The 144179-nt window shown below is 41.0% G+C and overlaps 1 protein-coding gene across 2 annotated transcripts; it reads right to left on the bottom strand.

The window, feature by feature from the left end:
• Positions 1–25748: 25748 nt before the first annotated feature.
• LOC135947768 (neural cell adhesion molecule 1-like) lies at positions 25749–132257 on the bottom strand. Of its 2 annotated transcripts, none has more exons than XM_065496703.1 (7): positions 132063–132257; positions 110423–110523; positions 83237–83427; positions 66662–66823; positions 51344–51478; positions 43964–44177; positions 25749–28036 (listed from the first exon to the last, which is right to left on the bottom strand). In XM_065496703.1, exons 2-7 carry the CDS (start codon positions 110508–110510, stop codon positions 27903–27905), a joined length of 924 nt encoding a protein of 307 aa, XP_065352775.1. In that variant the 5' UTR covers positions 110511–110523; positions 132063–132257; the 3' UTR covers positions 25749–27902. The 2 variants fall into 2 exon arrangements, with proteins under 2 accessions (XP_065352775.1, XP_065352776.1); XM_065496704.1 differs by having other exon boundaries at positions 83249–83427.
• Positions 132258–144179: the final 11922 nt, after the last annotated feature.

Genomic DNA, 144179 nt, shown 5'->3' with positions numbered 1-144179 from the left:
CCTGATGGACGGGGGCCATTTGCTTGCAACCCTTCTAGCACAGAGTGCCCGTGTGTAATGCGTACGTGGCAGTGGTGCTGAAACATTAATGACAACACACAACACGCCGACCGACGCGAAACACACACATGCTCATCGTCTGCTCTTTCTTTGAAATTCGCCACCACCGCACATGATCTATGCAAATGCGTTCGCATTTCTCATCTCAAAACGCCGTGTTCCACTGATTTGATGCATGCGTCATAATGGGCAATTGTTCCCTCAGTATACAGCAAAGACAAATGATGAGTTTGACGAAATGAATGCGATGAGTTAAAAGGCAGGTTTGGAAGAGCTCAGAATTTTTAAATATGAAGAAATACGTCGCTTGTACAGATTAATTTAAAGGAAAGAGACAATGATCGCTGGAATTTATCGCCAATACAAAATGTTCTGGTTAATAATCGATTTTCATGAGAATAATTGGTAAATCATCTGATTTCAAACGTTCAAAATTTTATCATCCCTTAATTTTGAATTTTCAAAAAAAGGTCGCGAAAGGTGACCTTGACCTTCGACCTGCGAATTTTTTGTAAATGTAAAAGTTGTTCAGGATTAAAAACTAGGTTAGGCGGTGAAAATTTCAAGGTGATAACTTAACGCAGTCAAGAGTTGCAGTTTAGAATTCATTAACATAATTCGTTTTTTGGGTATTTTTTAGATACCGAAAAAATAGGGAATGCCCCCATTCCCGAGCTTCAAATTTGGAATTTCACCATCTATTAACAAGTACTTTAAGCAAATATGACTGCCACCTAAAAATTTCCACGCTGAAAAATCGCGTCCAATCGACCTCCAATCTCGCAAATAACTGCTCATATATTTTGCTAAAAGTCATCAGTGAAATAGCCAATTTTGATACTTTCCTGTAAAACGATAATAATGAAGCGATTTCCACAAGTTAACCATTTAAACAATGACTATCTTTTAAGATTTTGTAATTTGTGATATCGAAACAACGTTTGTAGGTTTATCTGTGAGCAGCCATTATAAAATATCCTGTTGACATCGAGTTATTTTGTTTATTTCTACCTTGAACCGTCGTTTATAGTGATAGGAACGTTTAATTTAATGATCGAAGCTACAGCAACATTTTAAATTTCTTTACAACTAAGCCAAAACATTAAATACATGGATTTGATCTTTTTTGGTTTAAAAAATCAAGTCTATTAAAATGTACAGTCATTTGAATAATTTTATCGGTAAAAATCTACCATGAAGCGGCAGAAAATGTATCAATCAGGGGCATCAGGGGTAGTAAATATTTCTCATGAAATGCAAGCAGAGGAAAACCAATGATGGCAATGATTAATGATTGTAATTTCTGAGGGCGCAATAGACGACCACTCTGGACACGATTACAGCCAGCAATCTCTTTTTTAATATTAATTGCCAAACGCAATTTACTCTCTCGGCATTCCACCAGGGCAACAGAGAGTTAGAGCAGACAACAGTACAACAGGGGCTGGAATTTAAATAATTTATCCGCTGAATGAGTTTCTCACGGCCTAAGTGTGCGGGGTTCTCGGTTTAATCTCCTTTGGCTTGCGACCGGTCTTTCGAGTTCAACCAACTTCTGACTGATAGAGATCAAAGAGCAGCAGGTCAAGGAATTCGCCTGAGAAAATTTGCCCTCTCTCTCAAGAGCGAGTGAGCGGCGTGCCGACGGACGGACACAAATAAACCGAACTCGGCGTCATGCTGCCTCGTCAGAATAAAGAGAAAACAAGCTGTTTGACCGCGGAATTGGATATATTTCCAGCAGACTACAATTCAAGAGAAGAAAGGGCAAGGCTGAGTGACTGACCGACGAGTCTGTCCGAATCAGTCTTTTGTAGCAAGACACTCCCGCAATATCTGCTTGGTGCTTGCCTGGAATTAGATTTCCCTCGTTACTACAGCGCGAGGAAGCAGCCGCCAAGCTCGCAGTCTGGCAAACACAAACGGCCATTTTTCCTCAGTATGCCACGTCTCTCCTCTCTCTGTCGAAATTGTTCCTTCAATTCGAGCCAGCCCCATTCACGTACATGACCCGATTGAAAACCACATGCATAGCGCCTTAGATTGATTCCGGTATGCAACCTGCATGACACCTCAAAACGGAATGTTGCATCCAAAACTAAAGCCGCTGAGCGCAAAATTGCGTGCACTGGCAATGTAGAGTCCGATTGAAGTTTGAGGGTCGAGTGCGGGCTTTTTTGCGCATACATTTGAATCTCTTGCATTAATTGCAATGACGATTCCATTCTCCATTCAGGTTTGAGAGGATTTTTTTAGCAGTCTGGCTCGCCACTTGCTGCTTTGCACCTTTCCACTACGCGTGAATTCATTTCATGGGAAGAAAGTCCAGCGTCTCAATCAAAAACTCCAATGCGGATGCAGTAGCATGAGCTGGTACTTTTCTCGAGTGAGCTTCCCTCAATTAGGTTTGTGAGCCCAATGTTATTCATTCGCCTTGTTTATGGAACGCGAGTTTTTTCGAGTTGCTCGCGATCAAGGGACCACCCATCTCGAAAGAAATAAAAATATTAAAAGTTTTATTTGAAATCGGCAAAACATGATAAATAATTTCAATTTATCAGAAATCAATAAGCAGACATGCAACACCATATATCTATGACATAGTTTAAATTGATAATGAAATTATTTTAGCTTATTTCTTCCTCGTATCCATCACATTTTATTGAAAATCATCATGAACACTTCATTCATGAGCTCCGTGTAATGTGAGTTTTGTGAATCAATAAAATTAATATTCGAAATGAATAAGGAAAATATTAGGGTAGCGCGCGAAATAGCTGGTGGCGGTGGCATGAAATGAAATTCTAGTCTCTTGTTTACCATCGCCGCGAAAGAACAGAAGAATATATGTTATTAAATGTAAAACTAACTTCCCACGCAAGTGAAAATATGCCTGCAAGCTATATTTTACGATCATCGCGATTTGACTGGTTTTTTTATCAAGGAAATCCGGGAAATCTAAAGAGAATAAGATGAGACATTCTTGAAAAACGAAAGACATCAAATTTCAAAGTACACATATTTTAGGGGTCTATTTTTCAAGCAAAAGTAGGCGTGTTAGAATTTTTGCCAGTTACTAACTTGGCTAACTAGTTTTTAAGTAGATTTTTAGAGTGATTAACAGTTTTCTTTCAATGCACTTCGATTTTTTATGACTTGGTGGCTTGATTGATCAAAGCCACAAAGGTTGGTAGCTTTTAGAATTATTTTCCTTTGTTAAAATATTGAATAATGTTGTGCCATTTAAGTTAAGCGTGAGAATCGTTCGTCAAAATCTATTTTTTTATAGTCAAAGCTATGCAATAATTCAAATATTATTACATTCAAAGCAAAATATTAATGCAGTGCAAAACAACGATTTTTAAAGCACATAACCCTGATCGCACTATACATATATTGCTGTCATTTAACACATGAGTGTTGGTACTGTATAAATGAGCAAAGCAGAGTTTACCCCGGGGAGAGTGACGCTGCTGCACCCACCAGATCTAATTTCGCGCTGCACTTGCCTGATTCAGATGCGTTTCTGCGCGCTTAATTCTCCACGGCTGGTGCACACGTGGCTATGTATCGGCATGCGAATGGCATCAGCTGCCTATAGTGACGGCCACTGTGACACGCTCCGTGAACAAAGAAGGTAATTGAAAAAGGAATTAGTCCAGCTTTTGAAATTTAACGTAGAGAGTACATTCACGCGGTCCCAAGTGAAGTAAAAATTAAAATTAAAATTACTCCTACCCAAGGATGGATAATTATTGTTCTTTATAGCATTAACAGCATTAATAAAAATATTATTTTATTGATCTTGGTTTTTACTTCAATGAGATATTTTAAGTCGTGATAATGCCGATTCCACAATCTTGGTGGCACTTTAAACATAGATATTTAGGGGGAGAGGGATGAAATTGAACTCGGATACTTGATTAACATCATCTATTGTCGTCTATTCTTGCCAAAGTCATAAAATTAAGAACTGATATAAAAATTACATTATTCCTATAATAATTACATTACTTTTATTCCAGCGGGACTTTTGGACCCGCTTGATCTGGGTCCGTTGCAATTAAACGCTCGGCACTTGTGAAAACAGGACTGGACAGAAACTGGAATGCTGGAATCAGAGATTTCTTTTTGAATAACCCGCAGGCTCAAAACGCACCACACAATGCGTTCTGTGAAATGAATTTGAGGCTCACGACAAAAGCAGCAACAGCACTCTTTGAGCTGGCCAACGAGCGCACGTCCATCGCCATTCTCGGCTGTCCATGGCTGGCAAAGGTGGGTGGCTGCACGCTTCCCACCGCCATCAAAGTGACCACAAGCGTGACTGCGCCAAAGATGAGAGCGAAAACTGTTGTTGGAAGGCTCTTTTTGCAAATAAGCTGCCGGCGGCCCGAAATTCCATTCGCCGCTCGCCAACGTCGGCTGCTGAAAACACCACACTTTTTTGGATTTTGTGCAGTGTAGTCAAAGAACAGAGCAAGGCTCACCGCAGCGCATAAAAATTTGCTCGCCCAACCTCTGTTCCTTGTGCGCGGCACGCTCTCGCATTTTTAATCTCCGCGAATTTTGGCGACGAGCAGCAAAAAGCTCGTAAAAATGTGGTGGTTTTATCTTTTACAAAGAAAAATTCTACAAAACCTTATTCTATCGAATTTTAAGAGTTCCGGAATTAAATTGTTTGTATTATTATGCTCTTGATACGTGTAATTTGATTATAAAATCAAACTCACACTTCAATATCGGAAAGTTGTGCTCAAAAAGCGTCAGCAGTGGCTAGCCACGTGCCATGTCTTATATTGTTACCCTCAAACCTTCAGCACCTTAATATTAGAACTTTCTTCTTTCACTGACTTAATTAAAAGTAATGAATGAGAATATTGTTCAACTAACTAAAAACTAACAAAGATAAAAAATAACAAATAATGTTTGATTTTCAAATTGGTTGCTTCAAATTAATGTTCAGTACCCATAATTAATAGTTCAATGTTGTGCTACTTCATAACAAAGCTCATGAAAGTCAAATTCCTTTGGTTTTCCTTCGCTTTCCTTCCTAGAAATGTTTGTTTTTGAGTCCCCTCTAATTGCTTCTAGATACATATTGTAACAGAGTCATGAATAACGCTCTTTAAAATCGACCTTCCGCAGGTAAATGTATAAAAGTGATACGAGGCAGACAATTTTAGCTCCTCTGCTCACGAACGTTCTATTTCATTCTCTTTTCACCAAAGTTGTAAACAAGTGCAAAGTCAACCAGCTTGGTCGCCACAACATAATGTGTGCGGCTCAACTTCTAAATGGGCTTTCCTCTCAGCACGGATTTACCCTGATAAAAAGTTACTCGCAAAAACAGAGAGGGGTAAATTAGTTGCATCGCAACTCGCGGGGAGAGTGGTATTTCTTTTTTGTTACTTGAGTGGACGAAAGTTTCCTTTTTGACCTATATTGGCAGTTCTAGATATTTTTACGAGATGAATTTAATTTTTTGACTTTTATATTAATATCCACATGAATCCAGCGTAAACAAACAGTTGTCATTTATAATATCGAAAATATCCTTTGCAACACTACTGCTGGAGGTAGTTCTTGCAGCGCGTGTTTCCCTATAGGTGGTGAGCAGTGGCGAAGAGAACAGCATTCTTTGCTATTGCTTTCCTGCATGATGACCGGCTGATAGAGATGTCATTGCTGCAACTTACTTGAGCAACAAAAAATTGTACTCTTTTATTCTTGTTTATTTGAACATTATGAAGAACCTTTTGTAATTAGAATAGTGAATATTTTGGATTCTACATTCTAAATGTGTAGTTAAATTTTCAATATTATTTAAATTTTAAGGTTAGTGGGAGCAACAAACCCATGAACATTTTTTTCAGTTTTAATGATTTTACAATTTTAATAATATCAGCCTTTATCCATTCCGAGTTGTTTTACCAATGTAAGAATTGAATTCCCTCGATATGGTTACTTTTGCCTTTTCTCAAAGTTTAAAAAATATTTTTTTTTTGTTTTTAGTGTGGCACACCTTTGGCGTACAATAAAATTCATTATATTATTTGATTTCTAGTCAGAACGAATAACAATATGCAAAGAACTTGCATAAAAATATCAAAGCGGCACAATTTGTGTCTGTTAAACATGCTGAGCCCAATTTTAAATATTGTATGCGTCTCGTGGAAATGGCAGCTGGATTTTCCTTTGCGCGTGTCATTCTCACATGACTAGCTGCCGCAATAAATAAAACGCGCGGCGCGGCCTAGCGGTTGGCGCAGAGAAGGATTTAAACGCGCCTCCCGAATTCAACTCCAAATGCGCGACACGCCACCCATACATACGCCCACTAGGACTCGAAATTTGTACAAAATAAATCAAATTTAAACACGCCGCGTTCCTTTCGCCTTGCACTATCGCATATAACGATACCATAACTTCCCCTTCTCATAAAGCTACACAGCGACGCAGCCGCACGGAAGAGATTTGCTCTCTTTTGACAACTTCAGTACGCGCGAGGCAATAAAAAAATATTCGCGGGTAAATTGCGGTGCGCGTCGATCTGACTGCATGCATGATGTGTGTGTGCGCGCGACGACAACAGACACCACCGGGCTGAAAGCAATTTCGCGGGATGACTCGGATGCGATCAAAGAAATTACTTCCGAGAAGAATGGAAAAACTCTTTGAGGTGGATTTTTTTTTTAAAAAGTTTAAAATATAAGTTGTGTTTGGGTTAATTTGGTTCCCATTTTAACTCCAGAAAAGTATAGAAACTTGAACAGAAATAAAATGGCTGAATTATGATGCAATATGATATGGATACAAAAGTTGAATTATTTTTACCTAATAGAAAATAATCTTAAGAATCATCTAAAAATAGCTGAAAATATATTTTTTTTACCCAGGCCTCGGATTGTTTAAGGACCCACTGTTTTGCAAAGGTAATAACAAAAAGGAGATCTCCTTGTTTTGAGGGTTCTCTGCAATTTGCGACTATTTCCTAGCACATTTGTAAAGGAGATCGTAAATATCATAAATTTTAAATGTTTGATGGTCAAAATAAAAGTTTGCAAAAAAAGCAATTTGATTGTCTCACAAGTTTCAAGAAATATTTTACTTTAGGAACATTTCAATATGAGTTTTTTCATACTCTCTCTTTCTCTGTTAGAGGCCTTCTGAACTGAACTATTGATGACCTTTTTTAAGTTGTAAAATAGTTGTTGGGCTTGTTTGTTAGCATAAAAAATAATATCAGATTTACAACATTACGATCCGTTTTTTAACCACAAATTGGCACCTGTTGTTCGATTGGGGGGAGGGGCACTATATTGAGTTACATTTCTAGGAAAAATTCGGAAACAGAAATAATGCGGTATGTTTTGACTTAAAACTAGTTGTTCGATCATTTTTATACATTATAAAAACTATAGCAAACCCTGATTTTACAGAGGAAACGAGAGATTAATTTTTGTTTTTGTGCCTTTTTAAATTCCCTCAAAAAGTGATTTTGCGCCTTCAAATTAAATTTTTAACATTCTATTTCAGACGATTTATAAATACGATCTGTTTGTCTTGCACACTGATTGTTTGCTATCAACCAGAAGGTGCGAGATGGATTGTGATATTTTCATGGAGGCGTGCTCGTCACCGCGATGTCCTCGGGCGCAACTTTCAAGCAGTAAGAACAAATTTTCAAAGGTGAGGCCAACTCGCGGGCACATATCGCGTGTGGGCGGCTGCAGATACACGAGCCTGGCGAATTACCAAGGACGCGACGCGTGCGACGTGCGTTTGTGTTTATCCGAAATTTCGTGTGCGGCATTCATATGTTGATGAGCAGTGAGAGATGAGAGAGACAGAGAATGCGGCTTACATACACACAAACTTTACGGGAGACATGATTACACCCGGGGGTTTTGTTTTGCTTAAATATTCCCTGACGTCAGAACGCAAGGCTGCTGCTGCCGCTACTGGAGAAAGGGTTCGGGGAGCGATGAATTTTCCAACTCTCTCGCTCTCTCTCACTCTGTGTAAGAGCCAGTGCGAGCATATTTTGCTGGACGAGTTAATTAAATCTTGTTTTTGCTCGGCTAAAAATAAAGTACGTCGATGTGTGCAGAGAATATGAAGTTGGGTATAATGAAGGCTGAAAATTTTTACGATATTATTGCTTCAAATTGAATAAGTGCTTTTGCCGCAGTATTCCTTCTACGTGTTAAAGGTGAATGATTTTCATTCGCATAATTATAATATAAAAAGCACGGTGCAGACACATTTTAAAGTATCTAGGATCTAATATGAGGATGCCACGCATTAGTTTGAGGGGAATTTATTTTATCTCAACGATGTAAGCAACTGTTAAATAGAGTGCAATTTTTAAATTCAGGTAATTAAATTTGAAAGAATCTGACTTGTAGATCAATAAAAGTATTGCATAACGCGAAGCTCTTAGCCAATTAAATATTTTCTGATGGTTTATATTTTTGTTAGTTGGAAAATTTTAATCACGAGAAAAATTAAGTTATACAGGTAAATTCATGAAATTAAAATTTACGTTGTGGCTCAGCTCTGCGTGGATCTACTCGAAATGGTTAGTTAAAAGAGAAATTACGAGAGAAAAGTTAAATTTAACACAATACGAGAGCGTGTGGTATTTTGTTTTCCTCTCGTAATTTCACTTATTCCATTCAGCGCAAATCCACGCAAAGAGTCATTACGTAAATTTAATTTTAGCAATCATTTTCCACCTGAAAGGTAATGTTTGGAGATATGAAACACCGTACCAAACGTTTCCTTAATTCGAACTTTAGAGAAACTGATCAAAAGCAATTGTTTCCAAAACATTCGAAAACAGGATTTTTGTTTGCTCCAATACGGTCAAAAATTATCCGTAGATCGATCATTACTTACAGTCTACAAAACAAGTTTCAATTTAAACTGAAACTTCAGTAATTACATAAGATTAGCAGGCAATGCTTTAAACTGAATTGCGTGATTCTCTTGATATTCCCCAACAATTGTTGTTGTTTCACTTATTTGTCTGGTTTCACGTCTGCTAGCAGTGCAGCTTTTACTATTATTTGCCGGTCGCAGTAGTTTGTTTGCAGCGCCCAACGAGAGCGACTCGTTAATTATTCACGCGCCAGTGCGCGGCAGAAGTAATTTAAAATTAAATATTTATTCTTATTTACCTGCATCCAAGGAGGAAATTAATCATGATGCCAGCGAGCCGGCGCGCGAGCGAGCGAACCAACTACATAGCTTTTGTTTAATTACTCGCCGAGAGCTTTTTGCCTTGCTCTCACCTTTCCACCTAGGGCCACGCGTCGGCTGACTTTGAATAATTGTTATTGCAATTTAATTACGATTCCAGCTTGTTATTGTTTACAGTTTGTTTTTAGAGCCCCCATTCATCCATCTCGTAGGTAAATTAATTAAACTTAAACCATTTAACAACAAGGTTTGCGCTTAAAAAATTGCATTTCATCACATTTTCAAGTGCCAATCGGTTTCTGAGGATATGATTAGGCAAGGCCACCGAATCACTAGGTCGACAATTCGACAACATGTACTGAAAATCAGTGGAAACTTAAACAAATCGTTACTTTGATGGTGTTTGGTCTGAACCTAGCAAACGAAGTTACAAGAACTCCGGCGTTCAGTCAGAGAAAGGAACGGTCCTCTGATTGGCTTTTGACGTAGCAACGGCAGCGACACAGCATCATCCAGCGGAAGCATAAAAAACTGGATTTTAGCTGACCTGCTTTGTCGCTTAATTGCACTGGCTGTTGCTGTAGCGCTGCTGTCTCGATTTAAGGCACGTGCCGCTGGATAAAAAATCCAATCAGATCTGTTTGGCCGCTGGTGCTTTTGTGACACGCCGTGTCGAATTTTCGACTGAATGATTAGGCACCTTTAATAAAATACCCAACCTCAGCAGTCGATTAGCACTTTAAATATTAAATTTAAGTCCACCTTGCACGTTGGAATATTTAATTCGAATAAACACTCAATTTAGAGCTTGGTAGGCAATGCGTTCGCCGCAGGCGTCGAGCCGGTTGCATACTCGTGTTGTTCTAGGCAAGCGAGATAAGACGTGGGAAATTACCAGGGGAGTTGGCGGCTGAAATATATTGCTGCTGCCCAGAACGCCATTCAGAACACAATGTTTTCGCAATGTGTCCCTTCCAGGATGGATTCCTCCCTTGACAAAAATACAATTCTTTTCGCTTATGACTCGTGCGGCAAGCGGAGCCGCGCTCTTTTAGGTTTCTGTCTGTGCAGAACAAAAGTCACTTCCATTTCTTTTTTTGCCACCGCGTACTAAAGTTCACGTACACTGCCTTTATTCGCGCCGCAAGGCTTTTGAGGATTCTTCAAAAGAAAAGGCAAGTTGCCCTCTGCTGACCCACTTAATTCGTCTCTTGTATAATTGATGTTATGGTTTCCGGCGTGTCGTCTGCAATGGGAGAAACAAGGAAAACACTCCAGGCCCCCACGGAAATTGTAGCCTTTTGACAAATATATGCCTCCGCAGGATGTGTTATTACTTCACAATATATGTATATTTTACGATTCACCCAACACAAAATATTACGACTTTTTTAAAACACAGATTTAAGTACAGAACATGAATCAGAAAATGGAGAAACATGGAGTTTAATTTAAACAAAAAATTTATAAAAATAGAATGGAAATAATGCGAGAAATGGCAACAGAGCTAGTAAAATATTGAAAAAAGGATTAATTTGATTGAATAATCTCTTGCCAGTATCGCCGCACTAAACTGGAGTTTCTAGAAAGATTTAGATGGTTTTTGGCTCCATTAAGATAGGTTTTTAGTGGGCTTCGAAAGTATTATAATTACGTGATTCGTGCTCATGGGACGTCAAAAATTAAATCAGAAAAAGAAGAACGTCGCAAATTCCAAACCCAATATTTTTCATTTCTTTTTAAAATCCCCCTATAGCAGCCTAATCTCTCTGAGAGCCAAATGGAGCGAATCCATTTGGGAATTTTGTTTATTTTGTAAGATTTTTTCCCTTGAGGTTTGGTTTTTCCATAGTAATTGGAACTCTCAAGCCTTGTCAACACGAATGAATTGAGAGAAGAGGAAAAAAATATTTTAATTTGTTTCCGTCACACAGACAAAAATAAAATGAGACGCTCCAACTGCACCTTTTCCAACAGCCGTGTCTTTTGTTCTTATAATTAGTGACAGGTGCCACCGGGATATGGCATGATATGTACTTTATTGTACCGTCAGAAAAACCGTGCCCGGCTAAACGGCTGCCAGTCTGAAAAAAGCCCTTTTCTCTCTCCCGCCCAATCCCGTTCGAGGCAGAGCGAAATGCTTCTCCGCCACTCTATATTCGATATGTGTGCCTGCGCTTTGCCAAGGACGAGCAAAATCCTGGCATAAAATATTCAACAATTTAATTCAGCACATCATGCTGGTCGCGAAAACACGCGGGAAAATGTGAAAAGCGTTTCCACAAAAGATGAGTCCTTTTTGCCGAAAGCTGCTTTTTGCAATCTTCACCACAGCACTCTTTTTTATTCTGGAGACAAGAGCAAACATGAGAGGAGCTTGTTTCACTATTCCGAGCACATTAAACTACGCGGAGAGAGGGGCCCACCGCCGTCGCGCGCGCTGAAAAGAATGGAAATTCGCCTTATTTAAGGGTGGAGGTAGCGGTGCAAAGTTCGCGCGTGATTCAGTCTCGGCTCCGTTTTTTCCACTCCATGCGCTTTCGCCAAACTCGATCAAATAAGTCGCACTCGAGGAGAATCGATACACCGGCCGGCCAAAGACCATTTTTGTTTCAACGGCCAGATTTTTGTGTGATGAAATTACCAAGGATCACTTTCAGCCTGCGCAAACACCGCGGAAGCTGTGCGGAAAAGTGACAAGCGGCTGTCAGTAGCAACAAAACGGTGTCTTTTTTATCTCAAGCGGCTTTTGGTCGACGGAAAAGCACTCCCCCGAGCGGAAAGTGAGACGCACTTTCGAATAGACTTTCATGTGCAGCGTTGGGGAATTTTCGCGAGCCTCGGCCCTGCGCTGCTCTCTAAAATCGGACGAGAGACGACACTTGTAAAATGTGCGTGAACTTCAAACCGACGTGCCCACAGCGAGTCACTTGCAGCGTAATATCCGCAACACGTCTGCAAAAAATATATTCCGGTAATAAAGGTCAGGCAGACTGAACTTTGACACTTTTGATAGACGAGCGACGCACAAGGCTAAAAGTGACGCTTCTAGGAGAGGCGTTGGATGAAATAAAGTGAGCGTTCAGGATAAACGTTGCTTGAGTCGAGAAAGCTCCATCGCATACTGTATCTTAAAGCTGAAAAGCATCAGTTTTACAAAAGGTTTTTTCCCAAGGTTAAAAAATGTACAGAAGAAATTAAAGAGAGTTTTCCTATTACATTATTTTATAATAACGAAATAAAATGATATAATGTCACCAAAGGAATTTTACGCTAATGCTTCAAATTCAGGTGGAGCCCTGCAATTGATTGTGAGAAAACCGAGACAGTAGGCTCTCGGTTTGTGATGAATGTGCCGGCGGACGGGTTGGTAGGCGGACGTGCTTCATTCATTATATTGCCACTGATGTTTATTTAATGGTAGACTTAATGCGTCTGCGACTATATTTTTCGCTGTGACTGAAAAGAGAGTGGCAGTGGGCGTTGTTGAAAAATCGTTTTAAAATTATAGGAGGTTCTATTTATGTGCCCATTTTATTAAATAATAAAGCTCTTGCAACTCTCAATGGATTAAATAGTGCAAATTTAAAATTATTTCGCTTTCTTCTCATTTGCCAGTGCCACATTTTCCCTTTAACTCCAATCGCATAAAATACCACATCAATGGTATTTTTATTCATTTTATTTTACTAACTCTAAATATATTCTGGATTGAGCACACATGAAAATAGGATTTCGCAAATGAAAGCCGACCGCGAGAGGGAGTGAGGGAAAATGGCGGACGAGTGCCAAAGTGAAAACTTCGATTCATCATCGCGGTGACACATTTTTCATTTCAGGCAAACTGAGTCGGCGATGTATTTTCGTTCAGCGGCGTCGTTTATTAGTAAAAAAAAATCGGCACGCTGCGTGGCGTCTATTTAGGAATGCTGCCGAGAGCGAAGATTGAGGTGGTGCAAATTTGATATTGGCGGCGGCGATGCATGAGCTTTTTGTTGCGCTGTGAGATTGACACAGGCTGCTGTCTGCACGCATTCATCCACCACCGTTTTATCTACTCAGCCGCGACAGTACAATACATGCAGCTAGATAGTTATTATTTTTTGCTGAGAGTGAAATAATTTTCAATACAGCTTTACATTCTGAGTTAAATTAAAAATTAAAATTTCTGATGGCAATCTGCACAAAATTATTTATTTGATGAAAGTATTATTGCGGTTTTAAACGTTGGAAATCGAGTTGCATGAAATAAATGACCAACCATTGGAGAAGGAACAAAAGAAGACATCAAATAAAAATTTATAATTAAATATGAATCCAATGCAACTGAGGGTTAAATTTAATTTTGAAACTAAATTTCCGCATCTATAATATTCAGTAAATTTGTTTTTAGAAGCTGAGCCAAGGTTAAGTGGCATTGGAATATATTTTTTTGACAGTGCCAATCGATTCCTGAGAGCTAAATTCGGTTCGACAGCCGAATCACTCGATCAAAAATTTAACAAGACGTTCCGAAAATCGTATAAGCCAATAGCGTCGCAGTTTATGGTCTGAATCTAGCATAAAGTGCCTGCAACAGTCATTGGAAGCAAGCTACAATAGGGCTGATCATCCAACAGCCAGCCTGGTTGCTGTGGCGTTGCTGTGTAGAACATTATTTAATCTTTATACGTCGATTTCCGTAACGTCGTGTCAGATCGTCTACTGAGTGATTGATTAGGCTGCCTAAACTCAGGAAACGATAAGGCTTTCTCGTAATTGAAATTTAAGTGTTACTGCTATTGAATCTTATTATGGTTTTGATGCTTCAACCGTGTGAAGTCGGGACGTAATTTCAATCGGCTGCACCACATCACACTCTATTAACTAAGAAGAAAAACATCAGCACCTGCATGTTGAGCGTATTGCGATGTGTAGCTAACCTGGTCTCACGAGTACACGAGTACATGGTTTTGATTTGCTTGAGTCGGTGTTGGCTTTCCGTACGTTTCAAACGTATGTGAGATGTGAGTGTTTATGCTGCTGAGGGTGCGCGCCCTGCCTTTGCTCTCTGAAACAATAAATATATGCAGCAGTAGCGGCGGCAGCGGCGGCCGTGCATACTTCATTACGTCTGAAGCCAAGTTATAAATTAAACCACAACACTACTTTGTGTCTGGCTGTGCTTAAAGGAAATACACAAGCGACCGCACTTGCGCCGCCGCCGCCGCCGCCGAAGCTACTGCGGCGGATTCACCCTTACTCTACTATGTGTACGAGTGTCTAATGGGGCCGACGGCGGATAAGACGCAATGGAATGCACTTACTAACGGAAAAAGTGGCGGGAATCCGCGGTATGGACCCTCGGACGTTGGCTGGCTTGCCCTTGCTTCTGGATAATTGCAGCGCACAGCTGCTCCCTGCACCAAACTATCGCGATAATGAAGAAAATACCACTATTTATAGGATCCACACAAAAAAATCATGCAAATCGTGTACTTTTTTGTCTAACCTTGAAATTTGGAGTGGAAAAAGATAAACACATAACGTTGGATTTGGATTTCCGTTTCATAACGGTTAAAGCAAAATCATTTTCAATTTCCTCCATCAAATTACTCCGAGAATTGATCTCTTTGCCTCTGAAAAATAACAGATCAAAATTTTATAGAATCCACGCTTCAAGAGTAACATTTTGTTTTTCTAACTTTAATAATATTTTTACATATTTTATGTAAATCATCGTGGAAAGTCGATTTCTTATTGGGAATGTCATTATGCTTTTCCTTGTGATAAAGGTTATTGGCTACTATTTAAAAACAATTTATACCACGTTGAAGCTGAACAGCAGCAACGAAAAAAGAATTTCAATTAGTCAGAACGTGAGTAATCTATACAGAATAAATCATTTCGCGACGCTGATGGGCTGTTCACTCCATTAAATTTACAACCGCAAGCAGCAAGTCTGCGCAAACAATGATTGTTTTCCTGGCCGCTTGCTTTTTACTGTTGCGTTTGGAGCTCCCCATCTGCCAAGTACGCATCTCATAAGCAACTCAGAGGGTAAACGAATTTTTTGTTTGGAATTTGCTAAAAATGATGTAATTCTGAGCTGGTTTTGAGTGCGTCGAGGATAATTAATTTGGTGCATTTTGCAAGAAACTATTGAAAAAATATTAATGCTGGAATTATTTCATCTGAATAATCCCCGGTCTCGTGCTTAGCCAACATTTTGAATATCCTCACGAGAGAGCGAAGAATTAGCAACTGCTGTTCCGCAAGGCGGCGCGGCGTCGTTCTCGTCAGTGCAGCAGTTTACACTAAACACGCAGTAAAGAACAATATGCAGGTGCCATTAGGGCATTAGGCGCGATATTGCCCGAGAGCAGCTCTCAGTGGATCGTAAAAACTCACGACAGGCAGTAAGTTCGCCAAGAAACCATTCGGGTCCGCCAGTCTGCTGAAAACCATTTGTATTTATCGTATTTTTCCAATTTCAGACGGATCAAATTTTGCTTCCCAGACATGAATCGAAATTATCTTGTCTAGACGATTTTTTTATGACTTATTTAACAGTGTCATATATGCAAAAATAACAATTATATAATTTGCAAATAACTCGAGAAGTTGATTAAGTAATCATCATATAGAAGTTTTAAATCAAACTTCATCTTTGTTGCTCAAATTATTTATTTTCGAAAATGTATTGCGTCAAGACCGTCTTTGACGATTTGACGAAGTGTTTGAGCACACCAATCGATTCTTGAGGGTCAGCGGGAGCCAGAGACGGCGAAATGGGCGAGGCACTTTTGTCTCCCTTCCACGCTTGCCGGCTGTGACGTCAGCACCGGAGACTTCTCGGCCAATGAGCCGTAGGTGTTAAATCCTTTATTATTGGTCGGCTGGGTGTCGGAACTTGCTTGAATTTAGCATCATTACCAAGCTACACTCTTCCTCGACATAATGAAACAAAAACGAAATCTGTACGACATTCCGTTCTCGCTCGGGAGCTGCACACAGCGAGCAAAACAACGTTTCGCGCGCGCTAGTGAATTTTTACGTTTGTGATTTACGTCCGAATTCAATCTGTAACCCCACATGTTATGCATATGTTTACTTAGAAAAATTAACGAGCTTTCCAGTGGTGTGCTTAAAAAATTTTTTGGCCTCGAACTTTCCAAGTAATAGCGCCCGCGCGCAGAAAAATTGGAATTTTTTCAAATATCGTTGTTGTTTAACCTCTAAATCTCGGCTTCTAACCATCAGAAAATCAAAAACTACCCACCGTTGGACTCGTCTCGACCTACCCTGATGCGCTAAAATGTTGAGGGGTGCCTACCCTCCACCCTTCAGTCGCTAAACATCAACCCCCTCGGAAAAAAGTAAAAATAAGGGTCGTGTCTTAGGGGTGGAGAGTAACAACCCATATAGGTCATCAGGGTAAGTCAAGACGAGTCAAACGGTGGGTAGTTTTTGATTTTCTGATGGTTAGAAGCCGAGATTTAGAGGTTAAACAACAACGATATTTGAAAAAATTCCAATTTTTCTGCGCGCGGGCGCTATTACTTGGAAAGTTCGAGGCCAAAAAAATTTTTAAGCACACCACTGGAAAGCTCGTTAATTTTTCTAAGTAAACATATGCATAACATGTGGGGTTACAGATCGAATTCGGACGTAAATCACGAACGTAAAAATTCACTAGCGCGCGCGAAACGTTATTTTGCTCGCTGTGTGCAGCTCCCGAGCGAGAACGGAATGTCGTACAGATTTCGTTTTTGTTTCATTATGTCGAGGAAGAGTGTAGCTTGGTAATGATGCTAAATTCTAGCAAGTTCCGACACCCAGCCGACCAATAATAAAGGATTTAACACCTACGGCTCATTGGCCGAGAAGTCTCCGGTGCTGACGTCACAGCCGGCAAGCGTGGAAGGGAGACAAAAGTGCCTCGCCCATTTCGCCGTCTCTGGCTCCCGGTGTTGAGGGTCAAATTAGGTAAAGTGGATTATTTCCGACCAAAATGTCCAGCGCGACGTGAGTAGCACAAGTAGACCTTTTTTAGTGCCAAATAATATGAAACTATAATTTTGCGAGTCTTTGTCAGATCCAGCCATTTTTCGGCTTTTTGTCTTACACGGAAGTTTCGGAAACATAACACAATTATATGCATTATAATTCTAAGAATTATGGTTCTTATTAAATGGTAAAAATATGATCAATGTAAAATAATTTATTTTAATTACTCGGTTGGTATATTGCCAACTAATCATCTTGTTAGCTTTTTCCTTTCCCATATAAGTTCAAAAAATTAGAACTGATTAAAATTGCGAGCTGTGAACTGTGTGAGTTCTGATTAATTTAGGTAACAGGCAGCACAATATAATGTCAGGGTTTTACCTGACGATATTACGATCGCATTAATAATTGTTGCGCACCGATATGTATTGACGTGAACTTTGGGCGCCCACAGGGGAGAGTGGAGGGAGAAACTCAGGTATCAATAAAGGCTACGTCAGAGCCTCCCTCTCGCGAGCACACGACCTGCTCGCACCCACACATTCGCTCTCCTGACGGCACGCGAGCAAGAGGGTAACTCTCTCGCTCCCCCGCTCGTCCCTCTGGGTAGCCACGCTGTACTGTCGCCGCTATCATCAATAAACTGGTATGGTATAGTAACCGGGCATTTTCCCTTCTTGTCCACCCTGCACCCTTTAAAGTCGACCATGGCTAGAGGAACAGGCTCCGACCTCGTGATAAGGAAAAGGCGCGCCGGCAGGGCCGATTGCACCCATTTGGCGGCCCCTGCCCCGCGTCGCTGACATATAATTAGAAGAAAATCTGACTATAAAGAGCACTACTTGCATCCGTGAATATCTTTCTCACAAAGATCAGAGCGAGAAGAGGATGGGGAAAAATTGAACGAATGTTTCTGAGAGCTAACATATAAAGTATTCATTTTTATTCAATGAACATAAAGAAGCAGCCAACTTTGAATTTGCTAATTAATTACACCTATTATTTACATCTGCTTATTTATCGTCAAAACAGTTGTCGGCCGTAGAATATTGAGTCTTTGTGAAACGTTCATTTCGCCATTTAATATGCTTAAGTGAATTGTTGACCTGAAATCAAAGTTTGGAGCTCCCCAATTTATGTAAATATGTCGTCACGGTGGCACAGACTAATTTGATTTCATTTTTAGTGAATTAAATAATTTATTTCACTGAAATGTATATTTACATTAATGGTAATAAAAAAAGTGAAGAGGCACAATATACAAGTGAGCGAGTTGCAGAAACGTTGGCAAATCAAAAGATAGTCGAGTCGTAAACGGCCCATGCTAAAAAACATTCACAGACACGCTAAAATTATTGCCATTGATTTGTGTGACACAGTTGACCTTTAGAAAGAAAAATAGATTAAGAATTGTTTTGTACGTCTGAGCCTCTCACAATTACAAATTCTTTGATAGATTTTGATGTACTTTCTAACTCATTCATTAAATTATTGAGCGTTTGAAACGCAATATTTCTTTAGCTTGAATAATTATAGTCACTCGATATTCCATCCTCCTTTTACAGACTTGCTCTTTCAAGGCATGTTCTCTCGTGAAAAGCGGTGAGTAGCAGGGTCCAGTTTTACGTGTTTTACGAGGTGAAAAGCAGACTTCAGTGAGATGCACTCACGTGTATTTGCTTAAATTTGCGTCGGCTTTTAGTTGCGGCCCTTTTTACATCCTTTCGGTGGCAGTAAAACTTAATTAGACGGCTGCTGTATTCAACTCCCACTTTCTGTCGGGGAGCGAGCGTGCTTTTGGTCGTTTCGTTTTTTGTGTATATTTTAAACACGACTGTGTGTTCAAAATCAACGGCAAAAAGGGGAGAAACTCCTTCAAACAATATTTGCCTAGTGGATGAAGCTCCAATTTAAAGTTGAATTTCGAAAAAAATACAAATCACCATGACTCCGAAGAACTCAGCTGAGAATAAACAAGACTGAAAATTTTCGTCCCACCAAGAGATTGAATCCTCTGCAACCGATGTCAAGGTGAGAGGAAAATTGTTTAATTTTAGATGTGATTTTTTACCTCATGGTGACAATTTTTAGTGTAGGCTTAGGCTTTTTTCCCCATCAGAGCAGGAATACCGACGAATATATAACTGCTGTCACTGTCAGAAATATCACTTCAAAAGTGTTGAGAACCAATTCCACATTCGCATCACATCGGCAAACATTTCTTTTTATCATGTTCGGAGAAACAAGGCAGACAATTTTCGTTGTGAACTCACGACGTGCTCCAGTGGCGACTTTTTTTGCACTAAAACACGTGAGCCGCTCGTGCTGGGCTGTTGAAGGGCCGCACGATCTGTCTGTATACGTGTATACAAGCATGCATTCGCTCACTCACTGCAAACTGGAATTATTTATACCCATCAAACGGGCGGCCCTCGAAAAAGTGATCGCAGAGGAAGTTTGCCGAGAGAGTGGTTTTGACGAGAGTGGAGCGGTGATGATGTGCTACCAACTACTGCCTCTCTTCTCTCACTCGCCATAGAGAAGTAAGCAAACTCGCCGGTCGGTCGACTACTCCTCCAACTCTGCCGGCCCTCTTATAGGAAATCGCCGTTTATTCCGTGATCGATACCGGACCGACACCGCCCTGACGTCACTTTCCATATCACTGTCCTCATCCCTGGACAAAATACAGCCACTGATCGAAAATCGGCACCCAATTAGCTTTTGCAAACACGCTTGCCTAGGGCAAATAATGTAGCTGGTGGAGATGGAAATATGTGTTCTGCTTCTCAAGAGCCGTCTTTCCTAATTAGAAACTTAGTAAAAGCTGTTTGTTTTGAAGTCAAATTGTGTGCTCATCAAACTCGTCATTCCCGTTGTTGACAAATTTGTTAGACAGTTTATTTTTCTTCATGTTGTAGTCTTTGAAGGCATTGTGATCTTCAAATTCATCTTCATGCAATTAATGTCGGTGAAATTTATGAGAGGTTCTATTTTGATTTGATAGACTTTTTAGAAGAGCGTCGAAAATCATAAAATCATACCCCATTAGCGAACAATTTACGTGCAGTTCTAAATCCACCATCAAAAACCAATTCAAAACGTTACAAGGTAATCTTTAATGGGCTTTAAGAAGCTCTGCAATGCAGTTTACTGTTTATTTGATGCTTCCATAACGAATGAGAGCTCTCACAGTCAGGGGAAAAATAGTCGATCGTTTAAATTTCACAGCCCTGCACATATGGAACCTGCACTTGAAATTCCATGCAAAGCTGCTCGACGCGCGGGCGCGTTTTCGCACAACTCGTTAGCCGAGCAATAAATTCATTGCGCGCGAGGAAGCAGCAGCCGCGGCCATAAATAATGAATGGAGAGTGCGAGAGAGAGACGTGCAGCGTGCTCTCTCTCTCTCTCTCTCTCTCTCTCGCAATTGCACAAACAGCGCTCCGTCGCTTGGTCGCATACATGGGGCGCAAGCATGGCAGCGCGGCAACCGCCGCCCATACATATGCATGAGTTAATGAAACACACGAGTTGCCGCCGCCGCTGCTTTCGGTGCTCTCGTTTCGCGACGAGCAGAGCAAGAGCAAGGGCCCGCTCGCTCGCATACATTATAATCGGATTTGCGTCCGCATTCTCTGCACTCACTGCCCGAGTTGGAGAGCATCGAGAGGTGCTGGGTGGGACGCGCGAACCCCGCGTGCATACCAAGCTCCACAGGCTGCCGGCGGAGCACCAAAGTCGGCGGCAACCCGCTCAACAACCGGCCAAAGAGCTGCCCGCTGACCCGATTATCCACCCCTCCGTTGCGAAACACAAACACTGAATATTTTTGCAGACGTACATAAGGTGTTGATGTCATATCTGCCCTCTTGGTTCCTAGATTTTTTCCATATTTTTTTCATAATTTAAATACCTAAATTCTCAAGTGCTAAGTGTTGTAATTCAATCAGTTTGTTCTTCTGAGATTAAAAGTTTTCCTATCTTACAACTTCTACAATTGAACTGAAAAATAGGTTGAATAGAGAGTAAAATTTTAATGGGGCTAAAATTTAGAGTTGCGAATTATTGTTGATGCACTGCATTTGATGAGCATTTGATTGGGAAAGCAACCACTTTCTAAATAGATCTTACACTAATCCACAATATTTAAAAACATGGTGTTTTATAAGAAATTTGGTTGAGGGGAGTAACCATCAGGATGCAGCAGAAGACAATCCCTTTTGAAACGGATCCTTTTCAGAGGTAGCTGCGCTAACCTTGAGAATGCGGAAAGCAGTGATATCTGTTGGATATTGTTCGTCTATTTTTAAATAAAATTTCGAGAAATTATTCTGCCAACTTTCACCTGCAGAACTTCTGTAATTTTATTTTTTTTACAGAGAAATGCAAATGTGTATGATACTTTAAGAATAGTGTTTTTTTTTTCATTCTAAAGCGATAGTTGAGCCTGATGTGGTGGCGATAAATTACACGGCTCGTGTCTCCGACGTGAATGGTATGATTGATTATTGCTCTGTGTGCTTTGCGAAAATCCTGGTTCATCTCAACGTCAAGCGCCCTTCCGGCAGCTGGCTTTTTCTTTCGTGACTCGACCCCAAGTTCTGAAATTGAGAATCTGCTCTCTGTATAAAGGACTGCGCCCGAGAGTGCGTCGCAGCCACGCACTCATCTTTATATTTACGTGCACCCCAACAGTCTTTGGGTGCGGGTGAAGAAGAAGAAATCGGCTCAATATTGACTCGAGGACGCCTACGAGCCCTTTTTCTCTGATTGAGAAAATTATTCTTCAAGTAGCTCGAATGCGAGTTGCGACCGAGTGCCTCGTTGGCAAAGTTGAAGAGTCGAATCACTTCTTTTCCGCTTTACCGACCGTTATTCGCAAAATTTTACCGCCAACGACAGCAACGGGGCAGTTGAAGAGACTCATTTGAAGAACTCGAGCTTTGTTCACCAGGTCAATCAGATTTATAATTGACAACTCCATAAGCGCTGAAAGAATCGTCTCCGAATTCCATTCTGAGGTCAAACAAAAGCCAAGACAAATCAGTTGTTCGTTCAGTGCTACATTAAAAAGTCTGTCAATTAAGCCTTTTCTCGTTTCAATTTTGCTTCCAGAGGAAGTTAGAAAGCTACACTTCCCCCTTCAGTTTCCGTCTTTTCTAAAAACATTTAAACTTTGCAAAAAAGGCTGGTGGACAGAAAAATTCATCAAAGTTTGGTCCAACTTTTAATTAAATCCGTTGGTATAAGCGGGAAAAGGCGCGTTCGTCCGGGGGAACACTCATGACCTAAAGAAATTCCATCTCGCTGGGAAAACAAAGCGGGCTGAAATTGATTCCTCTTTCCCGCATGCATGCAGAGAACGCGAGATTTAAAAACAGCACAGCCAGCCTTAGCCAGCCAGCCAGCCAGCGAGTCGGTGGACTTGAAAAGGCGCCCGAGTAGCGCAGGCATAGTGCCTTTTTATTTTAATGATTATTTCTGCAGATGTAGCCTGCCGGCTCTTCCGCTTTATTTCGCCGTTGCAAAACACAAAACCGGAGCACCATACACACACACATAGTATAATTGAATGCTCAACTTGCTCTGCGAAGTCACACTCGAATTCACAGCGGCGGATGGAAAATCGAGTGGGATGCAGCCGAGCGCCGACCAGAAAAGAGCCACTTGGCCGTGCGCAGGCTGCAGCGATTTCCCTTTGATCTTTTATCTGAATAAATTAGCAATTTGAAACTGCTGCGTTGTGCATTCAAAATTAGTAAGCAGCAAAGAGATAAAGAGAAGCAAAAACCTCAATTAAGATAACAAAAAGCCCTTCGTCTTCTTTAACTTGCATATAGCACCCCACTCGCTTCCTCGGCACGCAAATTGCGTTTTATGCGGCGAAAATTCCATTCCCGTCGTTCGTCTCCTGCTCAACAGGGGTTTGAGTTATGCCGGAGGATTTCAATTTGCCCGACAAATCCAGCAGGCTGGATGTGCAAGGAAAGGGGATTAAATTCATTTCCAGCGGCTCGACTTTTTAAAATTAAAAAGTCACTATTATCTTCCTTTTATACTGGGAACTACTCTTGTAAAATTCCTTTAAACCTCAAAGAAAAAAAAATGAGGAAAAATTAATTATTTCCCGGGTCATCATTCATTCCAATGCAGTTAAACTTTGTTTTTCTTTAATGATAATTACTCTATGTATTTTAAATAGAAAACATGTATACTAGAAATAAAAATAATAGGAAATTTTTATTTTCTGCAGTCAATTCAATTTGAGTGGTCCAGAATTTTTGTTAAACACTTAGCCCTTTAAAATAAACAAAAAGCTTTGGGTTTGAGCAGTTACTGGTGGTGTCGAATCGGCCGTAGGGAAAAGTTGGTGACCTTTTTAAAAGCACCGACAATGAACTAATTTTACCGAGGGGACCTCTACTTCCATCGTGTGAATTAAACGTGCTAAATCGAATGATGAGAAAGCAATCAGCGAGCAGAATATTATACCAGAGCTCGCACTTTTTAGCAGGTCTGCGCAGCGTGCGGTGGGTGTGCGGAAATTAGGTCGCTCTCTCTGAACGCTCCAAAACACTCGGTAAAAGGAATGATTAGCCTTCCCAGGGAGCGGCCGGCGCTGTTCCATAAACGGCGGACGCTTTTTACTGTTATTGCTGTGAAAAAACGATCGCGATAAGTGCCAGCGGTAGTCCAGACGAGCCAAATTTTTAGATTCAAAGTAAATTTATTGCGGATCAGCAGAGCAACTATGCCCCATACATACCCACATCCCATATCGAAAACGGCTAAGTTATTATTTCTATAAAACAAAAAAATCATTTGGCAACACAAGGAAAAATCAGCCTATCAGTTCAGTATTTTGCAAAAATATATCTGGTTAGCTTTTGTTTGAATGTACTTGAGCTCATGCACAGATTTGGTGACAAATTGTTCCATAGACGACATGGAAGCACTGTTCAGGCACTGTAACAAAAAAGTGTGCCAAAAGTCGGATTAGATTTTTACTGTAAACTACCCTCCACATCCCCCTTTCTTTCATTCACATGACACAATTTTAAGTTCTGAAACTTAAAATGCAAAGGAATATTAATGTATGGTGCATATGTTGGAAGCCACTTTCTGGGACAAGTCTCACGCACTGCTGCAAATCCGGTCGATGAAATGTAAACAAACATTTTAACTAGGCAAACTAATTCCATTTCACCAGTCAAAAGATGAAAATCCATCTACCTCTCCAGCCAATCCTTTCCCCTTATCAGGCAAAGGAAGAGAGACCCAATCAATAGAACAAACTGTGTGTCTCGTCTTCTCCTCTAAGGCCGTCGCCGCCGCCGCCGTTCTTTGTTTGTCTTTTGCCAAAAATAGACTAGAAACAGCCGAGCACGGAATGGGGAATGGAGGGGCCGTCATAATCTGACCTGATTTATCCAAGGAGAAGCTCCAAATTAATGTAGAACGAGTGTGTGTGTGCGCGCTGGTGCGTCGTTCTCTCGACGGCTGCTGGTGCTCATTTTGCTTGACTGCTGCGTGGGAAACATCTGCAGCTGCATATATATACAAACACACTCACTCGCTGCCGCCATACCGATTCTCATCTCCTCTCGTTAGCTAACAATTCCAGCACAGTGAGTGCTGCGGATACAAATTTGCGTGGCAGTGAGAATGAAGAGCAGGGCAAAAAGGTTTCCTTTTGATGTTTGTCTGGACCACTTGATGTAAATAGGTGGAAGTTTATTTGTCTTTGATTATTGGTTCGGAGGAAACTGCTTGCTGTTTGCGTTCGCCAGTGGATCGATTTTGCTTCAATTTTCGCGACTGAAAAGCATCTCTCCTTCGAGTCGGAGCACTGCGAGGAATTTAAACTTTTGACATTTGCGAATACTCGAGGTCAAGGACGCCAGTCGTGCATCTGAGAAAGAGGCTCTTTGAAAGCTCACTTTTCACTCTTGCGCGCAGGAAGCAGGCAGGCAGGCAGTTGGTACTGGAGGCGAAAAGTAACTGCCGAGTTTAGAATTAATTAAAGCAGCTCTTTCGGGCCCGGCAAGGCCGAGCTAGCAGTAATGGAAAATAATTTAGACCGGCTTCCAAAGGGCCTGCTTTCTGCAGGGGCGGAATATTTTAAATTAGGTAAGCCCGCACTCCTCTGGGAAGCACAGTCTCCGCATCTTTCCGTCCAGTTAGTTTGCTCGCCGAAAGCTAATTAGTGCACCTAGCAGCCTCTCGCTCTCTCGCACCAACACGCATGCAACTTTTCTCCTCGAGCCCAAACTTGCCTCTCATTCGGGCGCGTTTGTGTTTTTGTCCCTGAAGATGGCGCGCATTAAGTGGATTAGCCGGCGAGTTAGACAGTTTGCGTGCGTTGCAGGGTCACAAGAGGCAATGCAAATTCGACTTGTTTACATTAATGTTAGGGCAAAAATGGAAATTTATAGAGGGGACAGCATCAACAACTTCCGAACAGGGGCTTGAAATGAAACGAAACAGGGTTTTGTTTAATTTTTATTCGTTTTTTGTATAATTTAAAGGAGATGTCATTTACTTTTGTTATTTTGAGGGTAAGTAATCGATGGATGTGGAGGGCAATTTCTCTTTCTCTTATTTCGATACAGAATGCTATTTTGCTTTGAGAGAGACACACGACACGATCTCTTCATTCGTACGCAGACACAAAAATAATTGGCTCCTCACGCATATCTCACACGCACCACCAAAAATCCCTCTCGGGCCATTCGCGCGCATAAATGAGATGAGCCTGACGACCGAGAGAGGGTTGAAATTGCGTAAATCTGCTCTGCCAGCATCGCGACACGCGCTCTCTGCTATTTATTCCGTCCGCACTCGCGAGCAGAGCGAACTTTGATTTATCTCTTCCTCATGTTCCTCTTTTTCTCTCGTACATAATGAAATGTAGAGTTATTCGAGAATAAACTTTCTTCTCTCTTAGCGCGAGCTAAATTTGAAACAGAGCATCGTGTTCGGTATTCACTCGCCAGATTTTATCACACGTCACTTCATCCTCTTTTCGTTGGTTTTCCCACTCTCTCGCCGGATGACTGATGTTTTTCTTCAAGTCGCATTCTGTTCGCAATCACGCAACGTGAATTCCAATCGGATTCTCAGAAACATGCAAAGGAGGAAATATTCTCTACCATTTTCACCTCAAAGCCAAAATCCTCAGCACTCAACACGAAATTAAAATGTTTTATTTATTCTTGAAATTCACAAACAAAGAACGATATTTTTTTTAAAAAAAAAAAGAGCGAAATTTTTGGTTTCGCTGATTATTTTAATGTGAAAGTTTATCGAATTTGCTGCAGAGTTCGTAAGAAACAAAGGATCTATGAAAATATGCTCATTCTCACAAAGAAAATAAAAACAATCAATTGTTGTAAACAATCCTGCATGAATAATAGGAAACTGCTCTAAGTCGAGAGTTGAGGCTTTTCACAAAATGTTTTCCAGAGTGTGGTGTACAGATGATTTTTTTTGTCAAAACATCGAGATTGTCCATTTCAGCTCACATTCACGAGAAGTAAAACACTGTGTTGAGTGAAAAGTTGCAAGAAAAAATTATCTTGTCAAGTGCATCGCTGGCACTTTTATACGTGAATATGCACGCTACACTTGTCACCTGCATGAAAAAATTAAGCAATCGTGTTTTTCCTCACACCATGGTACTATTATTTCCAGCCGCTCACGCAATCAAATCCAAGGATGTATGCTTTTTAAATTGGAAAAGGTGATATTTCACAGATACGCACTTCTCTCGCACACGTTGAATATTGTGAAGATTGATGAGCCATGATTTTCTTGTTTTCTTCAACACCCTGATTTCAATTGTCATATATTTTTGTGATTTTTTTCTCGAAGTTTGAATCTTTCTTTAAACTCCCTATACAATAATTGAGTAACAAAGATGGTCTTTAAAAGAGGCAGCCGGCAGGAATGCGACCTTGCGCTTCACAATCTGGAAAATATCGAATGTGTTTCTTTCATAAATTCGGTTAGTTTCGACGCTCGTATTTGATCGAATATTGGACACGGGGCCGATTTCTATGCGACTACCTCTTTTAATTAAGGACTATTTAATTAACCTCAACGAATTTCCGCGAAAATTGTTCCACAGTTTGTCCTTAAGTGTTTCGCACCATTATGAGATGAGAATTTTCACTGCCAGCGGCGCGGTTATAACACATTAAAAAAAAAACAATCCGCCCGTTTCAGGCCAACAGCTAGTCTCCGTTCGGTGAGCACGTGTTTTCTTCCTTCCGTATTGTACACAGTTAGAGTCCTCGATGGAAAATACGCCTACTAGTATATGTATGTATGTACACTTATCAACCGTAAATCAATCACAATCTCAGATTTCAGCAGTCCATTCACGCTGCCTGGTCGAAATGAAAAATGCTGCACTTCTTTAAAATTTCTTCCGCTCATCTTAAACTTGTTGCGCGTATAAAAGAGTGATTTTCGATGGAGGTACGTTTTCCTTGTTTGCTGATTTTGCTGCGCTTGATTTCGCACCGCTTGAAGCTGCAGGTGAATCCGTGGAATTTGTGTTTTAGTGTTTGCGCGTACTGCCTAATTTATAAATAGAAAAGTCTCTGCAGTGGCTTTTATAATCTTCGCCTGTCAGTCTCTTATCTTGCGGCCAATGCAAGACTGGGAAACAAGAGTAACCACATCAGCGACAGCGCTGTCATCGCCAGGTCCGCGGTCGAGGCGCCAGAGTTGGTCTTCCTCCTCAGCAGAGCTGGCAGCTTGTCTCCTGAAACTGTAAAATTAGGTTGGTCAATTTTCAAGAAAATTTGTTCGTAGAGGAATATGATTAAAATTTATTTAAAATAAATGATCAGGTGATCATCACAGTTACAACCCTGCAAAACGGACATATTGCTGAAATTGAATTTAAGTGGTAAACATGATTTACGTTAAAAATAAGAATATGTATATCTTAGCGAGTCAAATGACAAGGCATGTCAGCCTTTTGTCGCTTGTGCTGGCTGTTGCTGTGGCACTGCTGTCTCAAGCTCAGGACTACGTCAAAAAGCCATTGAGCGCTCTCTTCTCTGATTAGTCACCGCCATTATATATGACACTTTTTGCTAGGTGCAGATCATGAAACCATCGGTGTTTGCCGAATTTTCAACCTTAGTGATTAGGCTGCCTAACCTAATTCGGCCTCAGGAATCAATCGGCATTATCAAGATGGAAATTTCAGAGGTTCATAAACGCGTTAGCAAACACGAGCTAGAGCAGTAGTTACTACTTTGTGACGTCATTAATTTCAAGGCTTGTGAAGATTAAGGTGACATTTCTACTGAGATTGTTACAGGTTACAAAAGAAAATTCAACAAGCAGGTCATCAATCACGGCAACAGTGCATTCTTGAGCAGTGATTAACAGATTTTTTGCAGTTGGATCTATGGAATTATCGATATCTTTTATGTTTAGATAACTAAGTCTAAATGAAAGAGAAAAACTATCCCTTTTGTCGGGGATCGAAATTATTCGGAAGGAAGAGCGTTTTTTAAAAAGCACCACAATTCAAATTTGTGGCCTTTTGTTGCTCGCTTTCACGCACGAAGAGAAATTCGCGAGCACTGTTTTTGCCAGCAGTCGTAATAACGTCGGTCTGCTGATGATGGGGGCCTGATGGCGAATTCGCATCCGGCGCACGCATCAATACATATTCGAAATGATGTGTCTGCCTGTGAGACGAGCGAGCGAGTCTATTGTTATTCTTTTCGATAACAATAACACACACGCGGGCAAGCTGCTGGCACAAAAAACTCATTTTCCACTTCTTCGCGAGAGTGGCTTCTGCTGTATTGGTTATTGGATGATTTGTCAGTAACAGAGAGTCCCATTTTAATACTGCCCGACTGCTCAAACGCGAACTTCACAGGCGGCTCACCGATTGGATCCAAGCGCATAGAGCGACCTGCTGCGCATTCGGCGAAACTCACTTTTCGCCTGGTGAAGCGAAAATTGATCCGTCGTTAAGCTGATTGCCGGCAGCAATTCAAGACTAATTGCGCCGAATTCTGAATTGAATCGAACGAATTAACGCGCATTTATCTTCATTCAGCAGCGTTGCATTTATTTATGCACATTCCGCTCTGCACGTTGACGCCCGATTAATCAGCCGATTAATTGCAGCTCTAATTAGCGTCGTAATTAGCCGGCGATTGATGCTGTAATTACGCCAGAAAAATAAACGGACACGCTCATCACGTTCGCGCTCGATTGATTTCCAACGCGACAAACTCCATTAAACCGTGCAATTGCCGATCTGCCTAACGAGTTGTTTATAAAACCGCTCATCGCTTTTTATCAAGTGCAGCGAGTGCAGCAAAATTAAATAAATGAAAACGGCCGCGAGAGGAGCATAGTGGCTCATTAGGCAGCACGATGGCGAACCACTTTGGGCCACAAAAATGCCATAAATCAGCAGCACCTCTTAGCGCGAACGTGCATACACGGCGCGCGGCGGAGAAGAAAGTATTACCGCCCTTCGCGCCACAAACAGATTTATTTGCCCATTTGACGGGCAAAATTAATGCGACGGCCCGCTCACCACCAGGAGCAGTGGCAGGAAAACATTTTCGCGGTGCATTCTCCACGTAAAAAAACCAGCACTTGAGAAATCACTCTGGCCCCGTTAATAGCGGCTGTGCCAATGCTCTCTCTCGAAAAGCTATAAATGTCCCTGCACGTTTATGCATGTGAGCACATTACATGTCAAGACCATTAGAGCCCTCAGCCACCTTGAACTTTGGAGGCGAATTTGAATTAATAAATATCATATTAAATGATATTAATTTCTGTCACCAAACCAAACTAGAGGCCTAAAACAGAAGAATATACGGTGGATGAATAAATTTGGCTGCCCAGCCTTACAATCAATTCAACCCTGGTGCATGTAGCTGCGATTTTTTTCAGACCAAGACGCTGTCTTGTCGGAATGTATACTTATTGCAGTGCGGTCTTGGTATAGTAGTGCAGGTAGTGCACTTCCAAACTTATGTTTTATTTATTGGGTAATAATAATGTCCAGCAGAATATGCTACTCTAAGGGTATGACTTTGGCTTTATAACTCAGCAGCTATAAGTGCTAGAGCAAAATTTTTGGCAAATTCGAAAAGTTAATGTAATTTTCAATTGGTATCAGACTTACATAGTAAAAATATAACTATCCTCTCTCATATTTTCCGGTAGAGCCGTTTTAAAAATTGACTCGTGTTTATCATTCAGCAAGCTATGCAACCTTAAGAAAATTTAAATAGCCAAAAAAACCGGATTTTTCAGAAAAAAATAAAATTATTCTAAGAGTTGTTACATATCCCAGAACTTCTTTCTGTGGGAAAAGTTTGGAAAAATCATGATTGAATCACACATTATTCGATAGTTCTCACTGAGCAGATTCCAAAAATGTAACTGTTTATTTATACCCGACCTCTTTTCGATAACTTAAATGTAGTTGATTTTTTTTTACTCTTAAATTACGGAGGCGTGGATCTAGCAAACCATAGGTAACGTGAATTATTTCTTCGGCTAATCTTTATCTCTTATCAAACACTATAAAATGGAAGTGAAACACACCAAAATTTGAGGATTAAAATAAATAGCAAAATTAGGGCACGCAGCTCAGGGCTCTAGGGGAAACTGGGTAGAAGCTGATGTGCCAGTAGTCGAAGGATTCGGTGCATACATTCCGGTTTTATGGGTCGGTTTGTGCGAATACGTAGTCACGTGAGCGCATGTACACGCGGCAGTGGCTCGACATTTGGAAATGGGCCTGTACAACACACACTTGGCGGTGTGCTTTGAATGAATGTAGCTGCCGCTCGCCAGCCGGATCTGCGGGGGGCGTGGCGCCCAAATTGCCTTACCATTACCCGGCGTTCTATGGAAATGAGCAGAGCAGCTTTTGGCCGCACGGCCAGGTCGCTCACCGACATAGTCTATAGCTTGTGTTGCAAGCTACAGTTCAGTTAGAATTAGAACAAATAGACTCTCTGGCATAATTTGTTTTCTTCGTGCACATAGCCTTGCTGACCGACTACCGATTCGCTGGATTTGAAGCCAAAATTTCTAGCAAACTGAAATAAAAAAATGTCAAAAATAAATATTTAAATATAAAAATAAATTTGCAAGACTAGTAAATGATGATTATCTTGATGTTAGGTATTGTTCAAGCAATCAAACGGACCAAAAATTATTATGTCATTTGGGTAAAATGCATTCGAATTCAAAAGGGTAGAAAAACTCATTTATTATAGTTCCAAACTACATTATTTTCTCTTGTTATTTTAGCTTTTATGATTTATTAGGTATTCCGTTTAGCATATCGGCACCAAGCATACTCTCATTCATTTTAGACTAGAGGCAATCATGGGTAAATCTGCTCACATTTCATTGAGTTAAAGTGGATTAATCAAATGATATTGTCAATTGCGTGAAGCGAGAATAAAATCACACAATTTATTTGATGGCATCAATAAACAAACAATGTATACAGAATATAAACATAAATCAATGCTTTAACTATAAATAATTAAAAATATTACAATATTGTGTGATATGGTTGAAAATAGCATCTAAAATTATTTCAGTACAAACTCTTTATTTTTCATAGAAAATTATAAAATATTCATTCAGAAGAAACTTTTTGTGCCAAAAAGGTTATGATTTTTTGGTCACCCGTGGAATGTGACCCGTACTTGAAACGAACTGTTTCATAAACAGACGTGTTTTATACAGCACTTCCACATTTTAAATGGTAAGACCAAACAGTTTAACACAACTGTGACGAATTTCTGCATTTTTATTAACCGTAATTTTCCTATTACGTTTTCTTACCATTTCTTGAACTAGATCCATATGCTGTAACTTTATTTGAAGCCACCAATATAAATTTAGAACGCCTCTTTTTATATTTTGTCACTTGTCTGTTGTATATTGTCGTGTTAATTTTATTATTATTCATGCTAATTATAAAAAATAATTTTTCACCACAGTTTAAGCGTCGGGATATTTCAAAGAAATACGCAATTGCTTGATAGGCAACGCGTTCGCCGCAGGTGTCGAGCCGGTTGCATAATCGTGTAAAATAAATAATTCGTTCAAAATATTAGTTTCAAATCGATTGTTAATATATTTGCAGACTGAATATTATCAAATCAGCAAAGCAAAACATTCTGATTTCCCGTTCTCGCGTGGGTGATTAATGCGTTTGCACGGCGGCAAGAAACGCCGCCGACTGGAAGGGACAAAAAGTGCAGCGACGTCGACGGCGGAGAGCGTGTGCATGTGTGCGCGATAAGCGGAGCTAAAGGTGTGTGCTCACAGGAGGCGAACGGCAATTTATTTTCATCTGTGCGACGCGCACTGGCGATAAGAAGAAATCCGCGTTATGAATTTGACATGCGTGTGAGATGCCTCTGTCTGTCTGTGTGCGCGCCGACCCACGATCAATGCCGACCAACAAATGAAGCGGAAAAGCTACAGGATTATCTGCCAGATGATTCTGATGATGCAGCACTCTATCTCTGGATTTCTTCCCCTGCTCCACTGATATTGAGAGAAGGGAAAAAAGTCGCGAGCCTTGGAGCTAAATTAACCAACTATCTTGCGTCTCCGTTCGCGCAACTTGCTTCACTTCTCTGTGCGACGAAAGCCACGCGCTCTAATTTTCTGCTCTGGTAATAATTGCTTTGTGAAGGCGCAGTCTTAAGTATGAAGCTTGGATACGGAAAAACCAATTGTATGAACTGATGAAACTAATTATTGTGTCTTTTGGTGGAAAAGGGTTCATTTGAAAATTAAATTTATGCCTTTTTTATTGAGTCAATTATTTTTAAACAGTTTTCGGAGGAAAATATTTTAAACGGGTCCTGAGACAGTTTATTTTAAGCCAAAATTTCACGTTTTTCGGTTGCAATGACACTTTTATGAAAATATCCTTCGTTTTGAACCAAATTTCATTAAAAACATCAAGTTTTTAAAAAGTATATTGCACCACAAACTAAAAATTACTATTTGAATATCTCAATTTTCTACCAAACTGCGAAATTGTAACAAAGGAAACATGGTGAGATTCTTCTTCTTTTTTTTAATGAATTTGTTTTGTATTTGATGATACGCGATTTTTATTTTTATATTAGGGCTTTTACTTATGTCACTTCTGTGCACATATTTGTCTCTTCAGCTATTATCTGACTGTTGCGTTTGATACCGTCAGGTGCCCCACACAGCCGTTTGGTAATTCCAATATCGATGGCCTGCCGTTGCAAACCCTAGCATCGTACGGGGTGAGGATTTTGTTGTAACCTTTCCAAAGTTAAAATAGTTTTGATTCCAATAAACCGCAGGTCTGCAGCGAACTCATTTAACTTTTAATAGGATTTTCCGGATAGAATTTAATGCACTTTCTCTGATAATTGGAGACACAATAACTGGCATCCCAAAAAACCTGTTGTAGTTTGTTTATTTCCATTGGATTAGATGCTCACTTTATTAATAAAGAGAACCAAATTATGCTTCACACACGCCTTCGGTAAAATTAAAGTGGCCTCGCTAACAGAAATTCTAGCGGTGTTTGCTTTTCTGAACAAAACTTATAACATCATCGTCGTCGTCATCGGCAGACAATAAAGCGAGGCAGCCGGCAGTCTGTTTTTCTTCGTTTTCCTCATCGCATTTTGCCACTCGGATGAGCAACTCGCAAAGCCCGCTAGGGGCGCACCAGCGGGCGGACGCAATTCGTCTCGACGTGTGTGTTTTTATGAAAATATTTTCAAGCCTGCCGCACACATTAGCTTTTGAATATTAATCCCTGGATCTCGAGCAAAACAAAGAGGATCGGACGAAAAAAGAGAAAGGACGGGCGTGCGCGAGAAGAGAGAGGTACAAAAGTTTCTACTCGGATTTAACCGGCTTTGTTTGCAGCCTGCGAGATGATGAGGAAAACGTGAAACGAATCGCGTATTATTTCTCCCCCCAACAACGAAATTGATGTATTTGTTAGCTCAAACATGTATTCATTTCTCTGGTAGACGAGAGAGAAAGGAGTTGCCGCGAGGCATTCCACCGCTGATGTAATTTGCACCGAGGGGGCGCGTCCGTTTTTGTCGTCCCACGCGCCTGCACACAACGCTTTAACAGCCATTTGCAAGGCTGTGCCAAAAAGCTCTGCAAAAGCAAGACGACTCGGCCCGCATCATCTTCTTGCGATTTTCCGCTCCGTGCCTGTTATGTGTGTGTGTGTGTGTTAATGATGATGTTTTGGTCGCGACTTAATTGCGCTGAAGAACGCCATTTAGTCGTCATCAATCATCTTATAGAGTGCCGGGGCTGGCCTCCACGTATGCACACTAGAGTTTGGGAACTGGGGCGAAAACGCAATTAAAAATTATTACGTCGGCGCCCCTAACTCGGATGATAATGAAAACAACTTGCCCCGGCGGCGGTAGTGGTGGTGGCTGCAGCAGCCAAAAGCTGAGAGCGACGGCCAAGTTTGGCGAGATTAGAACGCCGCGGGCCAATACCGTAATCTCTTCTGGGGACTCTGGAGAGCAAGCTTGTTAGCACGCGCATCACACGTTCGGTGCATGAACGAGCACCGCCACGCCGCTGCCTCCGCCCCCCACGATTAGATGTGCTCGCGCTGTTGCTGGCCCAATTCCTGCTGCGGGCGCTGCTCCAGGGCTTATGGCGAAAGTGAAACTGACGACCAACACTCACCCCCGATACTTTCAATCAACGCACAATCAATCAAAATTAATGACCACCCCCATGGACCGAGTTCCGCCATTAAAGGAAAAATGTTGGTGCTGTCATTTGTCGCTGTGTTATTGAAAAATTGAAGCAGGGGTGAAATATTAATTGTAATGGTGTGACTTTGTTAACGAAGCCAGTTCCACATCACTTACTAGCAATTCACAGTGTTTAAAGCCACCAATACATAGATAGATGTTACTTTCGATTTTAAGGCATACGATGTAAAGAATCTATTCTGCTGCTGTGAAATCTTTACCTTAAATTAATACTTTTGATGTGCTTAAAACCAAAAATCGGTCCAAAACCAACCGCCGCAGAAACGTGAAAAAGAATTTACAAATTAAAATATCTTTGCTGAGACGTTTCTATGGTGATTGGCTAGTCTTAGTGTTGTTTTTAACATATCAAAAGAAATTATTTAAAGTGAAGAATGCACAGCAAGAGGATTTAGTCTGAAATCGCAGCGGAAAGTGCCTTAGAATCGAAAGTAACAGCTGGCGCCATCTATTGGGGCTTTCGCAACTGGTGAATTAGGTGTAGTTCAAATCGGTTTGAACTTGAACTGAAATGCTCCTAGATGGGTATGTACGATTTACCGCACTTATAAAAATTGTTCACTAAATCTTTTGATTGTTCATCGCATTGTTGAACGGATGCTTTCTGTGCACTTGCAATGTGAGCGAAGTTTGGAGATCGAATTTTGTGCTGATTTGCGCCTAACAATAAGTGTGACTCTCCTTCATTGCAATGACGAGTCCATTTACGAATTTGGGAGGGTAGTCCTAATCGCTTCTACTTACTGGTTTGCACCTTTCCGCGGCATGAGTGAATGAATATCATGGAATGTATTTCTAGCGTTTCAAATAAAAGACCCCTGTGTGGGGGCAGTAAAACGAGCTGGTCCTTTTCTCGACCCAGTCAGCTTCCTTCAATCAGGCTCATGAGTGCCTGTGTTATTCGTTCACTATGTTATTGAGACGCGATTGGCTCGCTACAAGAAGGTCAAAATCATGTAGATGAGCGATAAAAATGTGACATTTTTAAATCAAACACCTCCTGCGGACATTAGAAATATTTTCTATTAATTTTCGTTATTGAACTGCCAAACAGAATTATTTGTTCAAAAATCCAACATTGGGTCATCGCCGTGAAAGCTGAAAATCATTATCCACTGCGTGCATTTGACAATGCTTGACAGCAACGAATGAAAATACTACCCTTTTGTAGTGCATATTGCATTTGGACTAAAAACCTGGAGGGGCCTTAATCACATTCTCTGACAAACCCGATCCACTTATTCATTTCCGATTTCATTCTGAACAGTTCACAATACTGGGCACAACTTTTGAAGCCCCCATTCTCAGGACTCGAGCTGGAACCCCTTTTCACACAGAGCATTCGATCTGTGCGACTAAATAAAAGCGGCCGCCACGCGCAATTATAACCAACGGCGTGCTCGAGTCGTTTCCTCCAGCGTGCCCCGCAGCGCATTATTATTGTCATACAAATGGCTGGATTTAAGCGTGCTGCGCCGCCGGGCTCGTTCGCCCAACACTGCTGGGCTAACGTTTTAAGGCGAAAATAAAATTTTAAGAGCCTCAGGAGCAGGCCGCGTGTCGTTTCATCCTCGCGCCAGCGAGCCAAACAAGAAACCGGCGAAGCTTTTATATGGTGCACAATACGTAGGGTCACGTACTTTACGCTATGAAAACAACGCGATGTCTGTATAATACTGTATATGATAAACTAAAAAAGATGGCAAGCTCATAATACTTCAAGGGTAAAGTCGGTGATGCTCAGGGAAGAGCAAAAATAATCGAGTTTTTAATTAAATTGTAAATTATTTTTGAAAGGGTGTTTTAGGAAAAACATTATCTTTAATAATTGATTTGGATAGAAATCGGTTTCTTCAAACGCTCGATCAGCATTTTATTTATTTTGCCAGCTGCAATCACTGTCAATAACTTAGTTTTCGCTTAAAACTACAATAAATTATTGCCTAGAGTTAATAACAGTTGTTGGAAAAAATGCTTGACTTAAAAAAACTGTCGGAAAATCCGTCCACTAGTGAACAGCGACCATTCGAAGGGAGCAAAATACTCGGGAATTTTGAAACAGGGACGTGGTTACCTGGGAATTTAAAAAAGAAGGTATATCACGTGTCGCAAAGCCCGCCGGGAAACCATCTTTTTAGATCTTCCTTTCAGCTTGATTAGAATTATAAGGATGTTTTAAATTGAACAGGTCAATTAACTTGTTCATTTTGTATTTTACGTCACTCGAAATATTAACTCTTCGTGTGAAAATAATCTTGTACTCACGGTCTTCCATATTTGGTGTTGCTTAAAGTACGCAACCCCCATCGCTGGATAGAGCAACGTTTTGGGGATCTGGAAACGCCGTTTCAGCGGCACCGTCACTATCTTATTTCGCGACGCGTCTCACAGCAGCAGCGTGTGTTTTATAAATATGCTGTGCTGGGTGCAGTGTGTCAGTTAAAAGCACTTCTTGAAACAGCCGCAAAACAGAATACGCCGCCATAAAGAAGCAAGAGAGACAGAAAACCATCAAAAAACTTGGCGTACTCGGCCATAAATTGTACTGGCTTTAGCACTAATTTATTAAAACATGCACGCCTTTGTGCCGCAGAAGCGACGAGGCGAATGGAATACATTCGACCGATTCTTTATTGCGCACCGGGAAAGCGGTTAATATTCATTTTGCATGATTATTTTGTCGCTACTCAAACGTGAATTGCGGCGAACGTAAAGGAAAAACCACTTTGCAAAAATGAATACTAATTTGCACTCGGCATAACAAACTTGAGTTGTGGCTAACTCATAAGGCAATTCTGTGAAATACTATTTTAACAAATTGATCTTCAATGAATGACAACTTAATATCTTTTTGATTCAATTTTACAGCGATTGTTAAGGGAAAATAAGTTAAGAGACTTTTGAAAGTCAAATGTAATGAAATATACTTATCTACTGCTGAGCATATTTTTATGTCATCGCCCAGAAAAAGAAAAAAAAATCGGATCTCATACGGTAATTAACTATTTCTTGGCTGTTATTGGATCGTTTTAATCAAAAGTCATAATTATCAACTATTTAATGAGTTTTTCATTGTTTCGACAGTTCGATGGAATTACGGATGTTACTCTGAGCAAATTGTGTCTTTGGAATGTACGGCTACTCGTTGGAAGGATAAATTCAAGTTGGGTTGGAATGTGTGTATGCGTTGGGCACTTCCGTTGCAGCCGTTGCCTCCCAGTGGGATAGATCTATTGAGATGTAATTTTTACGACACTCGCTGCGCGAAACAACAATCTCCTGCTCGCATCATTCGGCCAGACGACTTTGCGAGTGTCCGTATTAAAAGCAGAAAACAGTGGCACGCTGCTTTTCACTTATTTACAGCTGCCGATTCCGGCCTGCAGAGGGACAAAGGGAGGCGCGCAGGGAAAGTGGCGAATAAAGCGGATAAGGTCCCTGCTGCTTTTTTACGGCCTTCTTTTATATCCACAGGAACTTTTGCTTCAATTGTCATACAAACTGCCGCTTTTTCTTCTCTTTTATATTCGGCATCCAACTATTTCTCTCTCTGTCTGAAAACACTAAATCATGACGTTTATGCTCTCCGTCCATTTGTACCAGATACTGCATCTCTGCGAGAGTTCGCGAGGCACAAAAACAAGCAAACCCGCGTGCGTGCCAAAGGTCATCCACCTACGTTCCGGGAACTGGGCAAATCGAAACCCAGTTTCTTTTATTTTGATTCAATTGATTGCCTTTTTTGCTCTCGTTGTATTTGTTTATTTGTGGCGAAATGTGGAAGATTGATTTTCATATCGCGTTGCGCACGCTTTTCGCAGCAACTGACGCTGTTCCGTGGGAAAGAAGAGAGCGCATAGTGCCCACAACATGAAGACAAATGTTTGTTTGCCCGCTGAATGAAAAAAAAACTGGATTGCTATTTGTTTTGCACTGATCTAAATCATACTATATGCTCTCGATTTTTCCGGTTTGGATGAATTCTTGTAGAATACATTGATGCCCATTTAATTTAAAAAGTAATGTTGTATCGTTATTTTACAATATTCAAGACCATCATGATAAAAGGGGCGAAATCAAATTTGACGGAAATATGAGTTCAACATTTTATTTATTTTGCTTGTTTTTTTTCCAATTAATCGATTTCAAAGAGTTAACCGTTGGAACATGACTGAATATTTTGGATTTATAAGTATTTTGTTTGCTTGTGCAATTCGCGTTGTCATTACTTGCACACCTTGCACATTTAAAAAAACAAAGAATTCAAAGATATTAAAATTTTTCCATGTATGCATTTTTATCTTGCAATCAAGCAAAACGATTTTCCACAGTGAAATTAAAAAAAGTCATTGTGCAAAACAACCGGATTTGATATCATCGCGTGGTCGTCGGAATAAAGAAAATTGATGCGAACGAAAGTATCCATTATCGCAATGCCTGCAGCGGACGAGCAATATCTCTTTTCGATCGAGGCAGTAATTGCATTTGCACATTATTCTCAGCACAACGAAAAAGCGATGTGCAGCTGCATGAGAATGCGTTTTAATCATTATTAACCGCGTTTTCCCGGCTGGAACAATCTCTGCCTTTATTTTACTGCCTCAGATGGGCGTCGAAGCATGCTACTTTCAGCTCACTGAGATTGCTACACTAGCCCTCATGCCGGGCGTTTTATTTCCTTCTGCACGACTTCTATTTTAATTAAGCTCGCAGATTTTTCCCTCCTCTATATGCCGGCACGACAAATTTGCCCAGCTGCATTTGTTCTTTTGACGATGGCTTGCGCGGAACGAGGTCATCGCAGCGTCGCCGCCATAGCTCTCACACACCAGTTTATTGGAGCGTGGATAAAGTGCAAATAATAAAAAGGGAAAAGGAGAGAATGAGAGACGGACGTTAATGGCTCATAGTTGATATAATATGGGCACGATGAGATAAGTTTCGGTATTGGACTAGATAAATTTCCGTTGGAAATTTATTTTGAATAGAGAAATGGTCATTCTTTGTTTCAATTTTTTGGTTTAAATTTACTAGAATTATATAAGGATCAATTTCAGAAACACAATGTAGACTTGATTAGATATGAATAAATAAAATGCGTAAGTCTGCAGACGGGAATATCTAAAAAAACGTGAATAAATTTTGTTTGAAAGCCCTGTGTTCAAAACTGCCAAAATATGGCACCACAGTAAACTTACGTTATTTAATGCACTTACTAAATACTAAATCTACTTAGATTTAGGATTAAACCTTCTGATGTGCATTCTGTACTTAAAATGATTTATTTCAATGTGCTTAAATGAACAAAAATAGTTTTAGATTAAAAAATGATTTTATTGTGGATCAGCAGGGCAACTGTGCCCCATGCAACCACATCCAGAACACAACAAAAATATAACAAAGCAATTGTCTGTGTTAAAATATTTATAAATAAATAGGATGTACAGTTGCAGAATTAAGTCTGTAATGTCGATGCAATGTAAGTACAATATTTAAATCGTAAGTTGTGCAATCTATTGGTGGTTTTGATCACTAAAAGGGGACAATGCAAATGGTGACCACTGTTGGTCACATTTTGAAATTATTCACACATCTTCAATTTTGATGAAAATTTAAACTCACATCCCTACTCAAGATAGAGTAAGATATTGTCCCAAGATTATGTACGGCCAGGAAATTGAAATAAACTTTGAAAAGCTCATTGTAAACGAGAGACACTAACACAAATCTTCTTACTTTTCATATCTTGACGCGAGATTTACTATTTCCTAAAACCCCTTTAAAAATTAACTGTCCGGCTTAGAGTAATATTCCCCAATTCCCTTTGCGAAAAAATGGAATTTTAACATCAATTCTACTAGCGCATATGCATATATAAACTTAAAAAATTAATTTCCATGACGACTCCAATAGAAGTGAAATAAACAATGATCATTCGTGGAAATTCAAAACTACGCAATATCGGATGCGAAACCGCATATCATAAAAATTATTGCTGTATGCGTGATTCTGAGAATTATGTCAGAGCCGTAAATATACTCTTGTAATGCGCGTATGTTCTCATCTTTCGCAAATAATCCCGTGAGTTCTAAAATGTTCAAGTATTAATGAGCTTTGCCCTAGGAGGGAAAATAACGTGCAATATCACGGCGATGCCGTGGAAGCGAACCGGTCAAATAATCGACCGACGAGTGCGCGTTTGCTGGATTAAATTGGAACGTTCTGAAAGGTTTCGCTTCATATGCCGCGTGTAATCCTTTATATCTAGTCTATTGCTCGCAGGGCGGCTTTATTGATAAAACTGCCCAACGGTGCTGCATTAATTAGCACGCGCTCAATTTCATTGTCGTCGGCCAAGTATGTATGCCTGCCCACGATTAAACAGCTAGGCAAACCGATGAATATTCCCTCCTCTGTTATTATTTCAAATTGGCGGCCGCACGAGCTACAAAGGTCGCACTGCCGACGCCCAAATTCGAGGCCGAATCGATAGTTTGCACGGAATTGTTGTTGGATATTGGTGCCCTCTGGTCTCGCGTGCTCAAAAACAGTGGACATCAAAGACTTGTCAATGCCATGGAGTACCAAAATTTTTCATTTCATAAATTTCCCGGAATTACATTTCACTATGGCTCCCAGAAAATAGTATTTCAAAAAGAGTAGCTTTAGACCAGGCAAAGATTTTTCTTTATTGATCAATGTCGATTGATACAGAGCAAGAACCGAAATCAATACATATGAATTATTGCCTAAAATTGGCAGTTGACCATAATATTGTTAGTTTGAGTATTTTCTCTACATTGTGCAATAATCAAATAAATAAGAACTTGGTACAACAGTTAAATTTCAGATTTTTCCAAAGTATCGAAAATTTGAACGGTCTTCGCGATCGATCCAAGGGTGTATTATGAGCAAATTTCCAATTGGCGAAATAAATCCTGATTTTCAATGGGGCGACAGAGCTCATCCGCTTGATTAACTCGAGATCTTTGGAGTCGATTTACTCGGAAATTTAAGCGGCAACGTGGAAAAATATAAGCTTTTTCCATTTTTCAATTAATATTTTAGACAGTTATAGAATGATTTTTTATATTTTTCTCCTTTTCAATTTTAAACATCTAAATGAACTACAATTTGCAGCCTTCTCTGATGATCAAGCTCAAGTCGGTCTCATTGAACCGGTGTTAATCGTTCCTTCGTGTAGCTAGGGCAATTTTATTATATTATATATTTCTTGGTACGGATTAATATTCATTAAGCGCGCACGAGTCACTGAGCGCTCATAAAATTAATCAACAGCTGCCACCGGCTCGCTGAAAAGCGATGTAAAAATCTGTTACTATAGTCGCAGCGGGCCATTTTAATTTGCGCGAGTGCTTCCGCCACGGTTCAAATGTACATATGTACAAACTATTACAAGCGCTAAACGCCATGCATTTATGATTTGGTGCACGAGATATGCCTTCTTGCTGGCACGAGCACGCTGCGATAATACATGGCGAATGTTTGCTGTTTGTGAAGGTCTGAAATTTTTAGATAGTATTTTTCACACTCTATGAAATCACTTAAATGGGTTTTTATTGTTCGATTGTGATAAAATTGTTTTGACTTTGACACGTCATTTCAGATCAGAGCTGCTATTTTGTCACATATGAAATCCATAAATATTATGGGAGTAGAGTCATTTCAAAATCAATTAATAATTACTTATTGAATTTGAATTTCGTAAGAGCTAACAATAAGATACTTTAATTTTAATTTTAGTATTTCTAGATGATTCTTCAAAAGGGTACCACTCCAGTATATAAAGCATAGAAATTTATGTATGTAGTACGCAAATCAGTATTCGCGTTTGGCTGTATAAAATGTCAAATGCGCTTCAAACGAGCTCGTTCGTTTCAAAACTAGCTCGACAATTATTAGCGAGCTCTCGCCAGTTGAAAATTACGCTCGTCGGCCGACAGCGCAAATAGTGCCTTCCGCCACGACTCGACAGCCTCTCTCGCTCGTCGATAAATCGCGTCATGTAGGCGAGCACATGTGAGCCGAAAGGTCATGCAAGTTTGCATAATGCGGGCCGAATTATACGGCAGCCGGCGGCGGCACACACGTCGGACGAGCCGCGTTTATTTATCCCGCGACTGCTTAATACACAAAAACAGATGGAGTTTTCGCTGTCACGCCGCGCTGCCTCGGACACTGCAAGCGGCTCTGACTGAATTATTTAGCTTGTTTGCTGCCCACTGACACTGCACTCTTAATTTATGGTGCCTTTCCATTATTCAGTCCGCGCGCATTTTTGCCCCGCCTGAATGCTCAAACGCAAACAACCGCACCGTTGCTGTACAATTTAGTTGGTGAAATGACTCCATCCGTTTCTGGTTTTAACTAAATAAACGGACATTAACTATTTCATCCAGCACTTTGGGTTTCCTCTTTTTATAGGTCATAACGTGTTAATGTTTTGCTGCGCAACTAGCAATAATTCAGATATTTAATGGAATTAGAGACATACAAAAATAGTCTACAATCGGTTTCATACATCCAAAATTTGAGAATATTCATCTTTTTTTTTGGAGGGGGGGGGGAACTTATAAAAATCATTGCGGATTGTTCTTCGCTCAGAATCAAGTTTTTTTTTAGAAAATCAGCTGGAGCTGTATCTCTAATTGTAAGAAATTTTAGAATTGAAAATACAATTCTTTCAAGCCGCTTTTTAATACAATTTCCTGACTCTGTCATGACTGGCAGCTGCATCCAAAATTAAATCCACCCTCGGAAAGAGCCCCATCCACCCCTCTGCTTGGTGCAGCGTGTCGACGAACCATAAGTGGAGCAGACAGAAATGTGTAATGGCTTACCTTCAGAGACGAAAACATAAATGGATGCTGGCTCCGTGTTGGAAGCGCTGCAGGTGTAGTTGCCGGAGTCGGTGTCGTGGGCGTCACGTATTATGAGGCGGCTGTGCGTCTTGGGTCCTGGCTCTGTCTCCACGGAGATGCCGCCCCTCGCGGTGTCGTAGTTGATCATTCGGTCGTTGTGATACCAAAACACGTACTGCGGTGGAGACGGGCTCTGCGGACACCAACGCACACCAAAGTCTTAGCAGAATTAATTACTACAGACGCGCAAAACTGACACACAACCATCTCGCCACCGGCTAAATCGAAAATGTGGATATCATAACGAACAGCTCCCGTGAGTGCTGGAAAATTGCGCCACTTGAAGTGTCAGCATGAGGTTAAAATGGTTCAAAGTTCGGGACTATTGGAGGTTCAGAAAATTCGTCTGAATGATGTGGATTACCTGGACTTAAATATATTAAAAATTTCATAAAAAAGCAGCAGTCTCGACCGGAGTGGGAAATAATACGAGTTGTGTATGCACACATAGTAAAACAAGAAATTTGTTATGTGGTCGGTATGTGCGAAGGCAACAAAGTGGCTTACTCTCGCACTATATAGCAATGTGTGACGTAAGTCTGGGAACGTGGACACGGGGTCAAAGGCACTCGAATAATGCACCGCTCCTATCACCATACGAGCGAAGCAGAGAGAGAGAGAGAGAGCTGCCACGCACGGCAGGGAAGGGGACTCTCGGTGCAACAAAAACGGCTCTGACGAACTGCCGCTGGCTGCCACAGACACATTCTACCTGTAGTAAGTACTTCACGTGTTCACAGTGTGTATTGCAGGCCCCGCGTAACGAGTGCGACAGACCCTCTTCCTGCGACGAGAGGGTGGCGAAATGTTTGCGCTTCCGTGAACATTCCCGTGTTTCAACCAGCATTTATATGGTGTAGCGTTGTCTAAGGGTTATTTGAATTTGCAAATTTTGAGCATAGCAAAACTAAATTTAATTTTTTGGGACACTAAATCTAACAATAGCTTTTTGCAACTCTCACAGTGCCTTATCTGGGCAGTTAGGTGGGGCATATATTTTCTCAATTTTTCATTGGATAAATTGCAAATTTGTTCAAAAGGACATAGGGATTTTTTGATTATGTTCAATAATTTTTGGGTCTTTTTGTGCATGCTGGAAATTGAACTCTTACCAGAGCAATAAAATTGTAAAAAATAAAATGGTTCTGGCCAAAATGCCGAAATCATAATTTTTTAAACCATTTTATACAATGTAAATATATTTATTCCTAGTCTAGATATTTGTCTGCTACGTAATAAGAATCTTTCCTTCTTGAAAAAAATAAAATGATAAATACAGATTTAGTTTCTTTCGGTTTCTTTCTAAATGGCACACCAACAGAACGCATTTCCTTTCCTTGTTTCTAGACAAAGTCAAACAAAAATAACGTGCTAGGAATAATTGAATTGAAACATTCCAGGAGGTACAATTCAACGGCTGTGAATGTCATTTAGCGCAAATGCGGACGCAACAAAATCAAGAGCAGCTGCATTGCACGGTGCACCTGTTTCGAGCCGATTATGCAACCCGCTCGTCACATGCACGGCGCGGGTTGCCTACACAAACAAGTCGCGTGACCAGTCGCACCTGCCCTCGCCGTCAAGTGTGTGTTTGTGTGTTGCGACACGTTCGATAGCTGCAAAAGCAACCTGCGGACACAATGCACGCGGCGTCAAACTATTATGCAACGGTCGGTGAATCGAAAGCGGCAAAGTCCTTTGAACGTGTGTGTTTTGAAGTCTGCTTTCCTGACGGTCGCGATTTGCAAAATAACACACACATGTCACAATGCAGAGCTGCGTTTTCAGCTGGAGTTCTGATTGGTCGGCTATTGAAGCGACCAGAAATGACAAAATTTACCGTCAATGAATGTACAGCGAAGACTTTTTTTAACCAAAAATTGTTTCACAATTTGCGTGTTTGAAGCCACCAACAGATGGCGTCACTGTATACGTGCGATTTTAAGGAACTAAATTCTGCTGCTCTAAGTTGTGCACTCAAAATGATTTCTTTTGGGGTGGTTTAGGCCAAAAATTAGTTCATAAATTTTAGAAACGTTAAAGAAACTCTGGAATAATGTTTTTGACTGTGTTAATCGGCTCCTGAGGATTGAATTAGAAAAGGTAGCCAAATCACTAGGTCGAAAAATCGGCGCGACGAGTCGAAAATCGGTGGAAACGTGAATTCCGTTACTTCAGCGATTGTTGGTGTTAACCTAGTAACAATTTCCACAAGAACGCCGATGACTAATCAGAGAAGCGCAGGTTCTCTGATTGGCTTTTTGACGTAGCGTCAGCTAGCGCAAAAGATTCAAGGGACCAAGGTGGCTGCTGCTACCTTGTCGCTTGCGTTGGCTGTCGCTGTCATTGCCAGCGCAGTGTCAAATAACCAATAAGGGAACCACTCGTTCTCTAATTGGTTTCCAGAGTTCTTGTGGCACTTTTTGCTCGGTTCAAACCAAAAACCGCTAAAGTAACGGTTTATACGTTTGACCCGATTTTCAGCACGTCGTGTAAAATGGAGTAATTAGGTTGGCTAACTTAATTTGACCCTCAGCAATCGATTGGCACTTAAAAAAAGTTAATACGAAAGCTACTTTAATTAAAAACATTAAAAAGTAAACAATTGATTACCTTTCTTCGCCAATTGGCTCGACTAATTTTTTTCGGCACTTTAAGAGATTATTTAAATGAAGAATCACAGTGTCAGGATTGAATAGCAACATAAGCGCATTAAACTTTGAAATGAACGATGCAAAATTATTTTCCTGCTTTCAAAGACCTTCCCAGTTGGAAAAAGTAACAGTTTTTTTGTTGTTAAAATTCACTGTTTTTAAAACTGGAGTTTAATGCTTTGTGAAAATCTAAAAGAATCATTTATAATATTCCAGCATTAAAATGGGCACCTTCCTCGTTAGAGATGGATTGAGTTGCGTGGAATGTAATGATGAATCAGGCCTCTCCTTGAATATAATTCTGAAGCAATCGCATCCATGCCGCGATTTATTGTTCTGCAGAACTCCATCAGCGTTGCACGGTAACATTCTTTTCCATTGCACGTGCTAATTTATTGTTGCCAGAAGCGTTTATCCGCGCGCACACTCTCGTCAGCAGCAGCGAGACGCTAGAGAGCTAAATCGGAGCGAGCACATTTTTCCATTTGCATCACCGAGCGCGCGCGTGTGTGTGTGTGTCGGAAAGCGGATTGCTAGGATCAAAGGAAAATTTGCATGCGGCATTTCGAAGGCTGCATTTTCATTTATGCAGATGGAGCGCGCGCTGTGAGCGGGACACGCGGCTGGCGGCCGGGCGGACAAGAATGTGCACAGCGGCACTTTGTTTTAATTCGCGTGCATACGTAAGGCCCTGTTAGGTCTCTGGTTCCGCATGCCCGCGTTATTAATGCAGAGCAGCCAGTGCAAACAAAGTGCCGGCAAGCCGGCCGCGGGTGCTGCAAATTCACTCCACTAAATTATGGTTTCGCTGGCTGCTGTGACTTTGTACTCGCTGGAAATTGCATTCGGAGCGGGTTACGCTGGTTTGCTCGTTAACCTCAAAGGTCTTTTGTTCTTGTTATGAAAACTCGCTGCAGCAGGTATTGAATTTTTCAAAAGAGGCACGCCAGTCAAACTTTTGCTTGCACAGTTGTGACTCGTCTCAGCGCAATCGAGAATTATTCTACAATATTCTTGTTGTGAATCGGAAATTATGTCAAGTGCCTAGAATTTAAAGTGAGGCTGTGCTAGAAGTCGACCGCAATATCTTATATGTCTTTCATTTTGTATTACAACATCATGAGAAATTTTATAGAAACTGTATATAAAATTTCATAAATAATAAAATGAAGCGCAACATCGCTTTGATCCTATTCCTAAATTGTTAGAACAATGTTTTACAACTAGTTTTTTTATTGCACTGTCAAAAAATAATTGTTTGAATTGTATCAAGTGAATAGTAACATTTGCTAATAGGAAATGTCAGATCTTTCAGCAGCACTTCAAAAACCTCCAAACATTATTGGATTTTGGATTCTAACATTGAAAGTTTAGTGCACGCAATGCGAGCCAACGGCTTGGATAAAACTTAAATATTCTAGAAGAAATATTATTTTTAGTATATCTTATCAGGAAAATTCATTAAGATTAACTCAGCAATCAAAATGTTCTTGCGCAATCACAAGTTTGTGTGATCTTTTGTTTTTGATTAAATTTCACTGACAGGAAAGCCCATACAATAATGAAATGTTCATAGACATTTCTACAAATTGAAAGCCAATCATGTTTGGTGCAGAACGTTGCCTGGAGTATAATTCATGCGAGTACAATACTCACTCAGAACGGATTAACAGAACTATACCCAACTCAAGATAAGCAAAAGCTAATTAAATTAAAATACATAACTGTCCCGGTTGAAAAGTTAATCAAAGCAAGGCATAAAATTAAAGCTTGCATAATGGAAATTGGATTAGAGGCAGCCAGCTGGCTCGTTTGCAGAGTAAAGTGCACGACTATGCACAAATTTGCTTTTGTGCCGCTGCATCATTTATTTATATGCATCATGCTAGGTGTGAGCGCAGCTTCGCCTCTATCTTATGTTTGCACAGACGCAATATGCGGCTCAATGCCTCTGCAAGCAAGTCTCCCCAGCGATCTGGCTCCTGCATTTGAATAAATAATCGTATAGTCGACAGCATTGCATCGGGCGCGTAATTATTGTGCATTCCGAGGCAAACTCTCATCCACTTTGCCAGAAACTTGTACCAACCAGGGAATTCAACCCGTTTATTTGCAAACGTGCCTCTTTCCGTTCTAGCCTTGTAGCGAACGAAGCACTTGGTTTTCTTAATTAAAGTGCGTCTGGTGAGTATCAACAAAAAAATGATTCCTCTAACAAGATTTCCAGCAATTTAAACTGTGACCTGGAAATATTTTAGCTCTTTCCCAATTTCCAAATAATATCTAAGGTATATATAATATTTAAATTAATTTTATAATTCTGTAGGACATATCCACTTTAAAGGACCCCGAAACCACCTAATAAAGTTGATCAAACCCATTGGGCATTGAAGGTCTTCGTGATCTCCGAGCACGAACAAATTGAAATTTTTAGAGGGCTGTAAGAATCAAATTGCAAACTCATTCGTGGCCCCTACTTGCTAGCAATCAAAGGGGCTCATTTTGTCCAAAGCGTAAAAAAGCTATAAAACACGAAAACAGTGCACGCATTCCGATCGCAATCTGCCATTTGCATAAACAGCAGCATCAACTTCGCGGAACAAATTTAGCATTCTTTTAGTGTTTTTTCTGTCGGCTTGATGTGCGCTCGCCAAGGGCCATCAAAAATATTTCAGTCTAGTCTGCTGAATGCTGCAAAAGTGCAAAGGTTTTGTTTCCACTCGGTATGCCGGTGGAAAGCAACAAGGGTCCAAAAGTGGTGGTGTCGAGAGATGGTGTTTGATGATAGTGCATGTTTGCTTGTTTGCCGGATTAAGCATCTCTGTGGAGCACGCTGTCGTCGAGCCATCCAGCAGCACCTTATGCCGACGAGTTTAATGCTCTCGTGCTTTCTGTAGGCCACTGCCGTGCACGCTCTAGATAGTAATAATCATAATGCACGCGCACAGGGTGCGAGCAGGCGCTTTAATTAATACAACGGGCGCGCTTACGAATGTCTCCATTGCAACGCACGGCATATATGCATATGTTCCTGTGACGCATAACGCGTGAAATGTTCTCTAGAGCAACACCAGACTGCAAACACACGCATTTTCTAGATCGATGAACTGAACCTTGAACTGACGAAATGTCTCAGTGAGTTTTGCCGCCTCTGCGGTTTTCAGGCTGTATAAACGCTGAGTTATGATGATTTAGAAAGTAAGTGCCGAGTTCCTGTCAAATGGATATTGACAGATTTCAAGTTGAGCAGACTTCCGGCCGCAACAGGAATGCGTGTGCAGGAATCTCTTCAAACAAACTAACTAATTTCAATCCTTGCCACTGGCTTGTTAAGCAATGTTCAAAATGAGAAATGTACGATCTCAGCTAGAATTAGAATGTAACCACCACTCGTCAAGCTTTTCAGCCTGAGTGAGTGGTATGTAGAGTGAGAGAGGGCTCGTGTTGTTTTCCGCCTACCCGCTTCCTAAGTGGCCTCTCTTCGTTTTAGCATGCGAAAGTGTGATTATACGGGGACAAAAGCCGCGAAACTTTGAACCACGCAGGTGATGCACGTGGGGGTACCAATGACGCTCCCTCTCCACCCCCAGTCGCGCATTGGGCCGCGGTAAAGCAGAGGCCCTGCGCTCTCACTTTGTTTAATTAAAATTTCTGCAGTGTCGCGTGCGTTCCTTTGAGGCTTAATTTTTTGTAGCGAATATTCAGGGGCTATCCTCGGGAGAAATGCAGCGCGCACGGAAACACAGAGTCAAACATGGCGTCGGCGTGCCATCAAATTTCGCTGAGAGCCCAAAATTATAGCAGATTCCGACGTGCCGGAATTTCAAAAACACCTGATATTTTTCGCGCTTATTTTACACGCGTGGCTATCGATCCGGCAGCACTTTGTCAGACTAACTAAGGGCTGTTGCACCTCCGGTCGCATTAGAACCAACTTGCACGTCGTGGGTTTTGCCGCGCAGCTAGAGGTGAGAACTTTGTAATTGATTACGTTTTAATGCCAATCAAATGCGAGGTGTACAATCGGAGGAAACTTTGCTAGCTCTGGCTAATTACCCGCGAGGCCTCTAATTAACCTGACACGCGAATTGAATGGCAACGAGGAAAGTGTGCATGCAAACTACGCTGCAAAATCACTTTTATTACAAAGCATGTCCTTCAACAGCAAAGCAGGAAAGTTCTGATGGTGAAAACTCCAAGCTCCAGTTAAAATTATATTTAATGAAATATGAATCAGGAAAATTCCAGTTTAATCTGGTATATCAGATCTCAAAAAGTTATAGCAATACATAAGTAAATCTTATTATATCCCGCATAAACCATTGAATTAGAGATAAAGGGCTTTTCTAATTACATTAATCTGAGAGGGCAATTCGTTTAATTATATGATACAATGATAAACTGAAGCTGAAACTACAGTTGTTTCCGTAAGGGAATTAATGGAATAAAGACTATACTTTTTGTAAATTTTGCAAGGTCTTAATATAAAGTAAAATTACATGCGTTAACGAAATAAATCCATCCATGTCTAGTAAAACGCTAGATTCAAACACTCGCAATGATTTTCATCAACAAAATCAATTGAAAATGATCAACCGTGTCATTTATTTAAACGATTCAAAATTAAAATGAAGAATAAGCTCACCTTCTCAATGATGCAGACAAGGCTGATAGTGCTGCCAATGTCGACGTGGTGCTCGCCGTTGCCGAGGATGAATGCCTCAGGTACCACAATGTGCAGATTGACGAAGTGCGACATGATACCAGTGCCCGTTGACACCTGTAACACACAAGTGCCGCATCTCGTTAATTACTCCCGATCGTTCCAGGGACCAATGGCCCTTAATGAACACGCCAGACAACCCCCAATTAAGTGGGCTTGCAACACGCAGCCCTCATTCCGATTCGATTTGCCATGCTCAATTGATTGCGATCTCGTGTGTATCGACGCTGGCTGTTGCAGCCATTAATGATTTTTCAACCCCAATACATTGCTGTCATCTGCCGAGATATCGCTCTTAATATATATTTAAAATCTCACATTTAAATGTAATGGCATGTTTGAAATAAATGTTGGAAAGAAAAAAGGTCACAAATAAATTAAACTAGATTTTTCAAGTTAATGAACAATTTTTTTCTACTTAAAAAAAAAGATTTGCTCTCAGCATTTCTGCTTCATGAAGCATTAGGGAAGTTCAAACTAAACTAGTAACAAGAAATTAGCGGGAAAGTTGCTCGTTTGGGAGAGAAATTCGAGTTCTTCAAAGGAAAACAAATACAGAAATTCGATATTTACCCATCTGTTGGGTCGGGAAATTGAAATAGTTGAAATTGAACCCTTAAGGGCATTTTCGGTAAAATCTTCTGCATTAAAAATGAGAGCTGTTCCACCAACACTAGTGATTTTTAACAACAACTGAATATGCGGAATCGCTTTATTAATAGGGATTCACAAACGACAATAATAAACAATTAGACCCCAGTTTACGTAGAAAAAAATGATTCAAATATTGTTTAGTCTTGCCTTCTCGTGATCAATAATTATTTTAATTGATTTGAGTATTATGTGTGTAGCATTTTCCACGTTAAAATAAATTTAAGAGGGCTTGCCAGTTGATATCACGTGTACCGTAATGTTGCCGAGAGGCTTTAATGTAGCACATCAAGTCAGCTGCTTTTAACGAGTTGCCCATTTTACCGAGAATCACCATGAATTATGCACGAGCCGCGAGTCCTTGCGCGCCGCGTCAAAGGCAACAACTCATTCCGGTATGCTTGGCGCCAAGCTCAATTATTTCCTCGCGCAATTTGAAAAGCTAATTTTCATAACACTTGCGTTCAAGATTGAGCCGCTTTTCCCCGATAAACTGCTTGTAGCGCGGCTTTGCCGGTGAATTCAAATCAGCGCCGTTTCCTTTTCGCGGCCATAAATCATCATCAGCACACGTGCGCGACGTCTTGAGCGAGCAGATCGCTCGGTGACAGCCGGCCAAGTATTTCTGTGCCACGACGTACGACCTCTGCCGGCATGAATGCAATAAAAATGGCATCGATCGTCCGGTTTAAATGCCAGTTTGTGGCTACACACGAAACGAACGACAAGCAAAGGGCTGCGCCACGACCAAAACTTTTTCATTCACCGCCGTCACCGGGAGAGAAGCTCCGCTCAACTGACACGCCGTTTATTTCATAACAAGTTGAATGCCACCCGACACAGAATATACAATTCAAAGTATAAGCACACGTGCCACATTTGAATGGTTTATGGCGACACAAAAGAGTTCTGAGGTAGATTTCAAGGGGTTACGACCTTCCAAAGGGAAGAAAATAATCGTTCTAAATTTTATTGTGAGCCATTTCCCGGGCTTAAAAGCACAAAATTCAATAAAGTGGTTGATATGAGGGTAGATGAAAGGGTGAATATCAAAGCAAAAATCTTCTTTCATTTGAAGCATGGGAACTCACGAAACTCGGAATTTAATATTTTGCTAATTGGAACATTTTCCTCACAAACCACACTCCGTTGGAAAGGACGCATCGAGAGGAATCAAAATAAAGTAAAAGAACAAGTACAAATAGTTTTTTACTTTTTTTTACCAAATTGGCAAGAATCTCAATTTACGGTTTTGCTTGATCCTTTTTTATTATTGGCTGTACTGACATAAATTTCAGCTTATTTCCTTGAGCAATAGATTGAATCTATGGTTTGGTTTTTGCACGACTTGTAAAATAAAAAAAAAAGATGAGAAAAATTTACTAGTCAGTCTAAAGCTTGTTTTTTACTGTTTCTGTGCAATAACGATTAAAGTGGATTTATATAAGTAACAACTTAAATTAGTTTCAACCGTAATATCTATGATGTGGAATAACCAAATTAGGGAACCTAAGTAAAATTATATTTTCAAGTTTGTCAAGTTTCTGAACAAAATGAACGTTTAGTTAACGATTTTTCGTTTGAATTTGAATCGTACCGTCGCAATCTAACCAACGGTGTGTAAATTATAAGCAAAATTTTCTATCTGGCGAAATAAAATCCTGATTTTCAATGAGGATACAGTATTTGATTAACAATTTGCCAACTTTGGAGTTGATTTTATCAGAAATTTAAAAAGCAACCTGGAATTTTTTTAGTTTATCTTTTTACTAACTTCTAGGGAATATTTAAGGTAACTTTAGGCACATTTTTTCAGATTGTTAAAGTACATCTTAAGATAGGGGAGCTTGTTATACAATGTAGTGGTTCTGCCATTCCCCCGTACTCCCGTTATATATTCATATTTAATTATACTGTTAGCCCAAAACAAAGGTTCACAAGTCAAAAGTGTGCATTTCAATATTACATTAGGAGAACCCCCACGCCACCTTGTCTAGAAATTTACAAGCTGAGTAAACCTTGAAGGTTGCCACCGGAGATGAAATGCGTTTTTAATGAAGCTGCGAGAACAAAAGTCGGCTCAGAAACGATCCGCGCGGGAGCAGCTTGGCAAATCTGGCTTATTTCGCGAGTTGCGTGTGCCGACCGACAGAACAAAAGGTGCGCGTGGGGAGCATCGGGTTGTTCGCGTTTACCCATCACAAACATGTGTTCGCAGTGCAACCAATAGTGCGGCTGGCGAGTGCATTAATTCCGCGATAAGCTGTATAAGCAGAGAGGATGCGCGACTTGGCACCGGCCGGAGAGCATAAAGGGAGCCGGTATCAGTAGCGGGCATTAAAGTTGCATATTACACGCGCAGGTTATTCCTCATGAGGGACACATCGGCGTGCCAGCCTAGCCTAGCTCCGGACCGGAGCGACACGCCGTCAGGAATAAAAACCCGACTCCCAGGCGCACTTTGGCGAAATAAAAGAAGAAAGCGGCCACACTGCGCGGACGAGTGTAAGAAACTTTTACGTGTACGCACAACCTGCAGACGGCGAGTTTAAATAATTCTCGCTGCGTGTGAAATTTCGTCGGCGCAGCTCTTTTGCAAGATTTAGACCCTGGCGGAATATAAGCAGCAAGCGGGCGCGCGGGAGTGTGTACGAGAGATAATATAACAATGGCTGCTCGTGCGCACGTGTGTGTACATACAGCTATGGCGAGAGAGAGGGAATGAGAAATGATGACGATAAATATTAAGGTTAAAGAAAAGCTAAGGAACTGGCTGGTATTGTGCGACCTGACGTCGTACCGGAGACGCGCCCGCTCGCGAATTTCGCCGACATTTATTTTGCACGACGCGCATTACGCCGGTACACGAATGTTGCTCCGTTCCTGCCTGCCATCAGCCAAAATTTTACTACACTACACGCGAGCCGGCTGTAAGTGAGAATGTGCTTCTCGCTATACACAAAACTATGTATGCGGCCGTCAAAAGAATGGAGATTAAGCTCTGCCGCTTGAGTGTTCTTTTCCCAACCTGCTGCAAGACATCAGCATGATTGCTTTATAATTTATTTATACCCGGGGATTAAGGCCTTTCGTGCGTATGAGAGCAGAAGTTGAAGCCAGCTTTGATGCTTGGAGATAATACTATATTGTGCGATAATTTACATTTTTTTAACTACAGCACGAACGAGGCTCTTGGAAAATTTCCTCATAGCTTTGGCTAGATCACTAACATGACTAGGGCTGTCAAATTTAGACGGTCGACTATTTTTTCAGAGCTTCCAATCGTTGCAAATGATCTCGAATCATGCAATTTTATGCCATTTGCACCATACTTAAAATCATCTAAACCATCTATAACTGCCAAAACCGTCTAAATTGGCTAAACACTATGGTGGCTGCCGAAAGGTGGCGCTCTCTCCTCCCCTGGCTGCCTGAGTATATCCGTGTTAACCTTATAAGCAGTTATTCAAAACTCGCAGATAAACGTGTGCGGTAGCAGCAAATATTGCTCCCTTGGCCGCACATTTAGGAGTTCGTTAACCTTGCAAACATAGGAACTTTGTAAGTGATTATTTCAGTGAACAATATTACTATTCGTGATTTGTGAATTTAGTTAGTTGATATAAGTGTATTTATTACAGTACGAACCCTAATTGACGAATAATTGAACTACCTCGATTGTATTGCCAATATTGACAACTCCCTTTTTTAGGGGTAAGCTTATGTTATTATCTATTCCGATGTGTTTCATTTATTGAGTTATTATTTTGTTCTTGTCATTTTTATATATATTATTTTAATAATGGACAACGGCCTTTTGCCTTTTTAAAGTGTTTAGTTTTAACATTCTTTTCTATGTATTTATGGAATTTATTATATTCTTTCAGACCAAATAACGGCAAATACAAATAAAGGCATTGCAACAATTTGTGGGGTTTGACTTATCTCGACGCATTCCCCATAACACCATGAATAAAAAAGACATTTTTTTCACGCTCGGAAATATTTCCACTGTTTTTATTTAAAAATATATTCCTCAGCTGAGATATATGCCAGCACGCCTAAAACAGGCACATCGATCATCGTCGGAGGGAACAAATATTGGACCTCTCATTAGCCGCAGCAGCAAATCCCTTTTTTCCCTCGACAGCTGGGCTATTCTGCAGCTGCGATAATGACTTCGGACGATTGGCTTCCTCTGCTCTGTGTGGCGCGCGCGGAGGAAATGAAGCGGAGCCGCCGGAGGGTGTGAATTCGCGCAGCCTGCTATCTATGGACGAGCGGGGGCGACGATGGCGATCAAGATCAACCGCGCGCCCACTTATTGAAACTTTACATCGCTGCTCGCTCGGCCCCGTTGGCACAAAAAGTAGGAGCAAAAAAGTGGCCGGCCATTTGCATAATCAATATACCGTATGAAATTTGATAGCTCTCTCTTTCTCTCTGCTCCTAGCCCACGCACATCGGCGCCATTGTATGTGCAAATCGTCAATTTTTGTTTCATCCAGCCTGCCAGAGTACTGGATTTGGCGCCCTGTCGGTCATAATGCGGGAATGATGCCGCCGCCGCCGACTGACTTATTCATACGTGCGCATTTTTCTTGCGTTGCAAACTTTCGCACCCCTTCACCCTCGCCAAGGACGGCTAACACATTGTTTGAGTGAGATGAAGTTGCCGCCAACAGGGAGAGAGAGAGAGAGAGAGAGAGAGAGAGAGAGAGAGAGAGAGAGAGAGAGAGAGAGAGAGAGAGAGAGAGAGAGAGAGAGAGAGAGAGAGAGAGAGAGAGAGAGAAAGAGAAAGATAATAAACTCTTCCCCAGTGGCACACGACACCTCAGCGCGTGAAATTCGCTATGTACATATTTAAGTGCTGCTAAGGTGCAGTTCATTAAATATGTAAGGTGGCGAACTTACTTTGTATGGGTTTTCAGCAGCTTTTGCAAAGATTGGCCCTAAATTTCAAGTCTTGGAAGAGATGAAGTGAGCTGATTTTTGATATATTTAAAATTAAATAAATACTCGCAATGCACCTGAATTAACTTTAAAAGTAAATCCTATCCAAGGATAATTTCACAGTTTATCTCTTATGGTGACCATTTAAACTATATTTGGAATTGAGCTCGAGAGCTTGATTCAAATGGAAATCGTTAGATATGACGACTGCAATCAAGAAAAGCTCCTCGGCAGCGCCGCCAATGATTTCCTTTGGAAATGGCAGCTTTTGCGTCCTGCAGGCGTCCGGAGGGGAGGTGGAGTAGAGATAAAAGGTAGTATTAGTAATAAAATGCCATCGCGGAACTAGCGTTATTAAAAGGATTCGAAATTGTTTTATCAATACGCCGGAGAGCTAAAAGCCACGGGCGTTGCCGGGTTGTAAGGCGGCCCTTCTCGCCTGCTGCACACAATCGACAATTTGAATGGTAATGGACTATTTTATAATTCAATGAAAAGGGCTTTCTGCAGGCGGAGCGGGCATGTAGCGCGCGCCGGCGAAATTAGCACTGGCTAAATTATTAAGGCAGTCATTAAACGCGATGTGAAATGTTTTTAGATAATGTGGCTGCGCGCGCGTGAGTGGGATGATGATTATAATTTAACATAAATGGTGTGCGCACTTCATCTGCCGGCACGCGCAGTAATTTATTTATTGCTGCGGTCGAACACGAGCTGAGTCATTTGTCCTGCTTAAAAAAAGAGCAAAAGCGGCTTACCGAACGCCTCCTACTTTCCAGACGCGGAATGATTTGTTTGGGTTGTAGCGCGAAAAAGTATGGAGTATTTTTAAATAAAACAGAGGGCAATGACTGAAATGTATTTTAATTGGTGACTCTAGTTAGCTGGTGATCTGATAATGGTTAATTTGAATAATAATCCCTACATTGTGCAATTATAAAATAAGGACAGTTAAATTTTAAAAAAGCCTAATTTTTGTTTAAAAAAATCATAATTTTAACAATATTTTATTTTTTTTCTGTTGTTGCTTGATTCAGATTCCTCTTGTTTTGATTTATCCAACGATTTGCTAATGAATGAGCTGTATATTTCTTCTGGCGAAACAGTGAGTAGCTTGCAAAATTTGGAGCCGATTTCCTCAGAAATATTAATGGCAATCTAGGATAATTTCAGCTCTTTAACAATATGCAGAGAATATTTTATTTAAAGATACAAATTATTTTATATAATTTTGCAGTAGATAAATATCCGCTTTAATTAAAGAAAAGAGCTGCTTGAAAAGCATGTTGCCACAAAAAAAGGCAATTAATTATCAACCTCTCCAGCTGCAGTTTAATCTTGAAAGACGTCTAATTCAATTATGGCATGGAACTTTATAAAACAAAGTTAAATTAAAAGAAGGGCAGTTGGGGAGAAACAGCGATAAAATCACAAGAAGTTTCGTCTTTGGCACTCTAATAATGGCGACGCGTAAGACTTGCGTCATAGACTGCACACGCAATTCCGGCTCTTTGTTGTTGCTTAAGTCACGGGTCAACGGCCTCGGCCGTCCGGAATTCGGCACCCCCCTGGGCTTTGCAGCCAATTTGGCCCGAAATTTCTGGTGCACTCCAGCGGGCACTCGTGAATGCAGGCGCCGGGTAATTATTTAATGCGCCGCGCTTGATACACTGCTAATTAGGGTTTCGATTCCCCGCGGACCCCGGCCTAGACTCATCAGGCCGGCAACAAACCACCCCCACCATCCCTCCTTGCACCACTGCCGCCGCTGCCGAGATAAAGCTCAAGACGGAGCAGCCTGAAGAATTGCCGCAGGGACACGAGATGCATTAGGCCGATTGGCTCGCTCGCAATCGTTCTTAAATCGCCGATCTTTGCCATCTTTCGACCTCAAGAGGGTGCACTGAGCGAGACGACCGCTCGCTAAATGATTAGTTTCCCTGGAATTCAGTGAATTGGATTTAGGAATGCAATCAGGCTTTTGCGTCCTCCTTGAAATGACGACAATGCTTCAAATTCTTGGAAAGAGGAATCCATTGGGCGAAAAGAAAGAGAAGCTTTTTAACAAAGCGAAGATTTATTAATGACAGGAAACATAAAACTTGTTCATTTTAAAGATAAGATGTACAGAAATTATGAAAAATCCTATTGTCGTTTGGTTGAAATTCTCTCTAATAATTGGGGAAGAGCTAAAATTTTCCCAAGCTATGCCCTTTAGATTTTCGAGAAAGTCTGCTGCAAAGTTTGCCTCATAATCAAGAGGAGATCACTGTGCCCTTATTGAAAATCGGGATTTTTATCCCCAGAAGCGAAATTATTTGCTAATATTTCATCCACCGTTTGAAATAATATCGCAATGCGAGGAATCAAGCGAAAAATCATTGACAAACCGGTTAAAATTAAACAAAATCTGAAATTTAACTGTAAAATTAATTAAATGCATTGCAGAGATTAACTGTGGCTAATTTCAACAAACAAAAGACTCAAGTGTAATCAAGCAAAAAAATGAAATAATCTTAATTGTTGGCCTGCTGTTAAGCTCAAAATTAATGAAAAATAAAGCTATATTTGATCTTTTGCTCAAGCTGCAAAAATTTAACACCGTCGATATTCAATAAAAAATCAATCTAAATAATAAATTCAGTCTATACCCTGAGGTTTCTCTTTTGTGAATAAGAAAACTACCAGCAAATAAAAACGTGGGAAACCTCTGTGCATGTTTACGTTTCTTACATTTGTAAATAGCGACATGGAACTTAAATAAATCCCTTCCCGTGTTACATAATAAAAGAAACCTCCAAGGCAATCGGGAAATAAATGAGTAGCAAGAAGAATTCAAAATTATGTCGGCAAAAAAGCTCTGGAAGTGATTTGCTTGAGCACGTGAATTGCATCAGCAAACAAAGCTGGAACTCGACATTGTTACACGCGCCTTTTTTGCTACCTCGTTTGCAATTTCTCGTGTTTGCCGCTGAAAAGAAGGTATGGTGCGCGTTACTACCATTATTGTTATCATCTCATTCTGCCGTTCCGTCCGCGCGCAGCGGCTCCGACGCCGTATTAAAAGAGCTATCTCGCTGATGGCACCGAGGATTAGATGAGCGCGTCCTACTTTCTTTGTCTCGCGCGCAATCCTACACAAGCCTATTAGTAGTTTGGATGGCGATGTATTGCTGCTGCTGCTTCTACTGCTCCAGCGGCGAGCTCCTTTTTCCACAGTGCGAGAATTAATTAGCCAGATCACAAAAACCTCGCAGGAGCAGGTTGCCGACTTTTACCGTGAAGAGGATGTCGTCTCTTGTCATTAACTCAGGGGCGGCACCAACTACATTCCAAAATTTTGTGATTTTTTTATTTATTATTTCTCAAAAGCCGTTTATTTGTCAATAAATATTTGTGATCAAAATATGCTGCAATAAATAGTCGATTTTGGCATATTTCTTTGTGGCCTAACTGACTATAGTTTAATATAACTAAAAGAGCATGGGAATTGTTGCTTACGTCAGCTCAATAAAATTTACACAGAATTCTTGGTGACCTTTTTTTCTTTCTCACATCATGCACTCTCAATAACTGAAATATACGAAATGTAGCCGGTCCCTCGTAGCCATGACAAATTCAAAAGAACGGTGGAGAAAAAAAATTCTCGGAGAAGTTGGCGCACGCGGCAAAAAACAATTCTTTTCCGCGTTCGCCCCTGGCGCATCTTTCGTCGTCAGTCAGGCCACACTACCTTTCCGCTGGGGCAAAAAGCATGTAAAGCGAGTATATATATAAGGTCGGAGGAGTCTCGGAGGAGGCATATAGAGCACATTGCGACAATAGCACCCGCCCGGGACCAGCTAGTGATGCATAATTAATGCAAACTCACGCATACAATTCTATCCACGCCGAGCGTTTTTCCCCTCTGCCTTTCGCTCCATGTACGCGCTTTTTCCGCCCTCTCGCAACTCGCAACCCGTGCATGAACGCGCTCGCTCGCAGTGCGCAATTTGAAACTAGCGAATGTGTAAGTATGATAACGGCCGGCCTCCAATCGTTTGTGCAGAGAAATGTGTTTATTTGCGCACTAGTTGGAACAATGCGCGCAACGCGACCGTTGGAATGCTTTCACTATTTTTTGCAGAGCAACACAAATGTGTGCGTTCGCTGATGCCGTAATTGGTTGCGAGGCCCGTAAAGAATGGTTCTTTTCCGCCGGCAAATAGTAGTGGCCGGCGCTGATTGTGCATGGGTGAAACATGAATAGTTTTACAACCGCAATGCGTACGGGAAAACGGAAAACAGATACTGCGAAATTCTCTCGCTACTTATTTTGTTTAAATGCAACAGATCGTGAAATTTGGGTTTGAATTGCGCATTCCCTTTGCGGAAAACAGCGTATGATTATGATATGTGAAAAATTGATAACTTAGGTGGTTTTCTTTGTTAGGTTTTTCGTTAAACAAAAACAAGGAAAATCATCTTTTGAGCACATGGTAAATTTCAAATTTCAAATTTCATCCTAATGAATAATTCGTTTTTATTTCGAACAAGGAAAAACTCTGTTTTGCACCAAAAATAAAATCTCGTCTTTCCTAAATATTGCTTCACCAGATGCGCACGTCATCATCGACAGATTGCGAGGAAAAATATTTGCGTTCAATATTCAGTATCGCACAATACATGCGAATGTGATGCCGCCAAACACACATCGGGCCGGGCTATTCAATTATTTCGTGCCATAAGCTGCGCTTGAAGCGCCAAGTCTTTATTTTCTCTGTCCGCACGCGCACGCATCGGTTGCTCTCTATCCGTGGCGCGCGTTCGTTGTGGCAAAATTTTCCTGAAGATTCCAATTATAGATAATATTTCGTCACCGCGGGAACGCGAGCTCACTCGCAGGCCGCATTTCCAGTTTCCATGCACCTAAAATATTCGCAATTTGCGCGATAAAAGGGTTGAACCGAGCCAAGCATGGCTTCAGGCGAAAAGCGATTTGCACGCGCGTCTTTTGTTTAAACCAGGAAGAAGAGGCTTGGATGGTTCGAAATGTTAAGGAGATTTCCTCCTCGGTTCGAGGAAGTTTGCTATTTGGTAGAAGTCGTCTTGAACTACAGTTCTGTAGCCGCATTGCATGTGATACTTATAAAGAGATTACAGTTTCTGCAAGACAAGTGTTCGATTTACTAAAAGGCATCGCATCATTTAAAATATCTTCACAAACTAAAATAATAATTTCTTATATTTTCGTCTCATCTACCATACCAATCGATTACCTTGTCACGTTACAAGATTAACAAAAAAATTAAATTTTCCAGAATATATTATTTAAAATTAAATTTTAAAATTTTAAATTCAAAATAGACACGCAATTGCATAATTTTTGGAGAACAATAAGAGAAAACATTAAAAAGTAATTAAATCAAGATCCACCATCTTTTGTATCCTTACTGCAAATTAGTTTTAACGGACCGCTTCAAACGGAAGTGTGAATGTGGTGCTCTCATTCTCCTCTCTGAAGTTCGCAGCTTGCGGCAAAACAACGAGAGCTTTTTCCTTATCAAATGGCAAAATGCGTGGGTCCCCATATTTCCTGATTAGCCGCATTCATCTCGCCGGCGAGTTTAACACGATCCCTCGGGGCTGATATGAATTATTAAAAAGTTTGCTCGAGAGTGCATTAAATTTTTGTGTTTAATTTATGCGTTCATATTCGGCAAGCAGGTGCGAGAGAGGAAACAAATCCAAAGGGGCTTTTGTGAACACGCGCAGCTTCTTGTAATTTAATTTCATTATTTATAAATCAGACGGCGCGGCGCACGTGTCCTGAGGGAGCTGCGAAAAGTAATTACGCCAAAAGAGCCCTCTTCAACTTGGCACCGGCATAAGAGCAACCTTTTGCCTATGGCAAGGATGGCCCACTTTTTTGGAAATAATCGCATCAGCCATTGGATGTTGAGACTCCTTGGCGACCTTTAATGCACCAAGTTTTTTATTAGTTTCAGCACAAACTTGATACAGCACACGAGGTGGCGGCTGTGTGGAAACTTCGGCTACAATTAATTGATTACTATCTGTATTAAATTTTTGGCTACTCAACCTTTCCTTTTTGCATCAAATATTTACAATCGTCTGCGTTAAGTTTTCATGCTGTAAATGAGTCCATCATAAATATTGAAGTGGACCTTCATCAGGCACCAAAATGACCAACACTTTAAATTGTTAGCACTGGCCATAGTGGTTCATTGAATTTATTGTTCGTGAACATTAGCATCAATTCATCACTACAGTGTATATTAATCAAATCAGGATCAAATAAACGTTTATTTCATAATTTTCCCAGTGTCTCGAACAATTAAACGGTTTTCTTTGATTTTTCGCCGATTTTCTCGACGGCAGCTTAAAAATTGTTTCAGTCTTTCACATTTTTTCATAGAATATTTAAGGTAAAGATAAAAACAATTTTTCAGAATTTTGCAATAATTACGGAAATGTCAAAGCGATGCAGTATATCACAGCTTGCGTGATTCAGCAAATTCGGGAGTCAAACAGAATTAATAATCAAAAGAGGGCAGAAATAATCCAGGGAAAGAGGCTGAAGAAACTAATTACCTTAATTAAAAACGCTATCAGCCGAGATCAAAAGCCTTATTAGCAGCTCACAATGGCGCTGCCGTCTCTAATTTCCACCATGCAGCGCCGTCCCTCTTTGGCTCGGTTGCGGTCGTTAATGAGCTCTTTTGCCAAAAAAGCAGAAAAAAGGCACTGGCCTCACGTTCGTTTTCTTTCCTTTTGCGCGCTCTCAGGTATGCAGCATTCGTCCTCTTTCTCTCTCTCTCTCTCTCTCTCTCTCTCTCTCTCTCTGCTCCAGCGCCGAAAATGACGAGGGTTCTTTCCTCCCTCTTCCCTTCTCTCTCCCATGCTTTTCCACAGGCTATGCTCGTCGTAGTCACAACACACAGTGACAAGCGAAATGGAGTGGCGAAAGAAGCAGCCGCGCGGCATTCTTTTAATATAGTCCGTGTCACTTGCAGATGGAGGAAACATGCTTGACGTCGTGTGTGTGTTTGCAACTGTAATATAGCAAACGTATGAACCTTGCTCGGAAGTCGCGCTCCTCCTTTGGTCTCGCGTGTCGCAACACGGACAGACTTGCATTAGGTCTTGGCGTGTTTGTTTGAGTTGCAGCAGAGTGTGTTATTGAATTTTTTTATTCAACTGACTCTCTCGCAATCAATTTGCTCCAGGGTATTTCTTACGACTTTGTCGAACCTTTATTCTCTTCCCTGGAGGTATTGTGATATTGGATTTGTAAGCCTTGCAGCTCGAATTTATTGCATTTTTCTATATCTCTATAGTGGAGGATGAACATTGTGGTTGGAACACAATTTTACTAGCGAAATTATCGAAGAATTCGCTTTGTTGCAGTATAGAATGGAATTCTGGTCGTTAAATAAGTAGGATAAAAACTTATGATCTGGGTTTTGTTTGATAGTCACGACTCTAAGGTACTTAGCTAGTTGGGAGCATGCAGTTTTTAGCATTAAAATTATAAAGCGGAGAGCGTTTCCCGCTAGCCAGACAGCAAAAATAGCGTCAAAGAGAGGTACCGTATCCATTAATTCAATTATTTTAAATTAACTGGCCTGTTTGCTAGAGCTTTGAGCTGTTTAAGGCAATATTACTTGCAGTACTAAAAGGCAACGAGAGATATTTGAGCATTTGAGAGATCTGTTAATAATGCCTGCTTCGTTGTCATAGATAGCAAAACGTGGCTAATTTAGAGATTCAAATGCTCAAATAGATCAATTTGGCTGGTTTTCGCACCTTCAAGCGGCTTTAGGGACAAATATCTGGTGTTGGTGCGAGGAGGCGAAAAGGCATGGCAAACATTTTACCCGTGCTCTTCTGTGGCCACTAGGGCCCCATGTTATCCGCTGGGCGGTGATATTGCGACCCTTTCAGCATAGAGCCTTCGGGAAATGCTGAGCAAAGGTTCGAGAAAGAATATTTAAATTAAGAAGAAAGCTGCGATATGCCTTTTAAACTAGGCCTTCACATTCACATTGAGCTGAACTTAATATTTTTCTCTAAAATAAATCATAAAAGCGGGCCCAGTATTCCCCATTAACTGTTGCAAAATCGAACAGAACGTTTAATCAGATGCCCACGCTTTATAAAATCTGGTTCAAATTTAGACTGAACAGCATAAGTTGGCAATTCACGGTTTACGCGTCGGAGAAGTTTGCGTTCGTCACCAAATCACGGATCAATTCTGCCGAAACACATTCGTTTACACGCGAGTGTATTGTAACCGAGAACATTATGTTCTGAACACGCACAAAGCTCTGCGGTCCATACTATGCAGTATTATTGTTCTGCAAGTTGGCAGTTGCCAACAATGTCGGTGTGTGCAGTGCTCGTCGCATGCTAATCCCGCGATAAATCGAACCAAGTGCTTGCTCCATTTGCATTTAGTGTCTCCCGGGAACCTTGACACGCCAATTTGCAGAAACAAGAAACTGGCTGGGTTGTTGAAACAGGCCTTGATCCACATTACTCGTATTGTCGCAGCGCAAATTTTTTTCAAAACTTTTTCTAATGCTCTTAAGTACTTTTCCGTACTTCTAATTTCCATTTTTTCTCCATAGAAAACTTACATTTACTATAAAGTAAAAAGAGTTACGACATGGGTTTAAAAGTTATGCTGGAACTTTTGTGCTGATGTGTAATGGCGTTTAACCTACTTGAAAATTTATTATTTAATGAGTTTGACAGTGCTACACATTACAGAGAAATTAATAAAGCGTCTGAACTTCTATGAAGAGATCATAGAAAAGTCTCATCTAGTAAAGCTAATTAGACTGTGAATATTCCTCATTAATGTAGAAGGGAATTCAAATAAGAATCGCTTCTGTTTTCTCCCAAGAACAAATAACACATTCCTGAACGACCGGTTCGCGTGATTTTCCCGAGTGAAAAAGCAGCGAATTTTCTCACTCGGCACAACATGTGCGGTGTAAACGTCTGCATAGTACGTATAATATGGGTCGGGGGGCCGCGTCGAGCATCGATCAGCGCGCGTGTTGCATACTTCACGGGCGCGCACGATGATAAATTATCTTTTTAACGCGCTTTAAAAGTCTTTTGCTGTTGGTGCCAGCGCGTCGTCGTTGTTGTTGTTGTGCATTATTATTTGCGAGCGCGAAATTTATTACTTAAGCTTCTTCCTCTCGAGCCGCGCCCGACGCTTTTACATTTGCGAAGGAAGAGGCCGTCGCACTTTCTTCCTTCCTCGTATTTTCGTCTTTCCGCGGTTTATTTTTATCGGTCGGTTGCGAGATGCTGCAGGCGCGCCAAATTAATCGAAATATATACACAGGCTGAGGAACAAAAGACAGACTGCCGCTGCAGCGGGTAGCCGGCAGCAAAAGTTTGCTGCACCATTTAAATCAGGATCTACACAAAAAGTTTCTTGCACTTCGCACGAGTACAAAATAAGAAGTTTTCTGAAAGGGCTTTTGACGCGCGTTTCATCAGAAGTTTTTCCTTTCTCGAGCCAGCGCGTATACACTCTCGTTCAGCTCGCGTATCACGTACTTTCCCACTCACTTTTCCCAACAAAAAGGGAAAAACACAAAATTCAGGTCTCACCTGGCACTCGTAGGTTCCGTTGTCGCGCTTCTGCACGTATTTTATCTGCAGGGTCCAGTCATCCGAACCCTCGGCGTGCAGAACTTGGAATCGTTCGTCGTTTGTGTACGTGAACATTCCCGAAGTCAAGATATGCCAGTCGCGCCGACGGACCCAGGAAATCTGAAACAAGGAACGTGCCATCTGTAACTATACATACATAAACCAATTCAATATTTGTCATGCTTTTAAACTCAAACAATTAAAACGTGTTTTAACATGCATAAAGGCCGCTATTAATAAATTAGCAACTAACTATTAGCTTAACAAAAACAATGAGAGTTTCCAAAAGAAAATATGGGTTAGCATTATGTAAAATTGTTTGTAAGTACTTTTGATTGCGATTGTTCATAAATATGGCTTAAAGTGGATTGATACTGGGCAACAAATATTTGAATTCTCAGTTGGTCAACAAACAATTTGTTCTACAATTTGCAACAGTAAAAAAATAGCTTGCTACAGTAAAAATTCAAATTTTCTCCAAATTTTACAGTGCTTGACCATATTTTCTTGGCAGATTTCGATACCTCTCGTCGAGATCTATCCAACTGTGTATGCCACTTTTTTGGGAAACTCTTTGTTTTAAAATAAAATCAGATTTCAAGTAAGGAGACAATGCTCACCATTTGAAAAGCATGCTAACTTTGCAGCCACATTTCTCAGAAAATTTTAGTTCTAACAATCAGTAGATCAAAATTATGAAAATTATGCAATATAGTATCTATATGTTCATATCGCAATAAAGATAAAAAAGACAATTTTCGGTACCAGGAAAGTCATCTATCAGCGGTAAAAATATCTGCAGAGCCTGTGTCCTTATTCGTTTCCTTTGGCAGTATATATATCGCGTGTCTACAGAGTAAAAAATACGAGTGGACGCGGGCATTTGAGAGTCCCCCGCGGCGACCAGGATAATCTCAAAAGTCCATTGAGTCGTGAAAAATGATATTTTCTGCGGCAGGAAAGGTAAAGAACGGGGTAGCCCTTTCTTTGGTGCAGCTGCGCCGCCAGTGAATGGCCGATTCGGGGCTATTTATTACCATTTATTACACACAATATCTGCAGGGAGCATCTCTCCAATTGACTTTTTATTGTTACAGCCTCTCATTTGGCCCAGCCGCAGCACGAGTGCCGAATAAATTAAGAAATCAATGGGCCAGCCTTCGTGAAAGGTATGAAAAAATGAATTGTCAAATGGCGCGCGAGTCGAGTGAGCCGTAGATTTGGGAGTCACGTCAGCTTGCCGATTTGGAGGGCCGGCTAAGAGAGCGAACGATGGCAGCGACGGCTAAAAATGATGGGTGGCACGCTCGTCGCACTCGGCCCTTGATGGAAATTTAAAATTATTGCGCACAAGAAAGGTTTTGCCAATGAAATTTCCCCCGAACATGTTGCATGGTTCGAACAATAAATAACTCGTCTAGATTTTCCTCAAAAAATGTCCGCTTTTTATGGAAAAATTCACGAAAAATAAAAAAAATGCAGATCGAAAGTTTCTATCAATTTTTATCCAATTTTTTAGAAAGCAAAATAACTTTCGTTCTGGTAATTGAATATTTAATGATGGTTAAATTTTAAGTTTTGATCTTTTAAAAGTAATTACATTTTCCTGATATATATAATAAGCTAATTTAAACGCACAACAATAAAAATCTTGAGCTGGAAGGCTCTGGAAAAACAAACACTTAAGAACGCCATTCCTCATAGATTTGAAAATGGTTTTAAAAATAGAACATCTTTCGCAATATTAAAATATCATTTTAAGTTACAAATTTATTTTGTAATTTTGCTGTAAATTGAGTTTTTTCACTTCTCTTGGTACTAAATTAAAATTTTCAAGAATTCTTGTCTGAGGAAAATTTAATTGAAATTAACAGCAATAGAGAATTTTTATATTTTTTTAATAAAAAATCACTACTTGTTGAAAAGGAAATATAAACACTGGATAGTTTTTTTGTTGTTTCCACCTTTTTGTCAAACCCTGACATGTTGTGGGTCTATACTGGCAAATTTCAAACCAGATTTGAAAGGGATTGGCTGGGAATAGTGGAAATCGCCAGGAGAGCAAACTCGCAGACATTCCAATTAAAGTCGGTGTTTGCCTTTTTTATACGCGTCAGTGGAAGAATTACTCTTGCGGCGCGGCAAACAAGAACACTCGCGCTTAAAGCGGCCCGTGAGACGCATAAAACGCTTAATTCTTGACTAGCGAGCGGCGTGCGTCTTCTTCCTACCTTTTCGATTTTCGAGGCAGATTAAGCAAACAACGCGGAAATAGCGAGAGAAGTCAATATGGTGGCTTAAAAAATTCATTGCTAAACAATTTATGCGCCGCGGGGTGCAGCAGGGCGGACGTAACAAAGAAACGAGTCCAATTTTCCTCACCCAAACGCCACTCGGCGGCGCGGCAACATAAATATTTTATGGCGCCCGGCGCACAGTATTAGCAATTTGAAAAGCAAATCTGGCCAGCCTGCTGCAGCGCAAGAGGCAAGAAGACAGCAGGCATTCCGGTTGCCGTTAAATATTCATTACTTCTTGCTCAAAAGACGCTGAGACGAGACGCGCGTCGAGGGGGCGCCGCAAAAATGCAGTTCAGCGCTGCAGTTTGTATTCCGAAGACGGATTCGGTGAGGGATGTTGCAACCCCTAGGGAAGTGGTGCGAGAAATGCAGCTCCCTGCTAAGTGCCGTGTCTGACGAACCTTATATTCAAAGGTTAACGCCGTTTTGGAGGTGATACCGTTTACAAAACACTCGCCTACAGTTTTCATAAAAACGGAATATAGAAATGAAATATTTAAAGCGTCAATTAAAGCATACAAACAAACACCAAAATATATTTTAAATTCTAACTAAAATCAAATAAATTGAAATATTGTATGAAATTGCCAATTTTTACCATAATATGCAATCACTGTTGATTTTTCGATATATCAATTTAATTATACACCTACGGTGTATTGCGATAAAAATTGTTTTGTATTATTGTTTAATAATTAGTGCTTAACGAAACACAGAGAATGAACACAATAACTATCATTTTGATAATCATAGAATTTACATTTCATGAAATCAAGGCATATTAGACTTTAAAATGCGCATTATTTTCATCGTAATTATATTGGTTCAAAAGAGATTTGATAGAAATACAAATTTTCTTGTAATTTTGTTCCAATTAAAAAAAAAAACATTGGAAAAACAAGCTAAGCATTTTTTCAAATAGTCCAATCATCCAATTAGAGCCGTAGAATTAACTTGGCCTTTCATAAAACAAACATTTAGTTTTATCTGTCTGTACCAAATATATAAAAAAGGGAAAATATTAAAAAAATGCGGCATGTTACTATGTTTGAAAAGTGACGAAAAGGGGCGCTCTGTCTGTTGTTTTTTTATTGAATTAGGTATAAGGCTCTCAAACAAATAAGGAAAGTTTGCTCAACGAAACTCAATCTCGGTTTCCCCAGGGAACTTTGACATGTAGATTCTCCTAAGCTAGTTCAAACACAACTTTCTGCTTTTGAGCATTTTGCAAATGGTTGGTCTCATCCTGACGGGAGAACGCAAGTAAAAAATTTCGTTGTGAAGTAAGTAAATTTAAGTCGACTATACTTATTTTCAGTGCCAGACTTTTCTCACTTGAGAGGAAGCAAAGATAGAATTGCAATTATTATTTAAAAATTTAGAATAAAATTGTTTCACTGTTTTTTTTTTACTTTTGAACTTATTTGAAATACACATAAATTTTTGTGTACACTCCGTAACCACATCACACCACAGATTAGTGATATCACTGATAAATTAGAACATTTGGATTGATATATAACGAGAGATGTACATAAAAAATCGATTCTTGAGTCGGTGTCTAAGCCAAATCCATAAGTTTTCTGTTATAACGAATCTTCCCTGCTTATCCAATTAACAATTATTTTCAACATAGCATGTTTTCCAATCATGTATAATCATACCGAACAACAGTCAATCAAAAATTTATAGATAAAAACTTTGGTGAAAATTTTTTGTGCCAACGTGCCCTCGGTGGAATCCATTATTCAGCAGAGTCTGCAGTGGGTTCGAAACGAGACAGTTTATGGCCGATTTCATTTGCAACGCCCGTCTCATCATTAAACTTTCAAAAGGCGCGAGCGCTTGTCAGACGGAGATGCTCGTTTCATCCACGCGTATGATAGTGAAATCCCAGTAGATGCGCACATCCTTTAGTTTTAGTGTCCTGCGGGGAGAGGCGGCCCTCACGACCGAACACAAGTCACTCTATTTTTCTGCGATCGTGCCCGACGGGTAGAATATATACACTGTGTGTACGCACGAGGCCTCGGCAATCCTCAAGCGGCCGACGGAAGGTCGAAACGCCGCATTCCCCAGCCCGCATGCATATTTATTTATTTGCTTCGCGAGCTTTCCTCAGGTGGACTCGTTCCGCAGCGGCGGCGGCAAACTTTGTTAATTAATACACCCGAGCGGCCAGCCAGCATGCAGATTAGGCGGAATTAAAGCGCCTGCCGTCGGGCTTTAAATTGAATACACGCGTCATGCTTATTTCGTGTCGGGGGACACACGGCCAGTTTCCGGCTCTCGCACGCTCAAGAAACGTTATTTGCATTTTACGACCTTGAGTGAAGTAAAGGACGAGCCGATCCCAGACGGTCTGTTTTTTACTGCACTCCTAATTGGCGGCCCGTCGTTAACAAGGTCATTTAATTAGCTTAATGGATCGCCTCCAGTGGCCGCGGGGACGCTGACAGATGGAACCACACTGACAACCAATCTTTATCGAAAAGTTAACAAACTATTGTCACCCACATCCGTTGATTGAAATGGTAATATCGCTAATTTGATATTCGTGTGTGTTTCGCATAATTTGATAAGCTAATCCGGCGAAAACACATCTACAATTCAAAATTTCTCTCTTGTGCGCGTGTGGCCGCTCTGCAAATGGTATTAGCACCGGGTGTTGATTCGATCACGGCCATCGCAAACCTGGCCGTGCGATTAAATTCAATTCGTGAATATCCAATCCATCAAATTGACCACCAGCATGCACGCGCGCACGCGCCTGCTCGCCGCCATTCAATTAGAGCACATCAACAGAAACACGTACACTATTATTAAGCATCCGCAACCACGGCACGGATGAACTTTGGATAATCACAATCCGTCAGTTGCATTCGCGTGACTCGTGCGATCCGTCTCTATTATTTGCACCCAAATTTCTCTGTCAGTCAATATGTTTGGGGAGGGGCCGGGCCGATCCAGGTCAATCAACTGATGAGTTGGATTTCGAGTTTGTTTTTCTTCAGCTTGAGGAGTGTGTTTCCTGTCAAATTTTAGGAAATGTTTTCTTATTTCCCAAAAAAGTCTAGTTGTGGTATGGCTTTTGAAATTTTAAAACTGATTAACATTAACAAGTACCAAGCCGTTGGCTCGCATTGTTGAGCGTATGCTTTGCGTGCGCACTTGTCACTATAGTAAAGTGAGAATCCAAGTTAGGCTCGAGCGCTGGCTGCTTTTCGCTTACATTTAAACTCTCATGCATTGCAATGTCGAGTTCATTTGGATTTGGGAGGATCGCGAAAACTTCCCGACTCGCTACTTGCTGCTTTGCATCTTTCCAGTATGCGTGAACGAAGTTCATGCACAGGAACAATATGCGTAGTGTTTCAACAAAAAATCCCAGTGCGGGGGCAGCAACTGGAACTTGTCCTGTTCTGGACTGAGCTTCCTCCATTAAAGCTCGTGTGTCCATCATGTTATTGGGACACTATCAGGAGGTCACTCATGTCAAAAAGAGATAAATCAATAAAAAGTATATAATATTTTTTTGAAAACAAGAACAAAAAATTCAAGCAGAGAATAGTTTTATTTTATTTCAAGAAATCTGAAAAAGAATGTATTTGAAATAAAACATTAGATTTCTCGTTTTAAAAATTTATTGCTATTGCAACCCCGTCTAAGTCTGAAAAAAATAATTTATCTAAAAAAAAACTCTACACGTGCTGGAATCAATTTTGGTAGAGCCAAATTTCACTCTCGTGTAAACAGGCAGAATTTATTATCCATCCGGCCTGTCTATGGTTGGCGAATTCGCAGCTCCGGTCATCAGGAATAGGTCGACGGTATCAGTCGGTCCCCGCTCGCTAATGAATCATGTATTCGGGCGCATGTCGGGCCAGAAACACACCAAGGTGAATTTTATTCGTTCCCTCCTCTGCTGGGGACACACGGACGAGAATTTCGCTCTCATAGATTACATTATATGGCAGTGAGAGAACGAGAACGGAGAGGAGGAGGAGCGAAACCTCTGCGCTGTGGGAATATAAAATGTGAATTTGATGTTAAATATTTAATGCCATGCACCTAGAGCCGTGTGTAATAAAAAAGCGCGTTTCCCACCCTCGCCAGCCAGCAGCTACCTTTTTCTTCGCTTTTTATTTCAAATATTTAATTAAAATTCTGCGAGTGGAGTGGTTGGCTCGGCACCTTATGGATTATGTGAAGTAAGAAAGTTTCGTCTCGCGTGCTTGCAGCCTTGGCGCTAATTCATATACATTACGAACAAATGATGATAATTTAACTGTTTCCTCTAATTATCGCTGCTAAAATAGAGGGGAAAGGTGAAAAAGTTTCATCTCGCAAGACCTGTTGGCACGTGATCTGAATTTTTTCGCGCCTGCCTCATTAAGAAGGCGAATTTCCTTGTCCACAGCTCGTGGCATAGAGAGAATTTTCCAGCACAGTTTTTGTTGGCAGAAAATTCATTCTACTCGCAAAACAGAGGCTTTACGGTTTCTCAATTACAAAGAGGCGCATCTGTGCAAATCCAAGTTACGCTCCACAATATGGGGTTCTCCGTTTCTCATTACAGTATTTTTTGCCTCAAGAGAAAGTCAGTTCATATCCTCGTCCGACTATATGAGCAAACAATATTCAGATGTTGTTGTGAATTATGCCCGGGATTTGTTGGCAAAAAGAATAAGCGGGAAAATGCGAGCGTACGCCGTGCGAATACTAATAGAGCACGCGGACCCCACCAGCAATTCGCTAGAGACAAAAAAGGCAAAAAAGCGAGGCAGGACACAATTTTTGGCATTTCAGGCCCTCTCAAGCCGCGAACGTGTGTGTAAAATATGTGGGGCCATGGTCGGGATTTTATCTTGCACTGCGTCGCATCCAAATTAACACGACGCCCTTTGATGCTCTCCCTCGCTCTGCCTGCCTTTTTGTGTACGCGCGCTCCACGATTTTAATTAAATTTAATGATGTTGGCTGGTGAGATTTATCTCTGCGAAGCGTTTTCTACGCGCATTCCTGCCGCTTAATTGCCCGGAGTAGCGTGCTGCATGTTCCGTGTACATGCACACATAGTGTCTGTGTTTGGTTTGCCCCTGAAAATTGCCGTTTACACCTTTGAATCATCCACGCGCGTATAAATTTGTTTAGCCTCGGAATAACGCAGAGCGCGCGGGCCCGCTGTTTGCCGAACGAGCGAAATCGGGAAAACGAGCGCAAGAGTTATTTTTGGGGGAGTCGGCAAATTTGCTCAACAAACTCTGTTACGCAGTTTGAATTTTTCCTGCATGAAATGAAAATCGGCTATTCTAATTTTCCAGCTCTGGATTTGCTGAACAATATTTTTAATTGCATATTACAAAGGCTGTGAATATGAAACGGATTTCTTTTTTGCAATACAGCTGAATGCTTTTTTTGTAGTGACCTTTTCATAAATATCTGTTACAGAAAATAAATTCAAAAATATCTAACTCAAAATGAGAAAAATATGTTTGCAATGAAATCGATTGTTTTTCGCTGGAAATGTTATTTCTGAACAAAAAACAGACAACATATAGTTTTTGTGTTGGAATTCTCAACTAAAAACCTTTTGAGCATTTATGTGTCCTGATTCCAGCATCTAACCCAAAAAATTGGTAAATCTCGAACTTTTAGGCAATTTCAGACAGTATAGGAAGTTTTATTCAATTTTAGAGCGCTGGAATGATGTTGCCGCAAAAAGATTTAAAAGCACAAAAAAAATGAACGACTAAAATACACTGCCCTTAAAATTATCATATTTACTGACATGGAAAACGCAAAACTAACATCACTTCCCTGTCATTTATATCAGAAACAAATAATATTTTGTTACTTAATTTTGCAAAATCCCACAACATGATAGAGATTTTCCATTCATAACTCTGTGTTTGTTCTGTGTGCTCTCTAGTTTGTAGGGCTGCACAGACAATGAGAACGTGTGCCCGAACGCACACACTACTTTTTCCACTTTGCGCGTTGCAGCAGCTGCCTGTTTATTTAGATATTGTTTCAAACGTACACCACTGCTGCCTCTCTTATTTTCTCTCTTTTGCTCTGCGAGCAGCTCTTCGTTTTATTCCAGCTGCAAAAAGAACCACCAGGACGTAAAATTAAAGCAAGGGAAATACAAGTCTGCGCGTTTCCTCTGCGCGCAATGTACATTTTAGGACGGCAAGCAGTGCCCGGCCAGACTGCGTAACCCTGAATTCCAATTCGGCCCTCTAGCCTATACTCGAGTGTTTCGTAATGCGAGAGCAGACACGTGCCACCTTAAGACCAAGCGAAGAATGTGCAGTCCAAATCTCATTTCGACGGTGGAAAACAGTTGCTATGGCAAAATATTTGATTCCTTTGACTAAGTCCGTTCGCTTCGCAGAAAATGGCAACAAAAGGCGGATCAGAGAGAAATAATTAGCAGACTGGCAAAAGCCACAACAATGGCGAGAGCGTTTCGTATTCCTCACGCAAGAAAAAGGATTTGGCCCTTCTCCCAAGGAAAAGTGACTTTTATGGTAATTAGGAGATTTTTCAAGCCATTTCGTCTTGCGGAGGCAAGCTCTTGTTGTTTCTGCGGAGTCTCGAGGTAGCAGTAGCTTCCTTAAAAAAGCTGCGCGTTTTTTGCCGAGTGTTGCTTCGCTTTCAATAAAACTTGCTGGATTGGCGAAAAGAAGCGATATCGCTGGGTTTCTCTTGCTCGTAATAGCTTGGCGTCGTATGGAATTCTCCTCTTTGCTCCTGCTCTCTCTGCCATTATTGTTTCTAGCTTACAGTGCGGCGTGTTTGAACAGCAGCGAGCCAAACCGTATGGCTAGACCAACTTTTCAATTGTAAATTTAAGGTTTTTTTTTTGTCGAATTCCCGATAGTTCCCGATGAAACTCAATTCAATTCCTGATTTTTTATAACCCAAGAAGGACAAGTTTTGCAATATTTTGCTAGTAAAAAATTGGTTTTTAGTACTGTATCAAGCAGCTGTTTCCAGCACGTAAATTGTATCCTTTCCTGAGATTTTCAGCTAAAATCCTGTTTGAATAATCGATATACTGACTGGTTTTGGAGGCTAATTTTCACGACGCCCTTGAGAGTGATGTCTAGCACTATGTGACAACGCCACGCTTAAGCTCAACATTAACACCCCCTCCCATTCCAATGCATGATTTTTCATGGAGTAGCGTTGCCACATCTCCTGAAGGCAAAGTTCAAGGTTTTCGCGAAATATTTGCAGAAATAATCGTATTTAAAAATGCTTAGAAATCGATAGTTGGTTAGTTTTCTCCACTCTGTGTCTTTTGAAAGTAATGGGCGAGATCCGCACAAGCTAAGAGTGTTAGCGGCCCTTTGACACGGGGAGCATTTGAATCAAAGGGCGTAATCTATATTAAAATCATCAAGTTTCCCTTCTTCTTCCTCGCATACGTGCCTGCGTACGTAATTCTGTAATGGGCGGAGAGATATTCGAAAATACTTGTGGTCGGCTGTGCGGCGAATGCATAACTCGATCCTTATCCGACTCGCATGTACTTTGAAACCCTTGCTTCGCCTCCCTTCCGCCGCTCTTTTGCTGCATGATCGCCCTCTTAAGTGTTCAGCCCCGGGATGGTTGAAAATTAAATTTGCCCCCACCCCCTTCTAACGCCTCCTTTCCCCTTGTTATTTGACCGTGGGCCGTGGGACGCTGACGCTGGTGAAAAGTCGAGCCGCTTCTTTTCCAGTTCATCCTGTGCGAGGGAAAAGTCGGCGCCACCCCTGCCTGCGTCTCCGGCCTCAAATTGATACCCGGGGGCTGCCGTCGGCATATTAATTGCGCGCCACGATGCACCCACTGCCCTTCTTCTCCCAACTTTTAATCGAGACAAAGAGCGACGCAAGCCCTGCCCGATTGAGCTGCCGTAGGCAACCCGCGAAGCAAATAGGTCAAACGTGTTGCATACGTTTAACGACTGCAGGGGCGCTTGCCAAAGTGGATTCTGTGTATATAACGCAATTTTCTACTTTGCCAAATTCAACTTATAATCGAACATTTGCCTGTATTTAACTTAATTGATTATATTTATTTTTATGCTCTAAAAGTTTGAATCACGCAATTTGAATTCTTTTCGATGCAAATTTTTTCTCATACCGTTTTATTTTTAAAACTGCCATAAAATGTTGAAATCTTTCAAAATTTTAATTACTAACAGCCATAAACACGCGAGACATGTTCTATGTTGTAGATTCATTTTATAGCTTTTCTATATTGTTTATCAGGATATAAATTACAATCCCCAGATTTTTTTCTATTTTTATAATCAGATCCAATCAAATTAAGTTTGATTAATAAATTTTGGGCTGTGACGTTGATTTTAAGGGAAATATTTCGGCACAGATTGTATTGATCCTGTCACTTACTGACCTTTATACAGAGCACAGGAATATTATTGAACTAAATAAGATTCTGATTTTTATTTTTTAATTTTATCAAAATTTGCATGGATATGAATTTGATCCTAATGCTCTCTTTATAGAAATCCCGTGTAAAAGAAGCGTAATTATATGAAAATTTTATATTCTTGGCCAGGAATCAAGAGTAAACAAACATCTAACGCCGCGTCGAAGCCTTTATAAATTTTCAAACTGAAAAAAAGGCATTTTGTGTTTCGAATCGGAATTCTTTAACACGCAGTGACGCGTGGAATCCGCAATTTCTGCACCACCTCCAATTCGTACCAGTCTCAACACCAATTTCACATTTCTGCTGTTTTTAAAATACAAACATATCCTTTCCCACGTCGCATCTCCGGCCGCAATTTTAAGGCCGAACAAAGAACACGACGGGCGCAGATTTTCCACGACTCCATTATAGCGGTCTGGCTTTTAACGGAAATCCATTGTCCCATTTCCCATCCAGTGCCATCGCGGCTTGAATTTATTGGAAACCAAACAGTATTGTATTTTTCTAAGAGGAGCGACGGAAAGAAAGAGAGAAGAAAGTAAAAAAAGCGTGACACACACACACGAAAAAGCGGAAAAGTCCTTTTTCGCGAAGCGCAGAATTCGCTCGATTTTCCGTCAGATAAAATCGCGCGCAAGAAAGAAACAGCACCAACTTCCTCCCCGGCGTAAAAAAGCAACACAAAGCGAACAAGATGAAGTGCCAATAAATCGACCAGTTATTGGATGAGGGCAGGCCGCGGCGATAAAGCGCGGGCGGGTGGGCGCCAACGCAGTTTATATGTACACTTTCACTTCCGGTCTCGAGCGCGCATCTTGCACATTCCAAGCACGCAGTTTTCCTTTTAAAAATGCGCGTGGGAGCGGCCACGCCAAAATAAGGGAGTTATAATATCAAGGGAGAGTGAGTAACCATGCATCTTTATCACGCACGGCCGAGGGCGAAATATAGATGAGCCTTTCGGCGGGCTCTTCATCTGGGGCTGCGTCACTCCCGGCCCATTTCTCATTTCACCCGTATTTTCCTTTCTGCGTTTAAAATTTACATCACGCCGGGTGAATGCTGATTTCCAAGATCCTTTTACGCTCACCAACGCACTGGAGTGGCAGGAAAGCTCGCTAAAATTACCATTTGGTAAGTTCTTAATGTTGTGCATTGTGCACTTCAAATAGTTTCTTTGGATATGAAATCGTTTCAGCCAATCGCTGTACAGACAAAAATTTTTTTAAAACAAAATAATATTAACCGGCGATTCTATCCGACGATTGGCCGGAGTGATTTTTGTTTTCAGCATATTATCAAAATAATTAATTTTAAGTGTAGAACGCACAGTGGCAGGATTGAGTACTAAATCACAGTGGAAGTGTCTTAAAATCGTAAATATAGGGTGGCGCCATCTATTGGCGGCTTAGAAAAACAATGGAGCTTATGCTAATGGTGTTAGACACACACTAATCCCTGCGCTTTGTTTTTATTCCTTTCCATTAAAACATTTTCCATTCTTTGGGCAAATCCCTTTTAGTCGTAATGAATTCAGTTTTTTTGCGGCTTCTGACAGGTCAATTGAATGCACGATGTGGAACGAATTGTAAGGCAACACAAAAAGCGCGAGTCGCAAAAACGCCGGCAGGTATTTCGTTCCAAGTGGCGGCGGAGGCGAAAAAAGCGAAGAGAGATAAAAGCCTTGGCGGAAAATCAAGAAAGAAGCAATTTAATGACACTGCGCGCTGCCTCTAGGCTAATCACATTGGGCAAGAGGATTTTTTTTGCGTGGCGGTGGTAGCGGCGCACGCTGCGAGGGAAACTTTTAAGAGGGAATATGAAGGAATTGCGGAAGCGTTTTCTCGTCGCTGCAGATAAAAGACACGACCTCGCGCGCGCTGAGTTATACCTCCTCCGCTCTCTGCCACATTCCTCCGGATTTCAGCGGTGCTGCCACGAACAGTCACGGCGGCACCGCTCAAACAATTTTCTGATCGATTTTTACTTAAAATTAGAATATTATCAGCTTTGAAAAATTTCTTACGCAGCAAATCCATTGTGACAAAAGCAGGCAATCGGATTGCAGACTTTTAGCTGATTGCAGAATTTTCTTCCTCCTGTATGCCGATCGGCTTGGGGTCGTGATGAATGGCCAAAATTGCTGTTCTCGATATAAAGTTGCTTTGAACTCTGGAATGGACCTTAGATTTTTATCTGAACAATAAAATCGAATAGCAATTAATCAGTATATTGCCTCTTTTCCCATTACAATTTCGATTTTCACAAATTACCTTGAAGCATATATGCAGAATTTAAAAGTTTTGACCATGTAAAACATAGTGAAAGTTGCTTAAAAATAATTGTGTTGGGGTCAGCTCAGCAAAACTGAGCTATGTTAAAAATTTAATGGCCTTTTGAAGTTCAAACTGATTAAATGAACAAAGTTCACAATTAGTTTATAGTAGACCTTTTTCACGTCCCTCACGTCAGCCAACCACCCCGGTGAAAGCTACAAAGTTGAAAGGTGCGGTAGGGAGCAAGGGGAAGATGAAGAATTTGTTATTGGATTCCGCCTAACAAAAAGAGCTCGCGTGCAATATCCAGAGCGCCGTGTGTGTGCAAGAGCGAGCCGAAGGAGGGTCGCAAGAAAAGGACCGGTTTTCCGTTTCTTTGTTGTTATTATTACTTCTCTGTGTGCTTTGAATACCGTCGCAAGGGGGTGGATAAACAATGCTCCCTCCAACAATGACCAGGACGGGTAAGCAAGCGGTTGAGAAACAATGAAATGCCATCTTAGCTGCGAAAACGCACGGAATTAATGAACACTCGAGACGACAAAGGTCAAGGGTTAATTCGACTGCAGGGTGCAAACTTTGACGAGTCTGTCTGCTTACGGCCGCCGCAAGCAGTTAACCCCCTCGCTCGATTATACCGCTTTTTGACGCCTTCGTGGAGAACTACCGGGGCCGATGCTGTTTGACTTTGCCCAAGTCGATCCTAGTTTGCGTTTGAAAGCAGTCCCGAGTGCGGCGTCAGCCAGAAGCTGCGCGGTTTCCCTCCTAATAATCAGCACTCTGCTTTAGATTGCCAAGTTAACTTTGCGTCTTGCCCGTTTTGAGTTTAAAAAAGCGAGAAACTTTGATAGAGTGATTTCAGTTCAACTCTCGTTTGGCTGCGCTGTTAAAAAACGTTCCCTTTTCATTTCGCTTGAGCGAACCGCTTTCACAGCAATAACTCTCAGTTCCCGATATTTCCACGAAAAGCCGCTGAATATTAAAAGTGTAATTCTTCTGGCCGGCCATTCGCTGTCGGTGCTAATATCGCACGCTCGGCCGGGCAGCCGCAGCGGACGTGTGTATATTCAAATCGTTATTGGCCGACGGCCGGCTGCCATTCAGGGGCGACCGCGGAGCGCAGGACGTGCCTTGCCGCCCCGCTTCGAGCCCCATTACTCCGCAACTCGATGGCGACAGCATTTTAAGACAATTGGCAGCTGATGGCCACCACTAATACGAGTGGCGGCATGCATCAGAGCACGGAGAAATTTGTTCCCTCTGAGTTTGGTTCAAAGATATATACGCAAAATGGGCCTAACCTTCTTTCGTTTAATAGATATGTAGTGGTTGCGGAGCCGAGCTCCCACTCCTTTTTCATTTTTAGTCTAGGGTATTGTTATTCATGAGATTGTTAGAAATTCGTTAATGCAACAGAGAGAGATTTTGAATTTAAAATTAGTTTTCGCCGGACACTGAAGCCAACAAGTCGCATCTAAATTGTTCCGAGCGTTTAATTGTGAAGGACCCGGCTCAATCGGGTAAATTCTTTTCTAATTTAAATTGTTCTTCAAGTCGATTCTCTTAAATTGTTAATCCTAAAGTCAAATATCATTTCTGTTTGAAGGTCCTTGTAAACTGTTAGACTAAGTCGCCAAGTGACTGACGTTTATAAACAGAAGAATTTGTTGAAAATCCCGCAAGGTTTAATTTCCACCTCCTACCCCCCAAAGATATGTTCCAGTTGATCAAAAACATAATATTTTCCCCATAATCGTCCATATTCCCATATGACCTATATATTTTAACTTTTTAAGACCGATAAAGGATATATATTTTACATATAAATATAGAATTTCGCTAGAGGTTTATGAAAATAATCTATTTCGAGGAAAATCGTTTTTTAATGGTATATTAAACAGTTTATATTTATTTTGCCAGTAACCATTAGTAAAATAGCCGCTCGTTTTCCACTTAAAATGAATAATACTCGATATCCACGAGTTAACCGTTGAAAAAAAACTGCATTTTGATGTTGCAATTTTAATATCACAACCAATAACATCGGATTTTCTGTGAATATTGGCCACTGGAAGAGGGCGTAGCTCGCGGGAATATTGAAAAAAGGGCATGCTTTATCAGAATTAAAAAAAGCAATCGTGACACATGTTGCAAAGCGCGGGAAAATCTACAAATTTGATCATTATATCTTAAATTTCCAGGTAAAATCCTGATTGAATTCTCAATTTACTGGTTTGATTTTTTCAAAATGCGTCAAAACTCAGGATTCGTAGCAATTGTTCCGAACTCATTAACATCAAAACGGTCACATAGTTATTGACAATAATATGTAACCTCAAAGCTTCCTCTTGAGGACACTGAGATACCTGTAGGCAAATTTTGATTGCATTTGCATGTATATATGTTGACCAAAGCTGTACACACACAATTTGACCGCAGCACCTGCCACGGCAGACCATAATTTACGCCATTAGCAACCAATTCAAGTGTGTGCGCGCGTTGCAAAAAACGATAAAAGAGCCGGCCAGCTCTGTGAGGATCGTGCCCGACGAGATTTATTTATCGCCAGGAGCGGACGAGAGCGCGTGATGCTCGCGAAAATTGGCCCATCTTTCATCAGTGAATTTCTGACCATTCATCACGCTATTGAGATGTTTGACGCCGGAAAATAAAAACTTTTCCATCAGCGCAGATTTACGAGCCAAAGCACACAAAAGCGTTAAGATAAAGAAAACTCGAATCATTATTCTCCGGCCATCAATGGACCTTCTTACTGCTTGGTTTGATAAAAGACTTTCGCTCTTAACGCTACGTAAAGTGTATTAATTTATTTCATCTCACTAATGCTCAAAACTATCGATCTACATGGAAATATTAATAAAAAAAGAGACACAGAATAAATGCGTTTGGCATGAAATCTTCCTTTGCCTGACAGTTCTTTATAGATTCAAAAATTCATATCTCAGATACGAACAAAGGGCTATTGATGATACACACCTCTTTTAAATTAAAATCTTCAATCTTTATAAGAAAATAAAGTTTTTAGCTGATTAAAATTTAGAAAAATGCCAAAAACTTTAACTCCCCAACTCCCCACCATAACTCAGAATAAATTTGCAGTCTATGAAATTTGAAATGATTTTAAAATACCTTATTTAAGCTCGTAAAGAATTTTTTGAGATAAAATCCTATTACTAAAATATTGCCATGGGCGTATATTTAATTATTGAAAATGATGCGAGCCATCAGGTGGACTTAAAATTATGTTGACATTCCTGATTTATATTACCAAACATCTTTCCCGAGAAAAGCCAACAAAACAACCTTCATTTCATGCTTTCATTCCAAATTCATGCTAGGGTGGAGGGTGGTTTGTTATGTGGTTTGGATTTACAAGCAGTTTCTGGCGCATCTGATGCGGTGAGTGTGCATGCAGTGGTGGTGCGTAAATGTTTTGTGTTTTCACTCTTTTTGTGCAGGAACAGGTATAATGGAATACGCACTTCGCCACTCACCGTCCGTTCGCCCAGATTTCGAACGCGGCAGTGAAGAAACGCAGAGCCGCCAAGCTGCACCGTCACGTTGCTGATCGTGTTGTTGTCGAAGGTTGGCTCGTTCATCCGCTGGAACTCTTCAAAATTGGAGTACCACAGGTTTTGCCACTCGGACTGCCGGTGGGGCGCTTCACGCCGACCTGAAATCACAAGATGTATGTTTGGGTCTGATATATTTGGAAAAAAGCATGTATGAAATGGCTTTTCTGCATCAATCATAAATTTATCGTAGAAAGGAAGGACACAAATCAAACGGCGCCATTTGGCTTACTCAGCAAAACAAATCAGCTGCCGACTTGATGACATTTTTCTTGCATCTTGTCTTCCTTTCATTTCCTTTTTCATTTATCTGACTGAGATGTAAAAGCAGAGAACTGCTTCCCAAGCAAAATGTCTGCGGTTATTACTCGCTGGTGATTTAATTAGTGGGGAAAATGGGTCAAGGAAAACAATTGCGCTAGATGAATATTTCTCGTAATCGTACGCGTGCGACGGAGGACTGAATAGACGCATTGAATTCATAACGAATGACATATATCTGCTTTCATCCGTCAGTGTAAAAACTGATCGATTGCAAACAAAGCGTGAGGGATATCGCATTTTGTAATTCATCAGGTAGAGTTTTATTTGAGGTTAAAATGCCATTCACCGGGGAAAGATTTCCTGCTGGATGTTTTTGTGGTTTGCGTGGTTTCCCATGTATCGAGGAATGTTACTAATGTCGTGTTGAATCGAAATACCGAGAGAAGCAATATTGGCCAATCAATGGAATTTCCGAAGCATACGAGTCTGTCGATTCGAATTTCGGTGGGCCTCCGCCCCACCGATATTGAGTGACAGCTTACTAATTAGCTTCTTGTCACTGTGGCCCGCAACACACATTGTCTATCCGCGGGAACATATTGAAATCGAAAGGGGACCGAATTGCTCCGTCGAAGAAGTGGTTTTCAGTAAAATCAAGACTGCTGCTAGCATTCATAATTTTAGTGATAGTGACAACACCACGCGGCCTCAAATGAGAGTGTACAGATTCACTACTCTCTCTATGAATTTATTTTAACCAATAAGCTTGTGGAGCAGTCCCTAACACATTCACTGGCTGCGGTAAAAAGTTTGGGCGCCCAGGATCGTATTTTCAACCGAACTTGTGTGGGAGAGTAGCACCGAAAAATGAATTCGGGCAATATCACTTTCTTGAAAAATGGGGTAGCAATAATATTTGTCAAAAATTAATGCTTGAGGTCAGCAGCAATTGAATCCTTCTCTTTAAAATAACTCCTTACTTTCTCCCGAGTCCGCCACCAATTGCGCTCGTTTCGTTTGAGGAAAGTTTGAGCCTGCAGACCCAATCCGGTTGCTCTCGCAAATGAAAAGGGAGAAAGGTAATCGAGCAGTGGATTCGTGTGAGCAGAAAAAGCGCCGCATTTGGTGCGGTCAGTCACGCGTGAAAATATTTCTCAGATTGGACGACAAGTTTTTCTACTTATACGTCCAAAACCCAGCTCTCTCCCTAACTCAGCGCAGTGAATGTTTGTTTGTCTCTGCACCTTTTATGCGGACATGACGGAAAAGCTGTCGCCACTACTGCAACTGCTGCTGGAAAAGTAAAACTAACTCGGCTCACTTATCACGCGCGGTGAAAAGCACATAAAATACTCTATATATGACTTGTCGTCAGCAGCGTTAAAGTGAAAATCTATCTTTTTCTCACGAAAGAAACTTAGGACTGCGTTCGCTAGAAAGGCGCGCACGATTCTATTGAAGGGACGCACATAACGTTTCAATAGGATCGCTTTACCTTACTCCCTTAATATGTCCAGAGTTTGTAAAAAACTTTGTTCTTGCTTGGGTAGATTCTTTTTTGATCGGTTGATTTCTTTTGATATGAGGGAGACCCCCTGAAAGCCACTCGCGTCGTCATAATAACATAGCGAACGAGTAACATGGAGCCTCATATTGGAGGAAGCCTAGTCAAGAAAAGGACCAGCCTCTGCACCGGATCTTGTAATTGAAACGCTAGACTTTCGTCCCGTTAAATTCATTCACGCATGCTGGAAGGTGCAAAGTAGCAAGTAGCAAGTCGACTGCCGAAAGCAATCCTCTCAAGTCTGAATGGTCTCATTGCAATGCAAGAGGGTTAAATTTAGGCGTACATCAGATATCAACCCCGCACTCGACCTCCAGATATCACTCGGATTCTCAAATTGTAAAGTGCACGCAAAGCATGAGCTCAACAATGCGAGTCAATGGCTTTTTTATTTATTTATATAGATGACTATCAATTTTTAAATGTCCTGTTCTGTTTAAAAAAAACCTGTGTGCGATAAAATTGTTTGCATGGCTAATCCAATTTGAATTTCCCTCCGCTCGTTGTATATGGCCGGTGCGGTGGCTGAGCGAGCGGGCAAGCAAACACAAAACACACTGACTCGGCTGGCCCTCAGAGACCGCGTGAGCGACCGGAATTGGGAACATGCTGAAATAATCAAAATTGCACGGGTGAGGAGCAAATTTAATCTTGCTTTTGTAAATAATTAGGCAGCGGGTGCGGTGGCGCTAAATTGGTTTTTAATTTTGTACACACGCGCTGCGCTGCCGACCGCAACGCCGGCCAATTTGTTATAATTCCAAAGTTGCTGCCGCTGCTCGAACCGTATGGCACGCATTATGGTCGCAGTCACTCACACACACACACACACACACACACACACACACACACACACACACACACACACACACACACACACACACACACGTGTGCATGCATGCCAGGCCAGAAGGCCCTGAGCAGCGCTTAAAAAGCAATTATCGGAAGCGGCTTTCTGCAGCAGTCGGCAGCCTAAACCAAATTAGCTAATTATTCCAGTTTGCAGCGCGACCAATTTAATTGGGCCCAAAAGCACCGCCGACCACTCGTATTTATGGCCGGCAGTAAAAAGCGGTCGCAAACTTGCGAATTATTGCCAAACAAACGCGGCCTTCTCGTTCTCGGCCCTCTTTTCCGGCAGCAGCCATATTTGCTCGCGTAGGGGATTATAATACGGTTATGCTGTTTACTCTAGGACTGCTGCGAAAGATACACACTCTCCCGGTGCCGCCAGAGAACGCGATCTTATCGAAATTAAACTTTCTGCAATTACATTCACACACAAAACTTCAAAGCGCGGTCGTTTATCAGATCGGAAAAGCGGTTTGCATGACAAACAAAATATGTTTTTTAATGAACTGTGCTAGGTTACAACCACGTTCTTTCATTGCAAAGAAGGTTGCCTTTAAATGTTATCTCCGATCGTAATGTTTGTTTAGCGACATTTACAAATTGAATTTTTGGCCTCTGGAGAAGTTTAAATTGACACATTGCTCCAACGCACGTTTTGTGGAGTGTTTTGATATTAAACTTTTATCACAACTCAACAAAAGTAATAAATAAAAACGTGCCCATTGCATTTCAATCGAACGATCTCGATTCAAATTGGGCGTTTATTTGTTTGTATTATTCCTTTCGTGTGAGTGTGTGTGCACCCGAATAATCCAGCATTATTTACTAGTTTCCTCTTCTGGCGGCGCGCGATAGAAATCTGGCACTTACTAAGAAGCACACACGCCAGGCAGGGTAAGTAAACAAATTTTATTGCCGTGCACGTCGGATAAGCAAAAGAGTGAATATTGATTCCGGCGGCACGGGCTTATCGCCCCCGGTCGCTATCGCACGCGAAATCAGATCAGGCTGGAGACTAAGTCCAAGTGTACATATGCTCGCTCTCTCTCTCTCTCTCTCTCTCTCTCTCTCTCTCTCTCTCTCTCTCTCTCTCTCTCTCTCTCTCTCTCTCTCTCTCTCTATCTCTCTCTCTCTCTCGCGAGCGAGCGTATGGAGCTATTTGCCGCCGGCGGTTATAAAACAGGCACTTAATGTGATTGGCAAGTACCGTGTTCGTACGTTGTGGCACCGGGCAATATCGATCTGGCCCACCAGCAAACGCACACATCTGCATCTGCTTGCAATCACGGACAGACGATAGTAGTTGTTCTTTCCATTGAGTCTGTCGAGATGAAGCGTGAACAAAAGATATTGCTGATCTCGCGCGGAAAATCAGATTGAAAGGGCTCGCTTTATTCGACGCATGCATTGTGCGGGGGAAACGCGACGACGCGGCAGGGGCGAAACGTACTTTCCTTTGCGCCCTGAAGCGCCGCATTCGGCGAGTGTAATGAGGAAATTACAAAACACCTTTTGAAATCGGGTAAGGAAAAGGAAAGAGCGAGGGGTGTTTGCTCTCTCTCTCTCTCTCTCTCTCTCTCTCTCTCTCTCTCTCTCTCTCTCTCTCTCTCTCTCTCTCTCTCTCTCTCTCTCTCTCTCTCGTTCGACCTGCCTAGGAACGAGCGGTTTTGCAAAGAGAGGCCCCACAAGACGGTATATTCGTTGCTTTCACAAAGACCGGTCCCGAGATACACGTGCGAGAAGGGCTGCTAAAAGTGAGGTCAACAGTTTCATCAACGCTTTACCTCTCGTCCCAGTTTCTCCAAACAACATGCACAAAGCGTAGAACTGCAGTCCTCACGTTCTGATGCCATCTTTATTCTATTATTTGACGAGCAAGTTTAATAATATCACAATGCGCTCTTTGGGGAATTTTTTATTGCTTTTCTACTACCAAGTGATATTTCAAGAGGACCTGGGATCTTTCAACCATCGTAGCCAAGTTGGTTTCGCTTCCTGCAGATCTCTGTCATCGAAACACCTTTTCGCGGGAAAGTTGTTTGGTATATAATAATTTAAACGCCAATCAGAGGCAAAGTAAAATTTACTGTTTACACGTCCACTGAATTGCACAATATTTGAGGAACAATTAATCAATTAATTTAAATGTTAAATTAATTGATTTCACGGTAAGTATTCTAACAGTTAAAGGAAATTTAATTATTTAATTCAAAATTTTAACAAATTAGCACTTCAGGGGCCTTTTGCTGCAAATCGCAACAAATATAGGGACAAAAATTGTATATTTAATTCTTGAGAGAAGCAAATGAAGGCATGCAGAAGATTGACATAATTTGTCTGAAGAAATTAAATGCGGCTTCCTCGTTGTGTGGCTAGCTGTTTTTTTCCGTATTTCTACAGGAATGTCTTGCTAAACTAGTTTGAGAGTTGTATACTTCGTTTATGATTCAAATACAAATTATTTGCTTGCAAAATTTACATGTGGTCTGATTTTTAGGGATCAAAATTTGCAGGGATAAAATTGAGATATTGCAACTGATAATTCTAATTCAAAATGTCCAAAATACATCTCTTGAAGCAATAACTGTGCTTTAAGCGATGGCTTTGTCCTACGAGGCTCGATTGCAAGCCAAACAAAATGGATGCGACGAACAAAGCATTTGAATACTTTACCAGTTGACGGTAAGGTAGACGAACAAAGAGCAGGTGAAGCCAAACTTTTTGAATGCTTTTGGTTTGAATTTCCACCTGCTTTTTCCAAACTCTGTTTTTATTTGCACCAACCAAGGAGAAATGGGCTCTCTCGAATGGTAGAACAGTGAGAAACTTTTAGCCTGAGAGATCGGCTGCTGCGCAGACACCTTCACTGGCTGACCGTGAAATTGTACATTTAAATAATAAGAAGTTCTCCCTCGCCAGCTAAGTTAGGAGAAAATGACTGCGGGAGAGCGACTAAATGGAAAAGTTTTTAATGGGTGGTGCCAGGCAGGTGAAAATTTGCAAGCGGTGTAGCTGTTATGAATGCAGATAGGCCTATTGAAATTTTAAGAGCTGAAAGCGCCTGCTGGCATTTGTTTCAGAGTCGTTAAAATTCACACACTCGGCGTGCTCCAACATTGAAATTAGAATTTCACTTTTTGCCGGACGTTTTGGCTTGGAAATTCGAAGGTTAACAACTTTGAGATTACAGAATAGTGTGTTTCCGAGCTTCTAGCTACACATCGAACCCTTCCTCTGCTGTTCCTCTGAAGCAAAATCACTTTCGGCCTTGCTGTTGGAATAGCGTGGTGCATTTAAAAGCAGCTGAGCCCTAAAACTCGCAAGCCCTTAATCGCCGGAAAATAGAATAGCTGCGCCAGGGGCTAGGGCGGTGCGCAAATATTAATTCAGTACAGAGCATTCAGCGACAGCCAGAGCCGGCGCGATTGCGAATTTGTTGATTCTGGCGTGAAGATGATCAATGGGTGAGCATGTGTGCATGATGTATGGCCCAAATTAACATTAGCTCCGCCGACGGCCGGGCTGGATACCTCGGCGCACTAAATTTGTCAGTCGGAGCTTGCTGCAACAAAACGCGCCCGAATTATCATCGTGCGCGCAGCTACTCGTCATGCCTATTGATGAGTGTGAAAGCCATTTTTCATTCGGCATAATAATCAAATGCGGCCGGAGAGTGAAAACAAAAATCCGCAGTGGCGCTGAAATGAACGCAATCGCAGCCACCACTGTTTATTTTTAAACGCGCCACGAGCGCAAAAATTATTCAGCACCACGGAGGGGATGATTTATTTCCGCCTTTGTTCTGCCCTGCTCTTCACTTTTTCGTTCGCTGAGCAAAATGAAGTGCGGTCACCCACGTGAAGCCAAAAAGTTTCCGATGATCAATCTTCAGGCATTTTGACCTGAGTAAGAAAGTTACATTTAATTGAATAATTTGTAGACATTTGCAAAAATAATTAATTTTTTCTCAAAATAGTCTATTATTGTAATCGGGATCTTTGCTAAAATATAATTTGTTATTTTTGAATAGTAATCGGTCTCATTCGGTTAATCAGAGTTCAGCGTTTTTAGTTAGTTTGCTAGCTGTGACCACTTGTTTTTACTTAAAACAATAAATAATTGGTTTCATAAAACCGGATTCAGCAACCAATAGAAGAGGGAGTAAATCATGGGATTTCGAAATCAGTACGTGGTTTCCTGGAATATTGATAATGTGGTTAAGCGTGGGAAAATCGTGAAATTTGATCTTTTTCAGACATTCTAAGGGCAAATCCAGAGTTTGTGCTCGTTTTTCTAGCTTTGCAGATATTACAGAGAAAAAAAATATTTTTAATACATATTTTATAATTCATTTGTGCTCATTTGATTGTATTTGATACATTTATTAAATAAATTCAACGAGTATCCCGAGTATCCAAATACTCGTTACACGATTGCCTGACCATTATTTCGACCACAGAAAAAATAAACGAAATTCTGTTGTGCACATTACCTATAATTCGAATTAAAAATTTAATATTTGTTCATATTGTTTCCTTTTAGTTCCTGGATATTTTGTTTGCTTTATTTAAAATCTCTGAAGTTAATGATTGTTGAGCACATAAATGGAATATTTATTTTGTAAGTATGAAACAATTTAAACTGAACTACCATTAAAAATGCTTGTTGACAGTTGTTTACATCTGAAAAAAATAGTTTGTTCATTTCATTAACAAAACAATGTTTATCTTTCACAACAGAATACGAATAAAATTTACGTTTTACGAATTTAGAAAACTCGCGCTCTATACTGCTTTCAAAGTTTTACAAAGGTAATTAAATACCGCACCAACTGATTTTTACGCTGTGGAGGCTTCCCCATTGAATTCGTGGTGAAAATGCTTAGGATATAAAAGAGCGCGGTGGCGTGCAGTCGATGAGCGACGCAAGAAATGAGAAGTACCCTCTTGTGGTGGTGCAAAAGGAGCGCGAGGTGTCTGCCTGACTATGTCGGTGAGTGAGTAGTGCCGCTCGCTGCAACGTGATGCTGCCGGCGTGTGTCCCACTTGAGAAAATATTTTATTCCCTCCGCAGCCAACGCCGCCCAAGTGTTTTTCTGAAACGACTCCTGCACACGTCGCCGTTTCAAGGAGGGCGTGATGCTGAATGTGTTATGTTACGCGAAAAAATGGTCGTAAACAATCTGATCAGTGCAACTGACTCCAGGCTCTATTCTGCTACGTTTTATTTTCCTCTCTTTTCACATTGATCATTTAACTAAAATATAAAATGTTCGCTTACTTAAACATCTGATCTGATATCAAGAAGCAGTCAAGAAAAAATATATTTATCGATTTCCTGGCCAGTCTGGGGGTTGAATATCCAATAAACAAGAATTAATTTTGAGGAGAAACGAGATGCCTGTAACCAGAACGAGGAAATTAAATTCCTGCCAGCACGAACAGCGCGTTTCAGAGGGCACAAGCCTCCGCATAGCCTTTCAAGGTGATTCCTCTGTGTCTGCGCGACAAAACAAGACGCAGAGACGTCATATCAAAACATGAAAAGGTCGGCATCTGCCCTATCTCGGCGTAATGTTACACGGGCATTCATATTTTTTGCCAAGGAAAACGTTATTTAGAGGAGCTTTGTTTGTTGTTTGTGTATATGAACGCGGCGCGCAAGGGCGAGCGCGAGCACCCCTCTCCCGGGGGTTGTTTTCCCTTCTTAAGCCGGCAGGCGGCGGCGACGACACCCCACCGCCTACGCCAAGCGCAGCAGCATCCCCTCGAGTTCACCTGGCGGAATGGCGTTATTGGCTCTCTGGGCCGATGATGTTTCAGTATTACGACAATCAAACAGGTCTCGCAAGGGCGGCCACATAGCACTTTGAAGTTGCTGCTGTTGCTCTCTCGACTTTGCATATCAAATAAATATCAAGGGGCTTGCGGGCCGAGCGCCGGTGTATAATAAAATCTGACGCGCGCAGCGGGAGCACAAAGAAGAGCTTAAAATCCGCCCTTTGGTGTAACTGTGAGAAGTCACAGCTGCGGCTTCTCGCGGACTTAGGCACTACAGAAAAAATTAATGACTACGAACTATATCCACTTTCTTCTTTCACCTCTTCTTCCCGAATTTGCAACACTGAACTGACAAGATCCGCTTTTATCTTCTATTTTTATATTAAATTTGATCCTGCTACGATTCAAGTATGGTACATTAATATTTAATTTATTTATTTCAACGGCTTAATAAACAGTTGAAATTAATTTTTACTTAATTTTCATTTCAATGTTGATTTATAATGAACTGCTAAAGGCTTTTCAACATCGACACATATTACGGTGTTGCTCATTTGACAGAGACAAATGTTGCAAACATCGGCAGTCTTGTGGTTTCTTCTAAAATTTCTGAATTTTTAACAATTTTTTAAAATTAATAACTATATAACAAAATTTCTATTATTCCCTGGTTGCACTGGTCTTGATTAAAATGTGGCTAATATTGGAAATTTGGCGGAGAAAATTGGAAATCCTTCAAAAAATTAATATTTCTAAAAAGGGCTTTGTCCTTTTCAAAATTAATGACATCCAGGCCCAGGCTGAGATACATATAAATTGGTAGACGGACTTTTTTATTAGAGGGTTGCTCACAATTAGATATTCCCTGCCGGACACTGATGGAATTTATAAATTAAAAGCAACCCAGCTTTTTAACGTCTCTTAAATTGACACGGAGTTCATATGCGATTCTCTTATGCGAATAAGGATTGTGACTGTAAAATCTGTAATAAACCAATCAAATATTCTATCATTTCCTGAACTGTGATGAAAACAATTTAACCTTAACTCGAGCTTAAAAAGAAAAAATAAGCAATTTTAACCATAATATATATCCTTATCTTGTCTGTTGCACACTTTCAGCTTGCATTCATAACTTTTCCTGCCTGTGCTATTTTAATTTATATTTTCAATTCTAAAATTGTCCCTAGAATAAATTAAAAACTGTAGCGTTCCGTTAGCTGGAAACTCAGTCAGGCACAGTGACAAAATAAAATCATAGTGGAGACATTTCAATTCTGCTTCAACCTTGACTTGCATGTATTGCACTCGGGATTGCATTTTATTTGTTTTTTGCATCATTAGTATGCATTCAAGATAAAAACAAACACTGTCACCTTGACGATGAGCGCAATACCGCGAAACCGTGGAATGCCAGGTGGAAAAACATTGCAATTGCGTCCTCCTTTTTTCTCCCTATCCCACTCATTCTGGGCGGCCATGCTTTTACGCAACGCGGTATAGCTGAGCCGAGATAGCAGATCGCGGCGCCGCAGAATCGCATGCAAACATTCAGCGACCGCAAAAACAGCGGATTTCGCTTCAAATAACAACAAGGCCGTCGTCGTCGTTCGCGTGGCTGGATGGAATGGATATTTATGCACGCGACGTGTAAACAGGCGCGCAAACAAATCAATGGATGAATTGAAACGAAAGGATTTTCAGCAAATTCCATTCGGGCCTTTCCCCTGGGCCCCGAAGGCCGTGATATAACTCCAGTGAGCAAATATGTATGCGTTGTCGGTTTGATGGAAGTCGAGAGAGACACTCTAGTGCACCCCAAGGACCACAACATTTGTCTGCGTGTGTACATTCACTTGCTGCCGTTCGAGGCGGAGTTTCGCTCTTTGGATGCAAAGGCCCCTTTCCTTCTCTCCTGCAAAGTGCAGAAACAATACGCGCACGGCGTTTAAATTAGTTTCGCGAGTAATTTTCGGAGGAAATAACGTGAGTTGAAACCCGATGAGATCGCTCATCAGTATTTTACGTTGCACTTTTTCGCTCCCCCTCTGCAGGAAATTTGTCAGTAGCTTTTAAGTACCTTTCTGTCATATTTTTACTTCCATTCTTCCCTACTGAATCCCCTACTAGCAGGTATCCGATTGCTTTTCCTCGGATTATGGTGTATCGCTGTAATTAGTGTTGCTCCTTGCCGTGTGAGCAACAAAGAAACGCGCAGTAATGAGGCTAGAGCAGGCAAGCACTGCGCTCCCTTTTTCTAATTAATGGCCTAGATTTCGCACGGCCGGAAACGACCTCGGCGAAATCGTCTCGTCGGCGAGCGAATCGAGTGGAAATTCAATTTGTTGCGCATGGCCCTGCGATTGGCTTAAGGTATGACCGCAAAACGCATCAGACGACGTAAACCGGTCGGTATGTATGTGGTTGCCTAAATCCCAGGCTCAGCCAGTCGGCGAACGACCGCAAATTTATTAAAATGGACGGCCGGCTGTGCATTTTCCAGTGTCAATTAACGCGTAAGGTCGGCCAAACGGCTCGTTCCAATTGGCTCTCCAAATTGCCAGACACTCCTGCCTTTTCTTTGCAGACAATGAGTAATATGTCTGGTTTGGAGTAGAAATAAAGCTACCTAATAATGCTTTCCAGACAAAAGAGAACTCGTGAATTCTCGTATTGTTTCTATAAAAATGAATATGTAATAATACTACATTTTTCATAGAGAAGCAATTGCCTGGATTTTTTTTATTAATATTTTAGATATAATGACAACTTATTGAAAAATTATTGCGCTAAATTACAAATAAATATAAATCTAGGAACTCCTGATTTTCATTTGTTTAGATATCTTGTTTTTTACAGCTGACTGCTGACGAACTAAGGCAACCTTAATATGATAGAGATGAGGATATTAAATGAAATAACAAATAAATATATATGTAATGCTTGCAAATCCATTTTAAGTAAATGATTCTTGCATTAGATTTATGTGCAATATTGATGCTGGCAACAATTGAAATTAATTTTAACTGTAGACTTCAAATAGCGGAATAGATTTTAATTTAATATTGAAATAATAATCCTTACAGTGTGACATAATCATAACCTAGATTAAATTAATTGTTAAATTCCAGAATTATGATAAATTGGACCAAAAAATATACGGTTTGTAAGTGATTTTTTATTCCTCTCTCCGCAGTCTATCTAACAATTTTTAAATTATGAGGTAAATTTTCCTTATGTCATTATAAATCAAAATCATGATTTTCAATAAGGAAACTGTGAATTACCGCTTGATTGGTATGCAAAATTTGGAGCCAATTTTCTCAGAAATTTTAATAATAACCGGGTAAAATTTTAACTCTTGCGCAATCATCAGGTAAAGGAAAAATTATATATCAGAATTTTAAAACACATAATAATACACTTAAACCAAATAATACATTTTTTGGCAGTGCCTTCTGCACTGACGTAAATGGTACAGACCACGAAAAGACTCGGTCATGTCCTGTCCAAAAATAAATAAAATAAAATACTATGTCAATCGCATTGCTACGGCTGGTCAGGGGATAGAATTACACGATTCGACACTGCCGCATTTCAGAAAATCGGCCTGGACCGGCGTCTATTTTGCGGACGTCACTTTCGCAAGATAAATATTGACAAAACCGACCGCAATTCGCCAGCCGCAGATTCAATAAAAGCCGGCGAGTGTCAAATGGGTGTTCGCGCCGAATTCGACGTGCGTGCGTTCGTTTCGGCGCGTCCGACTTTGTGACAGATTTAATTACAATGGCTGGTGCCTCTCGCTCGGCGGCACAACAGCAAATAGACAAACAAAGGGGGAGAACACACCGCTGCACGGAGCTGCTGTGCGACACGTCACCCGATAATTGCTGGCTTGAGGGATATTAAATAAAAAGTAACCAATAAAGGCAGGCGCGGAAATTGCACGGGAACACGCTCATCAAAGCGACCTTCACTGCAAACAAGACTCAAACCTTTCCATTAAAATTTAGAAATTAACACGCTCTTAATTAAAGCGAGTGATTGAGTAATTAGTTGCAACACGTTAATTATCACTATTCCTACAGTGCTTAAAAAATCTTGTTTTTTCTAAATAGATCAATGGACGTTGAAGACTTTTTTAAATTGGCTCGTATCTACCAGTAATCTTTGAAATAACAAAATAAAATTTGATAAAGCCAAAATAAAGATGGCTTGGGCTAAACTAATGGAACACTTTTTGGCAGGGATTTCTCAGATTTTATTGAAATTTGGTAAAGGTGTTAACCCAATAGGCTTTAGTCTCACCTGTAAATAGCATAGTGAAATACTAAGAATTCCCAGCTTTGCACGGGCTTAAAGTTTGCAACATTTTGAAAAGGTCTTCCTTCTCAGGAGACTAAAACTTTTGATTTTACCGAGATAAATCAATCGAAAGAATTAGTGTCCAAAACAAACTAGCAAGTAGCGAGTTTGCCTAGAGCTATGCAGTCGGCAGTCAGGCGGTCACCCATCCATCCACTGGCTGCACTCAGTGTTGCTTAACTTCGGTGATCTAACGAGAACCGGTGTGCCCAGAAATTTGGTATTTTTAAAAATTCCTGCATATTGAGGGGTACAAAATGTTTCAAATTCGAGATTGCCAAAATATGCCTCATTTAATAAAATTACATTTTAGAAAAATGGTTAAACAAATATTTGTTTTTATTGAGATATTTGCAGCCAAATTTGGAAAAACGCGAAATTTTTGCCCTCGAGGATGATGGTTAAACGCGGTTCCAGTAAATTCGCCCAGAGTTCGGTCAAATTTGATTTCAGCTTGGCTCATCATAATTATTTTAGGCGAAAGCTTGAAAATGACACATCATTCGATTTATTGTGAGCAGATTCTACAAATAATACAAAATTGATTGAAATGCGAAAAATTATGGCAGTTTGAAATTTGTTATAATTCATACTTTTGTATTACGGAAAAGTTGATCTAGAGAACCGTAAAACAGCGGGAACTGTTCCTTTGGCAAAACTATCATCTTTTTGAAACACAAATTTGAATGGCAGCGAAAAACACTATAATATTATTTTGGATTAAAAGTTAAGCTCGCCTTTTTGTTAATAATATTCTGAACTTGCCCTGTGAACTGCAAATTCATACTAAAGAACGGTTTAAATTATTTCCAATCGAACGGCAAAAATTTAAGCAGATGAGACATGAGCTAGAACACATTTATATAAACTCGTTTTCTAAATGTTTTGAGTCTGTTGATTTAACCGAAACCGACATGACTTTCCTTTTGACTAAAGCACACCAATCACATTAATGGTTCCCCATGCAGTAGGCATGCTCTGATGATCTGAGGTCCGCAACGGAAAACATCATGTTCTGCGGGCTTTGACTGGAGAGGGTGTGTGTATGTGTGTGTATGTCATCATCAAAAATAGTGGAGCGACACAAAAGAGGCCGCAACAAAACAGCAACCGTGCGTACGTGAACACACTCGGTCGTCATTAATACGGCAGCAGCAGCAACAGTGTGGCTGGCCGACAGAAGCTGACACAGATTGCGGAGCGTGTCAATATTGGAGCTGTATAGGCACAAAGGCGAGTGTGAAAAAGATTGCACTCGCGCGCGTCTCGTGATTCACATTCCGCGCGATATCATCGGGGGCCGGGTAAAGAGAGCGAGAGCCGCGTGTGTCACACTCGATTTTTCAAACACATCTTTTCCCGAGAGGCTGCGTGTGCATGTTAGGAAAATTGACATCAACTGCTGGCGCGCGCTATATGATTCCAATATAGATGGGACGACGGCGGAACATGACACAGAATAAACAAGCGTGTGAGAGCCGTTCTGCCAACGTCAGCCGGAGATATTGGAGCAAAAAATGTATGTGCTCCGCCCCGCCGCGCTTGCATATATACACACACACGCGCACTAGCTGCGAAAATGCACGCGCGGGCATCACGTCGCCCACGCAGGCAAACAACCAGCCTGGGCAAACATCCCTATCTTTTTACATGGTGTGTCGGCATTAATGCACCAGGATTACCCTGCTGCCAGGCAACCGATTTTCACTCCTGCATTAGGCTCACATTCATCGTTTTAGCCTTCCCAAACTCTGATATTCAAAAGTGAGAAAATTTCACCGTCAGGGCCAAAGCATATTAATGCTTTATTGTACAGAGAGTGAAAGAGCATGAACGTTTTTATCACTTTCCACTTTCCCGGCACTTGGAAATGTTCAAAATTAAAATTACAGCCAGTTTTTCAATGAATATGAACGTTTTGGAGAGTCTCAAATCAAATTTTAGATTTTCAAGAGAGCCTAAACTCTTCTGCGCAATAGACGCATTTTGAATTCCTACTTGTATTCATGTAGCTAAATTGAAGCTAAAATTAAAATTTTATCTATAAGGGAATTTACAGGATAGTATAAATAAATACATTATATTTATTTAGTATTGAACAATGTTTAACAAATTGAAAAGGCAAGTTGTTGTAACGGCATAAAGCATTCCCCTTAATTCTGCATGCATTTTTCTGATCATTTGGTCTTTTAGAGCTGACCGAATCACTCATGAAATAGGTACGTGGAATTTGGATTATGCCTTATTTACTTTATTATTGTGACTAATTTTTTACTAGAGATGTTACTGTTCTTATTAAATAGGACGCTCTATACACAGACCAAAGTGATTGAGTTATTGAAATCCTCCTTTAAATAAGAATTAAGTCTTTGTTATTCATTTTCCAGTCAAGAAGGAAAACAATTTTTGAATATTGTACGACCACAGAATTGAAATAATTATAAAATTTATAAAAAGCATAGAAACTGCATTTTGTTTTCGCTCTTACTGCTTTAGGTTACTATTGATCTCTTTGCACCAATTTTAGAATTATACACTGCTATATTGCTAATAAATTTATGTTTTATACTTTGAAATATTTAATATTTTTTGGTCTTGTGGAATTTAATGGTTCTCTTGTTGTATTTTTACGTGTTGCTTGCTCGCCAGCGTTCTTGAGGTTCAATTTTTGCTAGGTATTTAACCCAAAAAACCACTCAATCAACGGTTTTTACGCATTGCAGCCTATTTTTAGAATTTTCAACTGATTAATTCGCTTACCTAATCTTATTCGACTTTCGTGAATCGATTGACATTTTCAAAATTGTAAAGTCTCATTTACTTTTCATGTTTTCAAAAAATTTTCCATGCGCATTCTGATTTTTCTGTTATCTTCAAGAAGTTTCTTCGATGAAAGCTTAAGGAGAAAAAACACGATGCAGAGGGAAGCTTGCTCGACTGCCGCCTTTACGGCGCTTGTGTGTTCTCGTATATTTGTCTTGTCGGCAAGAATTGCTGTCACTCCATGTTTGACACAAATAAATTGCCCCGGACAAAATTATTCTTGCGAGGCGGACGGCGTGCAGCTTTTTGCGCGGCCGATTGCCTTGCATGTAAATAAAGCACCCGATTATAATACAACTCATATGCGCACACACGCCGCCGCTACAAGAGGAAATATGGGTACGCCATATTGATGGCTACTTTGCATATATTTGTATTCCGACGCTCTGTTGCTGCTGCTGCTGTGCGAGATTTGAGTCCAATTGACGTTTCCCAGCAGCTCGGCAAGTGTAGTCAAAGAGAAAGCTCGGCGCCGAGGAGAAAAATCTTTCTTGCGCAACAATTCAGCGAGGAGGCTGTGCTGAAAACGCCTTTCCCGTCATTATTTACGCCAGAGTGCGCTTTTTTAAGGACTGCCGTTCGCGAGCCAGCGAGCATTTTTACCCCGCGCCTCTGCCATGCAGATTGCTCCATCGGCATACACTGAACTTGTGAGCACAACCCTTGGGGAGGCGTTCAGGTGCTGGCTTGCGAAATTTCTATTAATTTTTACCGCTACCCGACTTGACGGCATCCTGTATAATGCCAGGGGTGGAACTTTCCTTCTTTGGAGAAGACTTTTCCATTGATGAATTTTGCATAGCTTCGAGAAGATTTATCGATTTTATTGCTGAACGGGTATACAGCACAATCTTTTCCGTCTTGGCGTAAAAACGTATTTTACGTTTAATATTAAAAGCCTTTTTACAGTCTAAAAATTATTCATTCAAAACGAGCTGTATGGAAATATTTTCATACGATAAATTAATAATTTTAAACGAACCAAATCTGTTAAGTGCTGATCGAGAAATGAGCGCAACATATGGTTTTTGGTCTTATTTGAAAATTGATAGTTGACTACTTAAAAAATCATTCAGTAATTTAGTGTGGAGAGATGATAAATGATATTATTAAAATTTCTATGAAATTTGTTGTAGCCCTAAAAAGGGGCCAGTTGAAATTATGGAAATTATAGCCCTTTCTTTAATAGGGTCATTGTACATACTTATGGTTTTGGTGAAATCGATAATTTATCGATTTAAGTGGAAAAGAAAACGCGGATATTTTACTGATGGCTTTTGGTAAATACAACAAATAAATGAAAGTATAGATATACCGATTACATGATCCAAATTTTTTCCCCTTAAAAACTAAACTTAAATTATTATTTTGCGAAGAACAAAAGTGAATAATATTTGTGTTATTTTAAACAGAAATTTATCGTGTTTTTATTGGTTTACCTCTCTTGAAATAGTTGAAATGTGTGACCCCCTGATAGAAAACAACTCGTTGGAGGAAGCCCAGTCCAGAAAAGGACCAACTCGTGTTACTGCCTCCGCAATGGGGCCGTTTATTTAAACACTTTACATTTCTCCCGTAAAATTAATGAACACGTGCTGGAAAGGTGCAAACCAGCAAGTAGCTAGTCGGGAAGCGTTCGCAATACTCTAAAATCCTCATCGACTCAGATCCTTGATAATACATTTACATCACCCTTTTTAAGAAATATTTTTAGGAATAAACAGTAAAACTTGAAGGGTAAATTAAACAAATATTTTTGGACGTGTAGTAGGCGGGAAAATTTAACCATTAAATATTGAAGTCCAGCTAAATTTGCAATTATTCATTTCATGAGCAGGGCAAAGCTTTTAATAAGCAGGCGAATTGATTTTATCGCTGCTCATTCGAAATGAGGTCTACATTATCTACGTGCAACAGCAGAGGCATTCAAATTAGCTGTGGAAGGCAGTGTCAAGATGGGATCATCATTTTCTTTGAGCACGAGAACTTTGTTTTCGATTGCGCAAAAACCACAAAACTTACATCAGCGAAATAAAAGTGCCCGCGGTATCGTGCTCGAGACGATTTAATCAAAAATACATTTACGCTCGATCGTTAGTTGGTCTTGCCACTGACTGGCAAACAAGCCTGCGGAATAAATGATATCCATAGCAGCAGCGGCAGCGGCGGCGGCGGCAGGCACAGAGCGTGTGGCGGTGCGAAAAATAATTAGTCGAGTGTGTGCAGTTGAGTGATACACACCCGAGTGGTGGCGGCAGCAGCAGCGGCGGCTGCGGCGCAACCGGCTATAGCCCTCATTTGCATTATTCGCAATTAATCAAGCGAGAGATATTCGCAAATGCTCTCGGTGAAATTAAAAAATGAGCTCTGGCTGGAATAGTTGAGCTGCGCCCCGCCATTTCCCGCTTTCTCGCCCTATTTTTATGATGCGTCCATAAATTTTGCTCTATTTTTTTTACTGATTTTCATCACATCTGTTTAGAAAATATTACGGCTGTGTCGTTTGCAGTGTGCTCTTCCACTTTTACTCCTTGCCTTGCTTTTCAGAACTACTCTGGCAAATGGAATGATAAAAACCGAGACAACGGAACTTTAACTATCTCAACATAGAAAAAAGCTTTGTTGTAAATAATTTTCTTGGCATTGATTTGCTTTTGCAATCAGGATGATTGATAATCATATTTTGCGAAATTTATCGAAACATTAAACGGCTTGTCATTGATTTTTTGTTTGATTTCGATTCCTCTCGTCACGTTTTGTGTTCAACGGTGTGCAAATTATGAGGTAATTTCTCTTTTTGGGGAAATTTCTCAGAATTTTCAATAGAGAGACAAATTTCGCTGTTTGATTAGCATGCACACTTTGTAACCGATTCTCTCAGAAATTTAAACGACCACCTGAGAAGGTTTTAGCTCTTTCCCAATTTTTAGAGAGCATATCAGGTAAAGTTAAATAGCATTTTTGATAATTTTCAAAAAAAAATATCAGTTTGAAATCCTAGGCCTGTCATTTTTTTCTATACATATTTTGTAGATTTGTATTACAATCTCACCCTTTGTATATTGAAATTCAAGCACGAGTATTTTTTTATCTTCTGTACACAAAATACAAACTAACACAACTCCTAATTAAAATACAAAGTTTGGAGTTGAAAAGAATCCTCTAGGCAGGCTGTAACTCGAACTGTTCGACGTGCAAACGAAATTAGAGAATCCGCCGGCTGCTCCACTATATGCGCAGTCAGGTCGGGCGAACACGAAACATAAAGGCCGCGCGTCGTGTATGTGCTGTAATGCCACGCGCCAGATTAGCTCGTAGGCGGAAAACAAAGGCACGAGCAAGCCGGGATTCATCAGTAATTTGGGCGCGAGCGCATCCAGAATCCAATTTAATATTTGTGCGTGGCACGCCTTGCCTCTAATCCGGCTTCTCTCCCGAGTACGCGCCTGCTGATAAATCAGCTTGCAAATCAGCGGCGATCGCATCGCAGGTGTGCGCGAGATGGATTAATGCGTGCCACCTCGGCGTAATCCGAGCGAGAAGAGAACGACAAACACAGGCACTAGTATCCAAACTAGCACTGGAGCAGACCGCTTTGGATTGGATAATAAATAAGGAAGTGATTTTTGACGGTTGAATATTTATTCCCGAACTTCTAATTTACATGTGACCCTCAATTGAATATGAATCATGTAATTTCGAGCCATTGGAACTGTCTAAAACTGGCGATACAATTTAAATTGGCTCAAAATCCATAGAAAAAGTATTTTTTTTTTGGTATGTCACAAATTTACTGAACTTTGAAAAAAAGGTTTTATTTTCAAGCCCATTTTTTTGTAGATGAAAATTTGGTATTTTAGCAACTTTTATTTAACCACTGGACAAATTGGCAGCTACATTAAATAAATCTAGTGATACTTGAATCTTAACGATTTTTAACAAATTTAGAATAAAAGTAATATCTAGACTATTAAAAAGGGTACTCTCTGCTTTGTCTAATTTCATGAAATCCAGACTATCATGCTAGCTATAGTTGACTCTAGCTTGTTTGGGGATGATCTTCGCACAAAAAATTCTCTCTTCGACAGAAAATTTTAATAAACCCATCCCGAACCAGCCTTTTTATAAAATTTCTAATAAATTCTGCTTTTTTCGCCCATGCTACGGATGACCAGAACTGGAAGTTGGTCTATTTCACAAACAGACACGCCTGCTATTGCTTCCAATTTTTAATTTTGTAAAAAAAACAATATTATCACACAGTTGTGACGTTTATGTATCAACTTGTGATTTGCCTATTATTTCAAGGGTTTAAAACGTATATTGGGATCATTCTTATTTAAGTCATCCCTTGTCTTTCGCTCTATGCTAGAACTGCAGAGTAAATAAAGTGCATTTATTTAATAAAAAAACTTTTATTTTTGGTTATCTGTCCATTCTGTATAGAATTATTTCATATTTATTCTATGGCGAAGTTGCTGTAAGACCATTAAACCCATAAATATCGTAACAATAAAGAACATTTTTTGTTACAAACAATACGCTAAAAATGATCCATTTTGCCTTCAAAGATACTGTCTTAAATTTACAGCACTGCTTATCGACTAAAATCGCTCTTCTTGGTGCCAAAATCACTGCAGAACGCCTTCTGGCAAAAGCGAGAGTGTCATTCCCTCCGATTGCCTGCACAGAGTACTAACTGCATAAATCAACAAAGTATGGAAATTAAGGCCGTTGCAGCCGTCCAACGCGACACTTTTATGGGCCATCTATGCTCATTCTTTGCCGATACTTTCTTTCTGGGTGCGCCCGACACATACAAACGCGGATCGCGAGAGGGAATGTTACGAGCGGCCTATAAAAGACGGTCCCGGTGTACATTATTATTATTGCCATCGTAAGGGCCACGCGCGAGATCATCCTCAGCGTTTCGAGCAGTGGTCCTGTGCGTTTGTATGTGTTTTGCAACGCCTGTGCGAGAGGCCCTCTCCGAGATATGCAGCAGTGCCATTCAAGATTACGATCTCAGAGCGCAGAGAGTGAGAATGAGAGCTTGATTATTATCACTGTCATCTTTGAAATGGCTTTTTCTGACGCAACGCTCCTCCTCCGTGCTCTCATTAGCAAATTAATTTTAATTGACTCCATCTGGATATTAATAGAGTCAGTCGGCCTCTGAATTGAAAATCCGCTCCATGCGTTCGTGCTCCCAGCCTGCGGGTCGCTTAAATACAGGGTATGCAACCCGAATGTGTACGTGACCGACGCGTTGCATAGTCGTTCGTTCGTTCCGTGCTGGATGGAGATAAAAAACACACGCTAGCAAGGTGGAGGGTTCAACGAGTTGAGTTGTCGAATTAATATAAAATTTGACCTAATTTTACCCCCTGTTACTATATTTTTTTTCGATGGGAAAAGTGGAAGGAGTTCCGAGCATACAATTCATTGGAGCAAGTCGTTTTAACTGGCGCTTTTGAGGATTACACATTTATAAATTTATATGGATTCAAAAATTAAAAAAACACTACGGAACACACTCAAAATGCATTGTCCTCTCAGAAATAATTAAAATAGGGCAAAGAATTTTAGACATTCGACCTACTTTTTTCTGAGCTTCCAATCGCCGTGGGACAATCAATTGATCACGTATTTCATCTAAGGAACCGCAATCTTTTGGAAATTATTAGGAAAGAACGGAAAGAGAACAATTTTAAACAATGACGAGTTAATTTTGGTAAAATCGTAAAAATTCAGTGTCACAATATTTAAATTATATTAATTAATTAAATATAATAATTTATTTCTCTAACATCATTCATACAAAAAAGAGTGAAAAGGCACTTGAAAGAGTGATCAGGTCACTAAAACGTCGGCAATCAAGAGATAGTCGAGTCAGTCAAGGCCTCTAGTGAAGAAAAATTTACCATCTTTGCTCACTCAGTCAAAATGTCATAAAAAATTAAACTTTTCATAAATTTAGGTTCCAGAAACATTTCAATATGATGTTTGTAGAGCACTAGGCTATTAACGCACTGATTCAAAGGTTGGGCCAATGTCGCCAGTAACTAAATTCCAGGCGGGCAATTGGATTAGCCGCCGCGAGCAAGCACCTCACAAATTAGCTACGGAATCTGCTCGATAATCGAGCCGGGGCTCTGCTCTCGTGCTGCAGGAAAGCAGACGGATTCTCATTAATAAATTCGCGGCTCTATGCATGTGCGAGCGAGGCGGCCCATTATGATTTCATGGCGGAGAGCAGCTACTTGCTAGCGGAAACGCAGCATTATTTTGAAAGAAGATTATGGAGAGCGGGCACGGTGCTTTCTGCTGGAAAAGCAACATCTGACTTTTAACAGTAATTAATGTTTATAGAGTTAACTGGCTCGTATTTTGACCTGATGAATTTTCAATGCTGTTGAGGACTTTGAATCAAAACAAATTTTCACTGTGAATATGCAAACTCTCGATGAAATTGAAGGTACGAAACACAGCAAAGAGCTGGCTCAATTCGACATGAGCAAAGTCATTTTGTTTCTAGAAAAAATAAATTGGAGAAAACCTATCCTTTAAAAAAAAGCGTCTCTCGGCTCGGCTAGGCTCGTTATTTTGAAAGATAACGAACACACACGGCGTTTTTTGTTCTCCACTAGCACTGGCTGAATTGAATTTGCAAGAGGAAAACGTTTAAACGAAAAAAGAGAGCGGCAGCAGCATGTGGGACCGCGATAAAAACTCGCTGTACGTTCGCCCGTTTTCCCACTTTAGTTACACTTTTATAATCTTGTTCTTGTGCTTAACATATAATGGCAGCTCAGGCTGCGGTTTGCGCTTGGATAAAGAATAAGGACGAGCAGCCGACGCTGCTGTATAAATGCAGCTCAAATACCTTGGGACTTTTCTTCTGTGTAGCTGCAGCTACGTGATGTGCTTAAGGCTCTTGATGTACGTAGGAGGGAGATGAAAAAGAGAAGGAAAGCAAAAGTAGAGCTCGCGAGTGGGCAAGAGAGAAATTTTTAAAAGAGGCATGCATACAAGAAGGGCAGAGGAATATTTGCGAGGCACAAAAGCAATGATAACCGAGAAGCAATCATTGACTGGCTTTTCACGACTTACCATGTAGAATTTTCAATTCTTGTGAGTCACAGCCTTTAGCTGCCTTACGTGCACAGATTTTAATAGGTATGGTGCTTAAATATTCAATTTTTGCTCTAAATAATCAATTATTTTGACCGGTGAGTGTCTTAAGAAATATTAATTTGATTAATAATTGATTTCGAGAAGAATAATCTTAATGATTGATTTCTCGTGTGAAAAGGGGAAATATATGACTGATTAAAAATCACACTGAAAACCACGTCCACCGGATTCTTTTTGAAAAGAGACCACAATGGAAGAAGGCATAATTCGAAGAAACGAGCAGATAAAAATGTGGTATAAGGACTCGAGATTTAAATTAAATTGTGAAATAATTGGTATTACATGAATTAATTACACGTATTGGACCAGAAAAACTTTCTCAAATTTCATCCAGAAATTAGCCAAACAGAGCTTTAAGTTGCCCATATTTCGACCCCATCTTGGATCTGACCAGTGGGAACTATTTTCAATGCCTAATGGCCCCGGTGCCATTTTTAAAATTCGTCAAAATGCTTCGTGCTCATTTGACAGCCTGAACATCATAGCAGCCACAGAATAAATAACCAATGTAAAACATCGATATACATATTATGTCCCTATTAATTACCCTTTACAACCAGGGAGAAGAGAACTATAGGTAGGGATGAGTGAAATTGCTGCGGTGTAAATTTACATAATTTTTGTCATTTTGTTGGTAGCTGAAATATTTATCATTTAACGTACGCATCATCTCAAAGCCACATCAGTAGCAATTTTCTTTTAAAGAGGGTAGGAAAATGGAAATTTAATGCAAGAGCATTCATAAAATACATCTGAACTCAAATATTTGCCTGGCACTCTACTCAGCAGATGTAAATATCTAGAGAAACGATTTCGTGTCATGGGATGGAAAGCAAAAAGAACTTGGTGGTTGCTTTCTGCATACCGAATCGGGGTGGCTGTATACACATGAATCGTGCAATATTTTTTCGGAATCGAGATCGAGTCGCTGGCGTAATAAGTTTGCCCGCGGTGCAGATGTGAAAAAAAGGATTGGAAAAGTCTCTGCTTCTTTCGTCGCGCCCATCTCGTCGGTATTTGAATAATCTCATCAGATTACGCGGGAATGGATCGATTGGTCAGTCGAGCTCCTGCGTGCTTTGGAAACAAAACCTTATCGCTGATCAGCGAATGAAAAGCAGCCGTCCGTTTTTTACGATATTAAACAGCGTATATAAAAAGCAGGAAATTATTAAATGAAGAAACTCTTTATCTCTGGGCTCGGTGTACAAGCAACAAAACGAATCAATTTTCTGAGAGATCGATGCGTTTGCCGTCTTTGCTGAAAGTTTTCGCCCCTCAGTCGCATTTGGTGGAGTTAGGAAACTATTACAAAGAGCCATTCATATGGGAACGTATGGGAATTTGGCTTATTGTGCCTCTGCGTGTTTCTGTTTCTCATTAGTTTTCGAAACAAACTTTACTCAAAATCACTCATGATTAATGCTTCAATAATTACTACCGTTAGCCTGTCAACGGCAGGAAAGCCAAACATACAATTTGGGCTCTGTTTCCCGAAACTATTCTATTCGTTAGTAAGATTTACAATAGGATTACTTTAGTTCACTAAATTCCAGTTTAATGGTGAATTGATGGGTCCTTTCAAAGGGAGAAGGGAAATGGAAGCAAATGAACGCAAATCAAAGTGGAGAAGTTCGTCAACCAAAGAGAAGCTCATCCTTAGAGATGTAAGACGTGTCTCTCCCTCAACGATAACGAACCTGCTTTTTGGCGCCAAAATAATATCAAATTCCACCAATCAATAGCACCGGAGAGTTGCTGTTTGCTCAGGCGGCGTTTGATTATTACGGAGGGAGCGGGGAGAGAGAGAGAGAGAGAGAGAGAGAGAGAGAGAGAGAGAGAGAGAGAGAGAGAGAGAGAGAGAACAATAACAAGGGGTGTAGAGAGAGAGGACGCATGTCGAAACGCAGCGAGCGCGCACCTGCGACCACCTCTCATATTTCAATAGACCCCATTCGCCGCGCGTCGGGGCTGGCAAGAGCAGAGTGAGCTTCTTTCGAGAGGGGCCACCAGCACAGGCATGTCCTTGTGACACAAATACACAATGTATGGTGTGCTTCTATATATTGGACGAGAAATTGGTTCAGTTGATCAAAATATTCTCTTAAGGACTAATATAGTAGCCACGAATTTGCTAGAGTGAAGAGTTTATCATGGAGACTTTGGTCTTCATCAAAATTATGTTTATTGCAGATCAGCAGGGTAACTTCACCCCATACTTCCCAACAGCAAAATAAATATAGAGGTCTCACTCAGCCAGCCGCGCTGCGCCGCGCCAGCCGGCAAATTTTGGGTCACGTGGGCAGCTGCCAGCCGCCGGTCGCCGCCGGTGAAAAGGGTAAAAATATTAAAAAGTATGCAGAGAAAAAATTTCTTTCGACCCTTTGGGCCGTTAAGCACTATTAAACTTCACGAATATTATCAGCCGCCGGTGGAAATGGCCAGGCAAAAAATTCGGCTAAGCCGGTCCCGCCAGCCGCCACCTTAATTCTTGCAGCTGAGACCTCTAAATAAATAAATTATAACTGGAATCAGAGGGAATCAAGGGATGCGGTTATGTTTGATTTCTCACGGCTGCAGTTCTCGTCCCTACGCAAATTCGTCGAAAGATTTTCCCTGATTTTTGTGACACTAGGTAAAGTTTTAGCGGTCGACACGCGTTCTAAATTTAGCAACAGGGTGTATTGGTATTTCTTCCTGTGCAGCGGCAACTTGGCAACAAAAGGCAGCAATCAATTTACAGGAAGCAGCGTCCTCTCTCAAACTTTTCCATTCGCCCGCCGAGCTATATGTGTGTCGTCGGTGGAAGTGTAGCAAATAATATGCCCGTAAGGTACACACAAGCAGCCATTGTGTCGGTTGTGTTTGTGCTTTAACCGCCGAGGCCGGCCGGTCGGCCGTCGGCTTCCTCCTTTGGGGACTGATGAAAGTGTGCCAAAAAGTTTGTGCCCTCTCGTGGCACAGAGTACGGGCAGCGCGCGGGCGATCGACAGCAGACGCTGGCTGCCGCTGACAACAACAATATTGTTGATGTGTGTTTTCGCCATTTTATTGGTTGGCAAACTCAATATGCTTTATCTGCGCAATGAATTCATGGCCACTGCCTGCCGATCGGTTGGCAATAAATTTTATTTGCGGGGCCGCATCATGTGCCTGAAGGCGAAAAACGCACCGCACCGTACGGCCCCCGATTTGATTGTATTTGTGCGAGCGGGTTATGTTTTCCGTTGGGAGAAGGTTGCTTGGCTGATTTCTAAGCAAATAAAATATTTTTTGCCAGCTTGTTTTCAGGAAAGTTTAGACAGAACCCAATTCAAGTTTTTTATGCGCTAACTTGAATATAACAAGTTAGCTGTCAATTAGGGAAAGGCATCAAGGCACTATATTATTATAGATGTTCATTCTCACTTTTATACAAAAATAGATCAATAAGACAAGTCAGAAGTAAAACTTAAAAAAAGTGAGAAAAGGCAAACAACTTGATAAAATCTTGCCCTTAGGAGCAATGTCAAACTATATTTTTCAAGCCAATTCGAAAAAAATTTTGGGTTGGTGCTTCAAAAATTGATTTTTACTAACTACCATACTAGTGAATATATAGACGAAAATTTTCCATTGTTCGTGATTTTCGAATTGTGGACATTCAAATCTAGGGAGACTTTGTACAGCTGTAAAATCTACTAGGTTGAGTTAAAAATCTTGAAAATTTTAGTCTGTATTGACGAAATTGTTATTGGAAAAATATTTTCAATATTATACTGACGAGTTTGGCTTTATAATTTAGCAGCTATGAGTAGTAATGCAAAAAGTGCGCTCCCCTTGTTAGTGTTCTCCTGGATTTCCGTCAAATTCAATTTTTAAAGCTCAATAGTTATTAAAAAAACTTGTCATGGAGTCATTAAAATTGATGGATCCTATTAATTTTCTGCACAGAATTTCGTTAAAATAAGGTAAATTCCAATAGAGCGCTCTTTAACGGTTCATGCCTCGTTCTCCTTCTTCATTAGGGTCGGAACTCAATTTGCTTTTACAATATGCAAGCGGCGATAAATTTGTGCCGCAGCAGGTACACAATTTTGCGTCACGATTATGCCTGAATAAATTCCTGGCGCGACCATTATCGAAAATTCCACGGACCGATACTCTAATTACATATTCATAGATCGGAAATCGATGCGGGCAAGAGGTTGCAGCGCGTATAATAGCGCGCGCGGTGGGAAGGCGTATGTTCGTTCGTATTTCACTTACCTTTCTCGAGGGCCATGGCGCACAGCACGGGCGGGAAGAGGATTAATAGCAGCGCGGCCGCTCTCCTCCCACTCACTCTCGGCTTCATCGTGACCTCTGACCTACAAGCAAAGAAACGCCGACTCGTGAGTAATATGGCAGTAATTTGCGCAGAAGAAAGGAATTAATTGGTCCAAAGACCGATTCGCCCGGCGGAGGCAGGTATGGTGCGTCCGCACAATTGATTTCCCATCAACGGCTCCAAGACAGGTGAAAAATTGCTTTTCGAACCGTCTCCCGAACCTGGCTAAATATTTGCCGAATATGGCGAAGAGGCAAAAAGCCCGAGGGTAATTATGGTTTTAGACGAATAAATAGTTAAAAAGCTGTTTCTCACGTCCCTTCTCGCGCTGGAGCAAGAAAACGCTCTTATTAAAATTCCATCCGAATTGACACGGGCGTCTCTGCGCCAGGGAAAAGAATAATAATTTCGCGCAGCGAGCACAATATTCGCTCGCGGCTCATTAATCACCGCGGCTCGCGTCGCTGACACGTTTAATATAAAAGCGGCAGCCGCGAGACGGCGACCAAACTTATTTTATCGTCGTCATTCACCCAGCTACTGGCGCAACACACAGCCAACTTTTAAAAGCTCGATTTAAATTCACCTGCGCGATCTGCAGACCGAGAGAGCGTGTGTGCTGAATGAAAACAAGTTTGCCCGAGTTTCGCGGAAGGTTCATCACGCGCCCAGCCCCCTCAAGCCCAGATTTAGGGTGCGGAGGAGGGGCCAATTTCCGGTCCTGCTTTCAGCCAATGCTTTCGAGCGGATGAACAGCTAATTCTAACCAGGAGAAGTGATGATTTAATGACGTAAAACGCTATCTGCCTCTAATCATGGATTTTATATGAAAATAACAGGCATTTCCCACAACAACAAGAATCTTAAATGATTTTGTTTCTTACTTAATGAATCGTGCTGAAGGAAAATTTTCGTCCACGAAAATAAGGATCCTATTTTCTGGCATTTTTTTGCATTGTCGTTTATGAAGTTGGGCCTTTTTCCCTAAGAAATTTATTCACTCTTTCCTTGCTCTAGATCTGATTTATCTCAAAGAGAGTGCAAATTCGAGTGGGTTATTGGTGGCGGCTGAGCGAGTTAAGCTGAGGCGATTTTCCTGAAGTAATCGCGCCTATTGTGTCTAGTACACGACAGCAGCTCGTAAAGTGCGCCAGCAATTACATTAATTGCCGCGGGCCCCCACCCTCCATCTCATAGTTGCGCCGGCAAACTGCTTCTCTACTCTGCGCGCCGAGTGAGCTACGTTTACGCGAGAGTTGCGGACGAGGATTAGCACCTCTGCATACAGGTATCGAGGGCAATGGCCGGCTTCGCACCAGCGACAATGCCCATTTTGTCGCTGTGTGTCACCGACTCTCGAGCAGATTGTGCAAAATGGAGCAGATCTTTCATGTGGCGGGTAGATTACTGTTCAAGATAGAAAATCAAGAGGATTCTTTTCAGAATAATGAGGCTAGACCAGGGGAGTGCGCCTTATAACCTGGATAATTGATCGTTTTATACCATTCAATAGTGTGTTGATAAAAGATGTTGATTTCCCAAAGGAACGGTTCCCATTATTTACCAACACCTTCATAATTTAATAAAGTAAAATTTTTAATTCATTTCAAACTGCAATAATTTCTTGAAAAGAAATCGGATTTAAAAAAAAACTAAATTTACATTTTTGGAAACTGCTCAGTGAGATAAATCGAATGATGCGCAATTTTCATTATTTTGCTAATGTCCGTTATTTTTCCAAAATCTCCTAACAGAAAAGTGTTCTGAGAAAATCGCGTACAAAATGCATCGGCTTATAATTGAGTTTTAATATTTTCAATGAGACTTTTCATAAGATGACCAAGCTTTATTTTAACAATTTCAAACTTATTGCAGCTTGGATAACTTAATTGCTTGCATAAATAATTCGAGTCTAATCGTACAACGACAAAATTGGAAAGATAAATTTTGTAAATTTCATCTGCTTTTCGAGTAGGGAATAGTATTACATTTTTTATTTGGCATATATGCTTAAAAAACATTTCTTTGCCCGTTAAATAACACAACGGCCCACTCCATAAGCCTTTAACAGCATTTAGCACTTTCCAAGAGCTGCCCTATGCACCGAAAAGGGTTGCATCGGAACGGGGGTTGGTGCTGACTGAGTGCGCCCAAGCGGTAATCCGTCTCCGTCGTCATCTGCACGAGCAGCGAGCCTTCGTGCGCATTAGCACGCTGGCAAAGTGCAGAGCGCGCATTCAGCGGTCTGGCGCAGCGAATAATTGAATCAGTCGTCGAGGCGATGGATGCATAATTGATGAGCGCAGCGGATTGCAGTTGCAGCGGCCGGCGGCCGTCGATTGCACCCCGCCTTTCACCCGGGGAGACGTTTCGGATGAAACAATTACGCAACTGCTCACGAGCACACACATGCGGAGTGTGTCGGTGCGGGCATGTTCATTCTACTCTCATTATTCGCATTTGCATGCAAAGTTGGAATATGCCGCTGATGTGTATTGTTCCAACGAGCGGAATATTATTAACCGAGCTGCAAAGTAGGCAGGCAGACACGGGCGCTGTGCTCCCTGCGGAAATGGCGAAACTGAGGTTGACTGCTGCTTTGCGGCTAAAGCTCCGACTTGCTTGTTTGATATCTTGATTTGAGCACCTGTCTCTAACTCGCTTGCACATGAAAGTTGCTACTCGCAGCAGTATTCGCTGTGTGCAATTACTCACTCGTTGCGCCGCGCCAAAGGCAGGGACGCGAAAGACCACTTAAACTTGCTGATTAATGCACGCGGCATTTGTGAGTAAAATACACAGAACAGTCGGTGCGTTTACACGTGCTTCTTTGTTTTTACGATTAGTGCACTGAGCAGAACGTTTTCAAGACTCTAAGATTATTTCTCGGTATCTCTTTGCAAGCTCGTTTACGTTGCACCCCAGCTGTAGGTGCCAAGTAGCAATTCACCGAAAATTAAAAGAGATTAGTTTTTAGGGATGTGTGACATTATAAACATAAACGATATTTTTTTTTTATCAAAATAGTCAGTTCTTTTAATCGGTGTCTTTTAGCACGAAATACCACTACATCAGTCAATTTTGAGGGAAATAATCGATTTCTTTAACATTGAAAATTTTAATTTTTTTGGCTAACTGTTATCAGTGAAAGAGCCGCTTGTTTCTTTTTCATTTTAAACGAAAAATAATCTATATCTTCAAGTCAGCCATATGGAAAAATGATTCACCTTTTGAAAATGCCAAACACAAAAAAGGCTTGATTTGTTCATAATTCAAAATGAAGCAAAGCAAATATACGATTTCAATTGTATAACCTTTTACAATCATAGATATATTTTTCGCTAGCTTCGAGAAGAAATGGAATAAAGATTCAATTTATGAAAAAACCGCAGACGCGATATTAAAAGATTTATTCTTGGTTGTCAACATAAGCCGGGCTGAGTCGGCGCTTGATCCTTGCTTGGGCGTTGGCATCGATTTCAATTACACTGGCTCAACTTTTCAGCAATAAAAACAATCAGTTTCGATCGCGAGCAGCAAAGGTGGGCGCGTTTGAGCATGAAAATCAGCAGGCAAAAGTGCTCGCAGCCGAATCAACTCGATTTGCATGCCACGCTCCGCCGAATATTCCCATCGCTGAACTCTTCCTGCACGCTCGCATTCAATATCGACTCGCGGCGTCTATTTATTTATTTATTTACCTCCCACCCGATTTTATTTATTGCCGTGCATATTGATTGAGTGGCGGCGCTTCCCAGTCTTTTTTGCAGTCGTACAAATATAATGAAAAACATGTTCACCGCGCCGAGTGCGCGCGTGCACATTTCGCATTGATTCTCAATCAATTTGATATTCAAAGTTGGAGAGAGAGAGAGAGAGAGAGAGAGAGAAAGCTGAGGGCGAGAGCGAGTTTCTCTTTTTTTCCTCCGCGCCATTAAATTATTCCGCGGAATAAAAACGGAATTATTGCGTTTTTACGGACCACCATTATATTTTTTATGCTTTACTAAATTGTGCTGCGACCGAGTGTGTGTGTGTGTTGGTTCAGCCCGTGCTCGCTTTATGGCGGCTGCGGCGGCTGCATGCGTGCCATGGGGGTGTCCTCAATCTCAAGATGGCAATTTGTATGAGAGCTTTTGTTTCCAACCAGGCTTTTCTCTTCGAGAACGCGCACACACATATAGGGATGCTTCAGCTCACTCGCCTGCTCGCTCGCTTGCAGTCAGAAATAGTGTATAGAGAGGCTGCGGATACACACGCTGCTGAGTGGCCTGTTCCTTCCGAAAATATACACCCCTTTTTGTTTCAGATTATATACATTTTGCGCCCTATATGTGTTTTTGAGTAGAAATATGTATCGTGCACCGCAAAATATAGCCTGTTCCGGCATAAAGGGAATCTGTCCCTGAAGTAGACAAATTTCCATTGCAGCTGGAGAGCTGCTAAACTAGGATAATATATACTTCACCCACCTGCAACAGATATTTTGATTTTTACTTTAAAAAAAAATTGAAGCACACTGAACGTGTGCGCTTTGCCACTCGCTGTAAACTGGTATTTTCATATAAACCACGCATATTTCCCACATCAGGTGGCAACAGCATAAAAATATAATGAGCACTTTTGCCTGCGGTAATCAAATTTCAGCCAGTGCATACAGATTTTAACCGTGAATAATTTAATACTTGGGCTTTTAACATGATTCCAAAATCCACAGCATCATTTCCCATTCAAAATATACCGCAGGCTGCCTGCGTGAATAATTTCTCGGAAATCCGTTTAATTGTGTGCGGCTGTGGTTTATTTGATTTAAAAACAGCGATCCATAAATAAATAAACGATGCGCGCTATGGCCGAACAAACGAGAGAGCAACGTGGGCAAAATAAAGCCTAGAGATAGAGTGGGATGCCTGCAAAATAAACTGCGCCCCGGGAAGCCCCTAAAATTGCATTACCCATCCAATCTCTACGCCATTGTGTATTCAGATTATAGGCGACACGACACATCTCCAGAGGAATTGCACCGCTTTCTTCTCGGCGCGGCAAGGCGGCGGCGGTGGCGGTGGCGGCAGGGTCCGAAAGCCCTCCTTTTTATTTGCCCCCTACGGCTGTATGTGTGTGTGTGTAGGGAGAGCAGAACACAACGCAAATACGCCGACGGACGGACAAACACACATTTTGCAGCTATCGTGTCCTCCGAGGCCAACAGCTTTGTTTTTGCACGACAAACAGCAGCAGGCAGGACCTTCTCCGCGGGCGGCTCCTCCTCTTTCTTGGACCAGAAATAAACGCCGGTAATTACAGCACATCTTATCAAGATTTTTCCGGTCGGCGGACGGCGTTGTCTGCGGGCAAAAAGCGCGATGAAAGTCTGATAGCGACTCGTGTGTGTCGCTATTATACCTCTCCCGACTTTATCTGATCCTCGGATGAAACTGCAGTGGTAATTAAAAAGAATTTGATTAAATTAGGGCTAAAAAGAGTCTTTTAACCATCCCTTCGTTCTTTAGCTTAGCTGGCATCAAACATTTTTCCTCAATTTGGAACCAGGAAAAAACGATTGTTTTGATGCAATCAAGAACAAATTAATTAAAACGATGTATGGTTTGCTATATTAATTCTGCGTGCTTACAATATTACCTTAAAGTAGCACTAGAATTTCAATTTTGACAGTTACAATCGATTCCCCAGGGTCAAATTAGGTAATGCAGCTGAATCATTTGGTCAAATTTTGGACATGAAGTGCCAAAAGGTCGGCGCAAGACTAAGAAAAGAACCGTTACTTGAGCGGTTTTTGGTCTTAACCCAGCAAAAAGTGCCACAAGAACGCCAGCAACCTATCACAGAAGCAATTGGCTCTCTGATTGGCATTTGATGTAGCGATGGCAGTGCTACTTCAAAAAGCCAATCTGCGAACCACTCATCTGATTGGTCAACGGTATTTTTTCGAACTTTTGGCTAGGCTCAGAACACAAACCCCAAAATAATGGCTACTACGCACTCTGAAAAATGGAAATTCCAGTGCCTCTACTTCGAATTTTCCCCATTTGAGCTGAGACATGCGTGGCTCTAGCGACGAGTAAGAATTACGTAGCCGCTGCTCGCCATAAAAGTCACAATCGCAACTCACGGACTTACTCTCTTGAAAACTTAATGTAGGACACATTGCACATTATTAATTAGATCCCCAACAAAGACCTAGTTAAGACTTGAAAGCTGGTAGAAACCAACTTTCAAAGAAACCATAAATTTGTGAAATGACTAAAATGTCAAAAGGGGGAATTTGGCCTCTTGTTTGTATAAAGGACGGAGTGATTTCAATATTTCCAAGCTTGATGTGCTTTATTCCACGCAATTCCACGTTGGGAAAAAGCTCATTACTGGCCTGCAAAGCAGTTGTCTCTGGTCGAATTTCAGCAACACAGCGAGAAGGTCGATTGAGAAATAAAACAGCGGCGGTGAGGAAATAAAACAGTGGTGCGCGCGATCCACGAATTTCGGCATTATCAGCGGCTTAGAGCCCAATAAAACGGTTGTAATAACCCAACAGCTTGTTTGTATACGTAGAGTACGTGCGAGGTAGGTGAAATTTTTACGCACTGGCCGTCCGCCCACCTCGCCCGCCCGCCGGAGCCAGAGAATTATCTGCGGATAACGAAGTGGCTACGCTGCCTCTGTCGATCGTTAATCGGAAAATGTGCACAGTGCGTTTAATGAATTCGCTAAAAGGATGAGAGAGAAAGGGGCCAGACAATCCATGCTTCACCCACGCAAATTCAGCCTTCAATGTATCAATATTATTTTAGCAAAATTAGCTTGTTAAAGTCTAGCCTTTGCATGAAATTTACATTTTATGTTTTGATTATCAGCGAGGGAAATTATCAACCTAGGCCGGATTTGGAATTAAAATCATCCTGATTTTGGCCGAGTAGTATTTTGATTTGGGTCAATTCTATGATGATTTTAAGCCGTCAGGCGAAACATCAGCATCAGCCCATTAGGGTACATCAACTGCAGGTTTTAGAGAAAAGCAGGGTGCGAGAGAGCGTGGCAAGGGTACTCGACTTGCCCTTGCTCCTTCTCTTTTCGCAGCTGTTTTATCGATCCAGCCCTAGCCGACGAGCCAGCCAGGCAAGCCGAGTGAGAGAGAACGAACCGCACTCTGGCAGTTTCGGCTGCCGTGCCTCGTTATTTCATCAACTTAATTCCACGCGCCGGCTGCATGCACGCGCCCAGCAGCTTATATTAAAAATCATTCCGCACATGACCGCTGGGCCACGCAAGTTAAAATTCATAAATTTCAGCAGACAGCGAAGGAGGTCTGCCTGCAACTCACGTGGAAACAGCGCGCCTGGGGGCCGAACGCAGCTTTCCCGATTTCCATTACAGATGCTTTTCGTGCCGCATGTGCTCCTTTGTGACTTGTTTTCGCGGGCTTCTTTTTCCTGACAACATGACAAGATCTGCAAGAGCTTGCCGCCGGCTAGAATTGCGAATTTCCTGGGTTGCGATAATTTTTTCCTATGTTAAATTTGAAAACATAAATTGAGTACGACGTGTAACATTACAAAATGTATAAGCAGCGATGTGAAATCGAGTGGGTTTTTCAAGATCTATTTAACGAGATGAAGTGCCGGAAGCTGTATGCCCACATAAATATACTATAGAAAAATTTCTGCGAACACTGCTATTATTGTTCTTTGAATAAGAAAGTTATAAAAAGTGTGTAGGACAGTAAAAATAATTTATTGTATAAGAATTTGAAGACCGAGTGAATTTTTGACTGCTCAAAAATATATTTTACATTTCTCAAGCATCTTTCCTTGCATTGAGATTTTAGACTCTATTTTTGGCCAAACAGTCTACTAACGTTTCTCAAAGGAAAATTTCGGTCTTTGACGGTTTCTTGTTTCTTTTCTTGAGACCGATTTAGAAAATTTTATTGAGCATTTTCACAGGCAGAGGCGTATACGTGCAACGGCTTTTTCTTCAAAGGAAAATCTTATTTTTACATTTTATGAATTGGGATATAAGTTTCATTATCATGAAGAATTTATATTAAACTCAAATATATTTATGAGGTGGCAGAAGGATGTTAATTATTAATTCTGTTTAATGGGATTGACATCCAGCAGTGTGTTTAGCAAGTTTAGTGTAGACCTAAGGGAAAAATCAAGTAATTGGATTGTTGCAGAGACATGGGGAGACACAGGTGATTTGCATACTATTTCAGCATGATAGTCGGTTCCAATTTTAGGCCCATTAGCGTCTCGTGCTCTTGTTAGTAACCTTGTGAGCCGGCTTTACCCGTCTATTTGCGGTGTTCACACGCCCGAGAGGTTTGAAAAAGGCATCAGCCAAATGCGAGGCCCGCCAAAATAATTGCTTTTTGGTGCGCGAAGGAACAAAGGAGTCTCTTTTTGCACTCGGTGAATGTGTGTGTGTGCGCGCGCGTCCGTCGCTGCGTGAATAACATTAACGGAGCAGCGGGCCAGGTTGTTATGGGTGGCGTGTTCTGGCCAAGTGTGTGTGTGTGTGTGTGTGTGTTTGTACCTTTGGCGAGAGATTACTGGGCGCAAAACCACCGTGGCACCGCAGAGAGATACATCTTCCGCCATTGTGCGCATTCGGAGTGTATAGCACTTGCTGCAATTGCGGTGTGGCCTGCTGCACCATAAAGATACATATTGATGGCCGCGCCGAAGTCGAAAGCGGCTGCCTTAAATGAGGGAAAGCAGGCATTTGCATCGATTTATTTTCGCACTTGTCGCCGCCTTTGACAATGGCGCTCCCTCTGCTTTTATGGCCCAGTGTAAAAGCTGCTGCTCTGCTCTCGCTTGGCGCATAGTAGTAAAAACGAAATTCCCGTGCCCAGTTTGCATTTGTGTATGTGTTCGCGCCCTGCGCTATTCGCAACAATAAGTGGCGTGCGCTCGCTCCTTTGTGTCTCCATTTGAACCCCAATTTAGGACTCCTTCTCTGCACAATTGCCCCCTTTTTGTTTTGGGAAACTTCACGGAATGAGCTTCAGCTTTCCTCTTTGTTATTTCTGTTGAAATGAGCCCTATGGGGTCTGGATCTTAATGCATGATGGTCTTGTTCAAGATGAGAAATAGACAAAATGACCAAGAGTATTTGAATAAAAAAATTTGTTTGAAGCATTAAAGGATGTTTAGAATTCAAGCGAAACAAAAATAAAAAATTTCACTGATCATGGCGTTGGTGTAATTATCTGCCGTTGTGGCGCCTTCTCGCCACTACTGTCCTACTACTTTGCATTTAACCTGTATCGCCAGGTGGCAGTACAAAGGTGCGCGACAAGCAGTGCACCCTTACTGCACCTTCTCCCCCACTGCACCTTAAGCCTCGCACGACAGCAGTCGCAACACAATATTCTCTCTCCGCTAGGATGAGTTTTCGTGCGAGGATGTTCTAGAAACTTTGATCTCGAATTAATAAGACCCGCACTACGGGGTAAGCTGTAATAATTATTTGTGTTTCGAAAGTGATATTTTAATTGTTTATTGTATTTGTGATTTTTGATTATCGATGTAATTTCACAGTCTCGGTCCTGATCCTGATCTCGATCTTATTACTAAGCCACGAGACATGAATAAAAGACGGATTACTACTATGAGAAATACGCATCTCTGTCTCGGCTTCCACGTACCCACACCGTAATAAGAAGAAATTAATGTTATTGCGTAAAATCATTCGTGCACGAGCATAAATCGGGAAGCTGATTGATCAGTTTGGCGCTAATCAGCTACTGGATTTAATAGCTGAAGTAGTGGACAGGATAAAATCTCATAAACAAAGGACCAAAAACCACAAAATCCAACACCAATATCCTAAGGGGCCAATAAATAGTGCATGCATACAGCAATATATAGTGAGCTAACGCAACACCAACTGCTAGCATTGTTTATATACAAGTGCAAATAATGTGTACTACTCTGACAATCATTCCGATGGAGGGTAGGAAATGTTGGGGGAGGGGGGTAAATCATCGGCGAGTGCCCATAAATCTCGGTTCCCAGTTGACGACTCATTTGCGATTCTGCAAGGGCCTTCCCCGACCCTAATGTGCACCTCTTACTTCTCGTCTCTCGTCCCAGCACACCCCTCGGCGTTCGTGATGCATTAACCAAGATTGCTATTTATGTTTGACTGGTGGCTGTTGGATGGATTATTTCTGCAGCAAAAATGCAATGCTCACTGATGAAGTGCTCGCTCGCTTATCGCGATGGAAAAAAAATTCAGCACGTTTCAGCTGCGAGGGAAATTTCAATTCAGCCATCAAGTAATAGCTTTCTCGAGAAATTGAATTTTTTTACAAAGTCGGCAAGGAACTCTCTTTCATAGTAGGTAAATTTTTTCACGCATGAGTTCCTCTCCACGGTTTTGCACATACAGTGCTACAAAATTTGTTGTGCTACAGACTATATTAAATTTACATGTCCTTTACGTGTCATCAAAAAATATGCTGGAGACTTGTATTGTGAAATAGTGAACCTTCAACCTCGATCCGTGTTTCAGCTGCAACAGCTGGTCGACAGGTCCTTTTGCCGAGGGGGTGATTATTTATTAAGCAACTCGATCGAGAGGGGGTGGCTGGCCCGGGGGGTGTATCTCATTTCTGCGCTGGCAGGCTGCTGTTTGTCGGCTGCCAGAGTAGGCACAAATTCTGGCAACTGAGTGTTCGAGCGGCCGAGTCGAAAGCCCATTAGCGTCAAATCAGTCTCAGTCCACTGGTCGTCCAGGCATCGCAGCAGGCAAAAAGCCATACATGCCGATTTTTTCCTGTCTCCCATCCGGCTTTGATCGCGCTGCCGGGATTTGGGCTCACAAGCAAAATCTTCCTCTTTTGCAGAAAAAACACGCGTCGGCTCGTTTCCAATTAAAGGAGAGCTCGGCACAGGAGTGTGAGCCCTCTTCAAGACGTGAGTGAGCGTGTTTTATTCCACACAACTCGATTTTTTGCCCCGGCACAAACTCAATTAACTGGCTAACGGCTGATGCTCGACTAAAGGCCGAAGCCGATTCGCTGGCCTTTCTCTCTAGCGAGCACACACGTCATAAAACTGTTGATCTGTGCTGTCAGCGCGGCGATGGATGGACGGGACGAGTGCTCTCGGGGCAAATAGGGCCTTGAGTGGTTTAGCAGCTATGTACAGCTCGAAAAAAACCCCACCAGATTCCTCATTTTCAAGTGGGTTCCGGATTTTTCTGCCCGAGGAGGTAAGGTTTCCTCCGCAAATATTTGGATTTTTTCAGATATTGCAGGGCGATCCTTTCAGTGCTCACAGCTCGGCGATGAATCCAAACACATCCCTCCCTCGTCACGATAGCATCAGACCACATTTCCCAAAGGACGAAACTCCTCTTTGATGCCGTTTTAATGAGCATTATTAGACACGTCAGGAGGGAAGATAATGCTCAAAGTGCTCAACTAATTCATTCACAGCGCCCGTGGTCGACTGAGAAGCAAATTTGTCACTCACTTATCCGTCCCGACCTTTGTACATTTGCGTTTCGTGAGCAAAACACGGTCTGCTTCTGGATTATGTCATCCGGGGAAGGTGGCATGACCTTTATCAAGATTTTGCGCCACTTTCCAAGTGGTTCAAAATCCCCCAACTGGTTGCAAGATTACAATTTCAACTCACCAAGCTTTGATCTTTTTGTTTCAAAATGATAAACCTTTTTTTATCTATGGAAAATTTTATTTTGTCCCAACGTTTCAGTGTACAGGAAGTTGCAACTCAAACTGTATTAAAGAAGAAAAGAGACAGAATGATTGAGAAAATAAAGTTGTGCACGTGTGTTTAGGAAGCGTGCATTAAGTCTTGCAAGTTTGTTATTTAGAGGGAAAAATGGCGTATTTGCATAAGTTGCACGCAGACAAAGTTTGTGCCGCTTGTGACGTCAGGCTGGTAAGGCGGATGAGCGTGTACGTGCAGCCGACTAAAAACTTAATAACGGTAATAACATTAGAGCAGAAAGCGATTCTCTTCTCGAGATGTGCAACTGCATGTCCGTAGATGCTGGATGCGGCGCGCGGTCTCTACTTTGTTTATCGAGTGGCAAATTGATATCGAGTGCGCACTGCATTCGCCTGCCGGCCTTATTAAACTTTATGTTTTAATAATCCCGCGTCCATTACATGCGGCAGCGGCGGTGGCGGCACAGTTTCGAAGCCTGGCAATTTCCAGCTAACCGGATCGATGCCGCGCGCAAAGCAAAATATGAAACACACACACTCTCCAATGCGGATCACGAACGCGCGCGGTTCGCACAAATCAACAGCAACGCGGACCAAATTTTAATTCCCTGCTCGCGTGAAGGAGTAAGAGGCGGATTCGGATGGACAAATAAATCAGCGGCCAGGTCATCGATGCGATTTCGCTTTTCATATGCCAATCGGAATAGAAATACCACAAAAGCTGGGTGAGTGTTGAAAGATCACTGGCTTCAGGGGTTTGCGAGGTGGAATATTTAGAAAAGCTGGATTAATATTAAATGATAGAAAAATAAACAAAAAGAATGTTTTTTTCTGCAGTTCACATCCGAAATATTTTCTTCTGCTTAGTTGGTTTCATAAACACCCCCTCTATTGAACGATTGATGCCATTTTGAGGTTGCAAAATGTTAAATAATTTTTTCAAACAAACATTTTGGTTTTCAGACCATCAAGCAAAACAATTATTAAAATCATTAAAAATTGGTCTATTATCCAGTTCAGGCGGCCTTTAGAAAGAAACTGCATACACCATTCATTGGCCATTTCATTATAAAATTGAGGGTACCATTAAATTTTTAACGTTAAAAGACATGAATGGATCGATATGGATAAAGCTTTTTTCCCCTGAAGGAAGTCCAAAAAGATCAGTTGGGAAAACTCATCTCCGCAGCCCAGGACAAGGCTGCTCCTTTGCTGTTTTACAGAGACTGCCAAAGTGCCAATTCACGCCAGAAACAAACACGCCACCCTTTTGAAATTTTTATCTGCCCCTGCTGTTTTGTGAGCTGCAATCTTCGGCGCGAGCAATATTGCCGAATGTGTAAACGCGCACCGTCATTCTGCCTGCTAACTGCCTCTCCGCCCTGATTTGCATTCGCAAACATCGAGGCCGGACGGAGGCTCGCCCGCTCGTATGTGGGTTTGCATAATGTCGGCGGACGAGCGGGCGACGCAGCATTTTTGAGCAGCTGAATGCGTGTGCATGCCATCGGAGCAAAACTCTATTCGAAAGGCCGGGTTGCCGGCTCACGGGATTGTGTGCGGCGATGAGCTCGTTAATGCTTTTTTGACCGGGGAAATGATGTTCCAGCTGCTGCGTTATTCGAAAAATATAATGCCAGCAGTTTAGTTTTATCGTTTTGATTGAGCCTGAAAAATCGCAAAACGTGTTTACTTTAATCCTCAAAGCTACCACTTTTAGTTGACAATTTCAGTAATTTTTAGCCATTCAGATTTTTTCAACGGCAATGTTGTAAAAACACGGAGATATGTGGTGAATTTTGTCTGCTTAGCTTCCCCCTGCAGAATATCATGAGAAGGTTTTTTCAAACGTGGTAATGCGTGAAGTTACATGTCAGAATATTCTGCGCACATCCGATGATTAATTTTTGAGCACTTGCCGCAACAGCAACCACACAGGGTTTCCAATTGCACGAAGATCATACAAAAAGGTATTTTTTAGTTGAATGGATTTAATTCCAGGTACTATTAAAATATATATAAAATAAAAAAACCCTAACTAAACTTCTAAAATAACTTATAAGTAAAGAATCAAAATGTTTTCTGTCCAAAACTCTGCCAAAGACTTGGTAGTTGGCAGCCCTCGCTGCTGACGTTAACGCTGGGTGGATTTTTTCGCGACAGTCCACCCCCTTGATAAATCGAAGTGACTTTTCCCTCATGCACATGAGACGCAGAAGCAAAGTAGGCGAAGAAGAAGAAGTGCGGCGAGATGACCCGGACAGCTCATCTTCCAGCCGAGTAATGGCAGCTTAGCGAGCAGCTAAGTGTAATGCAGTATGATATTAAGTATGCCTCCTTGCCTTACGAGCAGCAGCAGCTCTTCATAATATTATTGCCAGCCACTCGGCTTCTTTTTATTTGCGCGCGGCGAAATGTATGAGCGCACGTTGAGTGTACAGCCACTTGAAATTGACCATAAAACAAGCATCATTTTGCTCGTGCTAGCGAGCGTCTCTTGCCTCTACTTCAAATATCACCACCCGTTTGTTTGTGTGTGTGCATGTAGTATCATCACGTACGCGATTTTTTGCGTTACCACTCCAGTGTTAGCCAGTATTATAACTCTCGTTGCCCAAGCGGCTAGCAAATGAGGAAAACTATGCTTTTGGCACTGCCAAGCCACGACAACCAGCCAGTTTTCATTGTTTTATCCAACGCTTTTATTGCTGAAAGCGTATTTCAACAACATCCATTTGCAGAGGTCCAATTCTGTGAGCGACGATAATTTTACATTTTCACGTCTTCCTGTGCGAGGTTAATATTTTTCAACAAATGTTTGAAAACGAAAGATAGTAATTTCTTTATATCATTCTGTTGTATATACAAATGGGAAAATATATTTGCAACAAAATATTCAATTCTATTTTTTCAAACGTATTTTTTAACCTCAAAAGGAGATAAATTATGATATATGATTTTTTTCACTTCCATCCGATATGACGATTTGTCAAAGGAGCAGTTTCCTTTACTTATTGTACGCTTGAATCACGCCTCTGTAATTAAAAAGTCAAATTTTTAACAAAATTCTAAACTGCCATAATTTATTGAAAAAGGGTCGGATGTTTATAAACTGTTACATTTTTCAAATCTGCTCAGTGAGACGAATCGAATTATATGCTATTTTTATGCTTATGCAAAATTTCCTGAATTTCCCACTGAAAAGATTTCTAGGAAAATCACGTGCAGAAACGTAACAGCTTATTGCAAATATTTTTTAAGCTAGTTTTCACAGAATCAAGCTTTAAATATATATTTTACCCTTTTCAAAAATATTTTGCTTGTTGATACATAAAGTTTGAAAATAGGATTTTCTAGGAAAGGATTTTTATTTCTCCGGAACATGTTTAAATTGCAAAATTCATTGGCTATTTTAAAAAAAGCAATATTTGTGATTCCCGTGTCACAAAATAAAATCAAAACAGATTAAGAAATTAAAAAACCATTCCGCTTATCTATGGGACATCAAATGTTTAGCAAAAGTGGCTCGATTTCAACGCCAAAAAGCTCGAATGGTGTGCCTGCCATTGCCACTCTGCTATATTCACAACCATGCATCATGCAGTAATGAAAAGAGTGCTAATAAATCGGCTCTTGGTGCGGACACACCAGAGTCCATTTGAGCCCCATCATTTATTCAAAATTGGCTCTCGTTGCGAATAAGCAGAGTCCATATTCGAAATTAACGAGAGCTGCGGAAGTGCTCGGTGGCAATTGCGAAACAAACGAGTTCCGCGTGTGCTCGCGCGCGCGCGCGCGCGCTCAATATTAGAGGTGGCGAGTTCCAGTTGTTCCGCTTCATTGGACCGTTGTAAACACCGCACGCAAACAACGCAAGTTTGATGCGTATGCGTTTTGAGCGGTCGAAAATGACATCATTTCAGCGCCAATTAAAATGCACATAATGACTTGTTGGGGCGTGCTAAAGTTCAATAGTGCGTGGGTCGAAATCTGAGGGCGCCTACCGCACTAAAAACAATAGTTCGGCCTGCCTCGCAGGCTCGTTTTGCACGCACGCGAGCGCAGAGGGTAAATAGAATCCGCAGAATCCGCTTATTCGGTGCAATACACACACTCGCGTGGCAACAGGTAAAGCGGCGAAAAGACGAACAAGCCGACTCAACACTTTCTGTCGGCTGCGAAATAAAGTTGCTGACCAGGCGGCCGGCGGGGCAAAGCACCTGCAGTCGGTCCGAATTCGCGCTTCAATGGCTGCGGAGGCTATAACGCGCGAAAGTTTCGCGCAAAACGCGCCAGCTCGAGCTGTTATGGGGCGTTATTAATGAGGCGTGCGGAATTCGCAGCGCCAAAGGCCAGCTGATAAGCGGACTGCGACACTTTGCGCACGTCGAAACAATAGAGGGATCGAAAGGCGGAGCTCACGTCAGCTTCCCTTCAGCGCTGTTTTATTTAATTGCGAATAAAATATCTCTCCGGTATGCATAATGAATAAATGGTTAACAAATCGATAAGAATTGCATAATTGGGTCAATATTTAAATTGATTTTGGATACAATAACAGATTTAAAGTTATAATTTCATTATTTGATACAAAGAATTTTAAATATATGAAAATTATGAAAAAAAATTTATGAATTAGAGCTTATTTAAATTATTGCTTGGCAATCATATATTTATCCTTCTTCATAATTCTACTTGATTTGCCTTTGAAATGCTTGAAAAAACAGTCCATTCACCATAAATCCTGATCCCTACTGAAAATTTAATTTTTGCTGTTTAAGATATACCTTGTTCAGGATATTTTTAAGTTGTTGAAGTTAAACAGTCACTGTCAAAGTTTCCTTTCCTGACCTCATTTTTACTTCCTTTCCCTCGTGGCTGAAGTAAATTTTTTAGAATAAATAAATACGATTATATACAAATAAAACTTATAAAATTAATTTTTTGTTAAAATGATGTTATTAAATACCACACCGATGGCATAGCAATACTTATTTATCTAACTATTGGCATGAACAAAATATATGACTCATTTCAAAATATTCTAGAAAAATATTCAACTTCCTTAAAAAATTTACAAAATTGCTATAAACTAAAAAAATTCAACTCAAGCCTGTTTATATTTCTCGAACAAAATATGATTAGATACCGTTAAGTGTATACGCCATACAAAGCTTTTGCAGTTAAAATTAATTAATTTATTTCCCTTTTATTTACGTGTGGATGTCAAACAACAACTTGACACTGTTTACAGCAAATTTATTTCCATATTATCAAATGCCTTTTTATAGCTTTTAATTTTTTCTATTAGTGTAGGCTGTGATTTGCACTGGTGAAATTATTTATCGGATGGTAGAGGTCTGGGCCAGCCGACTATTTTTGGATCACGTGGTAAGCCACCAGCCGCTTTTACTTTGGCTCAGATGTGCCAGCAACGCCAGCCACGGGTCAAATGGTCGAAAAAATCGAAATGTGCTGGAGAGGAAAATTGGCCTCCGGCCCTTTGGGCCGTTAAGCACTCAAACTTAAATTTAAAAAAAAAATTAGCGGCGCCAGGCACCAGCCGCCAGCATAAATGCTCAGCCACCATCACTGAGCCAAAATTCGGCAGAAGCCGACTCAGCCAGCTGCCCCCTAACGTTATGCGGCTGAGACCTCCAGCGAACGGCTTTGGGCACCAATTTCGATGCTTATGCAACGCGTGCGGCGCGCCCGTCACGCACGTTGCATATCCGTGCGCGCGGCAGGCGACCGATTCGTGTTCTCCAGTTCGCAACCCTTCTATACGCTACTTTTCTTTCGGCCGACGGGAGTGTTTGTTCCCGTGCTGCACTGGCGACGAAAACAAAGTTTTGGCTGGAATGCGGCTTTCTTGGCCACCGACGTCTATTGCTAAATGACGCAGAAAAGTCGCCAAATTTTCTTCAGGAAGTTTTAAATGATCGTGGTATACGTGCGATCGTTGGAAAAAGCGAGCAGTCAGCCTATGAATTTGTTATATTCGCGAAAATAGGAAGAGGTCCATCGGATTCGAAAAGTGCCGAAAACCCTCGCAGTCGAGCAGCCGACCGGGGGTTGGAAATTGCAAAATCCAGCTCGACGGCGGACGCAATTTCTCCAACTGAGTCGTGCGAATCGAGAGGTGAGCCCGCATTTGAGCCGCTTTTCTCTTTTTTTCCCGCAAGTCCATTTTCCGCAGGCTGCCGGCCATCGCATCCCCTCATCCAATTCCACTTTGTTATTTCGCGCTGGGCCTATTCCGCTATCTCTCTCTTTCCTCGTGTGTGTACTCGGAGTTTCAAGTGTTCCTCCTTTCCAGCTTTTTAAGCAAATTCCTGCATCCGCCGCCCCTGCTTTTTCTCCCGCCGCACTCTATGGCTTAAATGTGTAAAATAAGGGCCGAGATACACTCTCGGCACACACACCACCCCGGATTTCTTGTTTATTTTTTCCCATCCGCGCACGCCGGCGAGCGGCTCTATAAACATTGAGTGCCTGCTCATTTTTCTCCCGGGATCTCATTTCGGAAAAATTGCCGCCAGAAGAAAATGCAGCTCATTATTAAATATTCATGGCGGTAATTATTTACATGCGCTGGGCGTAAATGTGAGTGGAGGAGAGAGAAAAAAGAAAAAATACCCCAACGCACCTTCAGGCAAAGCGCGGGAGCCGGTTGAACTCCCTGGAGACTCGAAACGAATTTCCAAGCGTAAACAACGTGTTTTGCAAGTTCAATTGAATTTTTTGCTCGCCAAAGACGAAGTTGAGTTCGCTTTTTTTTACACAAAACGCCCGAATTTATGTCGCCAAAGCGATCCGCACCACTCTTGGCGCTGGGAAGGCTTTTGAAATATTCATTGGAGCGGTGGAAATCGTCAATTGAGTTTTGAGAAAAAGTAAGAGAGACATAACATCCGAGCGGCTGCCGTTGCGATTCCCTGAAGATTTGTGATGTCAGCCAGAGCAGAGAGTATCCATACGGTGATGCAGGAATGAAGGGAGGGAAGCCAGCAGCAGCAGCAGCAGCAGCTATTAACCGGCGTAGATGGAAAAGTTGTGCGCGGCATTATCTCGCCGTGTCAAAATATCGCCGCAAATGGAACGTCATAAATCTTTGTTGCTCCAACTTGCTGTCGTAATATATGTGTAATTTGATGAGCTACCCGTACTAGAGCTCGTTTGTGCCGCGGATTACTCACTTTTACGGCGAAGCTTTTAGCGTCTTGGAGACATACACACTCGCGTATCGTGCGGCGGCTTTTAAGTAATCCCTCATCTAATATTTAGATAAATGGTAATCTGAGAGCTCGGATTAATTTTAAAAGTTTCCTCTCTCTTTCTTTCTTTCTTCCTCTCTCGGCATCCGCAAACTCATCTCGGCAAAAAAGGCTCCGCCCGGGCTGCTTTTATTGACTCTGCCACAACGACGTGAAAGCTGCTCGAGCTGTACTTCTGTGTGCGATCTCTTCAGCATCGCGATGCCTAATTAAAAATTTACAGCGTGGGAGTGTGTTCCGACTTCAGACGTCTATGGGACGCAACTCTAGATGTGGGCAGCAGAGCAGACGGGAGCAAAGGAAAATGAGCAGTTCCATATCACGTCTAAAACACTAAAACATTCACAGCGCAAAAACAAGCATTTTCAAACCTCTGCTTTCTGCTATTTTTTTTCTAAATTTGATTAAAACTATGAAATTTATAGTTCACATTAAAGCATGCAAATTTAAAGCCATAAAGAAAAAACTTACACAGAATACCAGATGGTGAACATAGAAATAAGCGTCCTTGCCCACATAAAATGGCATTTGGATCACTCAAGCACCCTGAACTAACTCGGTAAAACACGCCTTTTTCACATCAGATCAAAATTTTCTATACCATACAAGGAATTTTATTTTATGGCTAATAAGAAAAATTTCAAAACGAAAAGCAAATGTGGTCCCTTTTCGCGTGCCCATTTTTATGCATGGTTATTTTGTGATGATAGCCAAACTCGTATGCGCTGTTACAAAGAGCACAAAGACTTTCGAAAATTTAATTTTCGAAACTTTTCCTCATTTTGTGATTGTGAATTTCCACTTGTTTAGTTTATAATTGAAATTGCCAATCGAGTGTGCACACAATCAATCCAAACGAACGGTTAGGCTGACCTCTACAGAGATTGTGTCAAACAATTTTTTCATCTTTTTTACAAAGAATTTGAAGTAATTTCAAATAAAAATTCAGCAAAACGAAATGTCTCAAGATTTCGCTGAGTTTTTGACAGGCTCCATTCTTGTAAACAAGGCACCGATTTCGTGCAAAAAGAGCTCATTAAAATTTCTCCGACCAGATTCCTTTCAGCCAAGTCACGGCTGTGCGTCGATCCATCACGAAATAGAGAAAGAAAGAAAGAAAGAAGGTCTTATTTCGGTTGTTTAACTTTTCACGCGCGGTCTCGTGCCGAACGGAGCGAGGCATTCGGCTGGCTGCTAATTTTTTGTCTGCAGGGATAGCATGTGCGGCGCGTGGTTTTGTGCTCCGTGTGTTGTGCTGTGGCACATACATTCGAGGCATCAGGTGCAGGCACGGGGCTTACTGCAGTGACGTGCCTTCTGCTCATTCCTACGTCGGCACCACATTACAAGAGAGCGAGTTGCAAATTGGATCAGCACGCGCCGCTTCATGTTGCTTTCCCCCGAATTTAAATATTTAGAGCGCGCGAGGCTTTGTGCGTGCCCGCCCGCATTTGTCTCTCAATTCGCAAGGGAAACACGAAAACTGATACGAATGTGGCCACGGAATTTAGGTTTGTATTGTTTACGGCTTTTCCCGTGCGCTCGTGTCGATTCGCACCAGGTAAATAATGGAAAGCAACACTTGTGGGCTACTTTTGCACTAAATTTAAAAATAGAGATGGTGGTGAAGTAAAATATTGTTTTATGTTATGTGGTTGAGTACTCCATTATACCATATTTGAGGAGATGATTTAATTTGGATATTTTATTAATCCTATTAAAATACTACAAAAACATGCCTGCTGGCGTGAAGCCCACTCCTAATTGTTAAATTTCATACTACCAAAATTTAATTTCCAATTTAAAGTTGAATGATCAGATGTCTTATTTTTAGCCACATAATTTGAGGCGTAAGCTGATTGTGATTGCAAAATTTACACAAATCATTTTGGTTTAAAATACAGTCGAATAATGCAGAAATTTTTTGGGGCATTAAAAAGTCCTTGGAGATCTCGTGTGAGGCACAATAAAACGGGCAGGTGTGACTATGTGAGGGAGTAAAGTACAACGTTGACATTTTTGCCGCGTGCTGATTTACGAGGGTGCTAATCTCGATTTTATTAGCTGCCGGTGTCGCTGGGCCGTTAATTCTGCTTTTGCCGGTGTGAGGCGCCGGGCACGAGCGCAATCATAAACAAATATTTGGCACGTATGTTTCTGCGAAAATAATAAATTTCATTTGTGCAGTGCAGCACTGAGCTAGAGCTGCTCGTTTTGCAATTTAACGCCCTAATGAGTATTTGCTAGCTTGTCTGCGACGGCAATTGCGCTTGGACGCCGGCCAAAGTAGCTCCTTAAAACGGTTTATTCCCGATGGCGATTGAAGAAAATACGTGCATCCGCAGCAGCAGCAGCTGGAAAGCAAATAATCGGCCAGGATGGAAATTAAAAAGCAACGTCGACGATTTATGCCTTCAAAGGCCGCGCGCTCGAATTTAATTAAACAAATTTCGCGCATTTTTGCGGGCTGCGCAACTTCAACCGCACGCAGTTCGCTTTGCTGGGCCGGTGGTTACATCAGAGAATTAAAATGAACAACAAAAGTGCGCGCCAGTCTAGCTTCTGGCGCTGCTTTACCTCTTTCGGCTTGGCGTTAGTCCAAAAGGGATGCGATTTTCTTCATCGAGTCAGTCCGCACTGTGTGTCCGAGTCGCGTTTGCAGAAACAACAACAGATATGTGGAGTGAACAGCACACACGCGCGCGCGCACCCTCGACAGGCACCACCACTCGACCAGGCCACACTGTAGCAGCGACTGAGCCGGCAACGGCAGCGGCGAGCTCCTTTGCGCGGGCCAGATGCGATCGAGCCGACACCCAGCCTCCCCTACGGCAGGCCCTCGCAACTACCACGCACAGCACACCCTCGCGCCCCTTGTCTTCCTCTGACTGAGTCGGCAAATTATGCGCAAGGACGAATGCCGTTTCACTTTTAATGGCACGCCGCGGCTACAATCGACTCGTTCACTTTCATTTAGCTACATCGCCTCAAAATTGCTTCCGTTGTAAGAACTTTGACTGTAATTAAATAATTTAAGCTTTTGAATAAAGCTTTGATGAATCAATTAACCTTTAAAATATCCGAAGGCATTTTATACCTATTTTAGTTTAAAATTAAATTATTTGGATACGTTTTTGCAAAAGCATTATTATAACACATCAGAAAATTTTAAAATAATTAATTTTTTCAAAATGGTTTTTGTAAATCATGGACAAAACAACCACAACTGGAACCAGCTGACGCTGAATGAGAATTTTGTTTTAAATTAACTCTATTTCATCTTTTTGAATGCAAGTCCAAATTTAAAAAATGGTCATAGAAGGGTTGAGAAATTTGGACGGTAAATTCTGAGCTTCCAACCATGGAAAGGACCATCAAATAAGAGAGAATAATCCAACTTCATGTCAATTTGGACCATTCTTCCTTCAAAAACTACCAAAACTGTCCAAAAAACATCTAATAATAGCCATGTATTTAACATAAGAAAAAACTCGATAATATATTTGCCTTCTGCATTGAAAAAAATATCACAGCATGAATAATGTGGAAGAATTATTTTTTGCTTTTAAGAGATGGAACATGATTGCGCATAATATGCTGTGGACAGTTTTCAGTCCAACAATCAGTCGTTCCTAAGTCCAGTTTTCCTGCAAAAAGGTCTCGGCGGCTTCTATATTGAGCATAGGCATGGGCACGCGTGTGAGAGCGTAATCCCTGCGGAGAGCAACGAAAGGGTTGAGTCTCTGGCGCCGTTGCTCATCCGCCGCTTTTTGTGACCAGCGCCTAATCAAAGCGCGTTCGTTCGCGCGCCTTTAATAACGCACATACACGGACTGCCTGTCGGCCGACCACCCGCTCGGCTATCGTTACAAACGAATAAAAACCCGTTTGGTATGCGCATACGTAATATAATACCGCGCGAGAGGCCGAGCGGGAAGGAAGCTGCTGCTTTTTCTAACGGGAAAAGGGACTCTCCAGAGGGCTGTGAAACGTAGCACAGACTGAAATTTGCTTTGGGTTAAAGTCCATCGTCTTCAGACATTTAAAATTGTGTCGTATTTCAATAGAAGGATTTTTTTAAATAATGATTTCAATGATATTTTAATTTACAGGCTGAACTTGCGCCGTTCATAAAATTTAGCAGAGAAATTCCTACTTTTTTGTTTATCAAAATAAAAACGCAAAGCGTTGGTAATCAAGTTTTCTGACTAATACCTTTGCTGCGCAGGAACATATTGTGGTGTGAAATATTGTTACGTAGTCTCCCAAGGTAACGTCAGTTTCTTTAGATATTTTTTTAGTTTTTCTAGCTTAATTAATTGCATATGAATATTCAACTTAACAGAAGATTTCAACACGGCCCCACTTGCTCACACTCGATTCCACAAGCGGCGTGGTGGCTCCATTTTTTCTCAATCTCTGCTCAGCGACCTTTCAAAGGCAATATTTCACACTGTCTCCATCGTTTCCTGCAAAAAGTGGACATGTTGAAACGGCCCGCGGGACGAAAAGCGTCGTCCGGCCTTTTTGCACAATGAAATTTGCGAGTAATTTAAACGGTTTTTGCGCATAAAAAGTATGAATTGAAATGACAGTAGGTGAATATTTTACTGATTTGCTCGCCTGCACGGCTTCGTGAAAAATTGCTTTCGCTATGGTTTCTCACTTTCTATCCAGCGCGTTTGATGTTGAGGGTATTCCAAGTAGGAAGGAGGGCTTTTATTTAAATTCCAAATAACTCTGCGTCTTTCTCTTTTTAAAAATAAATGTATAACTCTTAATAATTTTGGCAGGGGTTTTGATGAAACTTTCAAAAAAGGAATAAGCAGAAATTCCCTTGAAGAAAAAGGGGTAAATAAAAAATAAAATGCAGGAGAAATTCACAGAGGTAAGCCAAAATATCCATTGAACCCTCGATTCTGTTGTTTGTTTCCTCGGACAGGGATACAACAAAAATCAATTTATCATTTCTTCGAGCTCAGAAATTTTGTACCATTTAATTTTTTTTTTGCTATTTTTGAGTTGTGAATCTAGCAAAATATGATTTCCCAAATATTAAATTTTTGCGAAAAAAGCTTGAATTTATGAAAACTTTGATACATTAGAAAAATTCAAACTCTTCAACGAGCCGTTTATATATTCCAGCATGCGATATTCCGAGATAACTTTTCTGTTGGAAATTTTTGGAAAAATCACGAACTGTTTAATTGCATGAATAAAAATTGCTCATCATTCGATTCATCCTGCTGAATAGAATTCCACAAATGTAAATTTTGTTCAAACGCAACTTTCAAGCAATTTGACAGTTATATTTTATCTTAAATTGTTACTTTTAAATTAATTGTAAGGAGGCGTGGATCTAGTGAACAACATAAGTAATTGGCTCATAATCAACAATAAAATTGATATCTAACAATAATTATCACTCCCTTGTAATTGAGATCAGTAATTGCTTTGGCAAATATCCACCTTTAATAAAACACCACACTATCAAATATAAGTAATGAAAAATGCCACAATTTTCAGATTCAAGGGTGCGCTCCCCTTGTCAGTTAGTTACTAACAGTTAGTCTCAGTGTCATAAAATAGTTTAAGATATCTCGTTGTTAAATTCCATGATGATATACGCGCAAGAATATGGCTGTTTAGTTACTTTCGCTGAAGCAAAGGATTGCATATAGCGGGAATGCACGCGGCCTGGCAGTTTCATCAAACCCGGAGCGGCGGAGACGGCGGCGGCGGTGGCGCATATCAGATGTTCGTGCTCGACGACGGCACAGAAAGTAAGTGATTGTAATCTCTTTGTTTCCTCGCGAGCATCACAAGCGAAAAAGGAGGCGCGCGCGCCGCTTCGCCTCGCTTTTATCAGGCCACAATTATTCTCGAGACCTCGGCTCAAGGGCCTCGAGACGACTGACTGACTTTGTGAACAGCAGACGAATAATATCAAGATGTGCTGCACCTTTTTCTGCTTTTGCAGCGGCTTTTGCAGCAGCAGCAGAAGCAGCGGCAGGAATTAGAAAAGCGGAGAAAGGGCTTTTAGGAAAAGAGGGCGAAATCAAAAGCCTCTGGATTACGCACCGGGAGTGAGTGATATATTAAATATTAAAAGGTTTCCTCAAAATGAGAGCATTCTCTCTCGGAAAGGATTTTCTTCAGATTTAGATGCGTTGAAAATTTTTATTTAGGATTTTTAATTTTTACTGGCAATTTGGAGGAAACAAGCTTAACAACCGTGAAAGTCAGCAATTCAATCAAGAAAACTTCATTGAATGCAAAATTAACTATGATTTTCAGTAAATTTACGTTACGTCTCCTTTTTTGTCACTCATTTTTGTACTTGGCAGCTTGGAACAGAGATATACTGTTTGTGATACAATTAAATGGTTTATGGAGAGTGAAATTTCCTATATTGAGTAGATTTTACCTAAGCTTATCAAAATTCAACTACGAGACCACCTTTATTTGACATAAAACCCCTTTTCGGAAGACACAAATATGTAATTAAATGGCTTCTACAGTTAATATCGTTCTTATTCGGTTGGAAAATTGACCTGCAAATGGGTTAAAAATGAAAATATTTCCTTTAAAACTACTAAAACCTGTCTAAAATGTATACTTCTTACCATCTAAAAATCCCAATCTCGACGTTGATCACTGCTATTCTACTTTTGCAGCATTTTTTAACGGAGATTTTAAAACAAAAGTGCCAAAAGTGTTCAGATGGAAAATCATGAATCGAATAATGTTGTGGATTTCCAAAGGCGAAGGTCTCCCAAATTAGTCCCGTTCAGCTCGCCCGGCCGTTTGTCGTGCCAAATATTGTTATTATTATTGTGCGTGAGCGTCAATCGGCATCAGAACAGCAATAACAATAATATCACGCAACAAAGTGCTGAAGGGATGGTGAGCGTCGACTTTTGTAATTTCCTGTCGCTGCGCCAAACGCCAGAGCGCTGCAAAATTTTTCCATGTCATTTAAAGGGTCGTGTTTGTATATGTCGGTGTCGATTTAGGGTCGATTGTGTTTGCCGAAATGCAGTGCAATATATATTCAGCTGCCCTCTGTTGATATTTGTTTGGCTTCGCGTTTTATGCGACACGCGCGCATATATCTCGGCCGTGGGAGAGCGAGCATCGAGCTGGGGAAATGGAGTCAGGCCGCCGATGCAGCCGCGGGCCCAGGGCGGAAAGTCGCGGCGAATTGATCTGCGCTGGCCCACATACTTTAATCTTTGTTCATTCCTCAAGATTGCAAAAAAATATAAATAATGAGAATAAATTGCTTTGGAAAAATTTAATGAGGCCAAAAACGCTATAAACGAGAGCAGAGCCGCGCCCTTCAAATCGAAAAATAAGTGTTTTTCAATACCGTTCGATTAACAATATAACAATTAATCAAAGGAATAGTTCCTTTTAATTATAGTTGGCTAGATAAATAATGCCTCCGTAAATTTTTAGCAAACATGCCAGAAGTTATATAAAAGGGGTCGGATCAATGACACTTCAAATTTTTGGAATCTGCTCAGCGAGATAAATTGACTGATGAGTATATTTTTATGTTTCTGAAGAGTAATTTTTTTCAAAAGTTTCCAACAAAAATGTACTCTGGGAAAATCGCATGCAGAAATTGAACGACTTTTAATGGAGTTTAAATATTTCTTAGATTTTAATTAAATCAAGCTTTAATTTGGCTACTTCAATTTTTATTAGGTTGCGTTAACTTGCAGTTGGTAGATTTAAGAAAATGTTTCAAAAGGCCCTGAATTATAGAGCCATTTTCGTACCCTTTGAATATTTTGCTAACACAAATTTGATTGAATGAATGGCTCTACTCTGCGCGGAAATTTAATTCAGGATGGTAAGCTATTACTCTGGTGATGAATTTTGTTTTGGAGGTAAAGTAACGCTGATGAGTCCTGTGGGGCCGCAACAGCCGCTGTTCATACAAAAATGTGTAATTGGATTTTTTTATTTCATAGAATTTAAACTAAAAGCTAACCATCCATTTTCCGTCTAGAGTAGAGCTTTATTTAATCAATTCAAATAAAAAAACCTTGTCTGTTTATTTCTTTTTGTATTTCCTAAATAAATTGATTATAAACCAATAAATTTTTATATTTTTTCCCTGGACCATTTTATTTCGGCAACGGCATGAAGAAGTATTCGTCTTCCGTTTGTAGACCAAGTTGAAATAATTTTCGATTTTTCGGTAGGGATGAATGAAAAACTCACAAATAAGCCGCTTTTGGCGAAAGTCCGATCATGCGTTTTATCTCTACGTGGTTGCCTGAATAGAGCTCAAGAGCAGCAAAGTAATATTGTACAAGCTGCGGCCTTTCCTCGATCGATCCGGCAGCATGTTCCCGCGCTTGAGGGAGACCACACTGCTGCTGGGGCGAATTATCCAAAAGTTCTTGGGCAGGTCAAAATGTCGCGACCGCTGACCCGAGCTGCGAATTCGCCAATGCACATTAGTGTTAGGCCGCGCAAGCCGCGATCGCTCCTTCCCGCAGCCCAAATCTTTTCCTGCACTCCCGCAATTCAGGATGACGAGAAATGTATACAATCGCGCATTCTGTTGCCTGGAGCGGAATAAAAGTCGGGGAGTGGCAGCAAAAGGCGACTTTATTACAAGTCGCCGCAGATTTTGCTTGGCTGAGAAGAATCGGAAAAAGCAAACTCGGCGCCATGAGCGCACGCTACGCGAGGAATTTTGTAATATGAAAATTCCTGTCACATCACCTGCCAAACGCACCGGTCTTATATTCGGGAAAAAGACGCACACGTTAGATATTGAAGGCTTCGCTACTCCATTTTAATTTGCTTCCAGGAAAAGGCTCCCTTTAGCGAGTAAGGGCTCTCTTTCATTCCCACGAACAAGAAAAATTCAATCGAGGGAAAACTTTCCAGTCTAGGATGTAAATATTCATCTCTATTTGTTCCTCTCCTAGCAAAAATTCCCATTTTCAACAACACTCTTTATTGGATGAATTCGTGGAATCAATTCGACATTAATGAAGCAAGAAGTGTCTAACATTTCCTTACCTTGCCTCAACACGCAGGAGACGAAAATCTGAAACAAGCCAATGAGGAAGAGATCAATAAAACTGCTGCTATTTCTGAGCGAGCATGAAAAACCCGAAAAACACTACAAACACGGTTCAGCGCGTCGTGGAGAGTTTTGTCGGCAGTTTATTTATCGCCACTCTGTCCACTAATGTAATTAATCCACCATAATTTTGACAGTTCCGAAAACATCGGCGCGGGGGTGCAGGAAACTTCTCCATTGCGCGCGTCAAACTTTGTGATAAGACGCAGGGGCAGAAATCCGAGACCCAGCACACCCATATAGAGAGAAAAGTTTCGTGCCGTGCCTCAATTTGCCTCTCGTAAAAATATTAACAACAGAAAGAAAAATGCCTCCGTTTTCGGACAGGAAATCGAGCCTCAGGCCTGGATAAATAAGGAAATCGCCTATGAGAAACGATAGCCTCTTAATTTGATTCGGAATATTAATCATTTCGTGTTCTGTGGTGGATGCAGACGAATTTCAATAAATGCTATTTAAGTGTTAGGTAACAATATTGAAATCAAGGCCGTCTGGAGATCGATGAAAAGCAGGCGACCCCCACCATTGCGTGGCAGCTGAGAAAGCGGAATCTCACGAGATCGATCACAAGGAAGACGGAAACGCAAATTCACAAGCAAAAGCCTCCGTTGTTTATACGTAGACCATGCGGCGTGGATAGATTAACGTTCTGTAATGGAATAGAATAAGTGACTTTTTTTGTGTTTTCACACCTCTCACTTTTTTATATTTTCATTTATTTCAATATTAACGTGAAGGATGCGTCATGTTTTTACATTAAACTCAATGGGAAACACTTCCAATTATATTTATTTATTATTCAGCTGTCAAAAATATCTCCACAACTTAATGTCCAAAAACTGTTGACAGATTCTGACTTGCTTTCTTTGAAAAAAGTAATGTTTTAGCGTAAAAATTGGCATATTCCGTATTGGCAAGAGTAAAATTTAGTCCTGATGCAGATATCGGCCGAAGTTATTGCCAAAAGATGTGCACTCTGCGGGTGTAATGAGCAGCTCGCGAAATTTAAACACTGCGTGAAATTGAAAATTTATTAAAAGGAGCAGTAGCAAGATGAGAATCCGCTTGCGCTGGAAATGGGCCAAAATGGAGCCGATGAGCGCAGTTTCGGCTGACGCGATATTTCACGTGCGAGAGCAATTTATTCGTACCGCCGCTGCGCGCGCTGACTATGTGTGTGCATGTGTATCAAAATTTGCATTTAGAATCACTTTTTTTCTCGCGGCCGGGGCAATATAGCCCCTCGTTCGCACTCACTTTTGCCGTGTGTGTATGTTTATGGGAGGTGCCGTGGTGGCGTTTTTTACTCCCCCGGCCAAAAACTGTAAAACACCGCGCTGCGCGGAAATAGCGCGCTCGTGTCAGAAAACTGCCGACCGGGGCTGCGAAAAAGGTCGATATAAACTGTCTATGCACCGCGAGACACAACTTTCAGCCTCGCTGACGGCATCAAGTTTGACACCATTTTTTATTTGATTAGATATTTATGGTGTTAGTCTTTCTTAAGAAGGCATTTCAAATTTATTACATAAGCGATTGATTTTAAATTTGAATGATCATAGTAGAGTAAATTTTGTATGCAGTGAATACTTGCATAATATTAATAGTAAAATTAACAAATATTTATGTCCATTGTCTTATCGCTAATATGAATTTCAAAATAAGCTTCAGACATGAGGGATGTGATACTAAAACCAAGAGAAAAAACAGAAAACAAACTTATTGTAGCCCATCATCATGAAAGCGATCGCCTGGCACGGCAAAAGGCCAACGCTCACGCCGCAGTTTCGCAGTTTCGTGCTGCGCTGTTAAATTTGCCGTTCATTTTTCTCACGCCCTTGAAGCATAAAAAGTGCTGTGATCACTCGAGAGAGCTTTTAAACTGACGGATTATGAGGTGCCAACCGACCAAGGTATTCAATACGTTCGCAGTTTTGCGCAATGCCTTTTCCGCCGCTACGCCCAAACCGTGGAAACTCTCGCTTCTCCGCTGGCGTGCGCCAAGATAATGTTTACGACCGGATTGCGAGAGAATAAGTAAGGAACGTGCTTGTACACTCGATTCGGCTCACACATTAAAAGTAATGGTGAACTCTCATTTTGCACCAAAGCATCACACGCCTCTTCTCCGACAAAATTCGAAATGCACCTTCAAAATTATAATTTTTCTTCACCTCTTTCAATACTTTTGGAAGATAATCAAAAGCCTGAGAAACAAAATATGAATGATTGGACCAGCCCCTTTGGCTCGCATTTTTAAGTCCCATTCTTTGAGCATGCCGGGGATCTATCACTGGCTTTCCAATGTCAGAGATTTCAAAAGTGTATTTATTAAAAGTGACTTTAAATGCTCAAATAGCTTAACGAGCTGGGAGTACTTGCAACTTGCTAGTTTCCGCACCTTTTCAGCGGCATTAGGGATACGTGTCTTGCGTTTCAATAAAAACCTCAGTGCAGGGTGGCGCTCGGACCTCGTGTTTTATTTATTTATATGTTGAATTTTACTGACTATAATTTGAAGCATAATTTGAAACGATATTATGAAAGATTTCCCTGGCGTTAAATGCATTTTGTATGCAGATGATATTGTACTTTTAAGTGAAAATTTAAATGATTTTTCCATTTTACTGCCCAGAATTACAGACTACCTAGCTATAAGATGTTTAAAATTAAACGAAAAGAAATGCCAAGTCATGAAATTTAGAGCCGGTGGTCATGGTCGTTATAGCAAAGTAGATTTGAACTGGGAAAAACAGAATAAAATTACCTTCTGCTCTTCAATTAATTATCTAGGAGTCACTTTCCAAACTGCAGGTGTATGTTTTAGTAAACATATTGATAAGAGAGTTAAAGCCTCAATATTTGCTACAGGCAAAATTAAAAATTTGTCAAAAAGTTCTATTGTTACAGCCAAAAAATTATTTGATTTAGCTATTTCTCCTGTTGCCTCATATGGTATTGAAGCTGTCTGGAAATACTTGACTTTAAAAGACTTAAATAATCTTGAATGTGCTAAGTCTAGATTTTTTAAGAAAGCCTTATGTGTCGATAAGAGAATGAAATCAAGATTTGTATATGATCTAGTTGAGACTGATTATTTTGTAAATGACTTAAAGACAAAATTCTCCCTGCCGGACACACCTGTTTATATTAAATTCTTGGATAATATGATGCATAAAAAACAAAATATTCACCCTAATTTTTACAGTACCCCAGCTATGACAAACAAGAACTGGTGGCTACCCTATTGTAAAGATCGAAGTGTTTTTACGAGATACTCTTTCCATGGTTATCATTTTCTGTTATGTAAAGACAAACGTTTCCATCTAGATGTTTCTGCTAATTGTGTTTGCCAATTCTGCGATGAAAGCGGTATAGACATGTATCATTTCCTCAATTGTAAAAATAATACAACTACCTTATTTCAAGCTGCTAAATATAAGAAATTGCAGTTAAATAATATCGTTATATAATGTACTCTGTGTTGTACACCGTTGGTGTCTAATATAATAAATAATAATAATAATTTGAAGCATTTAGATCAGAATAATATAATAACTTTAGGGAGTAAGGTTCATTCTCGAATAAACGCTGCTAGATTTTGCGCAATGATTGATCATGTATAAGTTTCCAGATTTTCGTTCCAAGTGCTATAAAAATGTTTCGAAACATTTTCTAGCCGATCAAATTTCAAAGGGAGCAGGTGCAAATGTTTGCTGTCGTCTGTTTTTCATACATATCCATGAAACTCTAGGAGTCTGAACGGTCTTAAATTACTCCACTCGCGGCAAGTAGCTGCAAATAAGCGTCGACGTGTCCCCCATCACGAATGCTTGACACACGAGAGCCGAGATCTAGACTTCACAGCAGACTAACAGCAATTAAACCACAACACTTGACAATACATGCATCGTGTTTTACATAGACGGGGATCATCGTGTTTGCGAAGTTCCAGACGGAATTCTGGGAATGCCAAATTTTAATGGCAGTGACGTAATTCTCGGTTCATTTGGGTCCTGTGACTGAGCGATATCGAGTTAACGTATGATTTCGAATTACGTGCTCTTGAAAGCATCATTATTGTTGGCTGAACATGATTCTTGATGAAATTATGAAAATTATCGAATGGCCAGCGCTGCGTGGATTATTTCAGGATGGATAGGTATTAGTGATATTTGGAAAAGGAAAAATCAAATTCAGGCAGTGAAAGGCGAAATTTCGATTATTTCTAATGGTTCATGTTTAAGGAATTCTGATACAGTAAAGAAACAAACTAATTTTATTCTTTGATTTTTTATGTTTCTTATAATACAGGAACAAAGCTTTTAATTAATACAGGAGTAACCTCTCTGCTCAAATTTAATAATATTAATCTAGAGCTTTGAACAAAAATCTTAAGCATATTAATACAACATATTAATAAATTTTTTTGTCAAAAACGGCCAAAACAGTTTATCTTGTTACAAATTTAGTTGATTTTTAGAAAAATAAAATGATTTTTAGTATATTTTGACGTGAACCTGAATTAGGTTGATGTTCAATTCTTGGCCTTTTCATGAACGATTTATTTCATTGAACCAAGAAAACAGCGTTAGGTCATCTTTAAAAACACTCTCCTTGTTTTGAGCTTGTGGATTTCATTAATTATTTTCAGATTTATTTATTATTTTGAAAAAATGCAAGACTTTTAACGTGTTCATTCTAGCGTAAGTTGATTGTGGAAGGCGGATCGGCGAAATCTCTGTGCACTGCTTCAACCAGAAATACAAGGGGCATGATGTGCAGTGGACGCCCACTCGTTCGCGGCTGCAAAGTTGGGGTCGAGAGACCGGAAAATGTGCAAGGAAAAAGAAAGCACGTGCGAGATGTGTGCTGCTGCATGATTTGCACCGGGCGCTTCAAAGGGTGAATACTTAAAGGAGGCTGCAGCAGCCAAAGCCAGCCAGTAAGCAATAAAGAAGTGACCTGTTTGCGCTCCAACTCGCACTTGCTTCCAAACACGACCAACGGGGTTAATGGCTTTACGCAGTTGTAAATATCCGCGCTGGACGTTTTAACGCCACTTTTTCATAGAATTCCTCAGGCGTGTCTTTGACATAGCAAAAAATAAATTATGCTCTAGCATGCAAGCGTGGGTGGATTTAATTACGGGGATAAAGGATGAGGAAACTAACCCCTGATTTCCAGTCAGGTTTTGGCAAGAGGCCGGAAAATTTATAAAATAATGGGATTTTTTGTTATTCTGTCTGTTCCGTTCCATTAATTATTTTCCTTGATATCAAATTAATACGGATGTGAATTAAAAATGCGAACCAAACAAGCAACCTAACAAACAGGGTAAGAGTCTGCTACTTTTTTCGAATCCATTCTCTACTATTTATAACATTTTTTAGGCTTTTTATAATAATTTGCCCCAAAAAGGTCTTATATTCTTTTTGAGAAAAAATAGAGATTACAGGCGAATAATTTTTGCTTGGCTCGTCTGAATTCTCCATTCAAGTAAAGTTTGCTCCACGGGATTGGTTTGCACACAACAATGCCACAATACCAAACAATTTAAAGGGACGAGTTTGTAAAAGCCT

Source organism: Cloeon dipterum, chromosome 1 (assembly GCF_949628265.1).
Source record: "Cloeon dipterum chromosome 1, ieCloDipt1.1, whole genome shotgun sequence".
NCBI lineage: Eukaryota > Metazoa > Arthropoda > Insecta > Ephemeroptera > Baetidae > Cloeon > Cloeon dipterum.
This window is presented reverse-complemented; position numbering and strand designations above follow the sequence as displayed.

Coding starts and splice junctions, on each gene's coding strand:
- LOC135947768 (XM_065496703.1), bottom strand. CDS start 110,510: ATGAAGCCGAGAGTGAGTGGGAGGAGAGCGGCCGCGCTGCTATTAATC. Junction 44,178..51,343: donor TTGTCTGCATCATTGAGAAG/GTGAGCTTATTC, acceptor TGGTGTCCGCAG/AGCCCGTCTCCACCGCAGTA. Junction 28,037..43,963: donor TTATGTTTTCGTCTCTGAAG/GTAAGCCATTAC, acceptor CTAATTTTACAG/TTTCAGGAGACAAGCTGCCA.